Source organism: Solanum dulcamara, chromosome 7 (genome assembly GCF_947179165.1).
Source record: "Solanum dulcamara chromosome 7, daSolDulc1.2, whole genome shotgun sequence".
NCBI lineage: Eukaryota > Viridiplantae > Streptophyta > Magnoliopsida > Solanales > Solanaceae > Solanum > Solanum dulcamara.
Window position 1 is genome coordinate 1121588 of NC_077243.1, and position 116648 is coordinate 1238235.

The 116648-nt window shown below is 35.8% G+C and overlaps 12 protein-coding genes across 21 annotated transcripts; 7 read left to right on the top strand and 5 right to left on the bottom strand.

The window, feature by feature from the left end:
• Nucleotides 1-3422: 3422 nt before the first annotated feature.
• LOC129894181 (phospholipid:diacylglycerol acyltransferase 1-like) lies at nucleotides 3423-10300 on the top strand. The gene is made up of 6 exons (XM_055969740.1): nucleotides 3423-4015; nucleotides 5559-5781; nucleotides 5900-6180; nucleotides 6715-7039; nucleotides 8619-8875; nucleotides 9442-10300. The coding sequence occupies exons 1-6, from the start codon at nucleotides 3585-3587 to the stop codon at nucleotides 9923-9925; spliced, it is 2001 nt and encodes a 666-aa protein (XP_055825715.1). The 5' UTR covers nucleotides 3423-3584; the 3' UTR covers nucleotides 9926-10300.
• Nucleotides 10301-11841: 1541 nt separating this feature from the next.
• Nucleotides 11842-26548, top strand: LOC129896804 (polyadenylate-binding protein-interacting protein 4-like). Of its 2 annotated transcripts, none has more exons than XM_055972776.1 (15): nucleotides 11842-12007; nucleotides 13536-13723; nucleotides 13793-13939; nucleotides 14061-14194; nucleotides 14437-14627; nucleotides 15756-15933; nucleotides 16317-16553; nucleotides 17566-17690; nucleotides 17795-17864; nucleotides 17973-18006; nucleotides 19105-19421; nucleotides 19552-19695; nucleotides 20524-20616; nucleotides 20763-20825; nucleotides 26140-26548. In XM_055972776.1, exons 2-15 carry the CDS (start codon nucleotides 13591-13593, stop codon nucleotides 26173-26175), a joined length of 1902 nt encoding a protein of 633 aa, XP_055828751.1. In that variant the 5' UTR covers nucleotides 11842-12007; nucleotides 13536-13590; the 3' UTR covers nucleotides 26176-26548. The 2 variants fall into 2 exon arrangements, with proteins under 2 accessions (XP_055828751.1, XP_055828752.1); XM_055972777.1 differs by having other exon boundaries at nucleotides 26143-26548.
• Nucleotides 26549-28465: 1917 nt separating this feature from the next.
• Nucleotides 28466-33501, top strand: LOC129896980 (nuclear transcription factor Y subunit A-3). Of its 3 annotated transcripts, none has more exons than XM_055972990.1 (7): nucleotides 28466-28636; nucleotides 29446-29546; nucleotides 29609-29777; nucleotides 30370-30461; nucleotides 30599-30670; nucleotides 32233-32400; nucleotides 32958-33501. In XM_055972990.1, the coding sequence occupies exons 3-7, from the start codon at nucleotides 29609-29611 to the stop codon at nucleotides 33282-33284; spliced, it is 828 nt and encodes a 275-aa protein (XP_055828965.1). In that variant the 5' UTR covers nucleotides 28466-28636; nucleotides 29446-29546; the 3' UTR covers nucleotides 33285-33501. The 3 variants fall into 3 exon arrangements, with proteins under 3 accessions (XP_055828965.1, XP_055828963.1, XP_055828964.1); XM_055972988.1 differs by having other exon boundaries at nucleotides 29446-29505; XM_055972989.1 differs by having other exon boundaries at nucleotides 29446-29777.
• A 2522-nt stretch (nucleotides 33502-36023) lies between these two features.
• Nucleotides 36024-40916, top strand: LOC129896762 (PHD finger protein ALFIN-LIKE 4-like). 2 transcript variants are annotated; one of them, XM_055972725.1, is made up of 5 exons: nucleotides 36024-36243; nucleotides 36328-36360; nucleotides 38266-38494; nucleotides 39822-39957; nucleotides 40278-40916. In XM_055972725.1, the coding sequence occupies exons 1-5, from the start codon at nucleotides 36144-36146 to the stop codon at nucleotides 40602-40604; spliced, it is 825 nt and encodes a 274-aa protein (XP_055828700.1). In that variant the 5' UTR covers nucleotides 36024-36143; the 3' UTR covers nucleotides 40605-40916. The 2 variants fall into 2 exon arrangements, with proteins under 2 accessions (XP_055828700.1, XP_055828699.1); XM_055972724.1 differs by having other exon boundaries at nucleotides 36027-36243; nucleotides 40275-40916.
• Nucleotides 40917-41959: 1043 nt separating this feature from the next.
• LOC129896119 (uncharacterized) lies at nucleotides 41960-43558 on the bottom strand. Its single transcript, XM_055971945.1, has one exon. It carries the CDS (start codon nucleotides 43189-43191, stop codon nucleotides 42160-42162), a length of 1032 nt encoding a protein of 343 aa, XP_055827920.1. The 5' UTR covers nucleotides 43192-43558; the 3' UTR covers nucleotides 41960-42159.
• A 2590-nt stretch (nucleotides 43559-46148) lies between these two features.
• On the top strand, nucleotides 46149-47974 carry LOC129894387 (threonine synthase, chloroplastic). Its single transcript, XM_055970058.1, has one exon. The coding sequence runs from the start codon at nucleotides 46194-46196 to the stop codon at nucleotides 47763-47765; it is 1572 nt and encodes a 523-aa protein (XP_055826033.1). The 5' UTR covers nucleotides 46149-46193; the 3' UTR covers nucleotides 47766-47974.
• Nucleotides 47975-53225: 5251 nt separating this feature from the next.
• Nucleotides 53226-55670, bottom strand: LOC129896403 (formin-like protein 20). The gene has a single exon (XM_055972292.1). The coding sequence runs from the start codon at nucleotides 55419-55421 to the stop codon at nucleotides 53667-53669; it is 1755 nt and encodes a 584-aa protein (XP_055828267.1). The 5' UTR covers nucleotides 55422-55670; the 3' UTR covers nucleotides 53226-53666.
• A 1993-nt stretch (nucleotides 55671-57663) lies between these two features.
• On the bottom strand, nucleotides 57664-64423 carry LOC129896688 (protein phosphatase 2C 16). 4 transcript variants are annotated; one of them, XM_055972627.1, is made up of 5 exons: nucleotides 64207-64423; nucleotides 62341-63044; nucleotides 61688-62047; nucleotides 61439-61544; nucleotides 57664-58260 (listed from the first exon to the last, which is right to left on the bottom strand). In XM_055972627.1, exons 2-5 carry the CDS (start codon nucleotides 62983-62985, stop codon nucleotides 57926-57928), a joined length of 1446 nt encoding a protein of 481 aa, XP_055828602.1. In that variant the 5' UTR covers nucleotides 62986-63044; nucleotides 64207-64423; the 3' UTR covers nucleotides 57664-57925. The 4 variants fall into 4 exon arrangements, with proteins under 4 accessions (XP_055828602.1, XP_055828600.1, XP_055828601.1 ...); XM_055972625.1 differs by lacking the exon at nucleotides 64207-64423 and adding an exon at nucleotides 64094-64201 and having other exon boundaries at nucleotides 62341-63186; XM_055972626.1 differs by lacking the exon at nucleotides 64207-64423 and adding an exon at nucleotides 64094-64200.
• Nucleotides 64424-67880: 3457 nt separating this feature from the next.
• Nucleotides 67881-72213, bottom strand: LOC129896335 (tRNA N(3)-methylcytidine methyltransferase trm141-like). The gene is made up of 9 exons (XM_055972202.1): nucleotides 71900-72213; nucleotides 71530-71619; nucleotides 71347-71451; nucleotides 70233-70340; nucleotides 70012-70083; nucleotides 69855-69905; nucleotides 69059-69121; nucleotides 68846-68970; nucleotides 67881-68419 (listed from the first exon to the last, which is right to left on the bottom strand). The coding sequence occupies exons 1-9, from the start codon at nucleotides 72089-72091 to the stop codon at nucleotides 68386-68388; spliced, it is 840 nt and encodes a 279-aa protein (XP_055828177.1). The 5' UTR covers nucleotides 72092-72213; the 3' UTR covers nucleotides 67881-68385.
• Nucleotides 72214-74007: 1794 nt separating this feature from the next.
• Nucleotides 74008-77699, top strand: LOC129895511 (mitochondrial import inner membrane translocase subunit TIM23-1-like). Its single transcript, XM_055971233.1, has one exon. The coding sequence runs from the start codon at nucleotides 74284-74286 to the stop codon at nucleotides 74854-74856; it is 573 nt and encodes a 190-aa protein (XP_055827208.1). The 5' UTR covers nucleotides 74008-74283; the 3' UTR covers nucleotides 74857-77699.
• A 481-nt stretch (nucleotides 77700-78180) lies between these two features.
• On the bottom strand, nucleotides 78181-100153 carry LOC129893782 (uncharacterized). Of its 3 annotated transcripts, none has more exons than XM_055969166.1 (10): nucleotides 99844-100153; nucleotides 98246-98765; nucleotides 97058-97205; nucleotides 94589-94699; nucleotides 92598-92703; nucleotides 87179-87400; nucleotides 84575-84644; nucleotides 83681-83784; nucleotides 79812-79878; nucleotides 78181-78722 (listed from the first exon to the last, which is right to left on the bottom strand). In XM_055969166.1, the coding sequence occupies exons 1-10, from the start codon at nucleotides 99985-99987 to the stop codon at nucleotides 78580-78582; spliced, it is 1635 nt and encodes a 544-aa protein (XP_055825141.1). In that variant the 5' UTR covers nucleotides 99988-100153; the 3' UTR covers nucleotides 78181-78579. The 3 variants fall into 3 exon arrangements, with proteins under 3 accessions (XP_055825141.1, XP_055825140.1, XP_055825142.1); XM_055969165.1 differs by having other exon boundaries at nucleotides 78182-78722; nucleotides 83681-83787; XM_055969167.1 differs by lacking the exon at nucleotides 83681-83784 and having other exon boundaries at nucleotides 78584-78722.
• A 9825-nt stretch (nucleotides 100154-109978) lies between these two features.
• On the top strand, nucleotides 109979-116013 carry LOC129896646 (telomere repeat-binding factor 4-like). Its single transcript, XM_055972580.1, has 6 exons — nucleotides 109979-110314; nucleotides 111915-112114; nucleotides 113198-113282; nucleotides 114371-114454; nucleotides 115159-115435; nucleotides 115597-116013. Exons 1-6 carry the CDS (start codon nucleotides 110165-110167, stop codon nucleotides 115626-115628), a joined length of 828 nt encoding a protein of 275 aa, XP_055828555.1. The 5' UTR covers nucleotides 109979-110164; the 3' UTR covers nucleotides 115629-116013.
• The last annotated feature ends 635 nt before the right edge of the window (nucleotides 116014-116648 follow it).

Below are 116648 nucleotides of genomic sequence, written 5' to 3' on the forward strand. Positions count from 1 at the left end.
GATAAAACCTTAGTGATCATGACATGATTAAGATAATGCGAGATAACTTGTGAAAGTTAAGGACATTAATCATTATAGAGTCTTTAACAATAGAGACTTTCATATACCAACTACTATCCAACGTATAGAAGACTAAAGGGCAGTAGCTCAACTACTTTAAGAGTTTTAAAGTCAAGAAGTGGATAAGAGTCATGAATCATACTCAGAACTTATGAATGGAATTACCCCAAAGCTCATATCATATATCATTTATATCTAAGACATGCCAAACGAAAGAAGGGATAACATTACATACCTTTAGCGCTTATACGTAACACAATACGTATACGCTGCCCGTAGTGTCAATCTATATTAAGACGTTAAGCAATATGATTAAGCTATAGAAAGGCATAAAACGTATTATATCGATAGTAGGTTATTTCTAGATAATCGGACAACACCTACTCTACGTCGTTCACTCTCCTCACCTCCAAGCCAGCCATACAACCACCAAGTAGCATCAACAATCACACGTTACAACCAGCCCTTAAAACAATTACAACTCCAACTTGAAATGTCAAAGTCTTCCATTCTCATTATATAATCAGCCATGTTAATAACATCAACATTAATTATAATTAACTCAGTCATTTCTAGATTAAGGCAGCCCATTAATTACTATTAACACGTTATAAGCCTTAACTCTTAGTTTCTCAAACTAACAAGAACAACAACACATCCAAAACAGCCCCCAGCTAACAACGTAAAGAGATGTTCGATAATCTTCACGAACACCTATGAACATACCAAACGAACCATCCACTTTTATTACACATTACTTAACACATTCTTTTCCTCCAAATTCATGAGTTACACAAGCAACTATACGTCAACACCATTATTTATTTAAGGGCAAGAAAACTACGTGAACATCACTATAATCCTTACGATCGCCCACAAATAAATTTAACTTCAACTTTAACCACCAAGTACCTTCATTCACATCATAAAATCCATAACAATAACAATCAAAATACTAACTAAAATCAGTTCACCATCTTCTACACCAAACAACCCTTTATGGCTTCAACTGTGCTTCAAAATCAACACACATAATTTCATGAATTCAATTTATATTTACACACTTTCAACACGTCTAAACCCTTCCTAAAATGTGTAAAAAGACGATCAGACCTTACCTTAACAATTTAACTCCTCAACTTAGCTGAAACTTGTAGATTACACGTTAGACCTTCTTGCTGCCCCAACGATTAGTTCACATTGTTAATCACCTCCAATCGATTGAAAATACCTTAGAGAATTAATTTATGGACCACAATTTGGGAGATCGCTTTGCTTTAGCCGTGGCCGTGAGTTTCCATGGCTTGGAATCTCTTTCTTTCTCTCTAGGTTGTGTTGAAGAAAAATGAGCTAAATAACTAGCTAATTAGTCATCAACCAAGCTTATATATGCTGCCTTAGGGGTGGGACACGTGTCCACCCTTATGACATGTGTCCATAGTTGACATATGTCCTACTATCATCCACACTCTAATCATATTCTACCACGTGTCTTGGTGGGATCCCACTTAGTGGTCTATTTAAGTTAATTAATCATAATTAATCACTAATTCCCACTTAATTCCTGTCACAAGCTTGTAAGTACTTGCATCACCTACTTGCACTTTTCATAAAATGCAGCCCACATATTTCAAGTAGGTCCATCACCTACTCGTTCTTCTAGTAGGTTAGCATTTAGTCTTATCTTAAGAACCGGTGTGATTCTTGCTACTTAAGCTAGACGGTAATCAAGTAGCTTACTTATGTAAGACATCCAAACCAGTAGCTTAAGCAAGTAGGTCTATTACTATGATAAATTATTTGGCCTCGAACTTCTTTCAAATCCTTCCAAACCTATTTCAATCCATCACCACTCACATGGAACTAGTCTATGCAAAATATGAGGCGTTACATCCTCCACTCCTTAGAATCATTTGATAACGTCATGGATAGCATGGATCACATGACAGTTTTAGAGGAGCTTAAAAACATTCCAATGTACAAAAGCACGGGATGTAACAAATACTCTCCTTCTTGGATGATTTTTAGCTCAAATTGAAGACAACACGACGTACAACACTTTTTTCTTCATGAGCTTCAGAATTCGGGGCTCAGATTTTGGTCAAAATTGGTGTTTCTCTCTAAGATCCACCTCTTTCTCTCTGAAAATTTCTAGATGTTTTGGTCTGAAAAATGAAGGAGAAAGCTGGAAAATTTCCTTAAATGGTGTGGGTATTAGGGCTGACCCGACTTGAAATCGGGTTGGCCTGAATTCACTGTTCAACTCGACCTTTCTGCCTTAAAATATTCATATCTCCTTATTCCGATGTCATATCCAGACCACGACCTATGGTTGGAAAACTATTTCAACTATCTACAACTTTCATTTTGAGAGTTTTCCCAAATTTTCAAATACTGAAGAGGTTATGGCCTTCCGAAGTCAGATTACTCGAAAATGTAACTTAAAAATATTATTTTTTGGATGACTTCCACTTTGATTTGGCTCAAGGGTCCTTCTTGAGTTGTGTTTAACTTCACATATATTATCCATATAACTTGTAATATGTCCTAAACAAAAATCTCAACATGTGAACCCCACCTCAGCTTACGAATAATCCAACGTACAAAAATACGAGATATGACAATTGCCTATTTTAATTTAAATATACACATATTATATGAGATAAATATGCTCATTAATAAAGGTTAAAATTTTATTTTCTACTACAAATACTGTTTCACTTTCTATTTTGTTTTTCCTAAAAAAAGATTGTAAGTATGAATTTCAAAATACTTAATTAATTTTTTTCAGTGATTAATTGACCTTTAATATTATTGATTTATTATACAATAAAGATTAAATAACATAAGGTAACGTTCATGAAATGATTTGTATACCATGATTTAGTTTTACCTTCAATTGAATTTTTTAAAACTGCAACATTTTCTTGAATATTTATGTTTATAATTATACAAAATTGATAGCATTATAGTAAGTGTTAAAAAAACTATTTTTTACGATATAAAAAAAAATAAAGTTTAAGTATGATAAATGATTTTTAAGATTTACTTCTTAATAAATTAATGTATTTTAAAAAAATAATATTATAATTTTAATTAAATAAATTTGATGAATTAAACAAGAAAGGGTTTAAAGTATTCAGTATATTTTGAGGAAAATAGTAATAATTGAATAATATTTTAATATTAAATAAAAGAAAAATAATATTTAAAGATAATTTTGATCATTTAGGGAGTTAACTAATTTTCTTAATATAATATTTCACGCCACGTTACGTAAATTAATTGTTTTGCCTTTTCCGGTCCCACACAGCTCTCCACCACCCAATCTTCCCCTCTAATTTACTAACGTTTTTTATTTTGATTTTTTTTAATTCAGTCACCCCATTATTTTCCCTCTTTCCCCGACGCTTCTGCCGTTGCCGGCGGCGGCTTCCGGTTGTCTCTGTTCTCACAGAGTCTAGGAAGCTATATATATTACGTAATTTTTATCTGTTGAGGCGTTACTATCTGTTAATTGAAGGATGTCGTTATTACGAAGAAGAAAAGCACTTGAAAATGAAATTCAATCGGATGTGGAGCCAATGCTTGATGCGGAAGAAGACGATAAGAAGAGTAAGAAGAAGGTAAAATCTGGAAAGAAGAAGAAATGGTCGTGTATCGATAATTGCTGTTGGTTCGTAGGATGCATATGCTTTGTGTGGTGGATTTTGTTGTTTTTATACAATGCTATGCCGGCGTCGTTCCCACAGTACGTGACGGAGGCGATTACCGGGCCGTTACCTGACCCGCCGGGCATCAAGTTGCAGAAGGAAGGGTTGAAGGCTAAGCATCCGGTTGTTTTTATTCCCGGAATTGTCACGTGTGGACTTGAACTGTGGGAAGGACGTCAGTGTGCTGAAGGATTGTTTCGGAAGCGGCTTTGGGGCGGGACATTTGGAGAAGTGTACAAAAGGTAATGTCTGTATCTCTTTCTGCTCGAGGTTATTGGTTTTGCAGAGATTTTGATTCTTAGTTACTGTTTTGATTGCAAGAAGCATGACTTACCTTAGTTTCAGCTGGATATTGACACTGATCTTATCTCTTGAGATAGCTAAATATTGCCGAATAAGGAAACAGTTTTGACTCTGGAAACCTTCTACCTTTATGTTGTCCTATTGCTTGCAATTTCAACTCTGTCAAAGTTATAACTTACAAACTAGTATAGTTTCTTTAATTTGATGTACTTTAGTATATCTTCCTTATGGGCGTTAGTTCATATAGTAATTATTGTTGATAATTAATACAAAGCACAAGAAAGGATATACTTCTTGCATGAGTAAAATCTACTAAAAATGATTCTTTAGCCATGATGAAAAATCTAGCTTTACAACTTCAGTGGTTTAATAGAGGGGATTATAGACCCTTATCATATTAGACTGCTGCCAGATTTACCAAGAAACAAACTAGAGATTTCAATTTTCATAGCCTACACAAGCATATAATTGACTTCAATTTTTTCCAAATGCCATACACAGTTATACTCAAGAACAACTACTTAGATATTCTACCTGTCTCAATTCATCAGCAGACAATCCATTTTAATCTGTTTTGATTTACATGATCCTTTTCTTGATTGAAAAAGTTTCTCATACAAACTAATACTCCAATACATTGTAAATTTTGAGCATCATATGACACATCTATCAGAAAGAGGAAAGAAGAATCATGTTATGCCTTTTCGACAAAGAAGTCCACTTATTTCAAATTTTGTTCCTCGTATACATTCTAGTTAAATAAGGCCACAAAATGAGGCAGAGGAAGTGTAGTGAATAAATTTCACGTGTGGGAAAGGATGTACTGCTGAAATTGTTAAACGATCATCTGTCTTTGGGATAGAACAACTGTGGCATTGAATTCACTTAAATTTTTCGGTCAAAGAAGCTAGTAATATCTAGCAATAAGGTTGTTAATTTGAAAAAAATTAATATAGAATCCACCATAATTAATTTTGACCATTGAATTTTGCCCTCCTGAAGGGGAGCCTTGGAGTAACTGGTAAAGTTGCTGCCATGTGACCAGGAGGTCACGGGTTCAAGCCTTGGAAACAGCCTCTGGCAGAAATGCAAGGTAAGGCTGCGTACAATAGACCCTTGTGGTCGGGCCCTTCCCCGGACCCTGCGCATAGCGGGAGCTTTAGTGCACCGGGCTGCCCCCATTGAATTTTGCCCTCCAGGAATTGTAAGCTACACAGTGCAATGCATCTTTCAGTTAGGCAGTGCGACTTTCTGATTTAGTAAGAGACTTCTGTTTAGGAATGAAAGGATCTCATATTTACTTTCTTTTCTTGTATTTTTTTCCACTTCAAAGTCATGGTTCTTAACCTATTACCTTTTTTGTTTTGATAGGATTTAATGAAGGAAAAACGAAAATAAATAGCTCACCCCTTAAGAATTAAATCTCTGTAATCATTGCTAGCATTCTCTCACTTCTTTAATTTTATGTATGGTCCTTTGCAGACCACTGTGCTGGGTGGACCACATGACACTAGATAATGAAACTGGGATGGATCCTCCTGGTATTAGAGTTAGGCCAGTTAGTGGACTTGTTGCTGCAGATTACTTTGCTCCAGGATACTTTGTCTGGGCAGTTTTGATTGCTAACTTGGCCCGAATAGGATACGAGGAGAAAACAATGTATATGGCTGCATATGATTGGAGGCTTTCCTTTCAGAACACAGAGGTACTAATGTCTCCTTATGTGGTATTGTCTGCGTTTATATTTGATCAAATCATGTTAAAAGCTGTTTCGTTAATCATTTAAAAATGTTATAACTGTGTTGCTCAATTTTCCTCAATAGGTGCGTGACCAGACCCTGAGCCGGATAAAAAGCAATATAGAACTGATGGTTGCAACCAGTGGCAAGAAGGCAGTAATTGTTCCACATTCCATGGGGGCTGTATACTTTTTGCATTTTATGAAGTGGGTGGAGACACCTGCTCCTGTGGGTGGTGGTGGTGGATCCAATTGGTGCGCCAAGCATATTAAAGCAGTGATGAATATTGGTGGGCCACTTTTAGGTGTTCCAAAATCTATATCTGGCCTTTTCTCAGCTGAAGCACGGGATATTGCTGTTGCCAGGTAAACTTACTCTGTGAAAATCGTTCTTCTTCCCCAGCCAGTTAAACAGAAGGGTGCAAATTATGCAGATCTAAATCCTTTTATTTGGTTACTGAAACTAATTTGTGACCCATACAGTAACTTCCTTTACATGCCATGAAATTATCCCTTACTTTATTTCTTTCAAGCTGCGTTCTGAAAACTTCGAGCATCTCCACAATGTCAAATGGATGTCCTGAAAGCTTTCTATTAATATCCTTTCAATCATTGAACTATTAAAAACTTTGTACAAAATTGTTGTTCATATCAGCATAACTCATTTTAGAGTAGGCAATAAAAGGAAAAACAAGCTGCTATAGTGCCATAAACACCCATCAACCAGGTAACACCAAACAAACATATTAAGTACTCATCTTCTTCGTCCTCCCTTCGTTATCATTCAGTTCAACAACAACATCCTCATAGTCCTTTTCCAGAACAGCAACGTCTTTAAGTTTGTCTTGTATGTAATGTATTTTTTCTTCTTCTTTCTTTAGTAATTCGCCTTAATTTCAGGGCTCTGGCCCCAGGTGTTCTGGACATGGATATATTCCATTTTCAAACATTAGAGCACATAATGAAGATGTCACGAACCTGGGATGCAACCATGTCAATGATACCAAGAGGAGGGGACACTATCTGGGGCGGTCTTGATTGGTCACCCGAGGAAGGCTATTCTCCTTGCAAAAGTAAGTCCAGAGACGATGATGCTCAGAATTCAGGACATCACGAGAATCAAACAGATTCTAAAGCAAAATATTACAGCTATGGAAGGATGATGTCCTTCGGAAAGGATGCTGCAGAGGCGCATCCATCAGATCTTAAGAGGATTGACTTTAGGGTAATATTAATCCTAAACATGCACTGTTTACCTCTACTTGTTTCAACTTTGTTGATTTCATTGGTGGTGGGTGTGGGTGATTCCGGATGACCAGTTTATAAACTTCTGTGATCAGCAGAAATGCTAAAGCCCAAGGGATTTAGTGAACAAACTATGTGTTCATCTTAACCCAGTAGCTTTAGCTTAGACCATGTATATGTGTTAAAAAAATCAACTAGATAGTACAAATAATAGATTTCAAATCCAGTTAATATGGGATGTGACAGAATTCCAAATCTGAATACATATAGCTCAAATCCTAGATCCGCATCTGAGGCACCAAAAATAGCAGAAATAAAACTATCTATAAAGTAGTGAGTACTTTGATGTGAAGTTCTTGTTCTAATTGTAGCTCTTTACTTATATCTTTAGCAGTTCCCCAAAAGAAGCAGTTTTTTTAGCAAGGCAGGTCACATACTTTTCTGTGATAAATATTTGATGAGGACTATCCACTAACAAATGAAAGAAATAAGATAAAGTTCTGCGTGAAGCATCCCTTTTAACACTTGCTATCTCAACGAAATCATCTGTTCAGAATTTCCTTTAAAAGAAAAATATCCGCTGCCAATGAAAATGGGATGAGGTGGTTACAATTAAGGTCATATTGAACTTCCTGCTGAAAAGTGATTCTTTACTTGCAAATAATACTCCAAGCTTATCACTTGTCATTTTTTTTTGAATGAGGCACTCCAAAATACCACAAGAGTCTAAAATATTTCCATGGGTTTGCTGAAAAGCTGCTGAGTAGAAGCAGAACTAGACAAGCAAAGCATCATAACTGCCAGGAAAAGCAATGGAAAGTTGAAGACCATATTGGTTATGCTATATAGTGTGCCTCTTATAGAGCAAAGAAATGTCTATTTCCTTTTCTTCTTTTAGTTGTTACTCATATTTGAGATCCTTACATCAGCAGCAGTACATGTTTAATGTGCATCAATCTAGTAACAACAACATACCCAGTGCATCAATCAAGTAATCTGAAGCAGATCTGGAGAACCATTCCCATATGAATATGCATCTTTTGGGCTATATGGCTGGAAAGAAACAAGGCTTGCTTTGAAGGAAAAAAGATGCATGTTTCTAGAATTTAGAACTCCTGTTTGCTTAGTTCGTATTTCTGGTGTTATAAGTAGGGTAGATAGCCTGGATCAGTACATGGATTTCCTTAGCTTGCTAGAGGGGATTACCTGATGTGGTGATGTTTTTTTATGCAGTTGGTTTTTGTACTTCCCTGTACCATCTTGGTACTTTTTTAAAATAAAATTTGACCTTTTCAAAAAAAATAAAAAGTCACCAGGAGATTGAACTGAATAACATTCAAGATGGATGATCTGTGATGTCTCAGTGTCCTTTCATGATATGGATGCCTTCTCTTCCTATTTATGCAAATTTGTAACATCTTTTGTTTGTCGAAGTTACGTCTTAACTTACTTATCGGATTTTATTTTTCTTGTGCTCTCAGGCTGTACTTTCCAAAAAAAATTGTCTTTTCCACTTGCTTTCTGATACCTGGAACTAACTAGCATTTATTTACATGCAGGATGCTGTAAAGGGCAGTAATGTTGCAAATAACACCTGTGATGTGTGGAACGAGTACCAAGACATGGGTGTTAGTGGTACTAAAGCAGTGGAAGAGTACAAGGTTTATACGACTGGAGAGATTGTGGATTTGCTCAACTTTGTTGCCCCGAAAATGATGGCCCGTGGTAATGCTCACTTTTCATATGGGATAGCTGATGATTTGGATGATCCTAAGTATTCACACTACAAATATTGGTCAAATCCATTGGAGTCCAAGTGAGTCCTCTCATATTTTCGCTTTTGTGTCTTGTAATGTAGTTCTTGAATACTTTCAGATAAGATGAAAAGAGGTCTTTAACTGTATAGGTTGAAGTTCAAGAACCAAAACCAAATTTTCTTTTACAGTTAGAGTCTTGACTATCCTACTTTAAAACACACAAAAGTTCTGTAGCAATTTCCAATCTGAAGAAAGAACCAACACTTTTAGGCAGTAAAGCTCTATCATTGCCTTCTTGTGTGGTAAAGAAAAATTAATAGTTTCCACTTGGGCAATAATTTTCTTCCCCTTTAATACAGTTTTCTTAAACAGAAAAAGTTAGGATCACAAGCCCTTTTAGATACTTTTGTTTTCTTGCGGCTGATGGAAATTTCCTGAACTGTCATTTTGATTCTCTTCTCTTGGATTCTCTTTCCCTTTCCCCCTTTTGGACTTCTCAGAAGGTTTAGTCAAACTTGAATGTCCATGACAAGGCTTTGCTAAAATTTGCAGCAGCTTCTTTGGTTAAAACTAGTCTTAGTTATTTTGTTCTTGTATTTTGTTTTGATCTGATTTGTTTCTGCAGGTTACCAAATGCTCCTGACATGGAGATCTATTCAATGTATGGAGTTGGCATTGAAACTGAAAGAGCATATGTTTACAAGCGGATACCTACAGCAGGATGCAATATTCCATTCCAGATTGATACTTCAGCTGATGAAGATGATGAAGATAGCTGCTTGAAAGCTGGTGTTTACACAGTAGATGGTGATGAGACTGTGCCAGCATTAAGCACAGGATTCATGTGTGCAAAAGGATGGCGAGGAAGAACTAGATTTAATCCCTCTGGTATCAAAACTTATATAAGGGAGTATTTTCATGCTCCCCCTGCAAACCTTCTCGAGGGTCGTGGTACACAGAGTGGTGCACATGTTGATATAATGGGAAATTTCGCTTTGATAGAGGATATAATGAGAGTTGCTGCTGGTGGTACAAGTGAAGACTTGGGAGGTGATCGAGTTTACTCAGATATCTTCAAGTGGTCTGAGAAAATCAATTTACGTTTGTGACTCGTGGTTGTGATCATCTGTGGCTACTCACCACTCACCAGTTTCATCATGTCAACATACCAGCTTGACACCTTATTTATAAACTTACATTCCCTTTCCACTGGATGCCAGTCAAATATTCAGAAACGAACAGGTATTTTTTTCCAGATTTACTGCAGGATTTCGTGCTTCCAGTGTTGTAAATTGTAACATTAACGCAGCTCATCTCGCTATGCAATAACAAAGAATAATAGATGTGTTGTAGTAGGGATTGAGTTGATGTTGTACCATTAAAGTCTTTGGAATTTTGGCATTGTGAATTTGTTGTAAGTTATGGACTTGGGATTGTTGACTGTTGATAATGTTCAAATGATTGCATGATCTAAGATCAACCTACGCTATTTGATGTGTTTTAATACATAATTCAAAACACACCATCAAAGCTTATAATTTAGCAGTGTCAGTGAAAGTTCTCGTACAATAGATTGTAAGGATTCGATTCTCACTATCCTTTTTCCTTTTCCGCTTCCTTAAACACTATACATAATGGATTTTTTAAAGAAGAAAAGAAATAGTCCAAACACCAAACCACATAAGGGGTATTTGATCTAATGCCTTGAGATTCTTGGGAATTGATTTACCAAACAGAGAGCACGCAAGGTGTTCATCGTGTACATTTTTTTTATACTTTTGTTTCATTGGAGATTTGTCAACATTCTTTTCTTTCTAAACGTGATATGAAAGATAGACGTTTTGAAAGGAGAATAATTGTGATGAAAATAGCTTTTGAAAGGCCTTGTTTCGAGTGGATAAAAACAAAGAGTTTAAACTTATATTTCTGCATCTTGTGATACTCACATATTTCTCTTAATTTTTATAAAAATAATTTGGTGTACTAGGCTCTCACCATACACGAGATCTGAAAAAAGATCAAATTACCAAAAATTTATGTATGTATCCTTATCCCGCATTTCTGTAAGACAATACTAAAATTAAAATTATCAGGATAGATAAAAATGACTCATGACATATTATGGAAACTTCACATTTCAACTCACTAGTTGAGCTTAAACTATTAGTTTATGAGTAAGGAGAAAAAAGAATTGTCCATCATATATCTATATTATTTTTCAATGAATTAGAAAATATATACATATTTAACAATTTGTCAATCTAAAAAGAAAAAGAAAAGAATAACCAGAATACATACATACCCTAATTGAATTATCACAATAAGATTAGTACAAGACACCATAATTAGATCATGTGGTTTGTTCCTCAATTAAAAGTTCACAATTAGTCAATATTAAAAAGAATAAAAGAAAAATAAAGAATTCATACATGTTTGAGTAAAATATAAGTTAACTCTTTAAAATTTGTCACTTTCTTTAATTATACGAATTAGAAAGTCAAACATACTTCAATGAAGACTAATGTATATAACTAATGAGATACGTTTTTTATATAATTAAATTAACTTCCATATAAATACTTTAAAACACACATAATTTTTTTTTAAACTTAAAGTGTCTGATAAAAATATTTTATTATATATTCAGACGAGTATCTAAATAAAATTTACTGGCAAATTCAAGGGGTTAAGCCTATGAGAGATAAGATGCGACTAATCTCGATATTAATTTTATATTAAATTTATTCATATTTGATTGAAATACTGCGAGATAACTTATCTCAAAATTAGTTAAACCGATATAATACTATTTTTATCCTATATTAAAAGTACTCTAATAAAATTAAAATAACTAATAATTAATTTTAAAATAACTTGTTCTCCAACCGAGGGAGACCTTAAAACTTCAAACGGTAACAATAGCTTCTTAGGAAACTAATTTAGAGATGCAAGGAGAATTACGTATTTCGGGTCTTGGGTCGAGTCCGAACCCATATTATAAAACGGGGCATTCGAGTCTCTCTTTGGTCTAAGTTGGGGTATCCGTCACCGGTAGACCCGCAAAGACTATTGTGTTCATCCTTCAATTTTTCTTCGACATAGAGAGCGTCGTCGTCTCCGATCAATCCCCTTTCTTTATCGCCAAGATCGACACTTTCACTCTCTCTATATCTATATCTATCTATCTATTCGTAAGTCTCTTCATCTCTACTTTGATCGTCGGATCATCTGTTTTGGATCGGCAAAATTAATGAAGTTTCTTATCTTGTTTCTGAGCTAGAAATTTTATTTGATTTATCAATGTTTTTCTTTTTTTTATACAACTTCATTGATTGTCTTGTGGTGAATTCGCGGTTTAGGGAAGATTTGTTATGGGTTGTTTTGTTTCTGGTTGCCTGTTTTTGTGCCACACTGATTATATCTCAAGTTTTGTTTTCTTGTTCTTGTTGCTTCTATGTGTTCATTCATGGGTTAACTTGACGTGATAACTATAAGCTGCATCTCTCATAAATTACAGGAAAAAGAAACCCCCAATGCGGGTTAATCTAGAGATTTTGGGGTTAGGGTTTTTATATCGAATAGGGGAAGGTTGATTTGGGGGAGGGGGGTCAAGGCTGCTCCAAGATTTTAGAACTGCTACCAGTCTACCAGACCCAAAAGGTTTTCTGCCAGCTCAGGTGTTCCCCTCAGGTACTTTCAGGTGGTTAGCCAAGATCCTATCTCCCCAGTGGTCAATAAGTTCATTAAACAAGGAAAGTGATCAAATTTTTTCTGCAATTACTTGCTTTAGTAATTTTGGATTCTTCTAGGGCCTGTTTGGAAAGCCTCAATGGAATTGCGATTTGGTGTAATTACACTCTTTGACATGTTTGGTAGACCAAGTAATTACTTGGCAAGAGAGGAATTGGGTACTAAGACCAATGAAAGGTTTTTACTTACTTGAGAAGTCATTTACTCAGGCCTGGCTTTATGTCTCCATTTGGATTAGGTAGATATATCTGCTTAGGGAATATGTCAAAGTCATAACTTTCAATTTGTTTGAGACAATGTTAAAATCTTAGCTAATGAAGTTTCCAATAATTCTAATATTGGTTTAAGTGTTGATATTCCTTTGACTCTCCTCAGGGTTGATACATTATTGATGAGCCTAAAAATGCAGAGAATTTATCAGGAAGAACATCAGATATAGAATCAAGAGCGTTGACCTGTAATTTGTTAATCGTCTGTTCTACCAACTAGAAGTCTTTTTGTTGTTCAGGTGTTATTTTATTGTATATTATGTTCCATTTTAAATTTTAGTGATGATTTTGTTTTGATCTCTCACTAAGAAGAATATTGTTGTGGGGGGTGGGGGTAGGGGGTTGAAGTCCTCAGTGTTGTAGGGTATTTGAACTTATCTAGTATGTACAATTGCTAATGTGCCTAATTATTGTTCGTGAGACACATTCTCTCGTGAAAACAGGATGAAGCACAAGGTAAGGCTATGTATGATAGATCTGATTCGGTCTGGCCCTTATTTAGACCCACGGATAGACTGGGAGCTTAGTGCACTAGGCTGCCGTTTGTATCGTTCTTTTTACGTGTACTCTTACATGTTCTCTACTCAAACTTGGTGTGTGGATAGATAATATGCTATATCTGAGAAAGAATATGCTTCACTAGCACTTTCATCTCTTGGGCAAGGATTATATATATTTATTGGAGTATTGTTCTCTGCAGTGTGTAGGCTGAAGCTGAGCTAAACTGCATCCTGCTTATATCTTTTGGGAACAATATGCAGCAAGCTGTTCAGCCAAGGTCTTTTGCCAATGGATTTGGCAGTCGGAAAGGCGAAAAAGAAATGGGGACAAGATTGGAGAGTAGAACGCAGTCTACAAAAACGACTTCGAGCAAGTCGGCAACTGTAGGTGAGAGCTGCTAACTTAGAATTGTCTAAATTGCTTCATATCCTTAATTCTAACTGCCATGAATTTCAGGTAAAAGGGGATCATATGAAAGCCCTTCACATGATCGACTAGTTTATGTTAGTACATGTCTTCTTGGACATCAAGTGGAAGTACAAATAATGGATGGATCCATGTTTTCAGGGATATTTCATGCAACAAATGGTGACAAAGATTTTGGTATGTCTGGAAAATTGAAATATATTTCTAGATTATTTTATCTGGTATTTATGACTTTGAACATTGTTCTGGCATGTATTGAGCTATTTTGCATTTGACGCTTTATTCTATCTTTGCACAGGTATTATTCTGAAAATGGCCCACTTGATAATAGATGGTTCCCAGGAGACGAAGAATACTCCTGAATCTTTGATCAAACCTCCAACAAAGACTTTGATAATACCGGGTAAAGAGCTTGTGCAAGTTATAGCAAAGGTTTGTGTGTTACTTCTATGATTTTTGCTTCCAATTATTTTATTTACTCTGTTATTCCAACTTTAATATAGTTCTTAAATGATCAACCAAACAATTGATGCTGTGATGTAAGATTGTGGTGGCTTTTTATGCAAGACTAAGCTATAGATCACTTTTGGCCGATGCTAGAATCAGATTTTATGGCTGTAAATATGTTAGAAAGTTAAAGCTATAATAATGGGACTATTGTTGTTTTGGATTAGGGTGTGCCTGCAACTTTAGATGTCTTCAGAGCTGAATTACTGCGGGAAAAACAGCAGGAACTGTTGACAGATTCATGCATATCACAGTCCCGGCATGGTGAGGTAGAGAGGCAGTTGGAACGTTGGGTGCCTGACGACGATGCTCTTGAATGTCCCGAGTTGGATAACATATTTGACGGCCACTGGAACAGGTTATTAGATCAATCTAGTTTGGTTCTTCTCATATTTTTCAGAGCAGTTAATTTTTCAGCTATGGTAATATAAATCACCCCCCCCCCCCCAAAAAAAAAAAACCTCCCCAAATAAGCACACACCACCAAAAAAAGAAAGTGTGCGATTTATCAACATGTTATCAAAATATCCTGTGATCTTGGATAAACTGACTATTACAATGAAACATTCCAAAAAAAAAATCTGTCTGTAGTTACCGTCGTTTTTGCTGTTTACCCACTCCTAATCATCCTTCTATGTGCTGAAAATCTTAAACTTCAAGTGAGATTGTGTTTGATTCTCTACAGGTAATCATACTCACATAAGCATTTTATTAATTTGACTCTTTCTCTTTATTTAGCCAGCTGTTTTTTCTCTCTTTGTTTTGGAAGCTGTTTGTGATCTCCTAGCATTCTTTAGAAATTCTTTCTAACAGAGATTTTGGAAAGGGGAGAAGGTGAAAGATAGAATGAGTGGTGAGAGCGGAAAAGAAGTATCAGATTTGTTTTGGTTGACTAAGAGAGAAGGAATGTAATGGGTGTCTGTTAACTTCAATATCCTTATTTAAGTATTTTTTTGTAAGCCCAAGTTTTCTTGTGTGCTGCAGAGGTTCCATTAAAGATGTCTCCTTTCACCTCTGTTCTCCTCTGTTCTTGTGTTTTGGTCCCTGGCCATGTCTCTCCACCCTATCCTTCTCCCCTGTCTTGACCAAAAAATCCAACAGGAAAGTAAAATGTTAGGTGTCCTCTACTTTCTTTCTTTCTCCCCTTTCACATCAATTAAACATACATAAACCTAAGCATATATGAATTCAATGTTTTCTGGAGTAGGGAATTAAGTTGGACTATGAATTCAATATTAGGCACAGAAAAATTTCATGTTTTTTACCTTCTCCAGAATCATTCGAATCCTTTTCTAATGCCTCTAAGTATAATGTTTCTCGGTGTGTATTCTTCAATCATTAGAAATACATGCATATAAGACTTCTTTCTCTCACTGTTGTCTAATTTGTGCTAGTTGTGAATTATGTTGGCAGCACGTGTTTACAGGCTATCTACTAACATGGCAAATGTGTTTCACCTCCTATATCACCGAATATGTGCTTGCAGGGGCTGGGATCAGTTTCAGGCCAATGAAACACTATTTGGAGTAAAAAGCACATTCAATGAGGAACTTTATACTACAAAGCTTGACAAAGGTCCTCAAATGAGGGAGTTGGAAAGAGAAGCTTTAAGAATAGCTAGGGAAATCGAGGGGGAGGAAACACGTGATCTTCATCTAGCAGAGGTAAGGTTACATAGTTACCTTTTTCTTCTTTTGAGCTTGCTAGGTACATTTTAATGGTATTGAATTTGAACTGTTGAATTAATTATTTCACTATGTCTATCAGATATTGAAATTAGTAATTTTAATTGCTATTTTGATGTTATAAGAACTAAATTCACATATGCTACAGAATTTTTGCATCTTCTGTAAATTTTCTCTTGACATAAAGAAGCATGCTTCACTCACTTCTTGCTTAAAACCCCAGGGGTTTTGTTATTTTTTTGCTTTCTGCTTTTGAGAACACTGATCGTGTGAATCCTTGGTTTTCTTGCCATCCTCTAAGGGTTCTTGTTCTGCTTTTTTAATTAATTTTGTTCGCTTGTCTTGGAATTTTATTTTCACAGGAGAGAGGAATTCAACTTCATGGGAACCTTGAAGTTGATGAAGAAACCAGATTTTCAGCAGTTGTTAGAGGAGTTGATGATAGTGGCTATGGTGATTGTGAGGACATACTGTTGGATTCCCGTAATGATGAAACATTTCAATGTATGTCTAGTTCTTCTATGGGACAGTCATTCACTGGTAAGAGTGTTGGGGAAGTTGTTGACGGTGTGGAATTCTCATCAAGATCTTCCTCTGTGGTATGTGTATGTTCATTGTGTCTTGCATAAATTATTCCTTCTTGGTATGGAAACTTTGTTCCTTTGAATCGATGTACTCCTAGTTTCAGATTTACGTCTGTGCTTAATTTATTTTCAACTAGCCTATGCATTTAATTGGGATATTCCTGATATAAGTAAAGTATTTTCTAATAGGCAAATGTCTCATCTAGTTGGGAAATTTGTCGCGGAGTAATGCTATGAAAGTGCTGGAAAATACGAGAACTATCCATGTCTTGTAGACACTAAATCCTGTAGCAAGGAATTTTCCGTAGCTTTTCATAGATCAAATAAAGTGGATTGAAGTAGCACTCGAGAATGTGACCTAGTGGTCAATGAAGTTGGAACCGACCGCCTGATTAAGACAACAATCTGTCAACAAATAGAGGAGGGTGCTATGGAAGAAATTAGGCACCGAAATGAGGTTTAGTGCGGTCATATGAGCTTTTGGGAAGCTAATTAGTTACAAGATTAGCTAGCACCATACCTGTAGTGGGAGATACCATAGTGACTTGCTATGGGGTGGGTTCTCCATGGACAATGTCACATTAAATCGTTTTTAGCCTTCATCATTCGATTCCTTCTGTACTACAGTTCGGTGGAGGAACGGCAAGAGAACAATTTCAATCTGTACTCTAACTCGACAAATTTGTCTTAATCATATTCAGTCATATGTTTCTTCCAAAATCTTCGACATTTTCAGCGAGTCTTCATCTTTCTTCTGGAGACTGCGATTCAAATCCCAATCGTGGCAAAGAAACTTTAGGTGATTTCTTTTCATCTTTCTATGATTATGGAGTTTCCGGTACCTCACAGTAGATTAGTTTAGGTGTGCACAATCTGACCTCATAAGCTATCGCTATCAAAAATAAAATAACAAAATAAAAATGGTGGTTTAAAGTGCCTGCGATCATGTGGTAGCTCTATGCCTTTGGTTTTCTGTTCGTGTCTTAAGATTATATTGCCGGTGTTAATCTTGCCATATTGACTGTAGGATGAATTGCAATCTTCTCAGTTGAGTACCAGCAGGGATGTGTACCAGACTTACTATAATGATCATAGCAAACAGTCATCAGCTGAACATGCTCCTCAAAGTGCCTCGAAGATGGATGAGAGCAGGTTGTTACAGTCTTTCTTTCTGACATTCTGACATGTCCTTCTCTACTTAGTCTGAGAAGTCTACATTCTGGTATTTTGTTGCTCCTAACCAAGTAGTCCTTTAGGGGGCACAAGATCACTTTCAGTGAACATGATGGAGCTAGTTGCAATGAAGAGGAGACGAGAATGCAAATGGTAAACCCTTTTATGTACTTATTGCTTTCATTGAAATCTTCATCTTTACTATTCCTTTTTTTCTTGCTTGGAAAAGCTCTCATGGTCTGTACTCCTTGTTTTTTGTAGTTAGCTGAAGGGGCTCATACATCAATACCTGAAGGTGAGTTTGTTTTGAGGTGCTCGACTAGTCAAATATCCATGCCCGCAACTCGTAAGAATAGGGTTTTGATAAGTATTTCCCTTCTTGCTACATGCTGCTAGTTGACTTGTAGCCTATCATCTTCTCTCCCCTCAAATTAGCTTCCCTCGTAAATTGATATTTTAATAGGATTTCCTATTAGAGGAAAAAAGTTGTCTGCCTGAAGATTGTTGAGCATGTCATTTTGGTCTTTTGCCATCAGTAAAACAAAATAAGCTGCGTCTTTGTTGTTAACTACTGCCCACCAGCTAAAAAGAAAGGGTGGGTAGTGAAGGTCTAGGTAAGCTTCATTAGTTCTTGGTAGATTTTGTACTTCTCTGAACTTCAGCTTAAACGGATTTTTACTGAGCAGTCAAAGTAGATAATAGATTAATTTTGGTGGCATTACTTTTATGGATGTTCATGCGAATCAAGGATGCTATTGGCTCCAAGAGCGATTCTTTTTTAATGGTAAATTTTAGGCTTAACGGTCTCCCTTTTTTACTATAGTTCATCTCCTTTTCGCTCATGCTTGTGTGATGATAATTACTTCTAGTCTGTTGGTACAGTATACTGATCCATGATAACTTTCGTGCTTTGTGTTGTATCTGTTCTGTCTATCTTTTGTGTTTAAAAAAGGTGTTTCTTTGTCTCGTTTTATTGGTATTAAAAGCAGTGTTATCAAAAGCGCCCTTAAGCCCTGGAGCGAGGCTCAAAACGTGTTGAGTGTTTTGCCTCGCTTGATGTGTGCTTTAGCTTCGTCACTAAGTCATACTTTTCCTAGAGAATGAGCCTCTTCAGAAGAGGCAGCACTAAATTATTGATATTTCACTTTATCCATTTTTTTTCCATTTCTTTGATCATATATTTGTCATTCATGCTTATAATTGTTAGTCTTGGACTAACTATATATATTTGTATTTTTCTCCCTTTGTGACTTTTTTTATTAGAGCCCACACTTTATTTGCGCTTAAAGCCCCAAAGTACCTTAGAGTTTTTTTAGCGCTTTTTGCTTTTAATAACATTGGTGAAAAGTTACCTTTCATGCATCTCTGTTGATTTTAAGTTTTTTACATGTAGATTCCAAGTCATCCCTAAGAATGAAAAAGGAAACCTTGGATAAGGGTGTGTCGTCTATGGATGTCTCTGCAATGTCTCCCCTTCCTGAATGCCAGGAAAAGATCACAGGTTCTTTTAGTGAAAAGGGGCCTGTTGCGTCTTCCAAGAGTCAAGACAATGCCCGATCAGCTAATTCTTGTGTCAGACCTAACTGTTCTGCTTTATCCTCTATTGATAGAACAGGTGCTGCGTCTAGCAATGAATTATCACGTAGCTCTTCAGTTAGTTCATTTTCTTCAGAAAAATCCACTAAGTCCACATTAAATCCACATGCTAAGGTAAGACTTCTTCTTTGATACCTTTTTCCATGCAGCAAACCATGACTGTCAGCAAGCAATCATTTCATGTTGTTTTAATGGGCTCTTAGTTTACACTGTCCAGTTATGCGTATGTTGAATTTTCTATCAGGAATTTAAATTTAATCCCAACGCGAAGAGCTTTGTCCCATCTCCAACTTTGAGACCGGCATCTCCAGTGGCTGATAATTCCTTCTACTATCCAGCTGGGATGGCGGCTATGCCACACATGCATGGCATGTCTATGGGTGTTGGGGTAATGATGCTTGTGTTGCTTTTTATTTATCTGGGTACTTTTGATGCCAAATATGGTTGAGTCCGTATAATCTAGGTTGGACAAGATATTTCATTTGATAGAGTTGGACCGATATAGAATCAAAGTACCAGTATGGGATGTAGGACTTGCAAATGATCATCTCTCTTCTTTTTTAAAAAATGATTCTGAGGAATGGTAATTTCTATTAGTGGAATAACCAAAACTGAATCTTTTGAATAGTTTATTCAAAATATTACTAATACATTCACCATAATAGTGGTGTGAAAATGAATAATTTGTTGTCACTTCGTCCTTTAGTGTTTTGTTGTTACTCATCTTTTATTGCTGAGGACTGGCAATGTGAACGAAGTTTGTCGGATGCAACATGAGGACTTCCGAGGGGTCATCCTTCCGAGTACTTTGCCCAAGCACACTTGTCTTGCGAGTTTTATGGTTAGTCAACATTAAGGGGGTATACAAAGAGACAAAAGTAACAGCCACCTGGTTTTGCATGTGCCCTTAATTGATTCTTTTCCAGCTTCCACTGTTGACTGTATCATGGCGGGAATTCTGTTGATTAGTGATTACTGTGATCTGTTTTAGACTAGATATTCGGAGTAATTTTTAGGAACACAGATACGAGATTGAATTGCAAGCGGTTTCCAAATTTGTTAGATAGCTGGTGAAGTTCATGAATTTTTTGAATCTGTTTGTGTCTTGTGTGGTTGGGCATGCTGTCGCTTCTCTCTCACTGTGTCTCACTTTTACCTTTGGAGGTGAGGGTGGGGGTGTTCTGATTTTAAAACGTTGCTCACATACTTTTTGCAGGTTGGTCCATCGTTTTCTGGACATCAGTCTGTTGTATTTAATCCACAGAGTACCCCTGCACCACAGCCGTATTTTCATCCAAGTGGACCTCAGGTTCGTCATTATCTTGGTCATTTCCCTTTGTACATGCTTGTTGTTCTGCCTGTAATACTGGAGAGATTTGGTCAATGCACTAATCATTGTGCCTGTTATATTTAAGAGGATTGTATAATGCTTAAAATTTCCTCCTTCTGTTGCAGTATGGACAGCAGATGATGATTGGTCACCCTCGGCAAGTTGTCTACATGCCAACTTATCCCCCTGTAAGAATCTTTTTTTGGCATTAGACCTTTTAATTTTTCAGTGTTGTGCAGTTACAGTCCTCTGGCTATTTTAGTAGCTCTCATTGTGATAAAGTCAATTTGGGTACCTTGCTTAATAATGAATTAATGATCATAATGGTCCTTGTGAAAAAACAGGTAATGCTAAACAGGGATGTTACACAGAAATACGACAACAACAATAACTATGCCCTAATACCGAGCAAGTTGTCGGTTATAAGAATCCGTAATATCCAAGACACTCCATTTAAGCTCGTCTCAATCCAATTTGATAAAACAAAATTAGTTCTTTTAGCACTAGAAATTCTCTACTTTTTGCAAATAAGTCTCTGACAAGATCATATACTCCTAGTGCATGTAGGACCTAAAGTGTATAGTAATATGACTAAAAGTTAAATCCAACTAATTGGTATCTCCTTTTGAGATCTTTTTTTCTGTCTTATTTTTTTCTAGGTCTGCATAGATCTCAAGAGATTGTACGTCTGGGGCATGTCTTCCTTTCTTTCACGTGATTTTGGGTCTACCTCATTTCTTTTTAACACCTTCAGTTACCAATTTACCATGGTTTGAGGTTTCACACTTACCAACATCCAAAGGTTGACATAAGACATTTTTTCTAGTAAAAGTTCTCATTAATAATTACAAGGCCAAATTTGGCCATATACAAGAGGTATACCAAAATGGAGGGAAACCTACAAACATGATTTTCTCCTAAAGACACACAATCCTCTATACAAACAGGAACTACTACAATGGGTGTGTTACGGCCTGTTTTTAACTATGCTTCATAACTTGGCTATTTATTTTGCAAAAATAGAAGAGTTGCCACCTAATTTTTAATGGAATTAGGAAACCAGTCACCGTCTCCAAGCAGAGAATAATGCATCCACTTTATCTAGACTACTTATGCAATATATAAGGTGATATAAGTAATTTGATGCCAACAAAAATAATTATTTATGATTATTCAAGTTATTCCATACGGAGAACAAAGAAAATATGGAGATACACGCAAGGGAGTATCTACAGATGGAAGAGAAGGAGGGGGGAACGACATAGTAGAGGATATTCTACCTCTCAATTCAACAAAAGACGAAGGCATAATGGATCCCGAAAAGGCGATCCCCACTTGGGTCCAGCAGAACATAATCAAATTAAGGAATTTGGAGTTCACTTCCAAGGTTGTGAGGAGGTAGAATTGGACCTGTTTTTGAAAATTGATGGCAAAAGACAAGTAACAGAAGAGGCTCCAGGTGCAATAGTGCCAGTGACCCCAAAAGAGAGAATTCCAAAGGAGCTTAAAAACCTGGAACCAAGCAGCAATTTCATTAGTTTTGGAATAAGAAGCATAGGGGGATGTTTCGTGAATAATCTTAATGAAGGTTAACATAGTGTCATGGAATGTGAGAGGCCTTAATGATCCTAGGAAGAGGCTATTGGTTAAGAACATGTTACATAAATGGAGAGCAGATGTATACTGTCTTCAAGAATCTAAATTAGGAGGTGACATAAGGGAGACAATTAAAGAGATATGGGCCAACAGGAGGGTGAAATTTGCACAATTGGAAGCAGAGGCACTAAAGGAGGCATTATCATTCTATGGGAGAGCAGTGTATGGGAAGGAGAAGTCTGTGAGATAGGGGCTTATTGTATTACTGTTAGATTCTGTTAGATTCATGGACAAAACTCAGGATTTTAGCTGGCACTTATCAGGCGTTTATGCCCCAAACAACAAAGAGGAAAGGGAAGAGGTATGGTGGGAGCTGGGAGTTGAGAGTAGCCTATTTGATGGCCCTTAGGTGATTGCTGGGGACTTTAATGTTGCAAGATTCCCTTCCGAGAAGAAGAATTGCATCAGAACCACTAAAGCTATGGAAGATTTCTCAGATTTTATTGAGGATATGGAACTAGAAGATCCACCTCTTATAGGGGCAGTTTTACATGGAGAAAAGGAGAATCATGACACAACAACAAGACTGGTTAGGTTCGTATTCTCTGAAGAATGGGAAGTATCCTTCAGGAAAATCAAGCAAACTACCCTGCCTAGAGTCACTTCTGATCACAATCCGCTGCTACTAGAATGAGGAAATTGGGAGAGGTCATCGTCCTATTTTTAATTCGAAAATTGGTGGTTGCAAACTGAGAATTTTAATGAGAGAGTTAAGGGGTAGTGGGATTCTGAAAATTTTTATAGGAAGACCATACTCCATTCTAGCTTGCAAGTTGAAAGCTCTCAAAGTGAAATTGAAAGAATGGAGCAAAATTATTCAAGGCAACCTAGGTTTACAGAAACAAAACATTTTAAATCAGCTACATGACTTAGATGTGATCCAGGCTCATAGATGCTTGTCTGATGATGAGTCATATCTGAGAGCTGTTCTGACAGTAGAGTTTGAGGAGGTGGAAAAAACGGAGGAAGTGGCATGGAGAGAAAGATTCAGGGCTATATGGTTGAAAGAGGGGGATAAAAATACAAAATTCTTCCACAGAACAGTAAATTGCCACAAGGGATACAACAACATTGATAGTCTTCTGATTAATGGGGAGAATGTATCTGAGCCAGCAATGATCAGGGGGGATATCATAGGTTTCTACCAAAACCTTTACAAAGAGAATGAACACTGAAGACCTCAGTTCATCCCCAGAGAACAAGCTATGTTGAATGAAGAAGATAATTTAATGCTGCAAAGTCAGTTTGGAGAGCAGGAGATCAAAGAATGTGTGGTTACTTGTGCAGGAGATAAGGCTCCTGGCCCAGATGGTTTCACCATGGCATTTTTCATACAGTGTTGGGAGGTGGTGAGACAGATGTGATAGCAACCATCGAGAATTTCCATAGTCAAGGCTACTTTGAAAAAAACTTAAATGCTACTTTCATAGCTTTGATCCCAAAAAAATGGGTGCATCAGAATTGAAGGATTTCAGGCCCATTAGCCTGATTGGCAGTGTCTATAAGATCATATCCAAGATACTAACAGAAAGACTTAAGAAAGTGATGTCCAAGCTGGTGGATAGACACCAATTGCCTTTCATTAAGGGTAGGCAGATCATAGATGCCATACTTATACTGGCCATGGGAGGATTGAGTGATATGTTGAAAACAGCAAAGTCAAATAACAGGATCAAGGGGTTCTGGATGAATGATAGTGATATTATAGGCTTAAATACTTCCCATTTGTAGTATGCTGACGACACCTTAGTGTTCTGTGGTGCAGAGAAAGAGCAACTGAAGTATCTGAGAGTCTTTTTTGTACTGTTTGAAGCTGTTTCTGGGTTGCACATAAACTGGGGTAAAAGTTTTGTCTACCCAGTGAATGAAGTTCCAGACATCCACAGTCTGGCTGGTATTCTTGGAGGTAAAGTGGGAGAACTACCTACTACGTACCTAGGGATGCCTCTGGGAGCAAAGAGCAAGTCAAAGAACATATGGAATGCAGTGGTGGAAAAGTGTGGAAAAAAAGCTGGTAAATTGGAGAAGCCAATACCTATCTCTAGGTGGAAGATTGATTCTAACCAATAGTGTGCTTGATGCTATGCCAACTTATATGATGTCTTTATTTCCTTTGCCAAGGAATGTCTTAGAGAAGCTAGACTCTATCAGGAGACACTTTTTATGGCAAGGAAATGGAGAGGGGGAAAAGAAGTATCACCTGGTGAAATGGGATGCTGTGACCAACAATAAAAAAGAAGGGGGAATTGGGCATAAAGAACCTCAAAGTACAGAATCAGAGTCTCTTATTGCTATGGAGGTTTGTCTCAGGGGAACAAGGCTTGTGGAAAGATGCTATAGCTTCTAGATACACAATGGAAGACTTATGGATGACTAAGGAAGTTAGAAGCCCTTATGGGGGGTAGGTTTATGGAGAACAATTAGGAATCAGTGGCCTAAAATGTGGAGAAACGTAAGAATTGTAATAGGAAATGGAAGGAGGACATCATTCTGGAATGATGTGTGGGTTGGTCAATACCCCTTAAAACAGTTGTACCCTGTGATCTACAATCTGCACCAACAGAAGGCGGCAACTGTAGCTGATGTCAGGGACAACCAAGGATGGAATCTCTCTTTCAGGAGAATGCTGAATGACTGGGAGATTGACAACGTAACAGACTTCTACAATTCTCTGGAGCAGGCCAATAACATTCATTTTAATGAAGAAAATGAAGATAATCTACACTGGTTAAGGGCCAATAATGGGAAGTTCACAGTAAAATCAGCCTACAGACACCTTGACAGGCCAGCTGCAATGCTCTTACCATGGCCTTGGAAGATGATATGGAAAGTTAGAGTACCTCACAAGGTGGCTTGTTTCACCTGGTTGGTAGCCAGGCAAGCAGTACTAACTCAGGACAATCTAATGGAAAGGGGAAGGCAATTATGTTCCAGGTGTTTTTTTTGTGAAAGAGAAATAGAGACAACAAACCATCTCTTCATCCATTGTAGAGTGAGAGAAACTGTGGCTGTTTTTTAACTTGAGGGGTCTCAGTTGGTCCATTCCAAGGCATACCTCAGAAGCTCTAACATGCTGGAATAGAGAAGGAAATATGTCAGGCCACAAAGAGAGATGGAAGATTGTCCCTGTTTGCATCTGGTGGACAATATGGAAGGAAAGGAATCAAAGATGTTTTGAAAACAAGAGCATCCCTTTCCAAAGTTTGAAGTTGAATTGTCTTATAACCTTTTATTTTTGGTGTAACTATGTCCTCCCCAAAAAGGTGGAGGATATTACTCACTTTCTAGATAGTTTAGGAGGAATATAGGTGATAGATATCTTTGGTTTTGCTTACTGTAAACTCCTGATGTAATTACTACTAAAATACACTATTGGTGTATTTTGTCTATAAAATGTTAACTTTCTCAAAAAGTTATTGTAGATACATTTGGAGAAATGAACAGTGTCAAGTAGAGTTGTTATAATGTAGTAGAATTATGTTTTTTAATATGATGTTACAGGGATTTACTCTTTTTTTTTAAATGTCGACATCACTTGCAAAAAAGTCTTGTGTAAGCTGCTGATCACACTCGACTGCCAATATAACATGTGCTTAGTTGAGCATGTCCCAATGTTTTTATTTTATTTTGTAAGGATACATCATTGTATTGGTTAGCTTCACATTCAACTTTCTTCTTTTATCCAGAGTCGGGACTATGCAATATAAGCAAAAGCTCACACGGGCCATGTGATGGGACCTTTTCCCATTTATCTGATGAATTTTCTGTTTATATAAGGAGAATATATGATAATATGACTACAACCTATTAGCTTTAACTTTCTTTCTTTATCTATCTTGATGCCAGCAGGAATCATCGTACAAGGGGAGAGGAGAGTATTGACCAGTTCTTGGTGACCTGCATCACATGGTGGCTTAGCCCTTTGCTGCTGATATGGGAAACAAATTTCTGACAGTAGATTGCATGAATCATTTATTGGTGCATAGAATCCTGATAAAATAGCTGCAATCTGCACCTGCTGGCTGAAATGGTTCTGTTAGCACTCCTGTATAATGGCGAATCAGTTATTCTGCTTTTCATAATCGTAATGTTTTTTTTCTTGTTGTAAGCTCTTAGGTGTTCTTTGTCATACTGCAGATTATTTCTCATCTTTCGGGTTTGTTCAACCTTTTTTTCTTTCTGGACAATATTTAACCAGTCTGTCGTATATTGTCTTATTACATGTTGGTTATGGTGTGTGATTCGTTTCCGTTCATCTTTTTGCTCTTTGATAGTGTTTGCAGTTGAGCGTTGTCTTGTTTTGTGATGGGATTAGGCTTGGAAGTAGTCTGTGGCACCGTGTGTAATAGCCTTATTCTTGTAGTTTCTGCTTTTATCATCTGTAATCGTCTATTGTTTATTACGCTTAGATGATTGTGTTTTTTTCTTGTTACTGTTCCTTGCCGTGCGTCTAAGACTACTAGGTGTATGGTTTCCTAGTTTGAGCATATTTCATATGAAAAATTCTATTTTATTCAAACCAATCATCCATTTGCTTTGTGAAATGTGGATAGAATAGGAATATGAATTAATAGTATTTGGTTTTAATTCATCACTTGAGGGTATCCAAATTTTGTAATTTTTAGTTGCCATGTGCGTTTTTTGAGAGTTAATTTGACAAATTGACTCTTTCAAAGTTAGCTTAGATTATATTAAGTCTATATTTTAAAATAAAATACTAGTTATTCAAAAATTATGTGAAAAATATTGATAGTTGTAATTTTTTTCATATCAATATGATGAAAAATTACATTATCGTTTGATTCTTAAGAAGGAAATTGTGACAGCTAAAACAGAACAGAGAGCGTATGAAAGAACTTTTCTAAGCTTTAAGCTGCTTCTATGCTTTACTAATTGCTTGTAAAAGTAACTTTTATGTATGAGGTGCTTTTAGAACTTTGAAGTGCTGAAAGTTATTTTTATAAATAAGCAGTTGAGTGTTTGGATAAAAGTGCTTATGTTGAAAATAAGTGTTTGAATTTTAGGGTTAAAAGAATAAAAGGAGTAGTTTGGGAATTTAGTTAAAATATAAGGGATATAAAAGTAATTTTCATGGTCAAACAAAATGGCTTTAAGCACTTAGAAAAAAAAAGTTAGAAATCCTAACTTTTCATTTTTGACTGACTTTAAGAACTTTATGGCTTAAAGTTAGCATTAGGCAATCACGTTCAAAAGCTAAAAATGGACTTTAAGTTGGTTTTGACCAACTTAAAGCCCATCCAAACGGGCTCTAGGTCAAAATACAGTTTTACTTTTTGGATCTTTAGGTTATTTCCTCAAAAATTGGTTATGAACGAACATAACTATTACTCATGTAATATACAACTTTTTAAAGAATGAAGTACACTAAACATTGAGTAAAAATTTCTTATGCTCGTGTAAAAAGCTAGGCTTGGTTGGCTTATAGATCTAAAACGATCTGTCCATAGACCTGATTGAATATCGTTTGTCCATCAATAAAATAAAATAAACCACCTCCCCTTCTGACATAAAAATTCTATATATATTCTTTCATTTTACAATATGGTAAATAATTTTGAAAAACAAAGTTATGAACTAATACACACGAACGAAATGTAAGTCAAATGCCTAAAAGAATCAAATTGAAACCCAAAGAGTCAAATATACTTTTAATGTATTCGATAAATAGTAATTTTATCCTTTGTTTGAAACCGTTAGTCAAATAATCCATATTTGTCATTATTAACTAACGCATCCCAATTTTCAATTTTCAATTATAATTTATTTTTACAAAAAAGTTTAAAATTTGGGGTACTGTTACGTGATAAATTAAAAATCAAAAAAAGGAGAGAAACTAAGTTTTTTTGTGTTTTTCCTCCTGCAAACCCCAAAAAAGGAGAGAAACTTGAAGAGGTGCATTTCTGAAAAAGCATTTGTAAGTTCCTCCCTCAAAAATTTTCATTTTTTTATGAAAAGAAACTTATCTATCTTCACAATAAAAATGTTGTTTAGGCTATGTACACATAGTCATTTTCTAAAATTTTATTTATGAAATTACGCTAATTGTTGTTGGTTGAGTTTCTAAATAGTAAATGAAATATGCTAAGAGGAAGAGTCCTTTACACATCACATAAAAGGACAAAAGAAGTTGTTGATCTAGTCCTTCACCCATCACCTCTTCAAGTTTTTTGGAGGAAAAAACAAAAAACCTCAGTTTCTTGCCTAAGTATTGACAGAGACTGGACTTCTTCTTTAGCAGCAAAAATAGAGATGTTTGAATTATGGGTTTGGTTCAACTTCAATCCCAACAACAAACTCTTTTAAATTTCACAAAATAAACAAGGTTTGTTTACTAGTTCTTGCATGCAAAAAATGTTTTTTTTTTACTTACCCAAAAAAGGGTTTTTTTTTGAGTTAATAACTACTTTGTTTTCCTTGATTCTTTAGAGATATGCTAGTATACTACTCTGCTTGTTCCCTCTGTTGCATTTTTCATTTCTTTGGGTTTCAAAAAAAAAAGCATTTAATTTGTTTGTCAGTTCTGTCCTTTAAAAATTGATGCTTTAGTATCTCCATTCACTGTAGAGATTTAGCCATACATTTTGAAGTTAAAACTTGAAAAGTTGAGGTTTTGATGTTGTGATTTTGGAATTTGAAGTTGTGTTTGGACATGCATTTTACTTGGAGAAAGTTTGAAGTTTTGTGTCAAAACCCCAAAAGTTGGTCCGAGCCTGAAATATTTGGAGACCAGACTTTCTAAAATTGATCAAATTTCATGGTCAAATAAATATTTGAAGATAAAAAAATGTTTCATCTTAGAGTCATAAGTAGTAGTGGAACCTGAATTTTCACTAAAGGAGAGTTAAAATATGACACAAAGAAGGCAAGTTGATGCAACATATAGTATATATATATAGACTACAAAAATTACCTAGCTACACAGTGTACAAGTGTATTATATCTAAGTCTGAGGATTGTGAAGTAGAGTATGTTGTATTCCTTATTTTACAAGTTATAGCAGGGGCCAGGGGTAGATGAGGTAAAAGTAAGGGGATCCATTGTGTCAGTGTCGTTTGAAGTCTCAAAGGACAAACTATAAGAAGTGTGTTGGACTGGAATAAAGGTTTCTCATTTTTGAGCTGTTAATTGCAGGTTATATCATCATGCATAAGCTGTAGATACTCCAAGCTTCTTGAACAAGGACATTTTATGGTCAGAAATGGTGGATTTCTTCCAGAAGGATTCTGAGCTTAGTTAGTATCTTAACCCCATTTTGTTAGTGTAGTGCTCATCACTGACCTATGTAGATTTACAGATGCAACAAATGTCGACGATTCCTGGTCCTCAGAATACCAAGAAAATGAATTTTCATTTTCAAGATCAGGATTCCTCGTCTACTCAATCAACGAGTCAATCATGTCCTGAAGCTGCTAATGAACGAGAAAGAAAAATCCACGGGAAAAGCAGTATGCCTTTGCGAGCAGGTGAGAATACTCACTATTGATCTGCATCTTTTGAGATTCATATATGTAAAACTTGAAGTTTTGTCAGAGAAATTTCGAAACAGAGTAAGCATGTTTCGTGATTATCTTGTTTATAACTATTTTCTCTAAATCAATTAGGAGAAAAAAAGGGGATTACTTCTGACATGTGATGAGAAGCTAATTGATAGGAGTATACAAGAGAATTTGCAAATTGATTCTTTAGTAGGTTGACCAATTAAAGTACTTCCATGTTGTTCCTCCAAATCTAATCGTTCACGACCTTTTACCATGGTGGATTGCATATTCTTATCAGCCCGCTAAGGAGGCGCCATGGAAATGCACTTGAAATGTCGATAAAAGGCCCATACTACATATTGCTTCACTTGTTTTTTGAGTTAGAATGGAGAGCACATTTCTTGAAAGTAGGTTTTAATTCTTTGCTTGACAGTTATGGTTGAACGGACTGGAGAAAGTTATATCTTTCTAGCTTTATTATTTGGGAGCATAATACCCATACACTCCCACTAATTTCTTTTTTGATTTCTCCATTTTCTTAATCTGGTCCTGTGGATATCTATTTGGACCACACCAGGCAGTTTTAGAAGTAGTGGGAAGTCTGATGATTCCCAGAGTGTGTCAAGTCAGGAGCATGGTTGGACCTACGATACGATTCAGAAAAGTTTTGTGAGTTCATTAAGTTAATTTTTCCCTACTTCTGTTTATACGCAATCTACAACAACAATAACATATCCAGTGTAATCTCACAAGTGGGGATACACAATCTCTAGTAAATTATTTATGTATTTATTGGTCTTTATTAGGCTGTTGTACCTTTTCCTCATCCGGATCCTTACTATCACGGTCTAGTTGCTGCTTATGGAAATCAAACCATGGTGAGTACAATTAAAGCTCAATTATTTTTGTATTAAGTGCACTACTTGTTTGGTTGTGTAAGACACTCAGAGAAATAAAACTGAACTTTCATTTGATTGTTTTATCACATTCTCTTCTTTATGATGATCAGCAATTCTTTAGAGTAATTCTAGCACAACCAACTCTAAAAGTGCCATTATTTCATAGGTTGATAATTATTCATCGATATTTTCGCAAGTATTTCAATTACAAACTCTGGTTATGTCATCTAAGAAATACATCCCTTTTAATATGTCTGCTGATTCCTAATTTTACGTCGAAAACAAATCCCCCATTTTACTAGTTCCTTTTGCATTTGTTGGCCTTGAATCTTAATTAACATAAGCAATAAACGTCTGAAACCTCTTGTGGACATTTTCTTGTCTCCAGTGATCTTGACTATTATAGGGTGCATAATAAATTATTCAGTCAGATGAACATCAGCAAGTTCTACTGTAGCTTTTAGCGATGCACTTGTATTTGAAGAACCATCCAACTAGTGAATGACTAGTGTGCTCCAAATAATCACTCAAAAATGAAGAACTTGTACTCAACTCTTCTGCTTCTCTTTTTTTTGTTCCGTAGGAAAGATAACTTTTTGTGGGTGGGGTGGGGTGGGGTGGGGGGAAGAATAGTGTTTTATGGTTCTCCATATGATATCTAGATCATGATCCACCTGCAACACCCCCTACCCCTCCAACCAATTTATAATACTCGCTCTGTCTCATGGCACCCTTTCTTTTTTAGTCCATTCCAAAAAGAATGTCACCTTACTATAATTAGAAATATTTAACTTTAAGATTTTCTTTTTATCCTTAAAAAAATAAAATGATTTACAACCACACAAATATCTAAGAATCATTTTAGACCACAAGTTTCAAAAATCTTCCCTTTTTTCTTAAATACCATGCCAAGTTAAAAGGTGCCACATAAAATGGGATGGATTATTTTAATTGTACTATTAGAATAAATGAAGACCAACTAAAACCACTGATCAGGGTTGGACTGATTCAATCTGGTATCAGCACTTTTTAACTTTTTCTTAATAGGAATTAGAGATGCGCTAAACCTGTGTTGGTTTTGCATTTCTGTTAAGGATCATGAGTAAATTCTAGAAAAGCTCTATGCCATTTTAGAGTTCTTTGGATTATATTAATCACTTTGCATCTGCTTTACTTTGATGATTCTTTGCTTTTTCTTGGCCAAATTATTCTTTGGAGAAGGAAAGTCCACTCATTTGTTTATCATAATTCAAGTGACTTTGAATATTATAACACCAAATGTGAGATCCTTCATACAGACTTGTTCGATTAGATATTTGGCATTCTATAGCAAACGCCATTAAATATTAACGGCAACTCCAGTTAGTGTTATAAGTATGTGGTCCCCATCCCTCAGTTTTTCTCTTATATAGATACCTATTGTTATCTTTTATGTAAAGCTGCCAATGATTAACAAAGTTTTTTGTTACGCTTGTGTTTGTTTAAGCCAGTGTGCTCTGCCTATGCCCCCTGTGGGATCCTTACCATTTAGTTTTCTTCAGGTTCAATCCCAAATGTTAGGCAGGGTTTCTCCTCGTGTGCCACTTCCGCTTGACCTTAAGCAAGATGAGCCTATATTTGTCAATGCAAAACAATATCAAGCTATCCTCAGACGTAGACAGTACCGTGCTAGGCTGGAGGCTCAAAACAAACTCTCTAAAGGCCGGAAGGTAAATGTTTGCTAATGGTTCAGCTTCTTCACCCTTCTTGTTGCTTAGTATTGAATCACTCACACGAACGAGTATACATGTGTTAATGTGCTTTCAGTACAATCCAGGATTTACACCTAATGCGTATAACTGTTTTGTTCTCACACTGAATCCATTGTATTTTTTGCAATTACGGTTCGGATGTTTTTTGAAATTTAATGATTTTTCATAAATCTTGTAAAAGAAGTTGGGTTTAGTTGAACCACTACTATCGCGCTTTAACAACCCCAAGAAACTCTAAACATGGTGTAATATTGTATGCTTTGGGCCAAGCTCGCATGGTTTTCCCCAAAAGGCAAGGCCTCACACTATTAAGTGTATCTAACACCTTATAAGTAGGTTCTTTTTTTCTTTTCTTCCCAGGATCCTGCACATAGCGGGAACTTTGTGCACCGGGCTGCCCCTTTTTACTTTCCCTGTGGGACTATGTTCACACACACCTAATGCCTGCTAAATCTGGATTGCATAAGCCATTGCTTGCTTTAGTCATCTCATTTTTATTTGACAACACATTTCAGCCATATCTCCATGAATCCCGGCATCGTCATGCATTGAATAGGGCTAGGGGACCCGGTGGGCGCTTTGTCAATATGAAGAAGCCCCGGGAGTCCAAATCCCCTGATTTTATCAATGGTCAAGAGAATCAGGTACCTGATGAGCTACAACTCAACACAAAAATGTTGGAGCACGATGTTCATCAATCTGGAAGCTACTCTGGCATCACTGGTGGTGATGCTATTTACCATCACCAACTATTTAAGTACTCTGCCTTGTCAGCGTGTATCGGAGGGGCCTCACAGCAGGAGAAAGAGAAGAAAGATAACATAAGCAATCCATGTTTATGATGCTCGTGTTTCTATTATATGTGGGAAGTCATCCTTGGCTATGTTAGTATTGTAGTACATTATGTTGCTAACTTTTTAGTTGATCCATAACCTGGCATGGAGCCCGTTTGGATGAGCTTAAAAAAGTAACTTTTATGTATGAAATGCTTTTAGAACTTTGAAGTGCTGAAAGTTATTTTTATAAATAAGCAATTGAGTGTTTGGATAAAAGTGCTTAAATGAGGAAAATGATGTGAATTTTAGGGTTAAAAGAAATAAAAAGGGTAGTTTGGGAATTTAGTTAAAATATAAGGGATATAAAAGTAATTTCTATGGTCAAAGAAAATGACTTTAAGCACTTAGAAAAAAAAAGTTAGGAATCCTAATTTTTCATTTTTGACTGATTTTAAGAACTTTCTGGCTTAAAGTTAGCATTAGGCAAACACGTCCAAAAGCTAAAAATGGGCTTTAAGTTGATTTTAACTAACTTAAAGCCAATCCAAACGGGCTCATGGTTGTCGCATTTTTTTTGTCGAATAATTGTGTGCTTATTCAAGTTAATCTTACACTATATGTCCATAGAATCAAAGTTAACAGTAATGCATTTGAATGTCCTGTAAAATAATCACGCAAAGAGATTAGATATGCCCATCCTCTGAGCACCTACAGGCTATATGCATCATTAAATTGATCATATTTAATATGATCTATTGCCCAAAAGCAGTAAAATCTGAATAAAGTAATATGTCCAACATTAGTCAGGGGTGTTTAGATGGACTTTCTTTTAAGTAGTTAAAAAGCTAAAAGTTATAAGTTGTCATATTCATTTTTTGGTTTTTAGCTTATTTTTGTATTTTTTAAAGCTCAAAAAAAAGTGCGTAAAAACACTTTATGTTTTTCTAGAACACTTCCAAAAATGAAAAAATATAAAAAAAAGCTATAAAAAAATCAAAAACTAATTGAAATAAGTCAATTCAAACACCACTTAGTTATGTTCTTGTTTTCTCACTTTTATTAGGATATTTAATAAGTTAAATAGAGTGACAACTTCTTTAAAAAAATCAATATTAGAAAAATGTTTAAAAACTCTTTTATCTTTTTATTGAAAGAAAGACACTAATCACAAGTATTGCAAGTGAATTTTTCAAATATATAGTTTGTCCAACTTGTGCAAAAAATCACCAAATCTTGCAGAACTAAAGAAAGGACTGTTTGTGCATATCTCAAGAAGTTTCAACTCAATCGGATAATTGGAGACGTTAGTCGAGCGACGTTGAAAATCCTAACAGACTCCAAAGCACTCTTGGAGGTCCTTTCCTTGTTGCTAGCTGGTGCAAGTTCTTTCTTGCCTTTGGTTATTTGTTGTATTGTTGTAGGTTGCTGGATTGATTCATCAACATGCACTAACAACAACTACATAGAAGACACCACAGATACAACCATCAACTCCAAGACCCCTGTCTGTCTGGTTGGTTTTTTGTTTTTCTGTTATGGTGCAGGTACAACAACTGATGGGAAACCCTGGCAGATGAAAAGCATCAACAGAGAGACAACATCCTTCCAAGATAGGACCTCACCAACACAGCATCCCTACACCCATACACATTCCATTCCTGCAAAACTTGTAGCAGATCCACTGCTTCCAAAAACTCTTGAACCTCCTTGCTCCTTTAATTGTTATGTGCAGGCACATAAGATAACCTCAAAGGAGTTGCTCAATCCTTCTTTGAAGACAACAAGAAGCTGCCTACAGGTTTGCAACAAACACCACAACTATCACACTTGGTTGTCTATTTGTTTGCTTGTTTGTGCAGGTAAACAAAGTCACAGACAAAGGGACATAACAACCACAATTGCAAGGGCCTCACCTACTCCCACCAACTCTCCATGCATACATGTTTTATACCTTCAACACCTGCAGCAGCCTCCTTTCATCCAAGTATTTTGGAACTCCTTGACTGCTTTCATTGTTGAGAAGACAAGAAGATGGAGCACCAACAGACACAGCACCTTCAGACATACATTTAAGCTAGGGATTCAACACATACTCTGTCTCTCAGCTTCCTTAACTACAACCCCAAGAAAGCTGGCTGCTATGGCTCCATTTATTTCCTATCATTTCACCCCCCTTAGCTGCTATTGTTGTTGCTACATAACTCCTTGGACCTACTTGGTACGATATGACTAAAAAGGGCAAAGATGAAAAGAATTTTCTCAACCCATGCGAGATAGAAGGTTCGTATACTTGTTCTTCTCAATGTAGCTATGCCTGAGTCGTAGCATAATTGAATAGGACTAGTGTAAGTTACTTTCTTGTATTCTCATGGAAGGGGAGAGTCTCCCTCATTTATGCTTTCTTAGTCGACTTGTATCAGAAGGAGTCCTCTCATAGGTTTACTGCTTTCTAGTTATAGTTAGCCCTTTTTGTATTGGGGATGAGTTAGCCGACCTTAATAGGTTAGCCGACTTATGAACCACCATAGGATCGGAGGTAAGGTTTATGTCCCCCTCCTTGTATTTTTATTTTTGATTATTTATGTTAAGGCTTGGGGGTGTTGCTTAACCCCTGACTGTGCACGAGAGGTGGGAGCCTCGTGTAGGGTCTCTTCCCCAAAAAAAAAATAAAAAATAAAAAAATAAATAAATATATATAGTTTGTTTATGTGAAACATTTTTTTAAATTTATAATATTAAATATTTTGACTTTTATATATTAACAATAAGATGGCGTGAAAGTATATATGGGGACAAATAGAGTAATTAGTAGTATAGTAGTAATGGAATTGGTAGTTGTATTATGAAATTCTCCCAAACTCTTTGACTTCCTACCAAGTCTAAATTGTTTGGACTTTCTTCTTATTCCCCATAATTTTTGAAAACATGGAATTTGGAGCAAAACTACAGAAGAAGAATAAAGCCCTCGATGTCTTTAAGAATTTCAAGGGCCGACATGCTGGTCTCATTAAGGCTCTCACCACTGGTTTGCTCTATTCTTTTTTCTTTTTGTTATCATGTGTTAATTTTGCCTTATTTAATCAATTTTGTTTGTTTTTTTGGTATTCAGATGTGGAAGAATTTTTTAAGCAGTGTGATCCTGGTATGGTTCTTTTCTTCTTTGAACTGAATTCAATTATGTCTTCTTTCTTTAAAAGTTATGGTTTGTTTTTGAATTTTTGGTTATCAGTGGAATGGGGCTGAAAATTTTCTGTTTTTGTAATAATTTGTATCCATGTTATATGCATTATGTGAATGCGGGATTTAAACTTGATGGGTTCAACTTTTTAAAGTTATTAGGGCTGAACTCATTGTGCTTTTGAAATTAAGGGTTACTTGAAATTCTAATGAGTTCTCACTACATGTTTATGTCACGTTTCAAAAATACTGGGTCCAGTTGTATCCGTAGTAAATAAATTTTGGAGAATATTGGATTATCCAGTAAGAACATCAATTTCATTCTCCAATGATCGTAGTATGTATACTCCATCCGCATCTGGATATATGTCTTTTCTTTAGTTATCTGAAGTTGAAAGATTTTAGCCTAATATTGGATTAGCGAGTAAGAACATCAATTTCACTCTCCAATGATCATTGTATGTGAACTGGTATATGTCTTTTCTTTAGTTATCTGAAGTTGAAAGACTTTGGACGAATATTGGATTATCGAGTAAGAATGTAAATTTTTTACTCTCCAATGATCGTAGTATGTAAACTCCATCCGCCTCAGGGTATGTCTTTTCTTTAGTTATTTGAAGTTGAAAGATTTTGGACTAATATTGGTAGAGGCGGATATGGGATTTCAAGAACATGGGTGTACTAATAAACAACGGAGAAAAAATAATGGAGTAAGTTGGATTTATTCCTTGTTCTTTTAGACTAAGTTGCGCGGACTCTTCACTTTCGATGCCGTATCCGTATCGGATTTTCCAAAAATACACTACTTTTGAAGAATCTGACACGCACTCGTTGACATTTTTGTAGAGTCCAAGCAACATAGCTTTTAGATAAATAACTCAACATTCAACCAAGTGTATCATTGGACGATTTTGTAGCATGAGTACCAGCAAATAATATTAGATCAATTCTAGAAAATACATGTACATAAAATACTTTGTTTGGTGAAGAGACTATGGGTTCACATGCACCACTATTTCTAGAGTAGATCAGCCCCTGAATATATTGATTATAGAGTAAGAACATAAATTTCACTCTCCAATGATCGTTACGTTGCTCTTAACAACATCATTCCATATCGGTGGTTTTATTCCTATATCTGATTTTTTGTAGATGGGAAGATGAATTCAAAACTTTTTAGTTATTGTTAATTAGTACATAAAATTTCTAAAAAATTCCCTCATGATAAGGTAGATCTGCGTATGCATGTTCTCATATCCACAGGCATTATAGGGAAATCTTTACCCCTCCTTGAAGCAGAAGAAGAATCAAGTTACATCGTGTTTAGCTTAAAAGTAACACTTCTTATTCTTAGTCCTTGCTTTTGATTTGCTTACTCCTTCCTTGCTTCCGCGGCGAAAAATGAGTATACATAGGTTACTGAGTTTTATGCCTGTAATTAGTAGTAGATATTTGAATGAAGACATTTTGCATCATGTTTTTGGAAGCATTATTTAGGATGGCTGGTCGGAGTAATGTCATTGATTGTGAGTCTGTGACCTTCTTTTTAATCTAGAAATCTCAATTCGATATTTTGTTTATGGCTATAACTTATAAGATATGTTGCTCGGACTTTTCAAAAATGTTGACGAGTGTGTTTCTAATCCTCCAAAAGTAGTGTATTTTTGGAGGATCTGACATGGATTTGGCAGCATTTTTGGAGAATCCGAGCAACATATATTATAAGCTCCCTCCTCACCACACCTCCCCTGTCCTTCTCCGAGTTTGTTACAGTCAGTATGTTTAGTAAGTCTTATCTCAAATTGCTTATGACACGATGCTCCTATTGCTTCTTGTTCATGGGCAAACATAGCAACTGTTGTCTGTGCAGAAAAGGAGAACTTGTGCTTGTATGGACTCCCAAATGAGCGATGGGTGGTCAATCTGCCTGCTGAAGATTCACCACCAGGACTTCCAGAGCCTGTTCTTGGTATTAACTTTGCTAGAGACGGAATGCAACTTAAGGAATGGCTTTCTTTTGTTGCCTATCACAGTGATGCTTGGTTGCTTGCTGTTGCCTTCTATGCTGGTGCTAGATTTGGATTGGGTAAAGCCGACAGGTACTTCTTCTCACTCAATTTCTTTTGTGCAGCCAAAACATTTCCGTGCTCGTAAAAATAACTTTGAGAGCATGTCTTAATGATAGACAATATATGTTTAGCGACTCTGCCTGCTCCAGTACCTCATTTGACGTTTTCTTTTTGTGTTGATTCTGCTTCTCAGTGCATTAAAGTAACTTTCTTTGTGGTTTTTCTTAATGCTTACTGTTAAAAGTGGAAGTAATGCATCTGATTGATGTGTTTTAGATTGGTTATATAGTAATGCTTTTGGAATCGAGCTAACACTGCCCGGACTTATCACTAGCAAGAGAAGCTAAAAACAGTAAGCTTGTTTAATTACAGTTCATTGAATTTTGCACCTTGATGCACGTTTTACCTTCTGGGAAAGATCATTTAGGCATCTTTTGGTTTGAGTCTGAACATTTTACTTAACTAAAATGAGACTACTGCCCTATGAAATGAATTTCCTGCCGAAATTCTTAATAGCACCTCTAAGACTTAGGTAGAAAGAATATGCGATATTCAAGACACACAAGTCGTTAATTAGCTTTATAAGTAATATATCCATTTTACTCCCTATAGAATGTTCACGTTTGAATTGAAACGTATTGTTTCAGTCATTTTGTAAGAAGATGAAGAGGTTAAGAAGGAAAAGTGAAAGATAGAAAGGACAGGATGCAAAGTGCAAAAATATGCATAAAAAGAGGTGTGAAAAATGCAAGTAACTCGTTGATTATTACCTTGAATGCACATTGTTATATCTCACACTTGTTGGAATGAGCTGATAGAAGCCTACTAGTAGGAGTGGCTGTTAACAGGTTAATAAGGTTCAACTAGCTTACGTTATTTTTTTGAAAAAAACTAGCTTGGTTTATTTATTGTAGGGATTGCTCTCAAATGAGCGTTGATCAGTTGACATGTGGTTTCTTGACGTTGTATGGTCAACGTAAGTCATGCTTGTCAAGCTGATATTTGCAGTTATCCGAGTCAACCAACCAACAGCAAACAGTATGCATTGTCAGTTGTGTACTTTGAAAAGCAGCTCAAATTGAGGCAATATGGAATTGTGTGGTTCAACTTAAATTCGTTTCTGCACTTTCGTGTTTTTTGTATGTGAAATCATTCATATTGAATGGTGATCCTAATGGGAAGTCCTCGTTCTAGATCTCCACATTGAAATTAGTACATTCATATATCTATTAAGCTACCAGAGATAGTCTTTTGCTAGAAAATGTGTAGACTGTGCCTCAATTGTGACACAAGTTATTGTGCTTTTACACTTCATGTAATTTACTATTACACTCATTAGTTGCCTTCTCTTTTCCAGGAAAAAGCTCTTTGACATGATAAATGATTTGCCTACAATACATGAAGTAGTGACTGGTGTTCCAAAGACGCAACAAAAAGAAAAATCTACTGTCTCTAATCAAAGTAAAAACAAATCCAAGCCAAACGCCAGTAAGGTAAAGGATTATGTTCCCAAAGTTTGCTTTATTTGCATGTCAGCTCTGTGATACCTTTTTACGTGTTGCATTACGTGTCGTTGGACTAAAATACTGTGTTTACAAGCATCTGGATATCGATCTTATGGTCATTTTGGCAGATTTTGATTGAAATTCTGCTTTTTCTGATTTTCTGGTATCTAGACTAGTTGTTGCATGAATAGCTTGTCTTAACCTAGCTTAATTGTCCGTGATCTTTCGACTGTGTTAACCTTCTACCACATGATATTAAATTCTTTTTGAGCTATCATTGTTTTCTTTACCACTTGCCAAAACAGAAGGCGTCGGAGTCTCAGGTTAAGTTTAGAAAGCTGCAGCATAAATATGAAGAAGATGATGATGATGATGATGAAGGAGAAGAAGATGAAGAAGACGAGGAGGAATGGGGTATTGAGAAGGATGTTGAAGAGGAGCAAGGTGAGACACTGTGCGGCTTATGTGGAGGGAAGTATGCAGAGGATGAATTTTGGATATGTTGTGATCATTGTGAAACGTGGTTCCACGGCCAGTGCGTGAAGATCACCCCTGCCATGGCAGAGTACATTAAGCAATACAAGTGCCCGCCTTGCAGCAGCAAAAGATCCCGGACCCCGTGTACAGAATACTGATCAACAAGAGTTCTCTTGCTGCTAGGTCCAGCTGACTGTTTTAGTTAAGCTATTCATGATCTTTTGCAAAAATGCCTGAAGTTCAGCCAGCCATATGAAACTTCAAACATTTTATCTGACTAACTTCAGTCACCATATGTCTGAAATTGTCCCGAAGTGAGTAGATGTGCCTAAACTTTATAAATTTAGGGCGTAACTTAAACAGTGACACCGGAATCAGGTATATGTGTACTCCCCCACCCCATCCAATTTAAAACTTAAATTCATTTTTTAAAAACTATTTAAAGACTAAAGATGTGCTTGTTTATCCCACTTAGCTCGTTATCATTAGCTGTATTTCTTTAATTTCGGTTGATTAGGACTAAGTTTTTAATAATCTTCGGCTTTTTAAAAATATATTCTGAACAGTTTCAGTAGGTAGGGTGGATGTTTAAGAAATTAGCTGAATATAATAAGTGAATCAATCAGGTTATTCCACTAAATGTTGAAGAGTAGGAAAGAAAAAAAAAAGAAACGTGGTTGCTGATATAATTGTTGCATATAGACAAAAGTTTTATTAATAGAATTTATGTATAATGGTCGGCTACTTGTGTTGTTAACCACTATCATTAGCTATTGAATATTAAACAATAAGATAATCTACTAAATCTAATCCCCTAATGTTGGATAATCACGTTGGCCCCACCACATTTTCCTGTCTCATTAAACAATAACAACTATCCTCAATTTCAAACAAGTTGGGACAATCGTATGAATTTCCACTAAGCTCATGTTACAATGACATCTATCTTAAAGAAGTTAAAGTGATGAATTGACAAATTTTACACAGGTTGTCACTTGTCAATTTACAGCAAACCTCCTCCTGCATCCGAACCAAGCTGTCTCATTAACTCAAGAATAGAAATGCCTAAAACTTTCTTTGTGCACGCAACATGTTCAAATCAACATCACCATCATCAGGCAGAATCTTATCTACCATTGGCTGAGATTAGCTAAAAGTCAATTAATTCCGCTACAGATTCTCATCTTACTATTTGATCAGTGCCTGAGAAGGATAGATTCCTACTACTGGACTCCATTCTTGAAAAAGAGAAGTCTCAAATCTGTTGGTAAACAAATTGCTCATTATAACAACATACCCACTTTAGTTCCGCAAGGCGGGGTCTAGAAAGTGTAGAGCGTACCTGCCTTACCCCTACCTCACAGAGATAATTTTAGATGTTTAGAGGCGGTTTCCAAAAGAAACCCGCTCAGATAACACAAATCAAAAAATATATCCAAGACGAGAGATAAAACAAGTACCAGAGAAAGCATCGCATAGCTTACAGGAAAGGGAAACAATAACAACAACAAAATAAGTTTAGTGAATTGGACTTATATATACAGATTCATACACTTACATTCATCATTCTTTTTGTTCTTGAAGCTTTGTTTATGTTTAAACTCAGCATACTGGTTCCTAAAAAAGGGATCATCATTCAAAAAAAAACTTATACATGGATCAAAGAGAGAAAAAGTAAACCTAAGAAGAGCGATAACTGTCTATGGGGGATCACTATGCCCAATTTTCTCGATTCTTTGTGGAGAGGCGTTTGAGGAATTCGTAAGTAGTGATCATTGTGGTTGCAGACATGGACATTGAAGCCCATCGAGGACCTAATCCTCTGTAACAAGCCATCCACCCACCTTCCCTTACTAAATTCCTTACAGTCTGAGCTACCGTTGGCCCTCTACGCCCATTTTCATCGCCATCCAGAACCTGCAATCTCGTCTTGATTGTGTCTAATGGTGTTGTGATCAGAGCTGAAACGCCGCCAGCCATGGCTGCACTCACTCCCTGAACCATCATAACCGTCTTGGAATTAGGCCTCAGAGTACTCTTGATGTTATCCTCAATTCTGTCATCGCCATTCTTGCTGAAGTAACATCCATACCCACTCCAGACAAGCCGCTGAGTGATGGAATAGGATGCCCACCACAGTGCATTGGATGGGGCATATGTCAAAATTGAAAACCCAAAACCTCTGTACAGTCCCTTAGGTCCATCTGTCTTGAGGATCCTTCGAAAAGCATGGATCCCATTGAGATATTTACACGATGCTGGTGCTTCACAAACACCCTGCACCATTAGCCTCTGGCTCACCACATCGACTGGAGTCCAAACCAGTTGTGCGGCCACGGACGCACTTAGTCCAGCAGCAGCACTGGCTAACGCGGTCGCAGTAGGCTCGGGAATGCCGAGCCTAACCGTGGCCGTACCAACGCTACTCTTGGTAACCTCAAGAGCAGCCATATAAAGTGCCCTAGCAGGGATTGTACCCATCAATGAAGTCCCAAATCCACGATACAATCCACGAATTCCTTCAAGCCTAACAACGGAGAAAGCAATTTTCAAACAGGAAATGTGAGCTTGCGCTACCTGTTGTCGAGTCTTCAACACCACAACAGGATAAAGCGCAGCTGAAACACCGGAAAATAACGCGGCGCCGAGGAAGAAAAACTTAGATTTATCCAGCATTTGCCAGTCTATATCCGCCGGTAACTGGATTTCCTTGGTCGATTCCTCCTCCGCTACACCTAAACTCATTTTCCCCAGTTTTCCTGTCTGCGTCTCAATTTTCTCAATCCTTTTTTTTTCTCGCAGAGTAGAAATCAGGAGCTATTCTACTAAATTGAAGCTAGATGGATAAGGAAAAGATTTTTTTCGTTGGCGAATCCAAATTTTGGATCGGAAATGGGTAATAGCAAAAGGACCTAACATTTCTGCATCCGTACTATAAGGGAAAGAATCATGATGGTCAACTAGAAAAATCAGAACGGCGTAGAGGATCGTAAAACTCACCGGAAAATCTAGGATCTCGCCGGAGATATTCAATCGGAGCTAATCTTAATACAGGTGAACTGCTTCTGCTGCTGGTGCTATTTCTTCTTCTTCATATGAGGTCTCCACATTTGTGTATATATTTTAATGTAAAGGGAATTTGGACAAAGTGGAGAAAAGGATCACGTGTCAACTGTCAATTCGCAGAGTGGGTAGGGTTATATTCGTCAGAACAAATTGATGTTGTTCCAAAACGACGACATACTGACGTGCCCAACCTTATCCTTTCATCAGTAAAGCCAATTCGCTGCATGCAGGTATTTTTTGTCTTCCTTGCACCTGCATTTGCCCTATTGTTGGGTTGAGTAGCTATCTAACAAGGCCCAATCACAAGTTGCGGTTCCTTTTTTAAATAATTTTTTGGTAATAGAAATTTGTATTTTGGATACTTACTGTTTTTGGAGTAGCGAATTTTATAAAAGATAAGATATACGCAGATTTTATTCTATTTCATAAAAATAAAAATATTATTTTTGAAAGATTTTTGATTCACATGAAGTAATAAAAAAAATTAAACTATAACGATAATAACATATTTGTAATGTAATCCAAAAAGTAAATTTTATAGATAATAAGATATAAGCAAATTTTATATCCCATTAAAATAGAGAGATTTTTAGAAAAAATCATCAACTCAAGTGGAGAGAAACATAAAATAATAATAAAAAGAAAAAACGGTAATATAAAAAAATATGACAAGTAATAATTGGAAAGCAATACGATGTATACAAACAATTGGGAACACTAAAATCAATAAAATTGCGCTGTGATCATCTAAATAAAAATAAACAACATATGGAAAAATATAACAAAAGCAAGAAACTGAGTGAATAAGGTTATTACTATGATAGAATCACACTATTATCATGCTTAATCCCACGAAAAGTAAAATAATACTCAACTATCTACTAAAATTTACTTTATCCGCAATTTCTATGTTCTACTCTTAGATCATGTCCTTATAATCTAAAATTGTATCATGTTTTGTCTCTCTCTCATATATATATATATATTTAATTAATCATCCAATTCAAGATTAAATAAAACGAGATAGCAAGAAAAATAAAATAACAAAGTGAATTTATGTTATCTGTTAAAAGTTTGACTCATTAATGCCATTATTTTTTAATTTCATTTTTGCAGAATCACTTAAACAACTTTTAACACTTTTCTATTGAAGTTTTGAATCAAATGTAGCTTTTTTGCTCTTCTTCTCCGAGAACACATGAAGAACACCAAAAATTCAAATTTTCAACTTCTTTAATTTTTCACGAAATCACCTCAAATTTCAATAGTAGCATCCCTTCGAGGTAAATATTAAAACTCAATATCTTTTAAGTTTGAATTCAACCTAATCCAAAAGACACATTTAAAATTTCTTCAAAATTTTAAAATTTTAACATTCTTTAATGGTGAATTTTTCGCCACAATTCTAAATTACTTAAAATTTTAAATATAAATCCAAAAAACATTATTTTAAAGTTCATTATATGTAAGGAATATCATTTTTCTTAAAATAGGTCATGAGTCATGCACACGGAGGTGAGCCACGTAAATACAACAATAGCCATGTGACAAACAGATCGATAAGTGCCGGAGGTATTGCCTAGCACGTATACTCTATTTTTATATCGTTATATTTATTCAACTTCTTATATGTGCCTCACTTTGAAAGAACTTTTAAGCATACGATAAAGATATCAAAAGTAAATCTTTGAAAGTATTCAAAACTTTACTTATTTTTGGAGCACTATCTCAGCAAAAGAAATTAAACCATCATCTCAAAATCACCATTATTACAGGAAAAAAATATTGAAAGAATCTTTAAAATCGATATGAATTATTAATTTTATTTATGAATTATTAACAATCTTAAAAATAATTTTTTATTTAATTTATTGAACTTAAATACACTTTCAATCTTGCAACATGAGTGAAATATTACCCCCTAAATTCTTGTCAAATTTAAGGTGTTTCAACACTTCTCTCGATTTTTTAATAAGAGATCCATGTTTATATAAGAGTTTGAGACTTATTATATCATGTGCCAGATTGAAGATGTATCTAAATTTAGTTAATAAAATAAAAAAATATTTTTAAATTTATCAATAATTATAAAACAAAACTAATAATTTAGTTTAAAGTGTTTCCAATGCTTCTCGGTTATTGCCATTAATTTGCGAACTTGAAAAAGTCAAAGATACAGTGTAAAAGTCAAGGGGGACAAAAGCGTAGGAAACTAGTACTTTTTCTGTCTTTTTTACGTAGCATTTTTTGATTTGATATGATATATAGAAAAATAAATTTTAAAATTTATGATGTAAAATAATCTTTAAATATTTATTTTACTAAAATTATTTCATTAATGATAAAGAATAATTTTAAAATTAAAGTTATTTTTAATTATAATAAAATAATATTTTTTTAAAATCTATTTAAAAAAAATATCACATAAAATAAAGCATATATAAAGAATAGTTATAGTAAATAATTTAATCACGTGAAAATACATAAAATGGAACACAGGGAGTAGTTGTAGTAAATAATTTAATCACGTGAAAATTGCAAGTCCTTGTAAACCGCTGGATCGTATGACGTGAACACGTGTTGTAATCTTAATGCAGTTACCTGTTAAGGGCAGATGTATATGACCCCCCTAAATATGTCAAATCGCCCGCCCTCGTAGCTTTACAATCACACAGACAACAATGGCGGCTTCTTGCATGCTCAGATCCTCTTTCCTCTCTCCATGTCCTCAACTTCATCATCAATCAACAACAACAACAACTTCAAAACCCAATAATGGTATTCATTTCTTCACTCCGATTAAAGCTACTGCATCTACAAACGATGCAGTTTCCTCTCAGAAGCACCGACGCCCTGCTGACGAGAACATCCGTGAAGAAGCGCGCCGTCACTGCTCATCTCATAATTTCTCCGCTAGGTATGTTCCTTTTAATGCTCCTCCCACTTCTGATGAATGGTATTCACTAGATGAGATTGTGTATCGGAGTCGGTCTGGTGGATTACTTGATGTTCAGCATGATATGGATGCGTTAAAGAAGTTTGATGGTCAGTATTGGCGATCCTTGTTTGATTCTCGTGTCGGTAAGACTACTTGGCCTTATGGGTCGGGTGTTTGGTCTAAGAAGGAATGGGTTTTGCCTGAAATTGATAGTGATGATATTGTTAGTGCTTTTGAAGGAAACTCTAATCTGTTTTGGGCTGAGCGTTTTGGCAAACAGTTTCTGGGCATGACTGATTTGTGGGTCAAACACTGTGGGATTAGCCATACTGGTAGCTTTAAGGATCTTGGCATGACTGTTTTGGTGAGTCAAGTGAATCGGTTGCGGAAAATGCATAAACCGGTTGTGGGTGTGGGTTGTGCTTCTACTGGAGACACATCTGCTGCGTTGTCGGCTTACTGTGCATCTGCAGGCATCCCGTCGATCGTATTTCTACCTGCTAATAAGATATCTATGGCGCAACTGGTTCAACCAATAGCAAATGGGGCTTTTGTGTTGAGTATTGACACTGATTTTGATGGTTGTATGCAGTTGATTCGCGAAGTTACTGCTGAGTTGCCTATTTACTTGGCTAATTCGTTGAATAGTTTGAGGTTGGAAGGGCAAAAGACGGCAGCAATCGAGATTTTGCAGCAGTTTGATTGGGAAGTTCCGGAGTGGGTGATAGTTCCTGGTGGGAACTTGGGCAACATATATGCATTTTATAAAGGTTTTCAGATGTGCAAAGAGTTGGGGCTTGTGGATCGTATCCCTAGGCTTGTTTGTGCTCAAGCTGCCAACGCCAATCCGCTTTACTTGCATTACAAATCCGGTTGGAAAGACTTCAAACCTGTGAAGGCCAACACAACATTTGCATCTGCTATACAGATTGGTGACCCGGTGTCTATAGACAGAGCTGTTTTTGCCCTGCAGAACTGCAATGGGATAGTGGAGGAGGCAACAGAGGAGGAGTTGATGGATGCTATGGCTCAGGCGGACTCGACTGGGATGTTCATTTGCCCACACACTGGTGTGGCATTGACTGCATTGTTCAAGCTGAGAAACAGTGGAGTCATTGCACCAACTGATAGGACTGTGGTTGTGAGTACAGCTCATGGATTGAAGTTTACTCAATCCAAGATTGATTACCACTCAAAGGAAATAAAAGACATGGAATGTCGGTTTGCTAACCCACCTGTGGAAGTGAAAGCAGATTTTGGATCAGTTATGGATGTTCTGAAGAGCTATTTGTTGAGCAAAAATTCCAAGCTATGATGTGTTCTCATTTTTAAACATAGTAAGTTTGTATTACACTATTACGTACTTCTGTTGTCAGCATTTGGTTCTTTATCGTCATTAATTTGCCGTACATACATGACCAGATGGTGATGTTGTTGTTGGTAGAGTTGAGGAGAGAAAGGCTCTAAATTTCGTTTGAGAGTACTATGAACTCGAGTCCTTTTATGGAACTTTATTTTCTGTAACACTCTGCTTATTTTTTGGCATTGCATTGCTTTGAAGCATCCCGACAAAAACTGTCTTAATTTGACCTGTTTGGTTGAATTATCTGACCTTAAAGAGAATTCGCTTTGGATACTGCAGCTAGAAACTTGTATCTTATCTGATTATTATTTCCTGTCTTTTCAACATGTATATACTTGTCATGCCTAGAAGGCTCTGGTTTGGCCATAGTACACTACAAAATCTGAAATCTTAAACTGAAACTAGTATTACCATTCACAAAACTGTAATCTACATTTATCAGTTACTAAGATCTTTGGAACATGAAATCTGGATTAGCTTGCATTTATCTTCTGTTCATCTGTTTTGAGGTAACTTACTTAAAGTTTTCTTGAACATTTATCAATATGAATTTAGCTAAGACTAGAACAATTGGGAAATAAAGCATCCAATATGGGCGATAACAATTAATTGGGCTTTTCCTTAATGACTCTGGTACATATTACCTCCTGCCAACACAGATACTGGGTAATCTACCCACCAAATCTTAGGCTGATGGAAACAAATCACTTAGTGTTTTATGCCTTCATCGGGCTCAATGTATTTGAACCTGAGACTTCATGATTTTTCTGATCTACTCCTACTTCATTGACCACTAGGCTACATGCTCTTGAATGCAATATGTCAATATCAACTAGTCAAAATTACGTTTTGTTATTAAATCTACATTAAGTTCTGTGTTTGTCAAGTGTCGTCTTATTCTTATTAGAGATTTGATTGACCGTGTTGGAATAAGTGAGATTTAGCTGTCATTATCTCAAAAAAAGTAAGTAAGAAATAGATGACCTCTACTTTGAGGGGAACTCCTAATAAAAGACAATTTATTTAGTATTGGAATGAAATGGACCTTCTATTAGCAAAATGGATACAGTAGATCATATAGCATATTACAGTTATTGATTGACATTGAAGTGATTGGACACACTTAAAAGGTAAATTTGTTTCTTGCTTGATTAGTATTACTCTGAACAATAACAACAGCATGCCCAGTGTGGTCCCACAAGTGGAATCTAGTAAATTGGATATAACAAAATCCAATCTTGAAAATTCTACGCAGTAATCCATATTTAAAGTCTTTTACTGAGTTTAATAATGGTAGTTTGGGGAATGTTAAAGATACACATTTGGACTGGTGATGGTCTCCACAAGTCAAATTGTATACAACATTAACCCATATTGATTATCTTTAGGATTTAGTTTTGATGCAATTCATGTTTGGGTAACAGTCAATCATATAACCTATCTCACATTTGACAGTCATGGGGTACTGTGCAGTAGACCAGTTATTTTTACGCATTGTTACATTCTATCATTATGAGCTCTGACTGGAAGTTTATTTCCTGTGACTGGAAGTTAGAAATAAAAGCTTTCCATATCATGGTGTTATTTTGATCCTCGTGGACAACTCAGGCCTATTTTCCTTTCCATTTTAAATTCAGTTCAGATTATGGTGGACTATTTGGTAAGATCGGTCTAACCACTACATCTGAATATCTTTTGTGCAAGTTTTTGAACATTGCAAATTACAACAGCATGGATGAAGAATGTGTGTACTTGATAAAATTTTAGGGTTGTGCACTGGAGTATAGACTGAGAGTGTAGGCTGACAAAGAATGAGATCAGGTGAAGGGTAAACATCCAAATCCCAGCTTGCATGACTTCTGAATGAGTAAAATAGCTGATGTTCTCACTCCATGCTGTAGACCCTTTATTTTTATCCTTCAATCTTCAGTTGCTAATGGGGCGCGGTGCTTAATGATTTGCAGCTCATTCTGGAAGCTTGAAATAACTTTTTGGTTTGCCTTCATTCCTACCTATTTCTAATCCAACATAGTTGTTGGATTAATTTTTTCTGTTATTTTGCTTTCAAAGCATCAGCTTTGAGATACAAGGCTATTACTCTAGTGTCGAACACGAACGCTATTCTGTTAATGCAGTTTGATAGTGCATGCTGGTTCGCTATCATTTAGTGAAAGGATGACCAATAAGAACAGCAGAACTTTCAGATATCAGGCTCTTTCTCTTGATCTAAGCATAACTTCTAGAAAGTTGCATTTGTTCTTCTTTTGGTTGATAATTGTGGTGTACCCATCTTGCTCGCACCTTGATAATTTCATGGGTTACCTGCTACCCTCTAGCAGCACAGGTAACTGTGTCCTAAATAGATGGAAAGAAATCGTCAAATGTTTTTGCCTCGCTGAGATTTGAACTCGAGACGTTATGACTCTCAATTCACTTGATCAAAGTTCCATTTTGAGTTTATTTCTTTGCATACCTTTGCGCTCTGCGTAAATACAGAGCTTGTTTTGTACAATGGGACCAAGCATTAGTCACTCTCCTGTCCAACTCTGATCCCAACTACACAAGGTGTTAATGGTGTGTCCCATTTACTTTTAGTTTTGGCCCCAATGGTAATGTGCGATTCTAAAAATGTACATTGTAGATCAACAGGAATGCGCTGCTTTTTCTTTTGCTTTTTGCCCAACTATTTATTACCACAACAAATAAGAGACTAGACTTTATCGGAAAGTGCTTAACGCTTGGCAAGTAACCAGCTGAACAATTAAGATTCTCCTGTCAAAAGGTGCTTCAATCTTATCTAGACTCTTCCCTTATTCAAATTGAGTATGCATGTTAACGTCATATATAGCTAGCTGCATGTTCATTCATCTCGTGACAGTGGAATATCAGGTAAAGAGTCGAATCAAATCTATTCCCGTGATTGTGAAGTCCCTAAACTTGAAAATCTATCTTATAGTAGCAGTTTTGGCTGTTACCTAAAAGTCTACCGTTGCTTCTTGAAACTCAATTGATTGGATTTGTTTGAGACTACTTGAGATTGAGTGAATGCTGAAAATCATCAACATACTATCACATTGTCTCAATTTATGTGATATTTTTTTGCTTATCATTTAAATTAACTTTGAAATTCTCAATAAGCAAACATATTACACTTTTCGTTTCAATTTGTTTGACCTACTTTTCTTTTTAGTCTGTTAAAAAAATGATCATCTCCTTTATTAGCAATTTTTTAAATTTCAGTTTTCACCTAACATGATTAAGATCATAAGATAAAAAGACATTTTGATATATTTGACAATTTTTAAAAAAAAAATAAAAATTTTATTTACTTTTTCAAATTTCATATCAAGTTATAACAGGTCACTCAATATGTAAGGAAGTATGGTAAATTGGGACGGATGAATGGTCAATGCAACTTAATAAACTTAATAATGAGAATGGCAACTTGACTGCACACAAAAATCAGAGTCCGTGACGCCCACACTTTTGCCAGTAAGTAAATACAATGAACTTTCACGGATTCCCAATTCTTACACTATTCAGGCCAATAACCAATCACACACACACATTAAATTCCAACCTATCCAATCTAACTATATAAACCCTTCATTTCATTCACTTTCATACACACACACATTGAAAGAAAAAAAGATGGAGCATTATTATTTTGTCAAAAAAATTGTATCATTGGCTTTGTTTGCCATAGTGTTAAGCAGTGCGAGTATAGAGGTAGCGCGTGCTCAAGGAATATGTAACGTGTCGGGTGAAGGACTAATGTCGTGCAGACCATCAGTCACACCACCCAATCCGACAGCGCCTACAGCCGAGTGCTGTAGCGCGCTGTCGCATGCAGACATGGACTGCCTTTGCTCTTACAAAAATTCCCAGTTGTTACCTTCTTTGGGGATCGATCCTAAACTCGCAATTCAGCTCCCTAAGAAATGCAGACTCCCTAATCCTCCTCGTTGCTAAATTAAAGCAAAGTAATTAAAGGTTGAAAGTGTTAATTGAATAAGCTCGCTATGAGAATTGACGCTTTCTGACTTCTTAATTGTGACGGACCTAGCTTGCTCCGCCCCTACTTCAGTTAAAGCTCCTAATTTCCTATACTTGTATCACCATGTGTTGTGTGTGTTTTGAACTTTGTTTGTCCTATGTTTTTTTCTTTATGGTGGTATTAGTAATTCACTTGTTTGTTATGTTTTCACTGTTGTTTTAGTATAATAATAATAATAATGTATTAGTTGTTAATGAACAAGTACAAATAAGGCTTGAGGCGTGCAATACAATATCTTCATTACAAAACTAAGTATAAAAGATGGTAGCTATTATGATTTACTGATAATTGGATTCACTCTTGGTATATTTATTAGGTGTATGAGATTAGGTCACTCTTATTTTTATGATTTGTCTCTAACCTTCAAAATTGACCAATATGATTATGACATGTGTCTAGGTTTGTGAAACTTATCACTAATCCTCTTTTTATGGCCAATATAATCTTTTGAAATATTTCAAGTTGCCACAGCCCTAACAAATCCAAACGTAGCATTGCAGAAGGGATGAAATGTGTGAATGCTAGCTAATGTAATTACAAATGTGTGTCAACGTCACATTTCAACCAAATACTCAACAACAGCTTTCTGCCTGTCCCATGCCCCTAAAATCCAAATGAATTGGCAATTTGTGCCCAAAATGTGTCCCTTCTTTACGGCAAGTCGAAAACAATATACTCAATATAATTTTATAATTAGAATTATAAAGGGTTATTCATTCTTTCTTTAATTGAAAATATATAGAAGCCAACTATGTTTTTTGATTTTCCACCAGATATTGATATTTGTATTAAAATTTAATTAAATTTGAATTTGAATAGAAAAGTTATATATTAGAGGATGAAACTCTCTCTGTAGCAGATCCACCTTATGCTACTAAAAATTACATTGTTTAGCTAGGTTAAATTTTTAATTTTATGTATAAACATTATATGTTTATCTATTTTTTTTATATCGTAATGCCCTTTGATAAAATTTCTAATTCCGCCTTGCTGCAAACTCCTTTCTTGACAAGCTCTGTTTTCTGTACACTAACACTGTGCATGCAATTTGGAAAACACCCTCAATTCCCAATCATTATAAAAAGAAAGCATGACAATGAAACATGAAAACTTTAACTAATCAATCAATGTGGTAAGAAATAATCCATATATAAGCCGGAAAATAGATTCATGTCTAATTTTGACTTACTCTCAATCATGAAGATTATAATATAGTGTACTTTAATTTTTTTTTATTTGATGTAGCTAGTAAATATTTACCCCCATACACTAAAAGTCCAAATAAAATGGCAATTAGCCCCAAAGTTATGGAAAATAGCTTCTTCCTTCGTGTGTTTACATCAAATCAATAAATGTATATCATATAATGTGTTGATATATATAAACACCCTATTTAAAAATATCTAATTTGAAAATTCAAGTCAGCTATCACTTAACACAAAGATCTCCACAATCGAAGATCGAATATTATTTCCTCTTATCAAATACATCATCATGGATGGATTATTCAAAATCACACATTTCATGCATAACTTAATGAACAAAAAACATAAAATTAACAAATATTCAACCTATAATGAACTCTCTACTGCAATCATTTTTTCTGACTAGCTCTCCATTTTCTGTACACTAATAACTGTATATAGTAAATGCAATTCATGCACTAAATCTCTTGCTACATGCAATTGTAGTACAACTTGAAAAAACACCTCAAATCTCAATCATGAACAAAAGTGTTTAAATGAAAACTTCAACAAATCAATCAATGTGGTAAGAAAAAGAATCAAACTTTTTATCTAACTCTGGCCTACTCCTGGGCCTAGATTTGATAAGCTTCGTCCTTGATCATTTTTGTTGAAGGAGTTGATTTTTTCTTGCTTTAATCCAGCTCTAAACTTTGATATGAAGTTTTCTGCTTTTGTGTTTACATCTGGGCTTGGACAGAACAATGGTGACGCTGCCCGTTCACCGGCGCCGACGTATTCGGCCGTCGGGGTGTTGTCGGCTGAATCTATATCTTCAAGTTCAGGCGACCCAGAACGTGAACTGACGGTGCTGTCTATTCTCACGTAATCGCCTTGTACTACGAATTTCCAGGCGTGTTTTCTGAAGAACGGAGGTGGTGGAGGTGGTGGTGGAATTGGTATCAACGGCGATTCTCCTCCGCTGTTTGAGTTTTCTTCCACACTGTCGAAGCTTCTTATTTTCACTGGCTTTGGTGTTGGAGTTTTGGTGATTGGGGTATTTTGGGTATTTGGTCTAGATATCCTGACCGGCACCGCCTTGACTGGCGGAGGAGGTGGTGGTGGTGGTGGAGGTGCATTTCTCTTTTTTCTGCCTTTTTTGGATGTGAACAAGTTTTGAAACAGAGAAGGAGGTGGCGGCGGTGGCGGAGGAGGTGGTGGTGGTGGTGGAGTGGCTGATGCCGGGTGTTGGTAATGGAGTGGAGGAGGTTCTGATTTGTGGAGAAGAGCATCAAAATTATCAACACTTTTTGATCTATTTTTTCTCTTCTTTTTGTGATATAAAGAGTTAATAAACTCCTTTGTAGCACTTGCACCACCTCTTTTCCGATCGCTTTTACTGCTCCTCTGCTCTACGTATTGTGGCAATGGCTGCGGCGGCGGAGGTGGAGGTGGTGGTGGTGGAGGAAGCGTCGCCGGTGCCATAATAACTTTATTTACTTCTCGTTCATGATCTTCCCTTTCCCTCCTCTTGCTTGCTCTCTCCGTTTTACGCGAAACACTATGAGATGCTCTCTTCACTTTCTCCTCATATACTGGTGCCGGAGCTAGCAGAGGGAAAGACAGAGGTGACGGCGGTGAGATCGGCGGCGGAATTGAAGATGCTGGAGTAAATATAGGAACATTATTGGATCCTAAAGGATCTTCATAAATAGTTTTAATTTCAGGTTCCAGAGAAGGATCAACTTCCCTCCAGCTACGACGGCGATTAAGTTGACCGGGATCGGAAAATCGATAACTATCAACATGAGTATCATCGTAGAACCTCCAATGATCTTCTGCCGAGATCCACCGCGGCGACACTTCACACAAATCAGGGTATGAACTAACACTCCTCCTCAATCCGCCACCACCACCACCATTACTGCTAAAGGTATTCCGGTCTCCATTATCGAACCATGTACGTGGTGTTGTTGGATTTGGATTCGGATTTCCAATTTCACTAAACCATCGACTATTTGGTGTTGATGGATTCGATTTCTGAATTTGGTTTCTGTTAATTGGAGAAGTTGTTTGTTGATTATCTTCATTCTTGTTTCTGCTGAGAAAACCAAAAATCACAGCAACTAGAACCAATATTACATTAACAGAATCCCAGCTTTTCTTTACATTGTTTGGTTTAAATATAGACAGAGTCGAAGGAACTATAAAAACTAAGAAGAAACCCGCCGTTACCAGTAGAATAATGAGCAAAAGTCCGGCGTTAAAGAAGAGAGACGACACCCGGTGGCGTAGCCTCTCTGTACGCCGGAGATCGGTGGTGTTTTGTAGCCAAAATGGGGTCATGTTTTCCCCATCATCTGCCATTGATTTAGGCTAAAAGAAGCTCTTTTGGTCACACTTGGTTTGGTCTTTGTTTTGTTCTTGTTGTATTGTATTGTATTTGCTTTGTTTTAAGACTTTGGGTTTGACAATTTTTGTTGGATGGATAAAATTAAGAACTTTGTAGTTTGTAATATATATTTATAATATAAAGTTTATGGATTTGGGAGTTGTAAGATTACTTGTGGGGTTGGAAATGGAGCAGTTGTGGGGAATATTGAAAAGTCATTTTTTAATTAAATAGTGAAATTATAAGTGTATGATGCAAGAGTTGGGATTTTTCACATGCTTTGCTAAGAATGACAACCTATGATCAAATATGAATACCGCGTACTTTGTAATTAAAGTATCTTTGAACCAATAATATGAACTTTGATAACGTTTAAGGATGGATATATTATGACCCTTGTTACGGACAACATACAAATTGCTCAAAGGCCAGGATATATTAAAAAATTAATAATAATTTTTTAACTATATATATAGAGTTTGATTCGAAGCTACTGGATTCAAAACTTATATAGCCTCTATTCTATGTTAGCCCCTTCTTCATAGCCTAATTGGATCCAGATATTGAAGTCATTTTCAAGCTCTTGAATCCTTCATATAAAACAATTAACTAGCAAGCATTCTAGCTTTAGCTAGCACCAAGTAAAGATCCATGATCCATCCACTCATCAAAAGTCAAAACCACGGCCATGTGTAATTGATCGTAAGAATTTAGAATATCTTTTTATCTGATTAATTTAAATTCGTGTGCTAAAAAAATTTATTACTAGTAATTTTAACGTTCTATATTAAAAAAAAACATTTTCAAAACTCAAACTCGAGACTAGAGAATAAAGATGGAAGAACCATTACCATTTCACTATACCATATGTTGGTAAGAGTTTGAAAGTTGTTGAGACTTGAAACCTTGCTTCCAGCCCTAAGACAAGGTGCAAAAGCATGCACCAGCTCAGATACCGTATTTCAAGTGAAGAAAGAAGAAAAAATGAGCAACGTAAATATCGTGTGATAATGACATCCCACGTCTTCATCAACTACGCTCCAATTTTTGTGTTTTATATGTCTCAAAAGCATCTCTATGATCAATTCAGTATTTAATAAATTTTTAATATATATATATAAAATTTAAATTTCATTAAAAAAAATTTCGACTGAAACACTCATAGGAACTCTTGCGTCAATCACTTTCATTCCTCTCATTAAACTTAACTTGAACATTTTCTAATAACTATTGTACCTTACAAGTTACATTAATTGATCCACCAATATCATATCAACCTTGAACTACATAGCGCTATAAATATAGTACAATAATTCATGCCAAAACAAGCCTTTGGAAACTTCCAACAGAAGCTATACTATTGAAGTTTGACGGTTTCAACAGCCTTCTGTTTGCAATGTGTTATTCCCCTCTTACCAATACTCCAAATTTATATCTTATTTTTAATTTTTTAGATTCAAATTATGTTAATTTTGATAAATATTTTAAAATATAATTTTTCATCGTATTGACATGAGAAAAATTAAAATTATATTTATGGCCCACATATTGAGTGCATTGCACAGTTCCTACTTATATAAAAACTTGATTAATAATACAAGTTGATTGATTTGTAATGACTTGTTATAGTCATTTGTCGGAGTCCTTTTTCCCCCTTTTTTGTACACCACGAGACTAAAAAAAACTTTATAGTATATGGATTTATAGAAAATTTAGTTGATTAAGTTTTACGAGTCAATTTTGAACAGCTAAGAAAAAATACCTTTTGAAATCACAAAATTTAAACAAGAAAAGCTTTATTTTTATGGATTGTGGTCCAACATTTTTATGGGTCATAATGTAAAGTTTATTCTGTTTTTAAATTTCTCTATCTTGGTAATCATGAATGTTTGAATAATTAATGACCCGTTTATTTAACTCTATTCATTTATATTCGTTTAAATCAAAGAACCTGCTCCAGAAAGAGATAAGACCTTAAGTACTGAATTAATTAAATTAGACTTATATCGCGACTAGCTTTAACGCACACCCTTTCTCCTTAATGAATTCGACCTTCATTCACGTAGATCTCATGCGACCCAAAGTGCACAACTAAATCAAGAGTTTCTAGTAACCAATAGGGTTGTATTGTAGAAAGAAATTGTGTATTGTTCTTCACATACAACTGCCCCAAGTTGTGGCTTTGCTATTATACCATTTACTACTAAACAACTGCAGAACTAAGAAATTGTACCTCCGATATTTGCTGCAACATGCTCAATTTACATAGCCATTTTCTGGCGCAACAACAACAAAAATTTGGATGAACGTCATTTGTTAAACTGTTCTTTTTCTCTAATACATTGCTAAAATACTATTCTCATACACACCTTATGCCCATAGGAAAAATGAATGGACTGAGTTATGTAATAATGAGATTTATACCCGTCGCCGTGTACAGATTTATACTAAACCAAATGTGGGTGAACATGTCATGTCTCTAACTTTTGCTCTTGAACTTCCTGTGAGCTTTAAGGTCCACCACAATCACAGAAATGTTGTCTTTGCTACCTTTTTGAAGAGCCATCGATGAAAGATACTCTGCTGCTGCTTGTGCAGCAGGATCCACTCCGTGGCCCCTTTCCGGCAGAGGGTTAGTCCCATTCCTTTTGTGCCACAGTAGAATTCGTCGTCTAGCCACTTCACAAGCTTCCTCGTTTGTCACCACATCCCACAACCCGTCACTGGCTAAAACTAGGCACTCATCTTCTCTAGCACGTGGTACAAACATAACTTCTGGTTCGGGTATAATCCATGGTTTCAAATATCTGTCACCTGAGGATAATGGGATACATGAATAAACAATAGAAAGAACAGTAAAGCATGTAGTATTTAACCTTTCATCTATCCGAACACTATTGGGAAATCGACACCACATCAATACATGAACAATGGCAGTTGCAGACAAATCAGATAAAAGTACTGAAGGCGAGGCACTTAAGATAGACGATAAATAAGAGCTGAGAGAACACAACAAGGAGTGTAGGAAATTCATGGATAAAACAAACAGATAAAATGCATCCTAGGTCATATAATGTTATACTCTCTCCCATCCAGAAAAGACTAACCTTACAACAACAACAACAACCCAGTGAAATCCCACAACGTGAGATCTGGGGAGGGTAAAGTGTACGCACACCTTATTCTTACCAAAGTAGGACGGCTGTTTTTCAGAAACCCTCGGTTCAATAGAAGCATAAAAGCATAAAAAGAGGTCAGATAAAGCTAAGAAGTTCAAAGCGATATGAGAAAGCAAATAACGAAAGCGACACAGAAAAAATAGAGTAATCAAAGTACAGCAAGTAATAGATAATAATAGAAATCAGAGCACAAGAAATTGCAGTGTGCTAATGCGCCTACTAATACGGAAGAATAACGAGACTATGTACTAGCCTTCTACCCTAATATGGGTCCTCCACACCCTCTTATCTAAGGTTATGTCCTCAGTAAACTGTAACTGCGTCATGTCCTGTCAAATCACCTCTCTCCAATATTTCTTCGGCCTACCCCTACCTCTTCTGAAACCATTCATGGCCAACCTCTCACACCTCCGCACTGGGGCATCTGTGTCTCTCCTCTTCACTTGCCCAAACCATCTCAGTCGCATTTCCCGCATCTTGTTTTTCACCGGAGCCACTCCTACCTTATCCCAAATAGCCTCATTTCTAATCTTGTCTCTCCTGGTATGCCCACACATCCATCTCAACATTCTCATCTCGGCAACTTTCATCTTTTGAACGTGAGAGGCCTTAACTGACCAACACTCCGCCCCATATAACATAGTCGGTTTAACCACCACTTGTAGAACATGCCCTTAAGTTGTGGTGGCACCTTCTTGTCACATAGCACACCGAAAGCGAGCCTCCATTTCATCCATCCTGCCCTAATACGATGTGTGACATCATCGTCAATCTCCCCGCTGACTTGCATGATAGACCCAAGGTACTTGAAACTACTTTTCTTTTGGATGGCCTGGTCACCAAGCCTAACTTCCGCGCCAACCTCCTAAGGTGTCTCACTGAACTTGCACTCTAAGTACTCTGTCTTGGTCCTACTCAGCTTAAACCCTTTAGACTCCAAGGCATGTCTCCAATCCTCCAGCTTAGCGTTAACTCCGCTATGAGTCTCATCGATCAGGACTATGTAATCCGCAAAAAGCATACACCATGGCACCTCACCTTGAATTTGTCCCATCAATCCATCCATCACCAAGGCAAATAAAAACGGACTAAGAGTTAATCCTTGATGCAACCCCATCACAACTGGAAAGTGCTCTAAGCCCCCTTTTTGGAACCCTCATACATGTCTTTGATCACCCTAATGTACGTCACAGGTACACCTTTAGCCTCCAAACATCTCCATAATATCTCTCGTGGAACTTTATCGTAAGCCTTTTCTAGGTCGATGAATACCATATGCAAGTCCCTCTTCCTCTCCCTATACTGCTCCACCAGTCTCCTCATAAGATGAATGACTTTTGTAGTTGAGCATCCCAGCATAAATCCGAACTGATTCTCTGAAATAGACACGCCTCTCCTCACCCTCATCTCCACCACTCTTTCCCACACTTCCATAGTATGGCTTAGAAGCTTGATACCTCTATAGTTGTTGCAGCTCATCCAGAAAAGACTAACCTTACTTATCTTAAATTCTTAATAGTTCTTCCTAAAAAAAATTGACCCTTATTTAAATGGAAATTATTTCCCCTCTAACCAATGAACTAAACTAATATAATCGCCATATGCTTCTACTTGTTATATGTTTACTCTCTCTGTTCCAATTTATGTGATACACTTTTCTTTTTAGGTCATACCAAAAGAATGTCACCTGTACATAATTAAAAACAACTTTAAAATTCCCCTTTTACCCCTAATAAATGATTTATAGCCACATAAATTGTCAAGAGGTGGGTTGGACCATAAATTTCAAGTCTCTTCCTTTCTTTCTTAAATTTTGTGTCAAGTCAAACGGTACCACATAAATTGAAACGGAGAGGAACTAGTTAATACTTGATTTGACATGACACCAACTACCTATTCTGCTTTAAAATTCGATCCTTGTCTCTATTAAACTCTACAATGTAATATAAAGGTAAGATAAGGATTTAAATGTAGGGGAATATCACTGAATTAAACATGCTGAAGAACATGTAAAACCTAAGGCTGCCCCTTACAGTATTCGATTCGATTTATTACTAATATGACCAAAAAGTCAAACTAGATATACTTGCAAGACTAAAGAGAGGATGTAGAAGGATACCTCTGCTTGGCTTGCCTAGATTTTATTGACCATGGAGAGTACTGAACTGTCGGTAATCAAAGAAATGCCTATTTATATTGTTAAACGTTTCAGTGAGTTGTTCCCAGCAATTGCCTCATGGGATCCTGCTTGTTCGAAGTCCGAATTTGGAGGGAAAACAATACCAGAACTACGCCTCAATCTCAAATCAAGTTGGGCTTGGTTGTATGAATTCTCACTATTCATGTTTCCAATCTAGATCCCGTCTCAATCCAATATTCTTTGATAAAGGTGTCTTAATCCAATATATAAAAAAATCAAGTTCTCATGACACTTGAATTTCTCAACATTTTCTAAGGGCATAAAAATCTTCCAAGACAAGACTAACGTGAAGAGGATTAGCCAATATTCCTAGGAATCATTGAACTTAAAGTAACGCGAGAATGGAGAAAACCATCTTCTATACTAGCAGTTGTATTCTAACTTGGACAATGATAGCTTAATATCAGTATTAGCTACACCTCATCTGATGTACATTCCCTAAAGATCTCACAGGTTCTCTTTTGATGGATAATAAAGCCATAAATTTTCTATTAACTAATGTTATACATTTTACCACAAAAAAAAAATAGGTATCAAGCAAATCCATTGCACAACATAATATATAGTACAGAATATTCAACAGATGCAAGCTGAAAGGTTTTAGTACACCAACCAATAGATCTTGACATTGCAAGAACGCCAAATACACGATGTCCATTCCACTGAATGACCTTGCCACCAGATGCTTCAATTCTGGCATACTCATCTTCTCTGCTTGGCTGGTAAAAGAATATAAGGTAAAAGAGTGAGATGGTAATGAATCAACCGCATTCTTTCCTGCCAAAATTAGCCACATGTGAAAAAAAGAAAGAGAAGAAGAACAAAAAGAGAGACAGGAGGTTGATGCTAAAGAGTGTCTTACTTTGTGATCGACTGACAGTGCCACTGCTTCTTTGCCACGATAAAGGACTGCTCTTGAATCCCCACAGTTAGCAACTATAATATGAGATGAACAAATCACCGCTACAACCGCAGTGGACCCAACAGTTTCTGGGGCAATAGGCTCAGAGTTGCAGCTAGAGGTAATTAAGTTGTCATCACAGAGATCTATGTTCACCTTCCCCCCAACTTCATCGTCAACCTTGAGAAAGCAATTAGTAAAGACCTCCTCCCACTGCACCTGCCGGGTATCCCTTGCACTTCCATCCACCAAATCATGTTTGGGAAATTTTAACTCCTCAACTAATGCCAGATGAACACGTTTACGGCAATAATCCGCAACCTGCATGACGAAACAGCAGTCAGTTATGATAAGCTTGGTTGTCGTTGGGTTGACATTGACCAGGGCTCAACTGATGCTAGAACAAACTCCAGGAAATTAAACTTTAGAACTAGGTTGCATTTATAGATTTTACTGAATGTACGAAATACTACACAGCTGATATCATGGGATGAAGAAATGGTTGGTGAAGTCAATACAAGGTAATCGCAAGCTCCGGTATAAATAATCTATGCAAAATTGATTTACTTATTTGGCTAATTAATCAAGAGAAAAACATACAAGAATCATTATACCTGAGATCCTCCATGACCATCATATACTCCATAAAAATGAGATGTCAGGTGACTCAAACTTTGACTTAGTCCATCAATTACACGATCACCAATAAACATCTTGATAGGAATTTTCATAAAATTAGGAACAGCCATAAGAGCATCCTCCATCTCCAGTCTCTTTCCACAGATAGACACAGAACCCCAGAGTGGCACACATTCCAATTCAAACACACTCTTGACACTTTCTTTGACAGGTTCCTTCTCACTAGGCAATGGAAGGGCCACTACAGATGCCTTTAGTGTAGGGCCACTATTAGTTTCATCATCTGGGAGCGCACCTATGGTATTACTGACCTTTCTATCAAAACTCCTTTCTTCCAAACTTATGACTTTGGCAACTATTTGTCCATTGTCGATACCCTCGATTTCAACAGCAATTGGCAAGCTTAACTGTAAGCTAGCGCCCAGTGGCAATGACTCCTCGCCATTAATTCCACATAGATCTTCTCCAACAGATAAAATCTCATCTTCATCGCTTCCCTGAATGATGCTATTGCTAACAATCAGGCTGTTTTCAGCTCCCAATACAGTCTGCGGCAGACTACATTTTCCAGAGCTTTCTCCTAGTGTCAACAAGGGAACTCTACCAACCTCAACTTTCATACTGCTGCTATTTCCATCCCAACTGGTATTTGACTCAGCATGCAACAAAGATGCAGGATCTGAAAGTAAGCTAGCTGTGTCAGTCAGTAATTTGAGCCTTGTGATTTCTACATGGTTCGAAATTGCAGGGTTATCACAGATAGAGCTGCTTAAGCTGAGTGTAACAGCAACAGCTGGAGACATCTCTTCCATTAATTCTTTCTAGTGAAAACAATATGCAAGTGAGTCAACCGCGTTAGTCCGTGCAGCACTACCAGCAACAAATTGTTCCAAGCTTTATGTTTCACAGAGTAGGACTGCTTTAGAAGGGAATTCACAAGTACGGTAAAATAGCTGAATTGAATCCACAATGAAATGAGGTAGGAATCCACAAAAATGGGCAAGACAGCTAAAGTAAAAGCACAAGAAGAATGATGTAGGAATCCACAAAAATGGGGAGAGACAAAAATTGAATGAGGCAAGAAGATCTCAGTCAACAGCTCACTACAAGAAGTAAAGGGTCCACTACCAACATCAAACAAAAGGTGGAACAAGCTCCAGATAAGTGAGACAAACAAGGATGTGAAGGAGATCTGCTGCTATAAACAGATCCAAACTTCTATAGATGGCAAATTCTAGGCAGAGAAGACGTGGGGGGTCCTTTCCTGTACCTAGAACTAGAATAATATCATGCAATTATCTTTCTTCAAGAGAAGAAACAAGACTAACAAGAGCAAATCCCATCTCCACCACCATCAACCCTTAAATACACAAGAAAATGGGGAAAACGACAAAATCAAACCCTTATCCATGAATTTAAGAAGGGAAAGAGCAAGAATCATGGAAAAGAACCTAGTAAGGGCCAAAAAAACAGACAACTAATCAAGAATCACAAGAAAACCCTAAAAAGATACAACCTTTTTGCCACATGTAATTTGGGTTTCATGGATCTGAGGCAACTCATGTCCACCTCTCAAAATATACGTCATTTACTAAAATATACTATCCTCCCTCCAATCCCAACAAAAAAAAATTGAATCTTTAAGCAACAAATGATTCGAGAACATAAAAAAAAAAAACAGTCCTATTTGCATTAAATTCAGCTAAAACAGTGAAAAATTAAGCTTACCAACAAGAACCCTTTTACCAAAACAGCTTGCAGACTCTCTCTCTACCACCCCTTGTCAAGATTTTATTTTATTTTTCATCACATGAGAGAGAGAGAGAGAGAAAAGATTTTACCTTTGGTGCAGTCACTCACTCCTTAGGAGGACACGTGTAGATTCAATTATCTAACTCCAATCAATGCTAGCTGACAGACAAATGCTTTGAATTGTTTTGTGCTTACCCTTAATTACAAAAAAACAAAATGGGAGAGTTCATGGACTTTCCATGAGGACCATTTTCAAGAACACCACGTGTTCTTTCTTGGCAGGACAGTCATTACCTAAATAATGTCTCCATTGTTTTTTCTGTCAATTATCATGTGTTTACTTCTTTTCAAGGGGTTTACTACTTATCTACGTCTGTTGCCTTTGCATTTTTCATTTCATTTCTCCTTTTATTGCTCAAAAATTAGGTATTTTGGCGTTATATGTTGCTTTCCACTATGTTTCAATTCTTTATTATTTGACACATTGCATTTACTCTCTCTTTTTTTCCTCAAAACAAGCTCTTTTTTTTTGTTTCTTTCTTTTTTTCATTCATTACCCAATATCAAATGCGACTAAGTTCAAATTCACACTAAAATAGATAAAATCTTATCTAACAAAAAAAATTTTATATAAATGCACATTTGAATTTTTTAATTAAAGATAAAATAATACTTACCACTCTATCATAATTTTTATTTTCTCTATTTCAATTTGTTTGACTTAATTTTATTTCGTACGAAACTTATGAAATTAAAAAATATTTTTAAATTTTGTGATCTTAAATTAAATATATATAAAATGTACCAAATATCTTTTAATATGTGTTATTAAATATGTTGTGTAAAAAATAAAAATTATTTAAAAAGAAAAAAATAACTATTTTTAAACGGACTAAAAAGATCGTACGTAAACAAATTGTTTGACATGAAAGGAATATTATTTTTTTGGTACATTTCAAACAAGGTTATTGCTTTTTACCTCTTTTTGTGCAAATTTATGCCAACTATGTATAGTAAGGCCAACTTTATGCACTTTGTCATGCATTACATAATGAAGCAATAAAAAATATTTGTCTATGTACATTGATGGACAATAGCCAAACTTGGAAATATTGAAATTTGGAATATTCGAAATAATATTTGAAAATTATTTTAAATGACTTTTTATTTGTCAAACTAATTGTTGTTTCAATCAACTTTGAAATATATAAAGTTTGAAGTCTGGAAAATAGATTTTAGAAGTTTTTAAAACTTTCACTCACATAACTTTTATTTTCATGTAGAAGAATATGTTCAATTTCCAAATATCTTCAAGCATTAGTACTCTTCTTCTTTTTTTTTCCTTCCTAATATCAACCAAATCATATCCAAAACCCTCTGCTAAAAAATCCCATATTATTAATTAGGAGTAATATTATTTACTTCAAAAATTATGTGCTTGTAATATAATAACAATTCAATTTGTGAAATGGGATTTAAGACAAGTGAATTAAAATGATCAAACCTATTTTTTTTCGTCCAAGCCATAAAAACAAGAATAAATAAAAGTATATGAACTACGTCAAGAACAAGAATAAGAATCGAAATAAGTATAAACTAGAGCAAAAAATAATAAAGATATCTTATACTCGATATTTGTATTTCAGAGTTTGAAATAGAGTTGTATTTTATAAGTGAAGATGAGACGTCTTCTTTCTTCATAGGGATTTATTTAAAGGGTAGAAAAATTATGAATATCTTGAAGATCATTGCAAGCTTGCCCCAATATTAGGTAATGAACAAGGACTAGATGGAGGAGGTTTATGAACATGATATACCTGATTAGTACAGATTTATTCCATACAAAAAAAAATTATTTTTCCATATATGTTAGTAGAGATTTTATTAATTATACTCCAAGTAATTGTATATTATAAAAGTACAAAGAGATTCTTATAATTACATAAAATTACCATAAGCAATGTTTTTTTATATATTTTCCTTTTGTTTCATACTGTTCCACAACAAATAACTCAAGATCCATCCACCCCACCTAACAATCAATATCAGAATATTATGATCTCTTCTTTTCAATTTATTTATGTTGCTTCATTTTTTATTCTATTTTTTTTTATAATTCTTTAATTCTAACTTTTCATATGACATGTTTAATATTATAAGATTAAATGACATTTTAATGCATTTTTTATATAATTTTTTAGTTTTAAATCAAAAAATTTAAAATTCTTTTTAATTTTTTAAATTTCATGCTAAGTTCAAATCAGATAAATAAATTAAAACACGGAGTAAGAAAACAAGAAAAGACGAGGAAGAGACAAGTCAGTGTGGTGAAGTCAAGTTATATACGTAATCGATTTCATTTAATTTCATTTTTTTAAAAAGACTTCGTAATTGTCTATGTTCTGGATTTTTCTTTTCTAAAAAATGTAAGATTAACGTGTAAGAATTGAATTGATGGCTCTATAAGATTGGCCAAAGAAATATAAAAATAAACTTTGGAAATAAAGAGAAATAACAAAAGCGTTATAAACATAACACGTCAAAGGTTACAATCAAAGAATTGATTACATAAAGAGAAAAAAAGGCTATTTTTTTAAAGAATCCAATAGAAATTCGACAAGGAAGCAAAGAGTAGGTTTTACTTTGCTTGGCTTAATAAATAATGGCTTTTGGATTAAAGATGGTAGGTCAATAACCAAGTTTGGTGGCACTATTATCCGATACATATTTTGGAGTTCGATTAATTTAAATTTACGTTAAAAAGTTTATTTTTAAAATAACGTATTATTTATTGAAAGTAATTTTATTTTTAATATTTAAATTTGAAATCTTTAATTAAAAATATATATATTTATTACTTCGTTGTATCTTTGTTGATGTGACATAGTGGTATTAATTTTTTCATTACATGTGCTTTCACCATTTGTCCACTTTTATAGATTAGGATTACCGCACTATTTGGGTGTTTGGTATCTTGATCAAATATAATTTTTAAAAATATTTGATTACTTTTAGAGGGTGAAAAGTTAGGTGTACTAGTTTTCTTTTCCTAAAAAAGGTAACACGATGGACTGTGGAAGAAAAGAAAGTCATAATTTTTTCTATTTTTTTTTACTTCTTACAAATTTATTTCAATAAACATGTACACACTATTTTCATCATCGAATAACTAAAAATATTACTCTCACATTTCAATTTATCTATCTAATTTTAATTTTACTTAAAAAAAATAATTAATTTTATAAGTTTAAACTAAAAATATATAAAATGTACCAAAATATCTTTTTATTTTATAATTTTAAACATATCACGTGATAAATTAAAATTATAAAATTATAAAATAAAAAACATTTTTTACGGATTAAAACAAATTAGAAAAAATAAATTAAAATAAAGAAAGTATCACTTATCTTTATCATCAACTGCTATTACATGATTGCCATGTGTCAGGATTTTTATGTTTAATCCAAATTCTGGAATAGATTCAAAAAATTACTTTTGTAAGACAAAACAACAAATCTTATCTTATCTTTCCGAGATATTTTTGATAGACCTAAACTTTTAAAAGACAAAATATTTTACAAAATTAATTTTCATATCAAACACTACAACCACGTTAAAGAATTGTGTTTTTTCCCCCTCCTCCCGTTTTGTAGGAGCTATAGCCTATAGGAGAAAATGAAACAAGATTATTAGTTGGTTATATATATAGTTCTGCAAAAGTATAGAAGATACAAAGACGTTGAATAATCTTCTAAGTATATAAGTACTAATATTTTATTGAATAAAATCAGAAAACATTTTCCAGGAAAATAACTTCCATTGTACCAAATACACCATTCATCACTGCATCTCGACTTCAGGTGCTAACTTGTCAAGTATATCCTCCCAGCTTCAACAGCCTCATCCCTGCACTACATGCAATACAATTGCAACTCCTGCACCTATTGATTTTGCACGCCTATTTGCTGTGGATCTATTGGCCCGGACGCTTGAATCTATTCCACCGCGACTAGAAACTCTTCGCTGAATGTGGCTCATAATCGGTACGGGTGCAGTGAGGTATTCCAGTTGAGATTCCCGAACTTTGATGAATATCTCGTCGTATCTAAACCAGTGAGACATCAAAGTTTGACGCATACATTCTTTTCTAGCCGGAGATAGAGGAAAATAGAGTTCAGGGTTTAGGGTTCAAATGGCATGCCATCATCTAATTTTTGGATTATCGACTCTGAATCCACGATGAAAGAGGAGAAAAGAACTTGTAATCATGAACCACCAAATATGCCACGTATCCAACGCCTAAGCATATGGAGTCAAGTCAGGGGCAGCTCAAATAAATTGGTGGCCTAAAGCCAAATCTGAATAGAGGCCTTAAATTCTAATATATATATTTTTTATGAAATACAAAAGTTTCAGGAGGTGGTAGAGCATTCAACAGATCAAAAACAAGTTGAGTATATCAATATACTGATAGTCTGATACCAAAGAAACGCTTTTCTATGTTCCGTTCATCTTACATTTCCTCCCTAACTCCTAAGTAGGTATTCATGTCCGACATCAGTAGATGTTATTAGAACAAAGATCTATTGAAGTAAATGAGCTTATCCAGGAAAACTGATGACTACAAGGATTTGTTGATTAAAGAAATCATGTTCCCTTTTCATAGATGATAGTTCAGTCAGTCATAAATAAGTTGGATCAAGGAAAAGGAATCAAGAGAAATACCGCTGCATGGTAATATTCCGAGAATGATTCGTAATTTCCTTGCAGTATGTGTTAACATCCAGAATTGCAAAACCAGCTCTTTGAAACAAGGTTGATGTGTAAGTCTCGGAAAAGTAAAACGAACACTGAGACCATAATCATAAGGATTTGATTAAAGTTGATATAAGAGTGGGACATCACGTATAACTCAACAAACCCGGGAAAAATACTTACAGTTCCGTCCCCCCGAAAATAAAAATTCTCACTAATCATCTGGTTTCTGTCATGCAGTTTCACCTGAAACATTCGTAGTGTAAATTCCATGCCAAAAATTTGCTTACAGTTCCAGATTTCTAGCAAGCAAAAAACTTGTAACAGAAAAAGGGGTCAAGCCAAAGATAAAAATGTTCAGAACTTAATGATGTCTATGTGAAGCTGTTTCATTTTCAGAATGAAAACAGCCCATACAGAACACTCTTCAGTCAGATTTTCTCTTAGCTAAGTCATTACGTAAAGCTCCACTAAAGTTCTTCATTTCACCAATCTAAACAAAAGAGAAGGATTTATGTTCTTTGCCAACTGAAAATAAGTAAGTACTGAGTATGCAGCAGTATCTTCCTGTTCAAGTAAGGCAGTGAGCATGTAACACGTTCTTAAAAAAGATCACATGTTTTCTCTATTTTGTCTAATGAGCAATTGGAAGAACAGTGAAGAAATACGTAATCTTCAGCCTTTCAACAATTTAAAAGATGAATGACTATACATATCCATTTCCTCTCTTTTAGACACCTGGCAAAATAAATTGTTTTTTCTAAACAAGCGAGACCCCATTTCCCCCAACTACAATTTCTTTCCACTTCTAACCCTGACCAGCAGAGCTGATCATGTGCCATGTCTTATGTGTTTCATATGTTCAACCTATTTCAAGTTAAGCATGTAATTCTGGTTTGAGACAAGGAAGCTAGACATGGTGAACTCTCTCGCATCAGGTATATATGAAGATTCAAAGGTTGCACATACAGCGCTTTACCTGAGCAGAATCACCAACTGCATAATCTCGTAAAAGAATGTAACCATTTGGCTGCAAAAAATGAGATCGCAGTAGCATGGCACACCCATTAAATTATCAAATAATAGAGAAACAAAAAGGAAAATGAGGTAAGACATCTCCTTAGCTCATGTATTACCTTTAGGACTTGCTTACAGTTCTCCAGAATGGAAGCCATCTTACATGGTGAAACTGCAGACAATGTAAAAATCTACTTAAAGGAGTTAGATGTTCGTGTAGGCATATGATTTCCCAAAGGAAGGAGATATGGATCATTAAATTGCTTTTAGGTGAAATACTATGCTTTAGCACTTCAAACATATTCAAATTTGATTATTATTACTTACTACCTTCACTTACCAAGGTTACAACATCAACAGTAGAAGGCATGACATTAACGCAGAGATCATCCTTTGCGGCATCACAGACAAAGACATTCATCTTTTCCGAATTGTAATTTGCATGCGACTGCATCATATATGATAAATAGCTTTAGTAGTTTGCACAGGACTCCATCACATAGGATAAGTAGCTTCAGGCCACAAGCATGGCATAGAAAAGCAAGGATTATACTCAGAGTTTGTCGTACAGTAGAAAACAAGCATAGTTCCTCAGACATATTACTTAAAATGCAAATAACAGATTAATCAAATGGAAGCTCACAAATTTCAAGAATAAAAATTGATATAACAGAGAGTCATCAAGAGAACAATGTCATGGATGCTCAATGAGATCCTAAGCAGACTACAATGCAATGCAGGTGAAATATTGTAAACTTAAATGCAAATGACAAAGTGATAAATAAGATATGAAATGTTAAGTTTGCTGATCTTAACCAATAAACTAATTTAATGGAAGCTAAAAAAACCGGAGAACAGAAACTGATATAGCAGCTAATCTAAGATAAAAAGGACAGGGTACTGACTGAGATCCTAACAAGATTACAGCTAATGCAGCAGGCATGAAGTAGCCATAACACGTAAAATGCTTTTACTTCTGGTAATGATTCTGAAAGTTGCAGATGAAAGATCCCAAAGATGTGAAAAAATTCCTCTACGCCAAAGAGGAGCATTTAGATATGATCCATGCTAAGCAACATAGAGTTCCATTGAGGACCTTCATTCTTTCAGCACTAAATTATAGTTCCTTTTTCGGATGATGAGTCATGCCAAATCCAATTATTTGTCAATTGCCATACGATTTCTACCTTATTGGAAAGACTCCTTAGCCGTCAAACAGTGACAGAGCAAATACCAAAAAATTCCCAAATACTATCTCGTAGCTAAAAGCCAGGGGTAACACAGCGTACACACCACCCTCCCCAGATCGAACTTGTGGGATTACACTGGTATTGTTGTTGTATAACTTGTAGCTAAAAATTGATTCTTTAAGTATCTTTGTTCAACATCTAGGGAATATTATGATTAAGTTAAGTTACTGTTGATGACAGCATAACATTAGAAAGTTGACAAACCTTAACGAGGGTTACTGCTGTAGGTGAGAAATCACAGGCGTGAACATAGAGCTTTGGAAATGTAGCGATGAGAGGAAAAACCGTATTCCCCGCTCCACAGCCCACCTGTCAATATCTATTTAGTTTTGATACTCTTCAGGTGACTACTACAGGAAGATGCATTTACAGCATCACTGAAATTACCTCTAAGACAACCTTCCCATTGGAAGATTCCATTTCATCATCAAAATATCTTCTCCAATCTTTCTCCAAGTAGTGTCGGTCCTTGAAAAACTGCCCAATGTACAAATGTTCGTAACTGAATTCAACAGTATAAAAGCGCAGCACGATGCACGCACAGGGTCCAGGAAAGGGACAAACTACAAGGATCTATTCTATGTAGAATTACCTGCATTTCTGCAAGAGGCTAATTACCTGGACCCGCAACCTCTCGTATACATGACAACAACTTTATGCCAAAACTCTCCTTCAGAATTCAACAATATATGGCAGGATAAAATCGAAGATTTGAATTTCTTTTTAAACTTTTTCGGACAAGGCCGGAGTTTTTTACCTTGTTTTTGTGGAGCTTGTAGAACTTATCCCAGTACTGTTGAGACCTTCTGCTGTAATGATGGTTTTCTCTGTCACCGTATAATGAAGTCCGAAATCGAATAGTCAAATATCTCCGGCCGACACGTGGAGTTGAATTAACTGGCCACTTCACCGGCGACACCGTAACCGGAGGAGCACCGGCTGCATGCATATTTTATGCCTCCCAAATCCCCCACGCTTACGGTTGGTTGTTAGGAGATTTTGGATGAAGTAAGGTAAAACGACGGCGTATACGTGAGACGGCACTGAAAACGGCCACGTAGGACTGTGACAGCTGTCATTTTTTTAACCTAAAACTCCTTTGAGTCTTTGATTTGTCTAATCTCATCCTTAAAAGACACACTTTACATAAAATGTTCATCCAATTGTAACCAACAAAACATACAGAAAAACTTAAAAGAAATACTTTCAATTTCGACCACTATACTTGCAGTAATGAATGATTTTTGTTCATTTAATTTATCATGTCTTATTTTTCTTAATTAATTGAAAATCAAAAATGTTTTTAAGATGAAAACTCAAAGAACATATTTTGTTCAAAGTCATAGTAATTATCATCGGGGTTTATACTTTAATAGTATCGGGAGAACTACACAATACGTTTGAATTTGATTTTTATCACCACATTTTTTCCTTCACCAATTTCCTACCTAATGAATTTCTTTTCTAAAAAGAATTACAAAGTATTATAATGTTTGTGTTATAGTAGACGGTTTACATCACATTCTTAAAATGCTACTCTTTTTTAGATTTTGCTAACACGAAATGCTTTGTTAGTCGTACTAATCTTTACAGAGTTTTATAATGTACAGTGGCAAAATAAAAAATCTTATTAAGGTTTTTAAAATATGAAGAAATGAACACACAAAAAATCAAGATGATTCAAAATATACTATATATACCGAAAACATAATTCGGGCATTCCAACATCTTTCATTTCGATCAATAGTCCTCCTCATTTTGTTCATTGTGAAATATAGTCTGAGAGTAGTCGAAGTTGGTTCACCTCTCTCCTCCCTTATAACTTAGGTCGTTCTAATCTCGGATAAAAATATTCCAAAACGGAAGTCAAGGAGGAAAGATCATATCCTTCAAGGACCAATCTGATAATTGCTTAAGCAAATTGCTTTACAAGTCTTTTCAAATACTTTCCATCAATCTTTAATTTTAACCTTAAATATGCAATGCAAATGAACTCCCTTGCCTAGGGATGGGCATGATGTGGTATATACCGAATTACCATATCATACGGAAATTTTTTAATACCGTGATTTTATTATTATGGTATTTGGTATGGTATATGATATGGTATACTTTTTAATTTTTTTTGGTATTCGATACGGTATTTGATATTTAAAATTAATAAATCGAAATATCGAATACCATACCGAAGTATACAGTTATATAAATAACATATACAACAACAACAACAACAACCCAGGGAAATCCCACAACGTGGGGTCTGGGGAGGATAGAGTGTACGCAGACCTTACTCCTACCAAGGTAGGACGGCTGTTTAAAATTATTAAAATATGCAAATATGCAACCTCATATTAGTACAAACTATATGTTTAAAAGTCGAAACGTTAACTACTCTATTTTGTTGAAATATATAATAAATGTAATTGATTAAGAAAAGAAGTTGTTTGTACTTTCTTTTGAATATATATATTTCTACACGTGTAATGTGTTAGTACAATACAATTGAGATCTTTTTTTGAATTGTGGAAGTCTTAATACTCTATTATACGAATATAGATTAATCAAAATTGAACAAACTCTGATTACCGATTTACTATACTGCAAAATATCGAAACCAAACTTCAAAATACCAAACCATACCAAATTAAATTGATATAATAATTTTAAAAACTGAATATTAAAATTATCATATAAAAAATTTAAATACCATATCATACCATACCCACCCCTTACCCTGACTTCGCTCTTGATAATGTAAGAACCAGACTTAGAACAATCCTTAAACTTGCTGGCCCATTTGTGTCAAAAAAACTCTAATATAAGAGGTGGTGGGATGCGAATATTCAATGGAACTTTTTCCCCACTCCACGAGAATAAACTAGTCCCCAGAATTGAACCGGTCAAAGTCCATGTTTTAAAAACCGGTTCACCAAACCCTCGAAATTAAACACGCCAACCTAAACACTTGAACCGGTCCAATTTTATTAAAAACTCGCCGTAATTAAAACGCAGCCACATTGTGGTGTTGTAATATTATACAAGAGCCCAGTTTCTCCTCTTGGGTTCTCTGCGGCGATCGCTATTTTTTCGAATAGCAAAACCCTAGCTCAAAGCCCTAGAACAAATCGGGAAGGCTTGGTCATGGCGTATCAACACCAATCACCTAATCACACCGGAGATAGCGACGACGGCAAGAATCGCCGTCTCTATAACCCTTACCAAGACCTACACGTTCCAATCCAAACACTTTACAAGCTTCCGACTTCACCGGAGTTCCTTTTTCAGGAAGAATCTGTCGCTCAGCGTAGATCATGGGGAGAAAATTTAACCTACTACACTGGTATCGGTTATCTCTCTGGTGCTGTTGTCGGCGCCGGTAAAGGATTTGTTGAGGGTGTGAAAGCTTCGGAGCCTGGTGATACTATGAAGCTCAGGATCAATAGAATCCTGAATGGGTCGGGTCATACGGGCCGGAAGTTTGGAAATCGAGCTGGTGTTATTGGGTTGCTTTATGCTGGGATGGAGAGTGGAATGGTGGCTATTAGGGATACGGATGATGTTATCAACAGCGTGGTTGCTGGATTGGGGACTGGTGCGTTCTACAGAGCGGCTTCGGGGTTGAGGTCAGCTGCCGTGGCTGGAGTTATTGGTGGCGTGGTTGTTGGCTTGGGGGTGACTGGAAAACAGGCGCTAAAACGATATGTACCGATCTGAGATTTGTGCTGGTTTGCTTTTGGATTTATGACCTCAATCTTGGTAGCTGTTATTTGTTTCAAAATTTTTGATAATACCTTGAGAAATTGTGTTCTCGCACTGCCCAGTAATGTAATTTGGCATGAAAGTTGCATGCTTTCTAGATATATTTAACAAATATTTATTGAATAGATATTCTGAAATTAGGTTTAGAGGAGGTTTTCTCTTGAATAAGGTTGAAAAAACTGAATCTTGCTATGATTGTTTCATTACTTCTTTTGTCCATGTTTGTGTTAACAGATTTATATAGATGATAGAATGCATTTTTCTGTGTGTCTAGATCTTTTTTATTGTGTTACTGTATTGAGGAGTGTGCTCAGTAGATACAATGCATTTGATAGCAAGCTCCAGCTAGTTGTTTTGGTGGTGGAATAGTTTATGTATTCACTTTCTGATTTCGGATATGTTCTAGCATCTGGTGAATAAACTGTTGGAAATTAATTCTGGTTCTCATGAATAAAACACTGCCAGTTATTAATCGCATGTGTATGTGTATGCTTTGTGAAGTATCTGTGGAAGGACTCGAGACACCAAGTAGCTGAATTTTCCCTATTGTTTAAATGTTTCTGGTTGTCTCGTTTTCAGCTCTTTGTACTGCCATATGATGTTTGGGTAATTGCGCAAGGGCTTTGAGTTCCATGCCATTGATATGCAAAGGATGGAACTTTGAAATAATTCTGAGTCTCACCCCTTCTGATGGCATTTTTTTTGTCAATGTAAGTGGCTGAATTTTTATGTGCTACTGCTGCTAAAGTTGTGTTAGAACTAGCTATATACTAAATGGTATGTATAAAGAAGAAGAATGATTTTGATTCTCAGTAATCTGGAAGAGCTGATTGACATTTTGGAGAAAAGAATACCATCTTTTTCCTCACTATACTAACTTCCATATCTCCCTATTGTCTATATGTTTTTGATTGTCTCGTTTCCAGCTTTTTATACTGCCATATGATGTTTGGGTAATTGCGCAAGGGCTTTGAGTTTCATGCCATTGATATGCAATGGGTGGAACTTTGAAATGATTCTGAGTTTCACCCCTTCTGATGGCATTTTTTTAATTAATGATTCTTGTCAAGAATGCTATGATTCTGTTAGACTTGGATATATCTGTATCTATATCGATATATACTGAAGGGAATAAGAAGAATAGTTTTGATTCTCTATTTTATGGAGGAACTGATTGTCATTTTGGAGGAAAAAAATACCATCTTTTCTTTCACTATACTGACTTCCATATTTCCATATTGTCTATATGTTTTTGGTTGTCTCGGATTCAGCTCTTTGTACTGCCACATGATGTTTGGGTAATTGCGCAAGGGCTTTGAGTTCCATGCCGTTAATACTTGAAGGATGGAACTTTGAAATGATACTGAGTTTCACCCCTTCTGATGGCAGTTTTTATCAAAGGTTGTTGTCAAGTGCCTGAATTATGTGCTAGTGCTGCCAAGGTTGTGTTTGACTTACATATATCTATATATGCACTAAATGGTAAGTACTAAGAAGAAGAGTAGTTTTGGTTCCCTGTTTCATGGAGTCGATCGACATTTTGGAGAAAAAAAACTTCTTTCTTTCACTATATATACTTCCATATTTCCCTGTTGTCTATATGTTTTTGCTCTCTTTGTTTCCAGCTCTTTGTACTGTCATATGATGTTTGGGTAATTGCGCAAGGGCTTTGAGTTTCATGCCTTCGATAAGCAAAGGATGGGACTATGAAATGATTCTGAGTTCAGCCCTTCTGATGGCATTTTTATCAATGATTGTTGTTTAAGTGTCTGAATTTCATGTGCTAGTGCTGCTATGATTGTGTTAGACTTCGTTCTTAAAAAAAGATTGTGTTCGTTCTTAAAAAAAGATTGTGTTAAGACTTAGATATACAGTAAATAGGATAAAGAGGTAGAATGTGTTTGATATTGTTTTCTGGAAGAGCTGATTGGTATTTTGAAAAGACAAAAATCAGTCTTTCCTTTCATACATCAACTTTCATTTGCCTATATATTTTGGTTCTCTTGTTTCCAGCTAGTGTGGGGCTCCCGTTCCTTGGGTTTTTGTCTTTTGGTATTTGAGATTCTTCATCACAAAACCACACCAAGTAGTTGCAACTCTTAAGTTGAACAAACACTTTCCTCAGCCATGCTTTCTTTCCTCTCTCTTTCCAGATTCCCCTTCTCCCCTCTTGTTTCCTCTCCTTATGTCACAGAAACCCTCATATCACCACAACTTGGTTGTCACCTTCTCTGGCTGTGACAGTTCCCCACAAACTATTCCTCTCCACAATTTCACTGCCCCATTCTTTGTACTGCTAATTCAATCTCTCTCATGTAAAGGTTCTTCCAATGTTCAAACAGAGATGAGATACAGTAATGATCCTTGGGTCGGAGTCCTTAGTCCACCGGCATTACCCTCTTGGATTCTCTTATGGAAAAGCTATGAGAGGCCATTGTATGTCCCACACACGAGTAGCATAATTGAGAGTGCCAAAACTTCTAGCAGACTTGACACAATGAGATATTGGGGAGAAGAAACAAGCCCTTAGTATTTGCGACAAAGGGCAGAAGTAGAAGTTTTATCTATGGAACATATGTTGTGTGCTATATGTCATGTTTTCTTCGATTTTGAATTTGATTGATATTCGATTAAAAAAACTGTAGTCTTCCTTTCAGTAGTTTTACATAATCATCCGTGTTTTGGTTTTGTTCTTAGAGTGGAGCCATGATATATGTATGCCTTTGTTTTCTTTCCAGTTCGATTGTGAAATTGGAGCAGAAAGCAGCAATTTCACTTTCATTTGGTTCCTAGTGTTATATTTGGATTGTCTTTTAATGCCACTTAAGCTAGAGTGAGTTTTGGTTTGCTACTCAATTTTCTTTGTTGGAATTTTGAAATATGTTTACTTGCTTTTGGGTCATGAGCGCCGGTTTACGTCTTGGTATAGCACAAGTTTCTGCTCAAATTTGAATAATGGGAAGCAACTCATTCCAAAATGAATTGTCATTAAATACTAATATGAATGATAATTATAATTTTGGAATACACTCAAATTCTTTGTAATGGCGTAGCTTGTTTAGATATTTTTAGTTGTTAATAGGGTATATTATTAAACAAAACATGTTACACAGTATAACATGAAAATTTGACTCTCTTTTTAATAAGTGGTTTTCTTATAGTAAAAATGTTGCAAAAAAAGGTGGTTTCTCACGGTAAAAATGTTGTTATAGAGACCATAGTTTTGAAAAATCATTTGAAATTTAGAATATACTCAAATTTGCCAATGAACTAATTAAAATGAACATAAGATTCCTTTTTTTTGTCGTCTTTTATTCAAAGGGTTTGGATACATTCCCCACAGTTGAAATTAGAAAAGAGATCGGCTTTGTTTTCTTTCACGCCCTGTTTAAATTACCCTGCTCTTTGCTTTAGGCGCCAATATCTATTTGGTGCTGAGCATTATCAATAAGAAGTACAAATTTTAGAGTCAACAACAGTTGGTATTTCTTCATAACTAGAATCGGTAAGTTTACAAGTTCTTAAAATATTTAACTTTTGAGTACATGTCTTGAGTTGACTTTACACGGGAAAATGTTGGGAAACATCCGATCTTTGGTACAACATGCAAAGCTATGGATTCTGAACTACCTGCGAGCTACTCTTGCAATCATGTGTGCAGCAGTGGACACCCTTGCTTCACGCGGACTCTAACTTTAGAAAGCTTGCAATCATGTGTGCAGCAGCAGACTCCCTTGCTTCACGCGGACTCTCAGTGATTTTGCTTTCACTGATAACTTCGGAATCTGCAGCTTTTACAATGACCTTGGCAACAAATCCACCTAAACAGGGGCAAACACTGACAAGGATTAGCTCAACTTTGCAAGACATTATAGAATTGGAGTATGTGGTTAATTGAGCAGGTATATTTGAAACAAAAATTAGGATTCAAAAGTGATCATACATGTACCAAGGTAAGCTCCTAGTGATGGGATGACATCAATAGGAAAGAAAAACATTAAAAGTTAAAGAGGTTTAACCAAGTCTAAGACCAGCCTTCTAGTGGAGGGGCTCTACCATTTGGCAATTGATAACTAACTACATTGCCATAATACAGCCCCTTTAGCAACTACAAGATGGTTAAGGAGCAATGCTTCTCCCTAACAGAGCACCCCTCCCTTTGTTTTCCTACTTGCATATCTCACCATGAAAGCAGTATACTAGAAGAAAGAATTAAAACCATTGGTTAACCTCTTCCATCCAAAGAATACACATAATGTAAGGCCTTAGCATGGTGAAAGAGTATTCCAAGTGTTAAATATTGTATAATTAGATAGTGTGGGTATGTGCATATCCCCAAATTCTTGTAATTACGCGATCAGGAGATTGTGTGATATTTTTATTAGTTTATTTCCTTATTTACATTCTTTGAACAACTATTTAATCCCATTAGATTGAGGGAATAAGCAAGACATTAATTTCCAAATTCTCCTCTTCCCCTTCTAATTTCTCACCAAGAAAAAAGAGTCCCCATAAGGATAGACTACTTTCTTGATGCCCCCTGGTGTTATATTCTCCATGCTCCAGTTGTCCAGTCCTAGGCGTATAGGGGTATTAAGTCCAGCATTGGTTGTGGGAATGAATTGTCGTCTCCTTACAAGGTCATGAACAATCATTCTCTCATGAGCGCTTTTGAGGTTGAGTTAGGCCCAAGATCCATTTATTCATAAAATCAAACAAATACGAAAAAAGTTGGATGGAACAACAACAACAACAACAACCCAGTGAAATCCCACAACAAAAGTTGGATGGAAAATGGTCAAAAATTTAGAATAGATTTTTCCTAGGCTAGAATAGCACAATAGCATGTATCCTCATTGATATAAAACATATAGACTTTTGAGGTAAATGGGAAAGTTTTAACATCTTACCCTCAAGTGGAAAGACTCGATATGTTGGCAATACCCAATTATTCCTGCAGCACAATTGATCCAGTTGCTGCGGACATAGAATTGAAGCATAAATGCATGCATGTTACAATTATGCAGCAAGTAAAAATTAGAATAAAGAAGAAAAGACATGAATACTTTTAGGAAAAGTAATTCATAACAGGAATGTGAAATTACATCACTTCTAAAGCATTTGTAGGGGAATTACATTAATCTTTTCATGTGTTTGTAGACCACTAATATAACCAAACACTGTATTTGTAAATAAACGCTACACAAATATATCTTTTGAATAGATTTTTCATCTACAACCAAACACTATATTTGTAAATGAGCGTTCCACAAATATATCTTTTGGATAGATTTTTGGTGTAGATGAATATGAATATACTTCACTTGACTTCTCAGTTTCCTACATGTTTAGCAAAGTGACTCAGTTTCTTGCACTCTTATTAAGCTTGACATACACCAGTATTATATCGGTGCTGTCCCTCATCAATAAAATCTTCATTAATCAAATATAAATACATTCCACTTGACTTTCTCAGTCTGCTGATCCCCTCAAGCTCATGGATACACTTTAACGGTCAAAAACTAGCACTGAATAATGTCAGAGTGGTTTTTTTTCCTATGGAGTGGATGATTTTTTTCCTTCTTGATAAGGATAATGTCAGAGTGGTCGATTTGGAGGGGTTTATAGCCTTGGGGTAACCCTAGCCACACATGAGCTGTTCATTTCGTTTGAAAACCAAAACCCTAAATAAAATTTGGACCCAAGCATAAGATTGATCCTGGAATCTATGAGATGATTTGGCTTAAGAAAATAATGCAGGAACTAAAGAGACCTACGACTGTCCCAATGAATCTATACTATGACCACAGAGCTTCCATAAGCACTTCACAATTCAGTTCAACATGATAGAACAAAACATGTTGAGGTGGATCTAGATTTCAGCAAAAAGAAGTTCGAAGCAGGAAGTGTGTGTTTGCCATTTGTGCCAACGGATATTTTTACTAAGAGGTGTTTAAACCAAGATTTGAGCGCATGTCAGATATCTACCTGCCAACTTGAGGAGTGTTGATCTGTCTTATCCGATCATGATCACGTGAGATCAAACTGGACCAATTAAGCTGGGAAGATTTCAGATTCTTGGGAATTAGATCAGAATTATGGCTCAACTCTTGGATCATCTAAAGTTAAGGAATTAAGTTTCCTCTTTTAATTGATTTGTTTTCTCAAGTAAACTGTATACTCTTCCGATGAATAATTGATCTTGGGCGCATTTACAAGCCCATGCACTATAATTTGGCCATTGTTGTGTGGCATTCTGAGAAGTTATTGAAGCCAAATGACGTGTTTTGGATGGAATATCAAGCAAGTGTGCAATAAGGTATGAGTTCCAACATATGCAGGAAGTTTGCAAAGCAAAAGGCAGGAAAAATGGTCCTGGCGCTATAGTGGCGCGATGCGCCACTGCAGCGTCAAAACCTGCACAGATTCTAGTGGCGCGACGCGCCAGGATGCAAACTACTGAGGCATGTTTTGGGCGCGATAGTGGCGCGATGCGCCACTGCAGCGCCAAGCGAAATTCTTCAGAAATTCTCTGGGCGCGATAGTGGCGCGATGCCCCACTGCAGCGCCATCAACTTTCCAATTATTTATTATTCTGCCCTTCAATAATTGAAAGTAGAGAGCACTTTAAATAGTTTGGTGTGCTAGGGCAAAAAGTACAGACGTTTTTGGAGGCGGAAAAAGAAGAGAAGAAAGAGGAAAGAAGAAGAGAAGCACAAAAACATCTTAGGCTCTTTTCTTCCTTTATTGTATTTTAATGTGTTTGGAATTGATTCCTTGTTGTTGTTATTTACATATGAGTAGCTAAACACCCGAATTCCGGGGCTATAGCCACGAAACATGATTTAATAGCATTTAAACTTGGTGGAAGATGGGTTGTTGATTCTAATTACTCTTCCATTCTTGTGGTTATGATTTTGATGTTTGGCCAGCATTAAGATATATGTGTTGTTTATCTTGAATTCGGAAGAGGACAGGTAGATAGAACAAAGAATGGAAGGAATGTGTTCATACTAACATATGTTAGCGTGATTAGTAGATAGGATGCTTGTGACACATACCTATTTACCACATTTGGTTATGATAAAGGATGATAGTTAAATGCGTTTTTATTGTTTCATACCTATCACCGCTCAATGATGTAGTTAGGTTGGCAATGAAGATAGGCAATTATAGGTCGGAAAACCATAATTGGATTATTAACCCTTTTTATCAGTAATTAAATAGCCCATCGGAAACTAAGATTGAATAATAGTAAACTTGATTTCACGTTATGCTATAGCCCTGGAATCTCTTAAAGCCTGATTAATATACATAACTATTGCATTGTCTTCACTTCGAGAAAGTGTTTATACTAAAAAAAAATCAGTAACAAACAATCTTAAACTCATTGCATAACTATAATTAGTGTAACCATTTGAAAGAAACTGTTTGCCTTATCAAGGTCCCTGTGGGTTCGATATCTGGCTTGAAAGAGCCGCTTTACTACTTGAGAGACTACGTACACTTGCGTGTGCAATTGTAGCCACAACAATAATACACTATTCTGATACCAAAAATCACATTGACATACTGAAAAATACTGTTATCTTCTTTTCAAGTCATGAGTCGCGTATTGACAGATGAACTAGTTTAGCAAACACAGCTTGCCCAAAATTTTACATGTAAAACGGTGAATTGATTTCAGGAAGAAATAATCAGTGAAAGTTTTAACTATGCCATATGCTAAACCAATACAAAATTTTATATAAGGAACAAAGAAATGCATGCAAGTCAAAATAAGTACTTTGTCTTTCTTGGTTCAATAAAACAAGCATGTCCAATATGTGTCCCAATAATGACTTCTGATGTATATTGAAGGAGATCTTAGAAATATCAAACATGAAGAAAATTTCCAGTCAACAGATGGCAAACAGAAGACATTTGAATGATTGGAAATGGAAAGAATAGCAGCCTTCTACAACACAGTTTCACCTTTCAATAGCTTATCTGGGGAAAGGGATACTAAGGTGTGGCAGACAGATATCAAAGGGCTGTTCTCTCTGTCAGTTCAGCATATAAGGACCTAAAACTCATCAAATCTTCAGGAGGATAGTTGGTCATGAAAGATGATTTGGAAAACAAAAGTGCCTGATAAAGTGAACTGTTTTACCTGATTTTTGGCAAAGGAAGCAGTATAGACACATGAGAGAACCTGAAAATAAGAGATTTTTACCAATTCTCTAGATGCTTCTTATGTGGGGAGCAAGCTGAGATTTAACAATCTTTTTTTACATTGCAAGTGGACAGATCAGCTATGGAAGATGTTCATCAGCCTGAGAAAGATTAGGTAGGTGAAGCCAGGAGCATCAAAGGAGTTCTAAATTGCTGGAACGGTGATGGCAATGCACCAAAAAGAGAAGATATGGAAGATTGTCCCAGCATGTATTTGGTGGACAGTATGGAGAGAAAGAAATCAAAGATGTTTTGAGGACAAGCAGAGCAATTTGCAGAGGTTCAAGATGAATTTCTTATCTCTTTATTACTTTTGGTGTAAACAGGAACTGTTAGTTCAAATAGAAGACATTTTTGATGTTTTAGGGTATTTGTAGGAAAAGCAACAAATAGGCGATGTAGTTGTAAGTTGTAATACTTTTGAAGGGGGACTACATATTCTGATTTAGTGTACATATGGATATAGAGATTAAAAGTTACCATTCTCAAGAAGAAAAAACAAAGACAGACAGAAAATAAGAAAAGCGAAAAAAATAATGTTACAAATTTGGATGCCTCATCTTGCCTGACATTGGTTTTGCAAAGTAAGAATTGCCTCGGACAATCTTTTTCCCTTGCTATATTGAACAACACATTGGTCTTCTACCAGTTGATTGGTACTGTCTTTGTCTTCTACACACATATTAAGAAGGAAATCATGCTGACATTTCCCAGTCCAATTGGTTTAAACTGATGCTATTCAACTTAAAAGTCTCCCAAAGGCTGACATAAAGTATCATAATGGGTATCGAAACATCAAATATTAGCAACAGATAATGTCACCTGTCATAAGAGAAAAGGTACCAGAATAGTTTCTGCCCATTCTTTTTCTCAGTTCCAATTAAAGTGACACAGCAATGTCAGCTATTATTAAAAGATTCTCCTTTCGTTATTTATCATTTTTTTAAGAAACAAATGGGTCTCGATTTATCTCATAAATTTGAAACTTACCAAAAATGCAGCCTTTAGATCCATGTTGGGCCTGCGTCTCTAAAGGAACAGAGAAGGTGTTTGATTGAAGATAACAAGTTGAAGAATAATCATCCTACTACTGTCATGGCAGGAAAATAAACCCTTACCAACTCCTAAGGAAAAATATGATCCTTGAAGAAGAGCAAACAGGAAAAGAAACACGAGAAGGGAAGTTCCATGTCTGATTTTTTCAAGTTGTAAATAACAATATAGATAGCAATCCAAGAATATATGAGCGCAAAAAAAAAAAGAAAAAAACTGATGATACATGGAACCTTCAACTGGCAGTTTGTTGCTTTGCATTCATTCTAACAGCCGCACATCAATCTATCTAATGCCTTAAAGGAAACAAAAAAACTTCCTGCCTAATTAGAATCTAACTTTCAGAAAAGAATCTAATATTCATTGAATTAGATGAAACACGCTAGAAACGGAGAAAAGATCGTACCATTTAATTCTGTCTGAATAGTTTTATTACACAATGCAATCTCATCTTCCAAAATGCGTAGCTGATAATGCTGAAAGTAATATAGGAAAAAAGCGAATATCAGAATGGTAGTCAATGTCTCAAAATTTGACAGCACATTAGGGACCTACATCAAAATCCACAGTTTTCTACCATTTCTATCACCGTATCGAGAAAACAAAAAATGTGGACTTCCTTAAGCCTTCACACAGATGTTGAGTATGAACAGGAACACCACCAGCCCTATCATATATCACAGCAAGCAAAAAAAGAAACAAAGAAGAAATAGAAAAGTGGGAGTGAAATGGCTGCCATTATGGGTTGTGGCACTGGCTCATTCCAACAAAATACCTGGGTCTTCCTGAAGGTGCAAAGTTCAAAGCAGTACATGTCTGGAATGAAGTTACTGAGAAAAAATGACAAAAGGCTGGCAACTTGGAAGATGCAATACCTTTTTTTGACAGTATTCCCACCTACATCATGTCACTGTTTCCAATGCCATCCAAGGTGCAGAAACAACTAGACAAATCAGAAGGCCTTCCTACGGCCTATGGAAGGGGAACAATGAAGGCTAAAAGATCCATCTAGTGAAGTGGTAAAATGTGATTATGCCAAAGCAACAGGGAGTACTAGGAATTAGAGATTAAGGAAGCACAACAAGAGTCTAGTACTGAAATGGTGGTGGAGGTATGCTCAAGAACCAGCAAGCATATGGAAGGAGGTAGTGACTGCCAAATATGGGAATTAAGACAAAAGGAACACAAAACAGAATAGAGCTCCTCATGGAGATGGACCTTGGAAGTATGATAACAACCTGAAAGATGATTTCTTTCAAGAGGTGTCCTTCTGGATTGGAAATGGCAACACAGTCAAAATTCTGAAAGGACAGGTGGCTTAACATTCAACCCCTCAGAACCTCCCATTCTAACCTCTATCACTTAGCTTCTGACCCAGACTCTTCAGTGGCACAAAACAGAGTAGGTGAAATATGGGCCCCTCACTTCAGGAGGAACATATAGGACTGGGTACTAAATGGGCTTATTGATTTATTTAAAGTACTTGAAGGAGTTTCAATGCATCCTCTAGTCCCAGATAGCTCAAGATGGAGTAGCTCTGAAAAAGGAATCTAAACTGTGAAGGAAGGATATAGTAGGCTGTGCACATCAAATGGAACGATAAATCAATGGTTTTAGTAACTAATTTGAAAGACCAAAATCCCAACCAAATCAATTGCTTCTCATGGGCAACCCTCAAAGATGTTATCCTAACTCAGGACAACCAACAGGAGGAATTTTCAGTTGATTCCTCCAGTTGGTTAACAGACGCTTCATGCGTTACAACAGCCTTGAGTCAGTCAATCATTTGTTTCGACACTGTTTGGTGGCCACGGGATTTTCAGTTGATTCCTCCAGTTGGTTAACAGACGCTTCATGCGTCACAACAGCCTTGAGTCAGTCAATCATTTGTTTCGACACTGTTTGATGGCCACGGATCTATGGAACATGTTCCTTTCACTTTTTGGTATCAATTGAACATCCCCCAGAATGTCAAAGATGCAGTGGAAAGTTGGAGCCTAAGAGAAGTTGACAGTACCATCAAGAAGACCTGGCAGATGATTCCAGCATGTATTTTTTGGTGTTTTTGGAAAGAAAGAATTCACAGATGTTTTGATGGTATCTCAACTCCCAACAGTAGATTAAAATCATAATGCCTATTAAACCTCTTCTGTTAGACCATAGTGAGGGCACTATGGTCTAGAGACCATATTTTTGCGACCTGGTTTAGTACAGGAAGTTTTTGTACTCGGGGAGTTTAACCATGATTCTTTTGTGTACTTACTCTGCATATCCCTGATGCCTCTTTAATACAACACCTTACTTAATTAAGAAAAAATGTGGGAGTGAAACAAGATCACCTGATTGATGTAAAGATGAAGGGAACTTCTTGGGAAAAGCAGCTTTCTTATCAATTAGAAGGAAGAAAGAAGGAGCTGCTCGTCCCGGGAAACAAAGTATGCTTTCGTGAGCGAGAAGCAGCCAGGTATAGGAGAAGGGATGGTACGCTCAAAGGAGGTGGGGCCTTTTTGTTTAACGGCTGCTCGCCTTTTGAATAAGATTTTCATAAAAAAATGTTCTCTGGACTTTATATCAATATGAGGTGATCGTAACATGGTATATAAGACTCGTGATTTAGGCAATTCAATCTTCCGAGCGTAAGGCGGAAGCCCCCAAAAATGGTTTTCAAAAAATGGGTGATGCCTATCTTGGTGGTCGTTAAATGAAGGGAACATTATTGAAAACGAGTCAGAAGTTCGTCAAGGAAAATTGGGGAAAAAATTCATCAAGAGGGAATAGGATATTAGTCACTTGTCAGATCAACTAGTAAAAATTCTCTTTTTAGGAGGTCCAGAAAATGTAATACCCAAAGTTTCATTTGCAAATTCTGATCCCACATTAATAATATTTCCAAAAGTGAAATGAAAAGCCATATTTGTTAACCGTAGAATCAAAGATTGTCAACATGTTAACTAGAAATGACATGCACCTAGGAAGACATGGGAAGAAAAGCAATATCAGAGGCAGTTACCAGTTTCTCTCTTTTCCAGCGAAGAACAGTCAAGGCAGATTGTGATATTGCATATTCCTTTGATGCCAAAGTGGTTACTCCATCCTCAGATTGTTCGGAACCCAACTGAGACAGGCCTACTGCAGAGGCTCCTTGCATACCTCCTCTTCTTTTCGCTTCATCAATCTTTTCATCATCGTAATCAGTAATGCACGACTTAATCATGGGTGGAGCCACATTCTCCTGTCAACATGTTTGAATATTGAAAACCATTTTCATCCATGCCCCAACAGACTTGCTAATCATATATATTTTGTCATCCATAAAATTGACTCTGAAAGCATGATGTGATAACAAAACTTGTACGTAATTCAAAGTTATTACTCAGAAATTATTACTTCCTCCATTTCAATTTGTTTGTCCGTTTTGACTTGGCACGGAGTTTAAAAAAACAAAAAGGACTATTGAATCTTGTGATTTAAACTAAAGATATGTAGAATGTTTCAAATACCCTTTAATCTTGCGGTCTTAAACATGTCACATGAAAAAGGATCAAAAATTTCCATAACATAACAAAAATTCCCTCCTTCCACCAAATGGTTCAAAAATGGCCTCAATTTTATTTTTAGGGCTACAAGTGGGGTTTGAGGAGGGTACTTAGAAGTTCGATATTGCAGACCTGCAAAAAATAGGAAGTATGCTATCTTGACATCCTAATACTACAGATTGATCTTTAGAGTTTTTTTTTATGTGTAGTTATTTTACTGTATAACTTTACATGAGTGTTTACATATTTTACCCTTTTTGTTGGTGCAACATCATATTATATTCCATAACATAATCGTTCTCCTATTGGTAACATATAGATGAAGTATCACTTACTGTAATTGTTTCTTTAATGAGTTTAATTTTCTCATTGAGTACTCTAACATTTTAAATCCAGTGTTTACATTAAAAAGGGTGATGAGGGATACAATAAGTGGATTGTTCAAGCTATAACTTATAAGTGAAAATGGTCTTCTTTATTTTTAAATAAATCCATGAGAGATTTGTTGCACCCAGTTATTGTGACTATGTAACTATTTGTATAATGAAATAGTTAACAATATTTGTAACACTACTGTTTTTTCTATTTTGTAGCTTCAGAAGTTTATTACTCCCATGAACACAAGTAAGTAATTGGTATGCCTTGCATCTGCCCATTATCGTCAGATGGTTGGTGTACTCAGGATGCAACAATTCTCAATTCTCATCTTCATAGATTTCGTAAACAATTACAACAACATACCTGGTGTAACCCACAAGTGTGGTCCGGGGAGCGTAGAGTGTATGCAAACCTTACCTCTACCTTGGGAGAGGTGATTTCCGAAAAACCCCGCTCTAGAAAAAAAGGCAGTCCTTGAGCCAAAAATGACCTCCTATTAAATGATTTACTTTTTATTATTCTCTACCGTGTAAATGTGAAGAATTATTCTATTAATTTCTAAACTCTCAGTTTTATAAGTTTAATGTTATTAATTATTCAGCCTTGAATGTTTGTATCTTTCATATATCTTTTTCTTATTCAGATGTTTAAGCCTCTTTAATGATTTAATCCCACGTTTGAGCAATCTTACGACTCCAAGTAACCAAAACTGTATCAGTTATTATTTCTAGTTATGTATGTCTCTTTCATATATCTTTTTCTTATGCAGATGTTTAAGCCTCTGCGATGATTTAATCCCACGTTTGAGCAACCTTACGATTTCAGTTTTTACTTTACAATTGGCTCGTCGCTTGACTGCTTCTCAATCAAATCATCATATACGTAATAAATATGATGTCTACAACTTTTTTATGTTATAATTCACACAAAATATAATGCAGTTTGTAGGAAAACATTATATATATATGAATATTTGAAGATATAGACTTTCGATAAATACATGATTATTAGTTCTTTGAGAAAATGTTAGGATATTTACACTACATCAAATACTTTTTAAAGAGATCTTTTACTTATTTCAAGTCCTTTGTTCGTGAATAGGGGTTGATTCTTTTTATATTTCAATAATTATATCTCTATCATAAATAAGTAGTACTTCTTTTATAAAAGTGTACATTATGAAATTGACGCTGATATATTAGTCATATTAAAGAACACATATGTTGATTAGATTTATGTACAACATGTTAGCTTCATTCGGCACTAGCTTCTTGATATGTATGCGACCACAGTTTTGTAAAGACAAGACACAAATTTTTAGACGTGAGCCATTTACAAACATAACCGGTGTTAGGTTGCTCAAGTTTATTTTTAAACAATGTGTTGAGCAACCTAACACCGGTTATGTTTTGCCTCACGTCTAAAAATTTGTGTCCTGTCTTTAGAAAGTTGTAGTCGACTCCTTTTTACAGTAGCATACATATCAAGAAGCTTTTGCTTATCTGATGCAGTTAGTTGTCCTAGTCCACATACTATTTCTGGCCCGCTACTCCCCCAAGCTCCCATAGCTATCAACTTCTCCCAACTCCGGAGCTTTGGCATTGTCAAGCCTCCGCATTATACCCTGGCTGGCCATTTACAACCCTCTTCTTCCTCTTCCTCTTCCTCTTCCTCTTAATATCTAAATAAATTCTTATGTTGGGTTGTTAGATTCTTGCTCGGGATAATCTTTTCAGTCCATACATAAACTTCTATCACTCCTCCTAAGAAGTAGGTAGTCTATTTGGGTCTTAGCCACCGCACTACGGTAGGTCACCGAGTACTCCTCTTATGAAATCTCGAGTTAGAAATGAAAAGTCAAAAGCCTTCGCTAAATACCCCACTCGTTCGTATCCCCAAAGTAGAAAACACCATGCACATCATCGTATCCCCTCAAAGTGCTCCCCATATGACCATTAAAATCACCGCCCATAAATGTCTTCTCGATGTGTGGATACCTCTCCCGACCTCATCCAGCTCCTCCCAAAACCGCTTCTTCAACTCGTTGTCCAAACCCGTATTGTAATGACCTTGAGGGTGATTTTCGAAAATTTGTACAAAACACGCGTGAACAGTAACACGCGTGAACAGTAACTTTTTGGGCAGAAAATGCCCCTTTCTTCCCATTTCAATATTTTTCATCATTTGTTTGAGTTCTTGAACTCCTTGAGGTGATTTGAGAAGAGATTTTCGAGGCAAAGTGTTGGGTAAGTGATTTTTGACCTAAAACCTTCCTTTTTCATTAAGTTTTTGACGATTTTAACTCTTAAATTTTAGTTTCAAACCCCAAAAATCTTTGTTTCTTCCCTAATCCGAATTTAAGGAAAATTGTGATTTCCAACTCGTTTTGAGCTCTATTTTTATGGGTTTTTCAACCATGAGTTCCTTATTACCAATAGAATGGGATTGTTCAATAAATTTCCAGATTTGACCCTTTTCGAAAATAGTTAATTTTTGGACCATTTTACCCCCGGTTCCGAAACCTATCAATATGGGTGTCATTGGACTCCTTGTGACGTGTATGTTTCATTGTTGATAGTGGGTTGTCATTTCGGGCGCTGAATTCGAGAGTTGCTTGTCCGGTGGAGGTATTCGAGTGCGGTTTCGGCAATTGAGGTAGGTTTGGCTATCTTTCTTTGAGATTGGGATGGGGTAATTAGTCATTCATATGTTATAGACTTTGGGATGGGGTTGTAGTATGAGTTGAGAATGTTATATATATTGTGATGCCCGTGTGGGGGCTCATTTATTAATGTGTTGCCGTGTGGGGGTTTATTCGTATTACATAGCCCGTGTGGGGGCCTTATTTGTTATCTTATTTGCTTTGAGAGCATGTGAATTGTGATTTGCCTAAGAGAGAGGCTTGAGTATATTATTTGACTTGTGATGCCGCCTGAGAGATTGAGTTGGGGGTTTTGAGCATACTTGAGTATTGAAATATTGTTGAGAAAGGGGTGAATATTTAAATAAAAGTGTGTTCTTCCCGTTACTATTTATTGAGGGTGAATATCATGTGTAGGTTAAGTTTTGAGAACTTTGAACCTTATACCACATGTTAGTTGATTATTACTTCCATGCATATGTGTTTTGATGCATTCATCCTCATTCATCATATCATGAAACATGGGAAGTTGAGAAATATGGAAATTCTTTTTGAGAAAGAAAATAAAACACCTTTAAACCTTTGTATCTTGAGTCCCTGACCGAGGTAGTTTTCCGGCAGGGTAGTGGATGCATTGTGATCCTAACCTTTGTATCTTGAGTCCCTGACCGAGGCAGTTTTCCGACAGGGTAGTGGATGCATTGTGATCCCTTGACCACGAGGAGGTGGCAAGGATAATGAGATATTGTGATTGAGGTATATGGTCTGCAAGACCCCCATGGGCCCTGCTTGGTAGCTGCTTGGTAGCACAGCTCAGCAGGTGTATACGACAGTCTGTGCGACAGTCTTGATTCCACCGTACCACCACATCATTGCATCGTCATATTGCATTGATATTTGTACTGCTTGAATTATCTGGTTAATTGTGATTATGAGCTGTTATTATGGGTTTACTTTACTCGCGTCAATATATATATAAACTGGCGGCACCGATGCCGAAGTGAGACTTTTCTGTATGCAGGTGGATGCGTTCCTTAGTTTATTTCATAGGTTTGATTAATTCCTTATACTCAGTCAGCTAAAACCTACTGAGTACATGTGAATTGTACTCACCCCTACTTCTGTGTCCCTTTTTGATGCAGATACTAGTCGGGGTACCCCACGTGGCAGTTAATATTCTAGCGAATTGTGTATTCTCAGATTAGTGGTGAGGTCCCAGAATTTGGATCGTCACTAGTCTATCTTTATTTTTCAGTCTTTTGTATCATTCAGAGACTTATGTTGTATCTTCAGATTTGAACCTTGTATTAGATGCTCTTTATACTTATGACACCAAGTTTTGGGATAATTTCTTCATTGTTTTTTTTTTCTTTTTATTTAAATCGTGGCATCACTTTCCCCTTTGGGAGTCTTGTATGAGTTTTATTTTTAGGGTTACACATCAGATTGGGTTTTGAGATGTGTGTCATCATGACCTCAGTTTTTGGATCGTGACACGTATGCACTATGTCAAAGGTCAGACCTCCCACAGCTAGCTTAATAGCCATCATCCCATCGTTCACCCTCTTACCCCATTCCACCATAAATAAATATTACTATGAGATGGGAAAATAATTGAAGAAAGTTCCACATGTACTACATTAAACAGAAAAGAGCATGTAAGGTACTATAGGATTCATTTGGTGATAATAAATGCTGAAAAAGTTGTTACGATTTTATCTCTGCCTAGATGATAATCACATCAGTATCCACACATAATTGATGAGGACCACCAAGCCATTGGAGAAACAAGTCATTTATCACCAGCTTTCTTTGAAAAAGGTGCATCCCTTGGAATCCCTTATAGTGTAGTTACTGTAGGAGTTAGTTTTTACCTGATTTACTTCTTTCTCACTGGAGCTACCTCCAATTTGTATATCATATGCATGACCAGCTACCACTTCTACATTTAGATCTTGCAAGCCATCTGATAACCACTCCCTGTGGTGAGAAATTCATTTTACAACAAAAAAGGAACTATGCTTAATATCCTACTCTCGATACTTTGAAAGAGCAGAAACTAGATATCTAAGAAATAAACAAAAAATCAAATTATCTAGAAACAGAAGCTTAAGGTAAGGTTAAGGATAAGTGTAATCTTGAAAGTATGCCTTTTGATTAGACCTCTTCACAAAAATAAGATAACATAAAGTAAAACAAAACAAACACAGAGGCACTCCAAACAATAGATGAATTCCAGTACAAGATATGAAATCAGTTATGCCTAAGATACAGGTAAGGGGTTTTCATCAAATAAGTATGCTCTCAACCAGTTACCTTAATTGAATTCAAGTAATGACTGTTTAGAAACCCCTTTATTTGAATTATGCATTTGTTTGCCTTTCAGCACTTGCTTCTTTTTTTTCTTGTTTTTCTCTGGGTGAAAGATGCTTAAATATCAAGATATTCCCTTCCTTAATTCAGCATTTTCTATAAAAGATACAAGATGAAATGACTTTTGGTGAAACTGAATCTTTCATTTACAGGCAAAGTTGCAACCCCAATTTAAAAACCTTCAACATAATAAGGACGAAGGATTTCTAACTCCCAATTTCCAAAATTCGCCACTTTAATTTGTAGGTCTTCTGTCAAAAAGCAGTAATGCTATGTTAAAAGGAAAGTGTACACTTAAAAGATGTTGCTTTTCCAGGGAGTACCACTTTTTTCACTTAAAAGTATATCTGACCCCCCACGTGCTTCTGATGTACTTTTTTTTGACTGAACTGCCTTTCCTTTCGAACTGAACTACCACAACTCTCGCTATCTGCATCGGATTCTTTGGATGAAAGAAGACTAGCTTTTAGAGTGGATTCTTTCCCTAAACTAAAGAATTTACTTAGCTTCAGCCAGTATCATTTCGCTAAGGACACTCGTTCAAATTTTTCGGACCCCACATAATTGACTTCAACGGCAAAAGTGAACAGGCCCAATGAAGCTAGTGTTTCAATGAAGCTAGTGTTTCACGAGTAGCGGATCCAACTAATTTGGGCCCAAATGAAGCAATACATAATTATTAGGAAAAATTACCAGGGAAAACACTTTTTAATAAATACTTACTGATTTTAGCGATACTTTTTATTTATTACCATTTATAGCAATACATAACAATATTATGATATATCTATCATGTATTAAAAGTGAATTATGCATGCAATATAAATGTATTATAAGTGTTTTAAAATATATTATACTTGTTTGGTAAGAAATTGACACAATGTATTATAACTTATAAGTGTGTTAAAGTGTGTGATAAATATATTATCCATGAATAAAACTTATATTATATGAGTTTTATAAATTATTCTCGCTAATATGTATTAAAATTGTATTATAATTGTATTATGTGTCCAGTGAAAAAAAATATTATTGCTATAAATGGTAAATATTTTCTTAATGTAGTACATTTATGTAAGTTTCCCTAATTATTACAAAGCCCCATTGAAAAGGGCCCAAGCAAAGAACAAGGCCAAAAATACCACTTCTGACTGAAAGACTATACGCTTATTACAAGCAAAACATCTGCAGCCTCTATATACTGATACACATCATGCTAAACAAATTGCACCACCAGACAAAGCACAGAAAGACACTTCCGATGCCACCAGAATAGAAATATTATCAAGTTTGTGAAAATCCCGTCAGAGAAAGAAAAATCATAGGATAGTTTCTAATGGAAAGAAAACAGGTAAGCTCCATCTTGGAGCATATTAAATTGAGAAGTAAAGAGCATTTTCGCTACAGAGACTAGAGGGCAATGTTTTGACTAAACATTTTGCAATTAAAAAAGGGCAAAGAAATAACAAAAGAAACCAGATGCAACTTCTACCTTGAATGCCAATTTGACAAAATCTCTCGGTAGGGAAGCAAGTGAAAATACTCAACAGCTGGAGCAACCGACCATTCACATGGATTTTTCTTGATTAAAGGACTCTGCAAGCTACTCCAGAAGCAGATTCAAGGAAAAATCAGCCATTCGTCAACATTGGAGCAATATTTATAGTACTAAAAATAAAATTTAAAGCAATATTCATTTACGCAATGCAAAATTCAGCTTTTCTAACAGATTATGAAATTAACTTAGGAGAGATCAATTCCTTACAAAATTTGATCCTTCATCGATGAAATGCACTTATCAGGCTACTTAGCACATCAATAGCTCAACATGATAGAATTATGCTCAAACAAGTGCAAAATGATGTGATGGATACTATTTTTGAGTTCCAAGATAGAGATGAATTAAAAAAAGTATGAATACCTCACTCGTTGTCATCATGCCTAAATGGGAGGGAGCCACGAGCATGAAGGATTATAGACCCATTAGTCAAGTGGAAAGCATATACAAGATTATTTCTAAGGTTCTTCCCATTAGACTTAAGAAGGTGCTGGATAAACTCTTTCTGCTTCACAAAATGCTTTTGCGGAGGGAAGACAAATTTTGGATGCAGTGTTGGTGGCAAACGAAGTAGTAGATTCAAAGAGGAAGCAACGAGTGTCAGGGGTGTTGTGAAAACTTAATCTTGAAAAGGCATACGATCATGCGAACTGAAAATTCCCAGATTCCATTATGCTTCAAATGGGATTCGGGGAGAAGTGAATGAAATGGATCTTTTTTTTTTGCCTTTCTCTAGTGTGATTCTCTCTGTTGGTGAATGGTAACCCTTGCGGGTTTTTTGGGAGCTCAAGGGGTTTGAGATAAGGGAATCCTCTATCACAGATGTTGTTTATTATAGTTATAGAAGCTCTGAGCAGGATGATAGATAGAGTTGTTTTGGGGGGTTACTTTGAGGGTTTCGATGCTGCAGGTAGAGTGTAGGGACAGTATCGGTGTCTCACTTTTAGTTCGCGGATGATACCAGATTTTTTTTTGATGCAGTTGAGACCCAACTGGATTATCTAGGACAAGTTCTCATTTGGTTTTAGGTAGTGTAAGGTCTTAAAATTAATTTGAGGAAGTGTGAGATTGTTCATATTGGGGAGGTGAATGACATTTGATTGATTGCTCGAGTATTGAATCGTAGGGTTGGGACTCTTCCAACTACATACCTGGGAGTATCATTATGTACCTCGAACAAGGATCATGCGGTGTGAAAACCGGGTTTTCAGAGGGTTGAAAAGAGAGTAACGAGGTGGCAGAAAAGATAATCCAAAAGCGGAAGGAAGTGCTTATCAAGAGCACATTATTGAGCATCCCCACTTACTAAAAAGCTGTAAAAGATTCAGAGGAGATTTCTTTGGGATGCAGCGAATGGGGCAAGAAAATTTCACTTGGTGCGTCGGGAGACTGTCACAACTCCTACAAAATGAGAGGCCTTGGAATTAAAGATTTGATGCTACAATTCAACAAATTAGGGGGACACAAGATAGAGAGACTTTTTAGGACTTGAGATTTAGGAGGGATTTTCAAGATTGGGAAGTGAATGAGCTTCAAATATTGTTGGCCTTACATAGGCAAGTCAATCTGATGGATAATCTCGATGTTTTGTAGTGGGGCTTGGGAAACAATGGAGTGTCAACATGAAATACTTCTATGAGAAACTATTATTTAGGGAGGAGGTTTAATTCCAATGTAATGGAATATGGGTTCCAAGGGTACCGAGGAAGGACTATGTCTTCATTTGGCTAGCCAATAAAGGGATGATCTTGATAAAAATCTTAGAAAGTGAAAGTTGTTTGTATTGGTGTTACATGCGTAAGGAGTCGGGTGAGGACTTGGATCATCTTTTTACTTCATTGTGGCTAACCATGTAACTATGGTGGGATATGTTTAGGTGGTTTGACACTCTTTGGGCAATGTCAAAAATTGTGAAAATTTGATGTTCAGCTAGAAAAGTGGGAGAAGGAGGAGGAGATAAAGGGCTTAGAACGTGGTTCCACATGCGCTAATATGGGTGGTGTGGAGAGAAAAATAGGAAAGCTTTTGAAAGTATAGAGTCAAGTTTCTCTCAGTTGAGGAGTAGTCTCCGTTCCTTTATTTTCTTTTGGTGTAATTAAAAAAATTCCTTGTTGTATAGATGATTGGATGGAGTTTGTGGAGAATCATATTTTGTAGATTCTTTACCTTTTGATATATCACTCGCCAGTTTGACCATGTTTATAATGAAAATACTTTTACTTGATTAAAAATGCAAAATTGAATCTCCTACTAGCGCATTAAAATTTTCTATATTTTGCATCAATATTGGTAACAAGACTCACATTTGACAAGGGATGTATTTTGTTTAAAGGTCCAGTTTACTTTTTTTTTGTCGTTCATTTCCTGAAGCATGCACTTGAATATGTAGAGAAATTAACCAACCTTTCAATGACGTCGCGAATAGGAATCTTAAAATCTTCATTCACCAACTTAGTGGATTGTACAAGATATAATCGCGCGGATGCTTTTTCTTTATCTAAGGAATATACAAGGTGGCTCTCTAGGACAGCCAGATCACTTCTATTGATGCCTGTTTCAAATGTAAATTACATGAAATATTTAGTCATTCTACAAATATTACAGCATATAAACTGAAGTATTATGGCAATATCTCCAACATTACGTATGAAGGTGCCTTTGGCTAAGCGAAAAATATAAGGTTGCTTAAAGGATAGGATATTAAACAGTCTACTAGTAGCAGAGTTAATTTACTTCAAAGAGATCAAAAGGCGGAAAATGGTAACTAATCATGACTGATTCTAGTGGAATAAAAATAATTACAGATCAATTCAGCTAGCAACAGAAAAAATCAAACCGAACTTAAGAGTATTTTTCAAACAAACAAAAATAAATGTAAGGAAAGATTCCTAGAACTCAGGGATAGAGACCCATGGGGGCAGTGACAGATATAGAACACAACCAATGGATTCACGGGAACTCATTACCTTTTGCCCAGACCCCTATATATATTAAAATATCCATTAAATATCAAGAAACAAAATGATTGTGAACTAAGTTATTATTGTATATTAACTTGAGGTCTTTGTAGGTGGCAGAGCCACAATTTTCACTAAGGTTCAAAATATAAAAAAGCAAACACACGAAAAAGTTAAGGAGATTCAACATCTCCTACATATTCATAAAAAATAATTTGACCTTTAGTCCTAGTGGAAGATTTGTTTTTTATAAAATTGAACTGACGGACTTAATTGGAACGACATGAACAGTAACCACCTCAACTTCCTTGGTTATTGTAGTAAAAAAAAAAAAGAAAAATGTAGTTATTGTAGCCTAGAGTGGCAGGTGCATGAAATGTCTTCTCACAACATGAACCACAATGGATATCACTTTAAATAGGTATTACAAACAAACCACAAGAACCACTTGCTTAGTACTGATAGGCAGCACAAACCAACCACAAGAACTCTCTCCATAGTACTGATAGAATAAACAGGCACCACAGGAAAGATCAGTTCAAACCCAAATCGGGGGCAAGGAGTAAAATCATTTCCTAATGCAAATTTTGAGGACTTAAAGCTCTAGAATTTTGATTCCTCATTAAGCATATACCTGTTGCTTCTGTGGCGGCGGAAAGTGCAAGCTCTTGGAGTGATGATCCATCAGCATACTGAAGACTGGTTGAAAACATATTAGCTCTTTTCTTTTTGTTTCTGCACTTTGAATCAAAAAGATAACTTGAAGAGACATCAAGATGTTTTTCAATAATGGACCAAACTGCACAGGTCATAGAACTATGCATGAGCAAGCAATTCTCCCTCCTTGAATCAACTAAGAATACAGCAACTTTGGAAGTAGGCCATTTCTGTGATAGCGGAACAACTTCTGCAGCATCCAGCGTTGAAGATATATCACATGCCCTCATAATTGCCTTCTCAGTGAGTGAAAGTTGGCTTTCCAAATTGTTCACGTCTGTGTAATCTGATCGATGCATTAATTTCATATATGTCATCAAACTTGGTTTCAGAACTACAGCTAATTGGCAAAATGATGCAAAATTAAGAAACTCTATTTTATGATCTTGATGTTGCTTCCTGTAGTAGTAGTTGTAGAGCAACACAACAGCATCTACCTGTCAACATCAGCAGCCAATAGAAGAATGGATTAAGTAGCACATAACAAACAAACCATGGGGCTTACATGAAGGTTTCCCACAAACCAAAAAATAGCATAACCTTTATTACTCAACTCCCATACCAAGCTTGAGTATGCTAGCTCACTGGTTAATCTAAATTCAATTATAATGCAGCTCACTTCCCCTAGAATCATTTACATAGAATCAGAAGATCTTTGCCCAAAGTCAACTTCATGAAATATAGAAGTTTAGAGCATACAGATGAAAAGAAAAAAGTGTATGGATAAGTTCGTGTTTAACTTGCAAATTTTTGCACTTATTAATTATTGAAAAGTATTAAAAAGATATGGCCTGAACTCCTAAAATGACAACTTTATCAAACAAAGTGATGTCAAGGCTTACCAGAAGAAATAAGATACGGAACGAGATTATACATGACAAGGTGGGAGTGCCCTCTGTGCCGGACAAGATAAGGGAAGTGGGGCTAAGATGGTGTGGGCATGTGAAAGAGGAGGTGCATGGATGCACCAGTAAAAAGGTGTGAGAGGTTGGCTATAGCAGGTTCAAGGAGAGGTAGAGGTAGGCGGAAGAAGAATTGGGGGAGGTGATTAGATAGGACATGACACATCTTCTACTTAATGAGTACATGACCCTGGATAGGAAGGTATGGAGGTCGAGGATAAGGATAGAAGGGTAGTATGTAGGGAGAGGCAGTGGGTCAGTTTCTCTTCTCATCTTTTCCTTATTTAGTTTAGCATTGTTAAATAGTATTTGGGTAGTATCTTATTCTTCAATTTTCACTACTACATGTTGCTTCATTTCCACTGTTTATCTTGGTATTTTGTTGTCCTCATTTTCTTTTCAACCCCTTTCTATTACACCAAATGGTCTAAAAAATCAGAAGGTCCATACTCATTCTATTAAAGCATAGAAACCTCACACGGAGTTCTAGTCGAGAAATCTTTTAATTTTACTGTGTCTTATCGCAAAGAGAATTCAATTGCAATGATCAAATTGAATTAATCAAATAAAAACATATCAAATGAATGAACAGTAATTGGAAGGCTAAAACTACCTGTTTTGCCATGGATTTTTGTTGATCAAGTGTCGGAGCTTCCTTTGATTTGCAAGAACTGCGCCCTAACAACGGCTCCACCATAGATTCCAGCAATGCCTGAACTGCTTCCTCTGTTGGACACACCTCCTCCGTCACCCCCATTTTTTCCGTCGTCTGATTCTACTTCTAGTTCTAGATTATAGTTGATGGTGCAGAAAGTCAGTCATCGGGAAGGTGAATTTCGATCAAAAATGTAATGGGCATGCAGAGAAGCATGGGGTTTAACATTGGGTGGCGGACTGAGACAGTGGGGGAAATTGGGGGGTTTTTCTTTTTTAGTGTTAGGAATCTCACAAAAAGTCACTTTTACTACTATATTTTTATTTAGAGCCCGTTTGGATGAGCTTAAAAAAGTAATTTTTATGTATGAAGTGTTATTAGAACTTTGAAGTATTAAAAGTTATTTTTATAAATAAGAAGTTGAGTGTTTGGATAAAAATGCTTATGTTGAAAATAAGTGTTTGAATTTTAGGGTTAAAAGAATAAAAATGATAGTTTGAGAATTTAGTTAAAATATAAGAGATATAAAAGTAATTTCTATGGTCAAACAAAATGGCTTTAAGTACTTAGAAAAAAAAGTTAGAAATTCTAACTTTTCATTTTTGACTGACTTTAAGAACTTTATGGTTTAAAGTTAGCATTAGGCAAACACGTCTAAAAGCTAAAAAGGGGCTTTAAGTTGGTTTTCCAAACGGGCTCTAATTCCACAAATATTATCAGATTCCATTAATCACCAACAATAAGTATCATAAATTTGTTCATCAAAATTAAAGTAGATGATATTTTGAGGTTCTTAACCACTTTATTGGACCACATTTTGAAGTTAAGAAATCTCACAAAAAGTCACCAAAATGATAATTCACTTGTTTTAGTTTTTTCTTTTTCGTTTTAGAAAAAAATAATTATTGTTTTAAGTAATTTTTTTATTCAACCTTCTACGTAGTATATTTAAGATCGTAAATTTAAAGTATATTTTACATACTTTTAATTTAAAATTATACGATTTAAAATTCTTAAATTTCATGTCAAATAAAATAGGATAAATAAAATGAAATAGAGAGATTAGAAATTTATCTTCTTATATGTATGAAGAAAAAATAATTGAAGAAAATTACTCCTGATTTTATTAATTGTTTACCTTTTAATGTGCGCCAATTTTTGTTTTTGAATGTTGTTTCCAAGCTTGGATTAAAGTAATGCAATCAATTTTCTCTGGAAAGAATGCACATCGACAGTGGAGGGGTTAATCTTTCGGTATTTGAAAATTTTAATTCGATAATTACAATTTTTTAAATTTTTAATAGTATATATCATTATTATATCATATTAATTTAGTATGATTCGATATTTTAAAATTTAATTTTAGTAAAATGTGATACGCTCGGTCGGTAGTTATAGTGTGTTTGACTTGAACTTACATATAGTACAAAATTATGATTTCAAACTTTTCAAAAAATATCTCAATTACATCATATTAATATTTACCCATCAACAATGATATACAAGGCACAATTTAGCAAGGTATGAAAATAATAGTGCGTAGGCTGATTTTATTCTTACCTCAAAGGTAGACATGACATTTTTAATAGATCTCCAGGTCAAGAAAAAACAATCCAGAGCAATTCAGAAAAAAAAGCAAAAAAGTGAAAGCATAACAAAGCAAAATACTAATCCATCTGTTTTACTTTGATTATTTGGATTTGACTTGGCATGGAGTTAAAAAAATAAAAAAAAAATTGAATCTTGCGGTCTTAAACTAAAAAATATGTTGAATGTACCAAAGTGTCTTTTAACCTTGTGATTTTAAATATGTCATGTGCAAAGTTGAAATAAAAAAGTTGTCAATAAAAGAAATAGACATTCTTTTTAAGATGGATCAAAAAAATGACAAACAAATTGAGAATGATGGAGTACAAAAATCAAAGTATAAGAAACATCAGATAACAACGAAAATCGAAGAATAAGAACTATAAAAGCAATAACATTGACTATTAGTATGGACATGTAGCAAGACAAAAACACTATTATCCTAATATGTGTCTTCCACAATCTCCTCGCTAAGTCATGTACTCGGTAAACTGACACTACGTCAACTCTTGTTTAGATATCTCTTCAAATATTTTTTCGATCTACCTCTACCTACTCTAAAACTATTTATGGCCAATATCTCACACCTACACACCGCGACATTCGTGTTGTTTACCGCATATTATCCTCCGTCGAAGTCACTCTTACTTTATCTCAAATATTTTCATTCATAATCTCATATCTTATAATAGGCCTACACATCGAACACAATATTTTTATTTTTGCAGTTTTTATCTTCTGAATGTGAAAGTAATTGATTGTCATGCTTCACCCCATACTTCATAGTTGATTTAACCCCAATCCCATAAAATTCATCTTTAAGTTTGGTGGCACCTTCTTATCACATGAGACTCTGAATATGATTGCTTTATCCACCATGCACTAATATGTGAATGACATCCTCATCAATCTCTTATTTTCTTGAATAATTAGACCCAAGATGTTTGAAGCTCCTTATTTTGGGATGACATGAGTATCAAGCCTCACTTTAACGTTATCCCAATGCGTTACTTCACTAAATTTAAACTCAAAATATTTATGTAAGACCCCGAAAGTTGGAGAATTAGAACCAAAGGAGAAATTTTCAAAAATGTTGATTGGATCTAAGTTTACGATTCGTAGAGGTTTCTACGACTCGTATCTACGAGTCGTAGAGGGAGTCTTTGCACTTGTCCAAATACTCTCTCAGGTAAGGTCTTACGACTCAACAAAACGAGTCATAAAGACGACTCGTACACAAACTTCAGAGATCTATATATTTGCAGATTTTGGGATCTGTAAGACGAACGACTTTCACGAGTCGTAATGAAGTTTACGAGTCATAACATGACTCGTAAGAAAAGCTCAATGACCCTATAATTTAAGGTTTTATATACCCTACAGGATGAGTCATGTTTACGACTCATAGTCCAGTTGACGACTCATAAACACAACTCATAGGGAAGAATCAGAGACCTTGAAATTAAGGTCTTCTCAGAAGCATGCACCACTACTCAAGTCGACTCGTAGACTTGAGGACAACTCGTAGGACCCCAGTCGTATATTCAAATTCAAGTTTTTAATGAAGGGAAATTGTTTCTTCTCCCAAATTCGATTTAATAAACCTAAACACAATTATGGCTAAGTTCAACCCTATATCTACCCTATCATTTGAAATTTTCCTCATTCTAAATCATTCTTCTAAAAATCTATAAGGCAAGAAATTTAATTCTTTCAAGGATTCTTCTTCAAGCTCCAAGCTAGGGTTTCAGATTTCACCAAGATTTCTTCTTCAATTTTGAGTAATTTCAATCAAGGTATGTGGGGATTGAACCATGTGTTCCTTTCACCCATGGAGTCCCAAGGTTTTCTTCAATTTTTAATGGTTTATGAACCCTAGTTTTGATGAATTGCATTGGGCTGATTTAGTTTTATTTTAAATTGTTATCAATGCTTATCCTAAACATGTATTTACATGAATTGCATGATTTTAAGTTGAATTATGAATGTCTATGCATAAAGCTATCTCAATTATGATTTTAAGGTTCAAAGATGATTTTCATGAGTTGATTATGAGTTCAATAATTTTCAAGGAAAGTTTTATGATCTAATGTTGAGATTATGATTTAATGATGATGATCAAAGCAGGTTATTATGGTGTGATAAGTACAATTCTCATACAATCACATTTAAATATGGTGATAAGGACAATTCTCACCGAAGTTATAAATTCTTATGAATCACTAAAGTGAATGAGCTACTCCTAATATGTTTTATAAAGATGGATTGATAGGTAATTACTATCATTCCCTATTATGTTATGATCATGTTTTATGAGTTTTCATTGGGATATTGACTAAGCATTGGGAGGACTTCTGGGTGGGGTTCGGTCCAGTAACGCAGTTAGTTACCCAAGGAAATTCTAGTAGCAACCTAAAGTATCAAACTACGTTACCCACGTAGGTTGCCGTCATGGCCTGGCTAGTGGATCCTCATATAGTACAGTTGAGTTGAGTTGAGTACTATGACGGAGTACACCTTGGCAAAGTAGCCTCCCCCTTCTCTATGAGGGTTCCATCAGATTCCATGTTATAGCTCGCATTGTCTTAGATGTCGGTTAAAGGTCTTATCCCACATATGTTGAATTAAATTATGAGTTTTATGATGAAGTTTTATGATATGCATTGACCATGAGTTTTCATATATTTTCAAATGTTTTCAAGCCTTACTCATGTTCATTATGATTGGTCATGCATCTTATGGCATATTGTTCACGTTCCTTTACTTGTTCATCATAATTCACATACTTAGTACCTTCTATGTACTAACACATATTTTGCCTACATTGCCTCATAATGTGGAGGCGGACGTCGACCATCCTCTTCGTGGCTAGAGTTGCTTAGTTTTCTCAAAGAAGTTGGTGAGTCCTCATATCATCGAGGACATGACTTTCTTTTCACATTGTTTCAATGACTTACTTCTATTGTTTCGGGTGAGTTAGGAGCTTATCCTAAGCCCACATCAAAGATTAAACTAGAGGCATATTTAGACGGTATTATGATGTAGTCCATTTGGACATTGGTTGATTGATTCTATCCCTTAGACTCATTTCCTTGAGTTGTTATTTTCGCTTATTTTACTATGTTTCTTTACCTTATATATGCGATGTATGCTAAGATGGCTTGGTTGGGGTCCCTCGCATTCCGATCGCCATGTCACGGCTTGGCTCTAGTTCGAATCGTGATAATTTATATCTTGGTCTTGCTCAATCTGAGCCATTTAGACTCCAGGTCTGTCTTCAAAACTTTAGCTTCGCGTTAGCTCTGCCACTGATCTTGTCAATCAAAACTATGTCATTCCCAAATAACATACACCATGACACCAAATCTTAGATTTGTCGTGTCAATGCATTCATCATCAGTGTGGATTAAATGAGTTAATCCTTGGTATAACCCCATTAAAAAATAAAATTGTTTCAATTTTCATCTCATTGTCCGTTATTCGGACCTCAACTTCATCGTACATATTTTTGATTGCCTTATTGTAAGTCACAGACACACCTATAGCCTCGAAACGTCTCCATATAACCTTATTATGGACTTTATCATAAGTCTTTTCTAGATCGATGAATACCATGCGTAAGTCTTCTTGTTTTCATTATATTGCTACACCAATTCCCTTAACAAATCGAATGACTTCTATAATTGAATACCTCGATATACAAAAATAATCAAGAAAAACAAAAATAATTAATTTCATTAATTAATCACCACATAAAGAATATTTCAATCTCAAAATTACATGGATCATCACTAACATTTTCTTTGGCTTAAGTCATCGACAACCCTTAAAGTTGTCCGCATAATTCACTTAGACATCTTAATTAGGACTTGTACCTATTGAATACCTAAATTGTTCAAAACACGTGCCTATTAAACACAAATCGCTAATGTGGCAAAATAAGTGTACCTCTGTAATGACCTTGAGGGTGATTTTCGTAAATTTGTACAAAACACGCGTGAACAGTAACACGCGTGAACAGTAACTTTTTGGGCAGAAAATGCCCCTTTCTTCCCATTTCAATATTTTTTTCAACATTTGTTTGAGTTCTTGAACTCCTTGAGGTGATTTGAGAAGAGATTTTCGAGGCAAAGTGTTGGGTAAGTGATTTTTGACCTAAAACCTTCCTTTTTCATTAAGTTTTTGACGATTTTAACTCTTAAATTTTAGTTTCAAACCCCAAAAATCCTTGTTTCTTCCCTAATCTGAATTTAAGGAAAATTGTGATTTCCAACTCGTTTTGAGCTCTATTTTTATGGGTTTTTCAACCATGAGTTCCTTATTACCAATAGAATGGGATTGTTCAATAAATTTACAGATTTGACCCTTTTCGAAAATAGTTAATTTTTGGACCATTTTACCCCCGGTTCCGAAACCTATCAATATGGGTGTCATTGGACTCCTTGTGACGTGTATGTTTTATTGTTGATAGTGGATTGTCATTCCGGGCGCTGAATTCGAGATTTGCTTGTCCGGTGGAGGTATTTGAGTGCGGTTTCGGCAATTGAGGTAGGTTTGGCTATCTTTCTTTGAGATTGAGATGGGGTAATTAGTCATTCATATATTATAGACTTTGGAATGGGGTTGTAGTATGAGTTGAGAATGTTATATATATTGTGATGTCCGTGTGGAGGCTTATTTATTAATGTGTTGCCGTGACGGGGTTTATTTGTATTACATAGCCCGTGTGGGGGCCTTATTTGTTATCTTATTTGCTTTGAGAGCATGTGAATTATGATTTGCCTAAGAGAGAGGCTTGAGTATATTATTTGACTTGTGATGCCGCCTGAGAGATTGAGTTGGGTTTTTTGAGCATACTTGGGTATTGAAATATTGTTGAGAAAGGGTGAATATTTAAATGAAAGTGTGTTCTTCCCGTTACTATTTATTGAGGGTGAATATCATGTGTAGGTTAAGTTTTGAGAACTTTGAACCTTATACCACATGTGAGTTGATTATTACTTCCATGCATATGTGTTTTGATGCATTCATCCTCATTCATCATATCATGAAACATGGGAAGTTGAGAAATATGGAAATTCTTTTTGAGAAAGAAAAATGAAACACCTTTAAACCTTTGTATCTTGAGTCCCTGACTGAGGCAGTTTTCCGGCAGGGTAGTGGATGCATTGTGATCCCAACCTTTGTATCTTGAGTCCCTGACCGAGGCAGTTTTCCGGCAGGGTAGTGGATGCATTGTGATCCTAACCTTTGTATCTTGAGTCCCTGACCGAGGCAGTTTTGCGGCAGGGTAGTGGATGCATTGTGATCCCTTGACCACGAGGAGGTGGCAAGGATAATGAGATTGAGGTATATGGTCTGCGAGACCCCCATGGGTCCTGCTTGGTAGCACAGCTCGGCAGGTGTATACGACAGGCTGTGCGACAGTCTTGATTCCACCGTACCACCACATCATTGCATCATCATATTGCATTGCATTGCATTGACATTTGTGCTGCTTGAATTATTTGATTAATTGTGATTATGAGTTGTTATTATACTTTATTCGTGCCACTATATATATAAACTGGCGGCACCGATGCCGAAGTGGGACTTTTCTATATGCAGGTGGAAGCGTTTCTTAGTTTATTTCATAGGTTTGATTAATTCCTTATACTCAGTCAGCTAAAACCTACTGAGTACATGTGAATTGTACTCACCCTACTTCTGTGTCCCTTTTTGATGCAGATACTAGTCGGGGTACCCCACGTGGCAGTTAATATTCTAGCGGATTGTGTAATTCTCAGATTAGTGGTGAGGTCCCAGAATTCGGATCGTCACTAGTCTATCTTTATTTTTCAGTCTTTTGTATCATTCAGAGACTTATGTTGTATCTTCAGATTCGAACCTTGTATTAGATGCTCTTTATACTTATGACACCAGGTTTTGGGATAATTTCTTCATTATTTTTTTTTCTTTTTATTTAAATCGTGGAATCACTTTCCCCTTTGGGAGTCTTGTATGAATTTTATTTTTAGGGTTACACATCAGATTGGGTTTTGAGATGTGTGCCATCATGACCTCAGTTTTTGGGTCGTGACAACCTCACTGCAATTGAGCGCGTAAATAGATTCAATTTTTTTTTATTTTTTAAAGAAGTTTGTACCTATTTTTTGCACACTTGGCATGCATCAACTAAGTAACTAAAATAATAATTTAATTCAACATTCATCTCTTAATTCAAAAAGAAAACAACCTCACCCCACACCCATTGTACTCGTCATCTTTTACTTCATTCCACCATTATAAAGATTTTAACATTCTCTGCTTTAATTTTGTTTTGGTTCTTTTTTTTTATTTTTTTGTAAAAAACAAATTGAACTTGCTAATTGAATTTGCTGGAAGAAAAAATAAATTCGGGCACTGGAGTGGAAAAAGTTGACCAACATTGGTCCATCTCTATTTTCATCACTCCGATCGAGTAAACATCACCATTCATTAAACTAATTAAAAATGATATAAATGAATTCAATATACATTCGATTTCTCTTCCTTGTCGATTTTAAAATAATTTATCGACATTGATTTATTTTCACAAAAATCTCAATAATCATTGGAGTAATAAAGTATAGCTGATTATAAGGGAAGGACAAAAAAGAGCAAAGGGTTAGGTGGATGAATTTGGGCCTGGGTTGGAGATATTTTCTTTTTTGTTCTTTTTGTTAGTTATATGAATCGTTATCGCCGGAGATTAATGGCGAAGAAGAAATGACAAAGTGGTTGGGTGGGGGAGGAGACATTTTATTTTTTTATTCTTTCTGTCAATTAATTATTTGGATTATTAAAAGCTGAAGATATTTTTTATTTTATAGAGAAGGGTCTAAAATACCCTTAAAGTATTGGAATTGATCACAAAATGCCCTTAGGGTTAATCTTTATGACCCTAATATATCCTTTCCACAAATGGACTAATTAATCCACTTTATTTGCATTTTCATTTAATACATGGCGCTATGTGATTTGTTGAAAAATTTAATTAATTAAAACTAATCAACCCAATCCAAACTCGAATCCACCCCTAAAAAAACACCCGACCCAATTATCTAAAACCCAATTAATCTAAATGGGTAAAAACAAAAATATTTTGATCTTGAATCTTTTTGCACTGTCCTTACAGACAATTAAATGAATTTAAAAAAGAGCTAGAATTTGAAAGATCATCTAAAGCAGTTCTGATGGAAGAATCGAAGAAGGATCAAATTGAGCCGTCTTTGGTTGCAAATGATCAGATGCCTACTATTGTTGTTAGTGATCAAACGGAGCTAACAACTATTGCTGATGTTATAGCAGCATCCAGCCAAAGAAAAGCAGAAGCTCACAAAACTATAATTTTTTTGTCCAAGAAAAACGCTGAATTGAGGATGAAGCTCAAAGTCCTAATTGAGGACAATAACAAATTGATAGAACTATATGAGCAAGCAGTAGCAGAAAAGAACAATGGGACTGATAGAGGTCAGAACTGCTCACAAGAAAAGATTGAAGATGACACCCAACATTTTAGATGACATTGTTTCGTTAAGGAAGACAATAACTTTACAGAAAAGCAGTATTACTGCTGATTCATATGAACTACCTAGCTACAAGACTACAGGAATTATAGAGAATAAACTATCAGAACCAGGTGAAGAACATACTTCTAAAGTATTGGGTAAATGCTTTAGATGATCTCGCAAATTCTAGTTTTTTTTTCAAGTCATTTAATTGCATGTATGGACAGTGCAAATACATTCAAAATCAAAATGCTTTTTAGTTTTTTTCCCCATTTATAATTGGGCCGAGTATTTTTTTTAGGGGTTGATTCGAGTTTGAGTTGGGTTGATTAGTTTTAGTTAATTAATTTTTTCAACGAATCACATAGCGCCACATATTAAATAAAAATGCTAATAAAGTGGACTAATTAGTCCGTTTGTGGAAAGGGTATAAGGGTTGTAAAGGTTAACCTCAAGGGCATTTTGTGGCCAAAAGGTAAACGAAGGGTATTTTTATACCAATTTTAATATTTTAAGGATATTTTAGGCCTTTCTCCGTTTATTTTATTAAAATTAAAAATTTATAGTTTACTGTTCGATGAACTCATTTGCCACATGTCATAATGTTATTCGTGATTTTTTTAACACAATGTGTATGAATTACAAGCACAGTCTTTTTTAAGGCTAGTTTACATTTTATGTTCAATAGACACATATTTGTTAATATTAGAGTGTGTAATAGTAATAATTTTAGTTGAAGTGTCTAAATGAATAATGCAAACAGCTTTAAGGGTACGTAGATGACTTTAGCCCATTTCTTTCATTTAGAATTCATCTTAGCCAACATTATCTGACATGATAAAGAATAAAGGAAAAACTCAAATATGCCATCGAACTTTGAGAAAAGACTTATTTATGCTATCCGTTAAAAGTTTAACTCATTTATATTTCTCAAATAAAAATGACATAAATAAGCATGTTATGCTCGTACAAACAAAATTGTCCTCTTGGGCGGGAGGAGCATGATGAGTAGGATATAATCTGTTTCTTGAACAAAATCTCACATTAATAAAATCTCGCTTCAACACTATTTGATTCCCCTTTGTGGTTTTCTGGAATTTTCTTCAATTCTTCTGATACATATAGAGAGAAAGAGAAAAAGACTGAGCGAGAGAGAGAGAGAGATGGGGAATCCGAAGGTGAAGTGGACGTCGGAGGAGGAAGATGCCCTAAAAGCCGGTGTGGCCAAGCACGGTTCCGGAAGGTGGAAGAATATCCTTAGGGATCCTGAATTCGCCCCAGTTTTGATTAATCGCTCTAACATCGACCTCAAGGTTTGTAATTCACACGTTTCCTCGTTTTCTTTTTTTGCGTAGATCATCTTTCTGTGTTAGATAACATGACCCTATATAGAAAGATACGGAGATCGACGAACGATTATGGTTGAAGTTTAGTAGGTAGTCGAGCTTTGTCTATTTTAGTAGTACCTGTTGGTTCGTTTGCTTCAGTTATTGTGTTATTTGTTGTCGCTACATGTTCTCCTCTTAATTGTTTTCACCATGGCATTTTTCGTTACTGTATCTGCTTTAACTACTTGATTTTTGATATGCTGTACCGGATAGCACCCCTATACGGTCACAAGGTAGGGTAAGACTGTGTACACATAACCCTCAGACTCTATTTGTGGTATTATACTGGGTATGCTGTTGTTGTTATCTTCCTTTTTTTTATTTTTTGGTTCTTTCTCTTCTGTTCTGGGGTTACCTACGCTTAATTTATACTTCAAAAGCTGAAAAAGAGGACCTGGATTAATGTGTTTCCCTTGATACTCCATGGGTTCAGCCATTCTTAGCATTGAACCTATTAAAAATTTGAAATTACGGGTTTCAGACCTACTATATATTGTAATGTTAGTGATTTTACACCTAAACTTATACCCCAGTGTCGAAAATACCGTCCAGATTCCAGATGAACCCAATGCTATAACGTTGCGTCTGCCCCTGGTTACAATGTATGTAGTGGCTTCATAGTGATTCTGTCCCAATTATTTTGATATATGCAGTATAGAAGTATTCGCCTGTCATGGGACTGCTTCTAACTGTGTGCTATTTATCCTTCAAAATATTTTGATTTCATTTTTAGTGACCTCGATTTGCCCTTTACACAGAGCCATATAGGGAGAACACATAATGGAGCATAAACTTCTGAATGGGTTCTATGTTATATTCTCTCTTTATTGTTAAAATGATTTATCACATTCCTTTCTTTTGTTTGTCCCAAAATTCAAGCTCAGTTTTCTCTTTATGATATTTTTTTCATTCACTAGTCATTACTTAAATGAGTAGTACTTCATACTTTTCAATCTCAAAAGTCATATAGGGCCAGTTTCAAACCTAATATACTCACACTTTAAGAGGTTACCTTCAATCCTAGTTTTGGGCGCAGTTTTCTCTAAACCAACATATATCTAAACATCCATGTGGGGTGTAAGACTACAAAGTGGGGATAGAGGGAGAATTTTTCAAAACACGGAACTCTTATTTATGTTGGTGCCTTATGTACAAACATCGCCTCTTTCACATTCATATCAAATATTTGCTTGGACGCGGTCTATATATGTAAAAAAGGGTACCAGGACTGTGTTTCCTTACTACAAAAGGGAGCGAGCATTGTTTTCTTCCAATCATTAAAATGCAATACATTTATCTAAATGAGTATTCCAGATTGAAGGAACTCAGTCGGAAAAAGGAGGGACACTAGTTAGAAGATATGCAGCGAAATCTTTGCTCATGGAACTTAGATTATTAATCTTGTTTGGAATTTCAGCTTTTGCCAATTTACAAATGTGTCAGTCTCTCATCCAGAGTAGGATTATTTTAGAATTTTTTCAGACTCAACATGATAGTATCAAACTTTCTTGTTCTCCTTGAACAGGACAAATGGCGAAATATGTGTATTTACACTGCTGCACAAGGCTCTAAAGATAAATCTAGAGTTGCTCGTGCAAGACCAATGGCAATAGATGCACTTGTGCCTTCCACCGCTCGAAGTCTTCCGGCTATTACTTCAGCATTCGAGAATGAAGCCATTGATGATTCTCCCAAAGGCCCACAAGAAGGCTTGAATGCTCCAAAGTATGTGACTCATTTTAGTTTCTTGTATTACTTGTACGCCTAATTACTTTATTGTTGAATTATCAAGGCTAACCAACTGTATGCTTGTATATAAATTAAAAAGTACCTCCAGGGAACAATTTTTTTTAAAATAAGCTTGTTAGTATTGTTTTTCTTCTTCTCGCTAGGTGAAGGGGGAGCAAGGAATAAGTTATAATTTTGAAAGGTGATGTGAAGGAAATTTCTTCTCCACTCTTCACCATCCTCACCTCCCCAAGAAAAGGAGATAAATAATTTAGCAGTTTTCTTAGGGAAAGTATAAAGTTTTTGTTTTTAGTTTTTGCTCATCCAGTGTCCTATTTGGACTGTAAATCCCCTCCCTATCACCCTTTGGGTGATGGGTTTTTGTGATATATGAAATAGTTACCTTCATTAAAAAAAAGCAGAGAAAGGAAGTTAATTAAAAGGAAAGAGGAAAAAGCTAAAAATGTATTTGTTCTTGTATGACAGTACTGGTTGATCTTTCACCATCTAGAAGTTAAATCTATTTAGTAGGATCTTTTGCAAATCTGTTGTACATCTGCTATTTGCATTAGTTTCTTGTATTTGAAGAAGTGGATGTCTGGATCTTTTCTTTTGGGATATATCCTTGGTTTGATGAAGTTTATTCCATTTAGATGTGTTTACAACATAATTATTCTTCTTTTTTTCTTCCCCTGAATTCTTTACTATGTAAGGTCAAAATTGGAATGGTGTAAGTCGAAGTGGGGAGAAGCAAATATCTAGTACTAAAATAAATACGAGATTATCTACATGCTCCATATTGAGGCCGAGAAGGTATATTGCATGTTTTGGCCTGGGGAAGAATTGCTATAGTTAATCTTTGTACTGGACATTTGGACTTCCTAATGAGAGCATGTGGATCTGCATGCACTTTGAACTTAAAAATGCTTTGGATAGAAATTTTTCTCATCCTGCTTGTATGATTAGTTTTGTAAGTAGTCCATTCACTGGTCCATCCTTAGGCCAGTTGTCGAAATTCAAACTAATTTATGCAAGTTTGCTGGCTTTCATTATATATTGATATCTCTGCCATGCTTCCAGGTATAATGATATGATCTTTGAAGCTATGTCATCCATGAAGGGTTCAAATGGATCTGATCTTGGTGCCATTGTGGGATTTATTGAGGTGAGCTCGATCAGCTTATCGTTATTGCATTAAAACTTCCTTGGGAAAGTCGTGCTTTATATGACTTCATGTTGACATGCTTGGTTTTGTTTCTTCTGCTTTTCAGTTGACATCATAATGATTTCAGACTTTAAGAGGTCATTTAATTAGTCAATGCATGTTGGAATTATGTATCAAATGCTTTAATTTCATAAACATCAATCTTTTTTCCATCTAGACTTTCTGAGATTTCTTGAGCCATATATAGAGGCAATTTACTTTAGCAAAGAATACCTTATAAAAAATTTGCAAAGAATGCTTGTGCTTAATTTTCCTATGAATCCTGGTTCTTGGTTTTTTCCCTCTGTTTGCCTTCAAAAGTCCTATAACAGTTCATGTAAATTTTCCACCATGTTCAATTTCTATTGCGGGTTTGTGCTAGGCCCTTGAGGTTCTTATTATCTTTCTAAAAACATTGAAATATGCAACCAGATGGCTTTTTCTCTTTTTCAGCTTCTTTTCTTTTTTCAGTTAAATATGATTTTATGAAAAAAAATACATTTATGTCAACTTGTCTTTCTGACATTAATCTGTCAGCTTATGCTTCTGTGCAATACAAGTCCCTAAGGTGATGGTCTAGTGGTTGGGGCATGAGAGTAATTACAATTACGACATTTGGTGTGAGCCCACTTGCTTCTTGGTTAGCAAGTGTACCTTGGCAACTTTGCTTGTGGGGCTGGACAGATGCCCAGACACCACTGATAACGGTAAAAGACGGCTTTGAACTGCACATGTTGTTCTCTTATCTTTTTCCTTATCGGAAGAAAAAGAAGATTTCTGCGTATAACAAACACACATTTGATGTCCTTTTATAAGTTTAATTAACACTTAATAACTCAAATAGAGGAAGTAATGTCCTTTTGTTTAGATTTTTTATCTGTTGATATGTCAAACTCTTGCATGCGATCCTTTGTCTTTTGCTTACAAAGGAAAACAAAAAAGAGAAGTGCTGTATGATCTTCTGGTAACTTTTAGTGACTATTCCATTTTGATTACCATTGCATTTAAACTTTAAAAAGGAAGTCGACTCTATTCTATTCTTATTGCAGCAACGACATGAAGTACCACCAAACTTTAGAAGGTTCTTGAGTTCCAAGTTGAGAAGACTTGTTTTGCAAGGAAAACTTGAAAAGGTAAATACTTTCTGAATTCCTTAAAGTAAGCTTCTGGGAGTATTTTCTTGAGTGCAACATTAATGATCTCTTCATTATTTACTGCCTATCTCATGTTGATGGATGATTTTACTTGTTTTACCATGCAATTTGAGGAATTTGGACAAATGTGGTTCAATTGATGCATCTAATGCTCCATTAGGATGATTGCATCTTGAAATTGCTTTCAGTGTTATGTTATTTGGGGATAATCTTCACCAATATTCATCAGCGTATAAATGATGATGCATTTAAGTAGTCACTGCACATAGCTTAAAGTCAGCAGCCATTGATTTATTAAGGCCTGATACTGCAGCCTTCTGAAAAAATGAAGGGTGAAACAGGTTATTTCTAAGTTCTGACTTGCAAAGTAGTTGCAGAGCCTTCGATTAGAATTCTGTTCATTGCTTTTCATGGGCAGATAACATCTTATGTCCAGTTCTTTGTGACAGAAAACAAAGATTGAGGGAAGCATAATCTCTTGGCACTTGAAGACAAGGACACCCTGTTAATCTTTTATCTGCGATAAGCATTACTTTAGCTCCAGCAGCTAGAATTTTTGGCAACCCCCCAATCCTTGCACCCTGAAAAATATAGTCTTCACACTTTCGAAACCCGGAAAATCTTGCTTTGGAACACTTCTTGACATTAAGCTTTAGCATTCCTCTATATTTGATGAAATGCAGGTCCAGAACTGCTATAAGATGAAAGTTGCAACATTAGAAACCAAAGTACCTACTCCAAAACAAAATGATGTCCGGTCATGGCCAGTTCCAAATTCGGCTGTAAAATTCTCCTGTGGAACAGCAGAAGAAGCTGCTAGGATTGCTGCTGACAAGATTGCTGATGCAGAAGATAAACGTTGCTTGGAAGTTGAAGCAGTCAAAGATGCAGAAATGAAGTCAAAAATGGCTGAGGAAGCAGAGTCAATGTTACTTCTTGTCAAAGAGATCTATGAACAATGTAAGCATTCTGGTCGCTAACTAACGTGCTAAAATTATGTACGGATGATTTAGGTTTTTGATGGTTCAGTGTTTAAATGCAGTCATTCCCCAATCCTTGGGTTGGATTTGCTAATTGAGCAGATGTTTCTTTTCTTCTTGCCTTCGTGGTGTTGTTTCCAGGTTCACGAGGTGAAATTGTTCTCTTGGCCTGATCACTATGTGCAATGGTTTGTATATACTGCTCGTTGAGATGCTGAAATGCTTTTCATTGTCTGATAGCATTGGGTTCCAAACTTAAGGGTGCCAACCAATTTAATTTCCTTTAGAAGTATACTTGAGAAAAATGGAGCTTCAGAGACGACGATCGTTAATATCTTGTGTATCCTACCCATTTAAGCTCTTTAGTACAGGCTATAGGTATGCTCTTACATTGAAATTTCACTAAATTCTTTTCATACATTTGCTATTGAACTTTTCGCTTATGTTTTAGCGAGAGGAAGCTGTATGGATGATAAATTTTTTGTTACTAGACATAATCAGTCAGCTCTGTGGAGATTGTTTTGCAATAACTTGGCATACTAGTTAAATTCTTTCTATTGTTTTTTTGCCTTTTGTGCATCCCTGAAGAAATCCATACTCGACTATTTCCTGAAACCAAGTTTCCCTGGGCTTTCTTGTGTTGAAGCCAACGTGCTTTGGGTTTTACTTTCTAGGCGCTAAACAATTCACCAAATGACTAACCAGGAAAAGAACTTCGTGCACTGGGTAAAGTGCTCTGCATATAGTTAGAAGTGTTCCTCAACAAAGTGAATTAACTTCACTCCTGTTATGTCTTTTTTTCGACCTGCCATGAAATGCTTTTCCTTGAACCGAGGTCTATCGAAAACATCTCTACCTCCCAAGGTAGGGGTAAGGTCTGTGTACACTCTACCCTCCCCATTCTCCATATGTGGGACTACACATGATATGTTGTTGCTGTTACGTTGAAATGTGAAACTGATAAAATTGTATCCCCTGTTGAACACAATGAGCTACAAAATAGAAATGAAAAGCTCTTCAAATTTGCATGTCGTATTCATTTTGCTTAGTATATAGTAATTCTTAAGATGCTAAAAAATCCTTAAAAGTCCTCTGCTTCTCCTGCGTAAATCACCTATACGTTTCGTGCCAAAGGAAAATTGCTTTCAGTCCTGCAACTACTAAAAGAAAAAAAAAAGATTCGCCCAGCGAAA

What these genes read in the sequence shown, in the direction of transcription:
- LOC129894181 (XM_055969740.1), top strand. Translation starts at nt 3,585, where the DNA reads ATGTCGTTATTACGAAGAAGAAAAGCACTTGAAAATGAAATTCAATCG. An exon ending in TTTCCTTTCAGAACACAGAG is followed by an intron (nt 5,782 to 5,899) that starts GTACTAATGTCT and finishes TTTCCTCAATAG; the next exon opens with GTGCGTGACCAGACCCTGAG. An exon ending in TCAAATCCATTGGAGTCCAA is followed by an intron (nt 8,876 to 9,441) that starts GTGAGTCCTCTC and finishes TTGTTTCTGCAG; the next exon opens with GTTACCAAATGCTCCTGACA.
- LOC129896804 (XM_055972776.1), top strand. Translation starts at nt 13,591, where the DNA reads ATGCAGCAAGCTGTTCAGCCAAGGTCTTTTGCCAATGGATTTGGCAGT. An exon ending in AAATGGTGACAAAGATTTTG is followed by an intron (nt 13,940 to 14,060) that starts GTATGTCTGGAA and finishes ATCTTTGCACAG; the next exon opens with GTATTATTCTGAAAATGGCC. An exon ending in CATTAAATCCACATGCTAAG is followed by an intron (nt 19,422 to 19,551) that starts GTAAGACTTCTT and finishes ATTTTCTATCAG; the next exon opens with GAATTTAAATTTAATCCCAA.
- LOC129896980 (XM_055972988.1), top strand. An exon ending in ATACGATTCAGAAAAGTTTT is followed by an intron (nt 30,462 to 30,598) that starts GTGAGTTCATTA and finishes GGTCTTTATTAG; the next exon opens with GCTGTTGTACCTTTTCCTCA. An exon ending in CTTATGGAAATCAAACCATG is followed by an intron (nt 30,671 to 32,232) that starts GTGAGTACAATT and finishes AGTTTTCTTCAG; the next exon opens with GTTCAATCCCAAATGTTAGG.
- LOC129896762 (XM_055972724.1), top strand. Translation starts at nt 36,144, where the DNA reads ATGGAATTTGGAGCAAAACTACAGAAGAAGAATAAAGCCCTCGATGTC. An exon ending in CATTAAGGCTCTCACCACTG is followed by an intron (nt 36,244 to 36,327) that starts GTTTGCTCTATT and finishes TTTGGTATTCAG; the next exon opens with ATGTGGAAGAATTTTTTAAG. An exon ending in TTTTAAGCAGTGTGATCCTG is followed by an intron (nt 36,361 to 38,265) that starts GTATGGTTCTTT and finishes TTGTCTGTGCAG; the next exon opens with AAAAGGAGAACTTGTGCTTG.
- LOC129896119 (XM_055971945.1), bottom strand. Translation starts at nt 43,191, where the DNA reads ATGAGTTTAGGTGTAGCGGAGGAGGAATCGACCAAGGAAATCCAGTTA.
- LOC129894387 (XM_055970058.1), top strand. Translation starts at nt 46,194, where the DNA reads ATGGCGGCTTCTTGCATGCTCAGATCCTCTTTCCTCTCTCCATGTCCT.
- LOC129896403 (XM_055972292.1), bottom strand. Translation starts at nt 55,421, where the DNA reads ATGGCAGATGATGGGGAAAACATGACCCCATTTTGGCTACAAAACACC.
- LOC129896688 (XM_055972625.1), bottom strand. Translation starts at nt 63,177, where the DNA reads ATGGAAGAGATGTCTCCAGCTGTTGCTGTTACACTCAGCTTAAGCAGC. An exon ending in ATGGTCATGGAGGATCTCAG is followed by an intron (nt 62,048 to 62,340) that starts GTATAATGATTC and finishes TTCGTCATGCAG; the next exon opens with GTTGCGGATTATTGCCGTAA. An exon ending in TGCAATGTCAAGATCTATTG is followed by an intron (nt 58,261 to 61,438) that starts GTTGGTGTACTA and finishes CATTATCCTCAG; the next exon opens with GTGACAGATATTTGAAACCA.
- LOC129896335 (XM_055972202.1), bottom strand. Translation starts at nt 72,091, where the DNA reads ATGCATGCAGCCGGTGCTCCTCCGGTTACGGTGTCGCCGGTGAAGTGG. An exon ending in ACTGTAAGCAAGTCCTAAAG is followed by an intron (nt 69,906 to 70,011) that starts GTAATACATGAG and finishes CATTTTTTGCAG; the next exon opens with CCAAATGGTTACATTCTTTT. An exon ending in ATTTTCGGGGGGACGGAACT is followed by an intron (nt 68,971 to 69,058) that starts GTAAGTATTTTT and finishes TTATGGTCTCAG; the next exon opens with TGTTCGTTTTACTTTTCCGA.
- LOC129895511 (XM_055971233.1), top strand. Translation starts at nt 74,284, where the DNA reads ATGGCGTATCAACACCAATCACCTAATCACACCGGAGATAGCGACGAC.
- LOC129893782 (XM_055969165.1), bottom strand. Translation starts at nt 99,987, where the DNA reads ATGGGGGTGACGGAGGAGGTGTGTCCAACAGAGGAAGCAGTTCAGGCA. An exon ending in TATTCAGACAGAATTAAATG is followed by an intron (nt 83,788 to 84,574) that starts GTACGATCTTTT and finishes ATATGTGTGTAG; the next exon opens with AAGACAAAGACAGTACCAAT. An exon ending in TCGAGTCTTTCCACTTGAGG is followed by an intron (nt 78,723 to 79,811) that starts GTAAGATGTTAA and finishes GCCCCTGTTTAG; the next exon opens with GTGGATTTGTTGCCAAGGTC.
- LOC129896646 (XM_055972580.1), top strand. Translation starts at nt 110,165, where the DNA reads ATGGGGAATCCGAAGGTGAAGTGGACGTCGGAGGAGGAAGATGCCCTA. An exon ending in GCTCTAACATCGACCTCAAG is followed by an intron (nt 110,315 to 111,914) that starts GTTTGTAATTCA and finishes CTCCTTGAACAG; the next exon opens with GACAAATGGCGAAATATGTG. An exon ending in CCATTGTGGGATTTATTGAG is followed by an intron (nt 113,283 to 114,370) that starts GTGAGCTCGATC and finishes TTCTTATTGCAG; the next exon opens with CAACGACATGAAGTACCACC.